Consider the following 144179-nt stretch of genomic DNA (forward strand, 5'->3'; position numbering starts at 1 on the left):
TTCTTTATTATGCCAAGGGAGCATATGGAAATTTGACCTCTGAGATGTTACTGATTTATTCTGATGCTAGAGCATTTTTCTCCCATGTACACATTTCCTGTGACAAAAATATGGATGGCTTTGTGCCTTAGAAAAGTCCATTATCATAGGTAGCATATGGTTTTGACTCCTGGACCATGAGGAATATAAGAAAAAGCAGTTTGCCAAACAAGTGATTGTAAACATTTGGTACACCCCTAAGCTAAAGACAGAGATAATTACTGAATTTGTTTTTTTGAACTGGCCAGCTAAATTGTAGTCTTTTCCTTGTTTTGCATTCATTTTTCAGAAGCTGAGCTGAAGTCTCCCTGCAAGGTTCATAGATAGAAATCAAATATTCTGGTCCCGCAGCCTCTCAACTCTGAGCACACAGATGTCAAAATCAAGGCAAATGGCAAACGAGTTAATGATATATTCCACACCAATGCTCATGCCAAGAGTATATACTTTCTTAATTCAATCTTTCATAATCATAAAAATATCCACTTTCACAAATGACATGAACTATATCTTGTAATTTATGTATTTTAAAAAACCCAGAAATTGAGTCAAAAAAGATTGAATTTGTGACTTTTTAAAGATCTTTGGACTCTTCTGAATTATAAAGTACTAAATATAGTATTTCCAAGTACTAAATTGAGAGTTAACTCTAAATTCATATTAAAAACATGATTAAAAAGATTAAATATTAATTTTAATATTATATAAGCTATTTTTTCCTAAAAGGAGAATAATTTATGCATGCACTAACTCATTGATTCCAGTGTTTCCCAAACATACTTCATCCATAAGAATCACCTTAGGGGGCCAGCTCCATGGCATAGTGGTTAAGTTTGGCATGCTCCACTTCGGCAGCCCAGGTTCGCGGGTTCAGATCCTGGGTGCGGACCTACACTACTCATCAGCCATACTGTGGCGGCGACCCACACACAAAATAGAGGAAGACTGGCGCAGATGTTAGCTCAGGGACAGTCTTCCTCAAGCAAAAAAAGGAGAAAGATTGGCAGAGGATATTAGCTCAGGGTGAGTCTTCCTCAGCAAAAAAACCAAAAACAAAAAGAATCACCTTAGGAGCTTATTAAAATACAGATTCCAGGACACAGTGGCTCAGATGGATTTTATGATCAGACAGTTCTAAAATGATAGATTTAGATCTACAGTGGGACTAGATTGATGTGTGTAATAAAGTTTCTTTCAGTTTTAATGTTCTATTGTCTATGAATTGACTAAGAAACCACAGGTTTATTATTTTGATGTAGATATAAACATAAACATTGGTATAGACATAGATACTATAACAGAAACTTTTTAGGAAGATAGATAGATAGATAGATAGATAGATAGATAGATAGATAGATAGATTGATCTAGATAGATATTATAACACAGAACCTTTTATCAAACTAATTCTATAAAGTTACCAACTGGAATTCACCCTCCTTTTTCAACAGATGTGTCTAAAATGTAATGAACTCAGGAAGAGAACAAATGCAAACTAGCCACTGAAATTATTCTCTACATTTATTACATTCATCATATACCTATTCAACGATCTTTTTGCCTACAGATATATAGGCAGACCGCAAGTGTGTGTGCATTTATATAGATTTTTAGCTGTTACATGCTTAAAGTTAGTTACAAGGCAACTTTGGATTTAGCAAAATTAAATGATTTTAAAAGCACAATTTGAAAACTTTAACCTACTTTGTTCAGAAAATCCTGGAGAAATAAAACTAGAGAACCAATAAATCTAAATGTTGAATTAAAGTCACTATTCCATATTTCTAAAATTGTCTTATTCCTAAAACCAGCCAGCATCAGCCTGCAAAGAGCGGTCTGAATGAATGCTTCTCAAATTTTAATGTGTATACAAACCACCTGCAGATGTTGTTAAACTGAAAACTGATTTACTAGATGGATGGTAGGGCCCAAGAGTATTCATTTCTAACCAGTTAGACGCCACCAAGAAACTGTTAGAACTAATAAATGAATTCAGTAAAGTTGCAGGATACAAAATCAATACACAAAAATCAGTTGGTTTTCTATAGACTAACAATGAACTACCCAAAAAAGAAATTAAGAAAACAATCCCACTTACAATAGCATCAAAAAGTACAAAATATTTAGGAATAAATTTAACCAAGGAGGTGATAGATCTGTACACTGAAAACTATAAAACATTGATGAAGGAAACTGAAGAAGATATAAATAAATGGAAAGATATCCCATGTTCTTGGGTTGGAAGAATTAACATTGTAAAAAGGTCCATACCACTCAAAGCTATCTACAGATTCAAAACAATCTCTATCAAAATTCCAGTGGCATTTTGGTATTTTTTTACAGAAATCGAAAAAACAATCCCCAAATTCATATAGAACCACAAAAGACCCCAAATAGCCAAAGCAATATTGAGAAGGAAGAACAAAGCTAGAGGCATCACACTTCCTGATTTCAAACTATATTAAAAGCTATAGTAATCAAAACAGTATGGTACTGGCATAAAATAGACACATAGACCAATGGAACAGAATGGAGAGCCCAGAAAATAAACCTACACATACATGGTCAACTAATCTACAAGAAGGAATACACAACGGGGAAAGGAGAGTCTCTTCAATAAATGATGCTGGGAAAAGTGAATATCCACGTGCAAAAGAATGGAATTTGACCTCTATCTTACACCATATACAAAACTTGACTCAAAAGGGATCAAAGATTTGAATGTAAGACTCAAAAAGTAAAACTCCTAGAAGAAGACATAGGGGAGAACCTCCTTGACATTTGTCTTGGCAATGATTTTTTTAGATATGACAACAAAGCACAGGCAACAAGAGCAAAAATAAACAAGTGGGACTACATCAAACTAAAAAGTTTCTGCACAGCAAAGGAAACAATCAACAAAATGGAAAGGCAACATATGGAATGGGATAAAATATTCACAAACTATATATCCGATAAGAGTTAATATCCAAAATAAATAAGGACCTCATACAACTCAATAGGAAAAAACTAAATAAATAAAATAACAACCCAATTAAAAAGTAGGCAAAGAACCTGAGTACACATTTTTCCAAAGATGATATACATATGGCCAAGAGGTATACCAAAAGGTGCTCAACATCACTAATTATCAGGGCAATGCAAATCAAAACCAAAAGGAAATATTACCTTACACTTGGTTAGGATGGCTGCTATCAAAAAGATAAAGGATAAACGTGGTGAGGACGTGGAGAAAAAGGAACCCTTGCACACTGTTGGTGGGAATGCAAATTGGTATAGCCATGGTGGAAAACAGTATGGTAGTTCCTCAAAAATTAAAAATACAACTACCATATGATCCAGAATTCCCACTACTGGATATATACATATACATATCCAAAGGAATTTAAACCAGTATCTTAAAAAGATATATGCACTCCCATTTTCACTGCAGTATGAGTCACAATAGTCAGGATATGAAAACAACCTAAGTGTCCACTAACAGATGAATGGATAAAGAAAATGTGGTACACACACACACACACACACACACACACCCAGGAATATTATTCACGCTTCAAAAGAAGGAAATCTTACCATTTGTGACAATGTGGATGAACCTGGAGAAGATTATGCTAAGTAGAATAAGCCAGAGAAATACAAATACTGTATGATATCACTTATATGTGGAATCTAAAAAATTCATGCTCATAGAACCAGAGAGTGTAATGGTAGTTACCAGGGGTTGGGGGTGGGGAAAATGGGGAGATGATCAATGAGACAAGCTTTCAATTATAAGATGAACAAGTTCTGGGGATCTAATGTACAGCATGGTGACTATAGCTAATAATACTGTATTATATACTTGAAATTTCCTGAAAGTAGATCCTAAGTGTTCTCGCCACACAAATACAAAAAATAGTAACTATGTGAAGTGATGGATGTGTTAATTGACTTGATTGTGATAATCATTTCACAATGTATACATATATCACACCATCATGTTGTACATCTCAAATATATATAATTTTTATTTGTCAATTATACCTCAATAAAGCTTGAAAAAAGTGGTAAACAATGAATATGCCTAACAATGGAGAGTGGTTAAGTAAATTATGGTACATCCACTAAATAAGATTTTATGTAACCATTAAAAATTATAGTCATAAATACTATCTAGCCTCATAGAGATATAATTTTTGTTATAATGTTAAAAGACAAAAATAAGTAGTAAAATTGAAACATCACTATAATTACAACTTTGTAACAATAATAAATACATAGAAAAAAGTGTACGAAAAATACATCTAAATGCTATCAGGGGTTGCATTAATGTTGTGGTAGTGTCATACTTTTTCTTTTTTCTGTGATGTGATGATAAATTTATAATAATATTTTAAAATATACCTGAATTATTTCAACATAGTTTTCTATTTTTTTCTTTAATATCTCCACACAGAGATGCCACAGTCAAACTCAATACATATGATACATCTTTCTGGTGGTCCTCTCCTTCCTGGGCTTGCAGGAGGCTTAAGCTTCCTTGCCTCTTCAAGTTTGTTATAATTATATGGCTTGATTCAGCAAATGAAATGTGAGTAAAAATGGTATGTCACACTTACAGAGCCATTTAAAAGCCGAAGATGATTTTCCATGATTACAATGGGAAACCTTGAAGCCTCATGTTAAGGTGGAGGCATTATAAGATGTTGGAGACTCTGTCTGCCTAGGTCCCCGAGTGACGGTGAACAGATCCCCTCCACATCCCCAGCAACCTGCACTGGTATGTAGGGATACAAATCTTTATTATTGTAAACTGTTGGTATTTAGAGGTTGTTTATTACTAAGCATAACCTAATCTATCCTAATACAGTGAGTCATTCTTGTCTTGTATCATTAAGGTAAAAATGTTCCAAAAGCCCAACCAAATCATGTACCTGCCTGCCTTAGTCAAATATGCGTAATTAGAAAATTTTATATGTTATTCTAAAATTATATATTAGTTATTCTATAACTAAGACATTTCAGAGAGACCAGGAATCCTGAGGAACACAAGAAGGTTGAAGATCTTGTCAAACGCTCAAAGTAATACATTCAAGGATCACAATCCTGATTTCCTTGCTATCAAAAAAACCAAGTGAAACAAGACCTGGAGTCTAATGAACTGATTGTGCAGACAGTCAACGTGGCTAATGTAGAATGAAAGCTCACAAGTCCATAGATGCTGGTAGATTCTTATCTTCCATTTGTTACTAACACATAGCCAGGCATTGAGTTGTTTAGCAATAAGAATAACACATAAGAAATGGTTAAAAGGAATTGTAGCAATTAAGTTTAGAGAAACAAAGACTCTGTAAGAGAGACAGTAATCAAGTATTTTTCATATCAGTAAAGTACTAAGAATTAGAAAATGGAGCAAAATTAAAAAATTAATTATTACTCTGTTTTGGTGTGGCATAGCAATTCTATTGACATGTAGTAGTCACAATTAGGTTGTGGCTTGTAAATAATTCACTTTTCATATAAATGAGAGAAGATTCAAGATTATCCTTAAAATAATGCCACCCTCACTTGCATTTCCATCTGCTTTCTTGAATGGAGAAGAGAAGAGTGGGTTGATAAGCCAAGAAAGATACATAACCCATAGGCTACAATATCAGAGCAATTGCCTGAGCATAGTATGTTGTTAACAGAACAGCATTGTGATGTATGTTGCTATGGATAAAAAGCTGAGCATAGGAAACATTAGAACACATGTTAATCACACATTAGTATAAGTTGCTGAGATATTCCTATACAGTTTCAAGAATAAAAGCTTTAAGTTACTGTCTTGGATGGTTTCAAGTTTTAAAATACTGTCATAAAATATTCTAGAGGTTTTTCATTTTCTTTAAGTTCTTTTTATCTTTTTATAAAATTAATTATATACTGTATCATTTTTTGTTGTTTTCGAGTTTGTAAGCTGGAAAACTCAGAGGCTAGGTTTACATTTACATTAGTGTTCACAATATCCCACAGTGCCTAACACATAGTCTGTACTCAAAAAGCATTGAATGAGTTTAATTGGACTCTTTATCTTCAACATGGCCGTTCTCCCTAGTATCTTTACCTAGACTTCAGCTCCTCTTCTATCAAAGGACACATTGTACAGCATATAATGTCTCTTGAAAAGAGCATAAGAAGATAAAAGGTAGAAGAAGGATTAAGTTCTGTTCTCTTTATAAAGGTTTTACTCTTATTTATTGACAGGAATTGAGACAGTTGAAATGAATAACATGCAAAATACACTTAATAAATTAGAAAAACAGAACCAAAGACAGGAGAAAAACTAAACACTTTAGCCAAAAACATTATATAGTTCATATGACAAAATATCCAATTTAACTCTGCTATGTAACAGCCAGTGCAAAAAAAGAAACTGGTAAAGGTATATCATTTTTATTAATTGAAAGTAGAAAACATATCAGTTCCTCACAGAAGAAAATTCTAATACTTAGGCTCTAAATTATAAAAGAAATTCTCCTGTGGGATTTAATCTGGGACGTCTGAGAAAGAAATAGACTGAATGTTGCTGCTCTTTCTGATCTCTTTCAATAAAAGCTAAAGGCAGAGAAAGTAATTCCACGAGGTCTAAGTTAATGTAGATGGATCTTATTGCCATTCTGACTGCAAGCTGGATCCAACGATAAAACATACCAGTGTCCACGGAGGTTGATGGAGGACAGGCCCTTGGACTAATCTCAAAAAATCACTTCTCACACACAGACTTTGGATGAATGGTAGCACATGAGTAAGATCACAGGCTTTGGAATCAAGGAGATCTGGATTGGACAATCTATTTCATCTTTGACAACTTATTTCACTTCCCTGAGCCTCAGTTTCCTTAGTAGAAATATACAGGTGAGGAATAGAGGCAGGACATAAAAATCATCTGACACATGCCCTGGAAAAGACATGACTTGCTGCAGAAAAATAAAGAGGGACATTAGATTCCAGAAGAGCAGGTAAAACTGTTCCAGTTTTCATGATGCCTGAAAAGCCTATCCAAGGTTCTCATTCTATGGAAGGCCACCTGCCAACTCGTAGAAGAGATGCAAAGGCAGGATTCTCCTGAAGAACACCTGGTGTTCACCTTCAGCAATTAGACAAGTATTCAACTGAGATCCCAGATTTCCACACCGTAGAATTAGTCTGATATCAACCTGGGAACTGTACACAGCAGACTCTTCCAATTGCCCACATTAGCCACAGAAAAACCCCAGTAACATTCCCAAGGGCTAGATGATACCGAGCTGCTTGGCCTTTCCGTGAGCGTGGCCGAGTGAGTCAGCTGCATGTATATGCCCAGATAACTGAACACCTGGACCAGAGACATAGAGACATTTAGTGTTCACTGTTTTAATTTAGGATCATGTCTCTGTCAGATAACAAGTTTCACTTTTACTAGTTAATGTTAAGTCAATCTTCCTGGCAGTGAATTCTAGGGCCATATGCCTCATGGGAGCCATCAAACCAAGTCATCAGACTGTGGAAGGTTACCTTTTCCACTCTGGATGACGTGTGAAGTTAGTTCATACAAAAATGCCAAAATACCAGCACATACACTAAACAAAAGTTGAACAAAGGTGATCCCTGTTTTCCACCACTTAATATTATTATCTGATCTGTAAGTTATGGAATTACATCCCTTCCAGACACGAGAAGTGTGAATCTCAACAAATCAAGTGACACCACTGATTTCATACAAAACTATTTTCGTAAAATAATGTTTCTTATAATCAACTCTAAATTCTATCATTTCTCTATTGATACAGAAGGTTCTCCCATAACACCTCAAAATCCTTCATCTAAGTCCAACTGAATTCAATGTGTCTGATAATACTTTGTTTCAGAATAAACCCAACAACAAGAAATGCAAGCAAGGGAAAAACAAGACCACATTTTTTTACATGTTAATATTGTTTTTGTATTTATTTCTTTATACTAGTTTTCCTGTTTGGTACTCTATACATGTTTTAATCTGAAATTAACCTCACTTCTTAGCCTCTACCACCACCACCACCCGCCCCACACACACGAAAAAACTTAAGTGGAGTAAATGGCCCAAATGTCCCAAAGGAAACCTTTTCCACTTTAATCCATGTAGAGAAAAAAACTGGTGGCTCAGCAGCCTGTGAACTAAGTGTTGGTAAGCTTAGTCCTGTTGCTAGTGGCAGAAATAATCATGCTTTGTATTTCTGTAATACCTTTCTTCTGTGGAGCTTGCAGGACATTATGTGTCTTGCATCACTAATCTTCATAACATCCCCATATTACGGGAATCAATTGAAGTAAGGACCATGTTTTAACCTGAAGGATCACAAAGTGGGCAAAATTGATAAAGAAAGATGCTAAACGCAGCCGATCTTGTTAAGGGTGTATGGAAATGTCGTGGGGCCAGACCCCCATTCCCCGTCACACTATCTGCACCATTTTCCATAAGCGAATCTTTCTTTCAATCTAGAGAGAGAGCCATGACTGAAAGCTGAAAAGAAGAAAGATTCAGTGACTAAGCAGCAGAGTGGAACCTCAGGGCCTCTGCATTTTCTTTTTAATTCTGTTCCTAATTTGTGATGTGACCCCAAGAAACCTTTTGCCCTCTTTAAGCCTCGATTGTTTTACTTACAAAATAGTATTGTGAAAGCATGTTGCTCTGCATCCTGGCTCTAGCTTCCAACACTCTATCTTTTGTAGTGTCCTTTAATTAATTTGTTCATCTATTCAACAAATATATATTGAGCATCTTCCGTGTTAAAAGCACTGAAGCATTTGGTTTGGGACTCTAAAGGAAATTAAGACATTATGTGGAGCTTAAAAAATAAACCACTATGTGTTAAGTGTCATTGAATGATGCAAACGATATACTAAACAAATTCTGAGAATTTGCTTCTGGCAGCATGGGTTAGCAGAAAAGGCACTGAACAACAAGTAAAACCTCATCTATAGATCCAGTGCTGCCACTACTAGCTCTCTGTAAAATGGATGAAATAACAGCAGAATTCACAAAGTTGTTGTGATAACAAAATTAAATATTGTAGGAGAAAGCAACTTGTAAGTGTAAAGTTATGGTTTTATATTGTAACAGAAGAGATCAGAGAATGCTTCCGGAAAATGACATTCGGAATGATCTTTGGATGATGAAAAAATATTTCAAAAAGTGGATAATATTCTGAACAGAAAGAATGGTATAAACTAAGGCATAGAGCAAGAAACAAATTAAGAGACAACTAAGAAATCAAAGGACTAAAAGGCATAATGAGAGGAGTGAACACCTTCAGAAGGTAGAGGGTGGTGTAAGAAGTGAAGGAGTGAAAGACATGAAATCAAGGAAATGAGAATGAGGGGATTTGTTAGTTTAAGGTATTCAGATGTTTAAACTGTTGGCATGATCTAAGGGAGGATGGTGGTTGATCCATGGCTGAAATGAACTGAAGATTTAACTCAGCAAAATTGAAGTAATTCAGGAAATTTGAGTCCATTGTTGTATGAATCAACCACAGAGATAGACACGAGAATGCAGAGTAGAGAAGAAAACCTGAACCCTGTGCAGAAGTCATCAAAGTGGTGAGAGAAGCGGATGAAAGCCAACAAATGGTAGAAGTAAGGCAGATGGAAAATTGAGAAAATTTAGGTTACAATGAATTGGAACAAATAATAGAAAAGGTTGAAAATATACAAAATTCCACAGTTTGCTTATAGTGATGCTTTGTTTAGGATTCTCCTAAAATAATGTTCTTTAGCAAGTAGCTCCAATCTACCCATGAATCTAGAAGCCTTAAAGGTCAACATCCAGGTCATGACTGCACACCGTTCTCCATAGAGACTCAGGAGAGCGCCCTTCTCTGTGATCAGTAACTTGATCAGGACACCTTCCCGATATCCCATTTCTCCTCACCTCCTCCACAGCACACACTCATATATCCACTTTGAATAAGTCAGAAGTAACTCAAACTCAGGAAAAAATTAGGATGTCTAGCCCTCAAGATCAAAACTATGTGCTACTTGCTTGAACAGTGTCTACCATGGCATGGGGTACATGCACAAAATTTTAAAGTTAGTGTTCAATTATTTCATCCGTGTTGCATGAACATATAATAGCAATTAGAAAATATCCTAATTTATCAATTCTGGGTAGATTCAGAGTGCAGAGATTACTCGTTTCTATTATTACAAAGTATGTCTTCCATTTAACTGTCAAATTTAAAAATCATTGTCTACAATATAGATCATCACAAATTCTGTTCTTGGGTCTAAATTGATGAAAACTAGTATAACCCATAGTATCTTATAATTAATAAAATATTTAAAGTATGTTTTTTTAAAAAAAAACACATAATTAACTAATGAGCAAGGAATGGGAGATACTTTCTTTTAGTTTATTCCCCATTTTGTTTTTCACCTTTTGACTTAGTTTTTCTTTCTTCTTTTGATAACTGGTTTGCCTTTGATCAACAAGAGTGAATGTCTAATGATCAGAATATTCGCAAGTGTTACTTCAAAGATCAGGAATTTCTTGATGGCCAGTTTTATGAGTAAGTCAGTATTAACTGGTCCGTTTGGCTAGAGTATGTGGCTATATGTATTTCTCATACACATTTTTCCCTATAAAACAAAGAAAAGAAAAATTACTGAAAAATATGTCATCTAGCTATGAGTAGACCTTCTACAGACTATCAAAATATAAGTGAAATGATGATCATTGTGTTCAATATATCTCATTTAGAGTAACCATACTTCATATTTCAGGTTTTTATATGATCTAATATCTAAACTAAGGCAATATCCTATTTTCAAAAGCATTCCCCCGTATAGTGATACCTTTATTAATGCAGTTTACTTTTTCTCAAATTTTCACCTTTTTGCTCAAACATCAAACTGATATGATTTTCTCATTATTTATATTAATTTCTCATGCTAAATTTTCTTATAGCTGGCTCAATCACTGTATAAAAACAGAAGTTCTTAACAAGTTAATGACTATTTATAAAGTTATTTAGGTATAAAATAGCTCCCTTAAAACAACTCCGAAGAAACAGATGCAATAGCTCCTCCATAATAGCCATATAATCTAATCGCTGCTTGTCAATTCACAGTTTAAAATTGGCTTTCACATATTTTATTTCATTTGATCCTTACAACATCCCAGTAAATTGGGTTTGCAAATATTTTTATTATCCCTATTCTCAGATGAGGAAACTGAGACTCAGTTAAATAAATTACTCACTCAAGGTTATATCAATAATAAGTAGCACAGACTAGAATTCATGTCTTCAAAAGGCATCACACGCTATGCCTGTTCGATCCAAAAAGAACAGTAAGGAAAAAAGCTTAATGATTTGTAGCTTCAAAAAAGTATTTAATTTCAATGCAGTACAATATGAAAGAGAAATAAGAGATACAGGATTCAAAAGGATGAAAAAAATGTCATTTGCAGACAAAATGATTGCCTATATAGAAAATATAAGTGAATTTATAGATAAATCAATTTAAAAAATGAGTTTATCAAAGAAGCTAGATAAGACAGTGTTCCTATAAATAATCAACTATCTTTTAAAAATATATAAAAATATTATTTAAAGGCTGACCCAGTGGCATAGTGGTGCATAGTGGTTAAGTTTGCGTGCTCTGCTTTGGCATCCCGGGGTTCTCAGGTTCAGATCTCAGGCGCAGACCTCCACATTGTTCATCAAGCCATGCTGTGGCAGCATCCCACATACAAAATAGAGGAAGATTGACACAGATGTTAGCTCAGGGACAATCTTCCTCAAGCAAAAAGAGGAAGATTGGCAACAGATGTTAACTCAGGGCCAATCTTCCTCACCTAATATATATATGTATATATATATATATATATACATATATATATATATATAAAATTTAAAAAATGATATTTACAATAACAAAAAGCTTTCAAAAGATCTAAAACTAGAGTAATGAAAATATACCAGAACTGCATACAAAAATTATAAAATGTCATTAAATCCATAAAAAGAAGATCCACAAATAACACTCTCTCTACCCCAGGATTTGTCATTTTAACTGGAAAACCCTGAAGTACAAATGTTTATAACATTATCAAATATTTAAAAATGACAATATTATATGATGTGATTAGGGAAGGCTTCATCCTTTTGACAGTTTTTGCCTAATATTACCCTAGTTTGAAAATTGACACCACCAAAAAAAAAATGATTGTTTAACTTATTAATATCATCTAAAAATTGTAGGGAGATCAGAATGGCTCAAATTAAAAGGATTGACCTTTCCATGTGTAGAGGAGAATGTTAAAAAACTGGAACTCTCATGTACTACTAGTGGGAATGTAAATTGGTACAATTTTTTTAAACAGTTTGGTAATTTCTTAAACAGTTAAAGATACACTATAATATGATCCAGCCATTCCATTCTTAGGTATTTGCCTAAGAGAAAAGAAAGAGCATGTCCATACAGCAACTTGTACATGAATGTTAATAGCAGCTTTATTTGTAATAGCCAAACACTAGAAGCAACCTAAATATCTATCAACGGCAGAACAGATAAGCAAATTGTGGTAAATACATACAACAGAATACTACTCACCAATGAAAAGGAATGGACTTCTGATATACACAAAACAAAGGATGAATTTCAAATAATTATGCTAAAAGAATCCAGACAAAAAAAGAATGTATACTATACAATGTCATTTATATAAAACTCTGGAAAATACAAACTAATCTAATCTGTAGTGACAAAAAAACAGGTCAGTGGTTGCCTAGGAGGCAGGAGGATGAGGAGGCAGGAGGATAGATGCCTGAAGACTGTGGGGTGATTGACATGTGGTGATGGTTTCACTTTTATATACATATGTCATACTTACCAAATTGTATATTTTTAAAATGTACAGTTGATTGTATTTCAATTATACCTCAATAAAACTGTTTTGTTAAGTGATAGGTAGACCAGGATAGTTTAGCAGAGGGTAAATTTCCAAGCTACAACATTCAGAACACTACACTCCTATTTTATTGACAATTTACCAAAAAAAAAAGTTTTCCCTCTATAAGAGATATTTGTGTCATGCATTCATAAAAGAATAAATCTACAGATTTTATTATGATAGGACCCTGAGTTTGGGTAGTAAGAGACTTAATTTCATCCATTGCAGTTTTTAATTGCATCTAATCTTTTGTGAAACTGTCGAGATCAGAAACCAAACTTTGTTTTCACCCCCTTGCACTGATCGAAAGTGGAAGGACTTTGGAATTAAATGTGAATTGATTCAAATTCAGTTACTTACTATTTGTGGGAACCTGTGCAAATCACTTTAACTCTCTAAGCCTCTATTTTCTCATCTGTAAAATTGAGATCATTATTTACTTCTTTCTTGGTTGTTGTTGTCGTAAAGAGAATTTATATCTGTATGGTACTATGTACAACAGTAGATACATAATAAATGGCTATTATTATATAACATAATGAGGTAAAAAAAATCCCATTGAAGACTTTGTTATTTTTTCTGGTCTCCTTCTAGCCAGTTGAGTAATTATGGGTGTTCACACATATAGATATAATATATCATCTATGTACATATATACATGTTCATTTGTTCAACAAATATTTGTTAAACCCCTATAGAACTGTATGGCAAACCATGAATTTTTGTCATATTTTGTATGTTTAATTTCAGAGTGGTAATCAGTCCTTTAGAATTCTAACCATTGAATTCCAATGTTCACAATCATTATTATCTAGCTAAATATTCTTCTATAATCACTTTTTTAAAATTTCGAAGCATTGTTTAAAGATTGGTAAAATTAGACTATAATACGTGTAATAAAAATTGTGTATGTGTGTTCAAAGAAGGAAATTCAGCACATGTTGATTTTTTTTATTTGGATGATTGGAAAATTACTTTTTACTTGTTCTTCTTTCTCACTTTACTATAACTCCAAATTTTTTTTAAAGTATGTATCCTCTTTAAAATGAAAAATAGATCTGAAATAAAGAATAAAATATTTACTGCCTAAATTTGGCAGTGTCCACAAACGCTACATTTAGAAACGTCACTTGGATTCTCATTCCTGTTCATTCCCCTGTCACACTACATGCACCAACTTTCATAAGTAAATCTGTCTTTCAATCTAAAGGGAGAACCATGACTGAAGGCTGAATAGAGGAAAGATTCGTGACTAAGCAACAGACTGGAACCTCAGTGCTTGTGAATTTCATTCTAATTCTGTCCCTAATTTGCAATGTCTCCTAAGGAATTTCTCAGCCAGTCTCTGCCTCTCTTATTTGGCTTATTTTTAAAATGGTGGCATTCACAGTTACTCTTCACCCCAACTTTGCCTGGTTTCCAAGCAAACATTGTGTATGTAATTAAACCCTGTATTGGTTGTTCACAATGATGCCTGGTAGAGATCATATTCTCCCACTTAGAGCGAGGCAAGCAAATATGTTACTAACTATCAAATAGTCACCCTTTCAGAATGACAAGCAAGATAATCAGTTTCACATCATCACTTGGTTTTCATTGGGAAAGAGTTCAATATTGGTTGACTTATTGTCATCCCAGTCTCTACATCCCACAAGGATCTGGCAGTATTTATAAGCCCTAAGAGCATTTCTATCAATCATGTACCAGTTGACCATATCTCCTTATCCCCTAACCATACTAAGACTTAAGGAAAGTAAAAAGTAGCTCTTCCTCCAAGAAAATGAGACACCCTACCTTGGAGGTGAGGAGCTTTATTTCACATGTTCACCTACCACAACACATTTAACAAAATTCTATTTGAAGATTAAACAAATTAATATAGCCCGAACTAAGGGATCTTAAATTAAAATCTTAGGACAATTCAACATGCTATATTACCTCTTCAATCCTCATGCCAGGTTGAAATTTATATGTGCCTTTTACCACAGTAGTAAGAAATTTCTCCCAAACTTCAAACTCTGATATGGAGGAATAAACATGCAACATTCCAAGAAAGTCATATAGGGCAACAACAGCTGCTGCCTGCCCAGAAATGAACAAGACGACAGTGGTTCACAATCAAGGCCCACCCTGTGGGTGTCAGGATGTCATCCCAGTGCTGGTTGGGGGCAGGGTAGACTGTGACCATGGTGGAGCCCAGGAATGACAGATCCCTGGCAGAGGAATAGTTCTTTAATGCCTTGAGCAAACTCGACCTTACTTAGGGGGCCATAACCTATGCTATAGCAATAAAGCTACTGAGGGAGAGATATTAAAGGATTTTAAAGAAATTTGTTCATAAAACCTACCTTTAGCTATAAATATTATTGGTTTCCCATTAGGAAAGTGACATATACTGGTCCATAATTAGCAGGGATCCTTTAGGAACTTTTGGTAGAATGGTGTCATGTTAACAGTTAGCCAATCTCTCAGTTTGGCACATATTTATAGTTTTTCACTCACATTCTGGCCCATGAGTCCACATTTTAATTCCTGAGAGCTTCCAGATTTCTCATTGATCATCATCTAGTAATATTACCATATTTAGTTTGCAAATACAGTTGAGAGGACTCTCTGAATTTACCATTCTTTCAGATGGCACCCAGCTATCAATTTGAAAACAGAATTCAGGAATTTCCAATTTAGAACAACATCTAGAAAGGAGTCACCCATACAGGTTTTCCCTACTTCTCATTAAAACAAACAGGGAAAAAGACCAAATCCCACATCACAACTAAAAATTGAGACTGAAAAAAAAACACCTATTGTCAAAATTAGGGTGAAAAACCCATAAACTATGAAAGGAATATAGCTGTCTCGATTTTTTGAACAATCTAGACTTCATCTCAATAAATATAGACTACTTTTTCAAAAAGAGAAAATATTGACTATCCCCTAACTCAGATACCCACGATTTGTAGCCACCAGGAAACCGAGTGTTAGTTTCTTTACTATACAGGTTTAGGATGCTGCATTTTTAATTAGCCAGAAAACTATTTTATATATATGTATATTCACACACAAACAAAATCCTCCCCATCTCTGCTCCCATGAAGGTGCACACCACATCCATTCATAGACCATCTGGAAGGACAGGCAATGGCAAATTGCATCTTGATATGTGTGCAAGCTAAAACCAGTTGGTAGTGCATGCTGGGATTTGTAGTTTTTTGTACATTCCATTAGTTCAGGCTGCCAAGATCAAATAGAAGAGGAATAGGAAAGCACTTAAGGAGAACAGAATTGTATAGAGAAAATTCCTGCTAGAAATTGGAACAGAATGCAAACTTACCTTCTGACTTCAGATCTGAGGAAAAAAAAAAAAAACTCAACTACTATTAACATAGACAAGAGCAGAGCCAGGACTATCTTTGTTTAAAAATCTTAAGTGCGGCTAGATGTTGCCTCATAATAAACAAATACATGTAAAAGTTCAACCTATTGTCTCTGAAAAACATAATGTAGAATAAGGGAAAGATAGAAATAATTCTAAAACTATTCATTTACTCTTTGTTCAACAAATATTTTTTGAACCTGTTCTGTATAGTTGGCACTGTGTGAGGCACTGGACATGCAAGAGAAAATAAATCAGACGTGGGCACTCTGCATTAAGTTTAAAGTCAAATAGGCAAAACAGATATTAATTAAAAAATTATACCATATATTTAAAACTACTGTAAATATAAAGAGAGGTACAGATGGAAACAGAAAGCTGTATTATAGTATTCGAGAGAAAATTTTGTGAAATTGCTTAACATTCTCCTGTATGTCAACGTATGTAAATACATTTTGTATTTTTGTATTTGTAATGTAATGTAACTAGATGTAGTTTCTATGAAAAAGAAACAGAAAGCCATAATAAGAGAACAAGCCAGAAAAAATGACAATATGTACAATAAAGACTGACTACAAGGAAATTAAAGATACAATGACAAAATAAAAATCCATACTGGAGAAAGAACAGAGCTGAAACAACACTAAGAAAATGGAATCAGTAATATGTAGAACAAAATTAAGAAAGCCCTCCTAGAATAAAGAGGATACGGACATAGAGATGAAAAGTATAGAAATGAAGATTATAGTTTTGGAAAGCACAGAACAGAGAAATAACATGTGAATAGCTTGAGTCTCTAAGATGAGACCACATAAAATAGAACCAAAAAAAATACAGTCATGTACATAAGGACATTTCAATCAACGATGAACCAAATATATGAAGGTGGTCACGTAAAATTAGTACCATACAGCCTAAGTGTGCAGTAGGCTATACCATCTAGGTTTGTGTAAGTACACTCTATGATGTTCACACAATGACCAACTCGCCTAACAATGCATTTCTCAGAACAATGCATTTCTCAGTATCCCCGTTGTTAAGCAACTCATGACTGCAGTCAAAAAGTATCAGGAGGTGTGGAAGTGGATGGAACATTCTAAACTGCAAAATTTTGTGGGGCTAACATCACACTCAATGGTAAAAGACTGAAAATGTTTCCCTAAGATCAGAAACAAGATAAGGATGCCTGTTTTCACCATTTCTATTCAACATAGTCCTAGAAATTCTAGTCAGAATTCAGTAATTAGACAAGAAAAAGAAATAACAGTCATCCAAATTAAAAAGGAAGAAGGAAAAGTCTCTCTGTTCACAGATAGCGTGTACTTAATATGTAGAAAAACCTAACAAATCTTCACACACACACAAAAAAAACGGAACTAATGAATTCGGCAAAGTTGCAGGGTACAAAATCATCATACGAAAATTAGTTGTATTTCTATACACTTACAACAAACATGTTTTTAAAGGAAATTAAGACAACAGTTTGCAATAATGTAAAAAGAAGAAAAGACTTAGGAATAAATTTAACCAAAGAGGCACAAGACTCATCTACTGTAAACCACAAACATTGCTGGAAGAAATTAAAGAAGACCTAAATGGAAAGACATCTCGTGTTCACAGATTGGAAGACTTAATATTTACAAAATGATAATACTACCCAAAGTGATTTACAGATTCAATGTAATCCCTATCAAAATCCCAACAGTGTTTTTTGCAGAAATTAAAAAACCCATCCTAAAATTCATGTAGTATTTCAGGGAACCCAGAGTAGCTAAAGCAATCTTGAAAAAGAACAAAGCTGGAGGACTCATACTTCCTGATTTCAAAGTTACTACAAAATCTACAGTAATAAAAACAGTGTGGTACTGACATAAGAATAGACATAGAGACCAATGGAATAGAATTGAGACATCAAAAATAAACCCTCATATCTATGGTAAATTAATTTTAACAAGGATGCCAAGATCTTTCACATGGGGAAAGAACAGCCTCTTCAACAAATGGTGCTGAGAAAACTGGACAACCTCACGCAAAAGAAAACAAGTCGGACCCTTACATTACATGATATACAAAACTTAACTCAAAATGGATCAAAGACCTAAATTTAAGGGCAAAAACTATAGAAATCCTACAAGAAAACATAGGGGCAAATCTCTATGATCTTGGCTTTTACAATGGTTGCTTAAGTATGACACGAAAAACACAGGCAAGAAAAGAAAAAATAGATAAAATGGACTTCATTAAAATTAAAGTTTTTGTGAATCAAAGGACACTATCAAGAGTGGAAAATGAACCAACAGAATTGGAAAAAATATTTGCAAATAGTATATCTCATAAGAATTTAATATCCAGCATACATAAAGAACTCCTACAATTCAACAGCAAAAAGCCTGATTAAAAAATGGGCAGAGGAGGGGCCCGCCCTGTGGCCTAGTGGTTAAGTTTGGCTTGCTCCCCTTTGGCGGCCCAAGTTCAGTTCCCAGGCGCAGACCTATACCACTCATCGGCGGCCGTGCTGTGGTGGTGACCCACAAACAAAATAGAGGAAGATTGGCACAGGTGGTAGCTCAGGGTGAATCTTCCTGAGCAAAAAAAAAAAAAAAAAAAAAAAAAAAAAAAAACTGCAAAGGACTAGGATAGACATTTCACCTAAGAAGATATACAAATGGTCAATAAAACATGAAAATGTGTTCAACATAGTTAGTCATTAGGGAAATGCAAGTCAAAACCACAATGAAATATGATGTCACACCCCTTAGAATGGCTATTAGCAATAAATTAAAAAATATCCCTTTTGTCCTCAGTTTGCTTTCTAAAGGGTCCCTTCACTCTCTTGCCTGGCTTTTCCTTGAAGACTCCCCTCCCTGCAGCTCTCTCCAGCAGTGACTGTTTTCTCTCCCATGTCCCTCTCTTGGCTAAAGCCGGAGTACACGTCTTCTTATTTTTCGCTCCCTATTCTCACTTCCAAACGACTCTCCTTCCCTCACTCCTCCCTAAAATCCCACGGCTTCTTGAGGGTCCTCTGTCAAGCCCATACTATCCCTCATTCTTCTCATAATTCCTGAGTCTTGGCCACTTGCTACAACACACCCATCATCAATCTTGGTGGTTCCACTACCCAATTCGATGAGTCTCCTCATACCCTGGTCTCCCTGCTTCTTGGTCCCATCTTCTCCAATGATCTAGCCGACTGCCTTATTTCAGCCACTCACTCCAAGGGTCACACCCTAGACCTGCGCTGTCCAATATGGTAGGCCCTAGCTGTGTGTGCTATTGAGCTCTGGAAAAGTGGTTAATGTGACTGAGTGACTGAATTTTAAATTTTATTTAACTTTAATTAAGTGCAGATTTTGTAAATGGTATGTGATTTAGTCAGTGAAAAACTTTTAAGAATGTTTGGATCAATTTTGTTACATAAATTTACTTATTTCAGTTGCAAATGTTCTGAAATCTAAATACCTATCAAATATTTCTGATAAAAATTTAACTTCCTAATTGGGATATACTATAAATATAAAATATATACCACATTCCAAAGACTTAGGATGAAAAAAAGACAATGTAATATATTTTATTAATAATTTTTATATTGATTACATGTTGAAATGATAATATTTTGAAATATTTGATTAAATAAAATATATTATCAAAATTATTTTTATCTTTTTCTTTTTACATTTTATGTAACTACTAGAACATTTAAAATTACATATGTGGCTTGCAGTATATTTCTCTTGGTCAGTGTTACATTAGACCTCGTCATTACCAATAATTGTACCCCAATATCAATTTCAAAGGTCCCACTTCTTGATCACAAACTATCTTTCCCACTGGCACCCTAACTCCAATAATTATTTAACCCACCAGGACAATCAATCTGTTGATCCTACCACCTTACTCAACTTGGACTCCATGCTCCATTGTTGTAATGAGTGAATGAATGAATGAAAAATGTAATAAAACACATGTAGCAAGAAAACATTTGTAGCTAGTTTTTATTGTGTTTTTCATTATTTTATTTGAATCTCTCAACAATATCATGAAGTAGTTACTAATTTTATTCTCATTTTACTGATGAGAAAATAGAGACTTGGGGAGTTTAATTTGCCCAGTATCCTAGAGCTATTAGTGGCAGACCTGGTACTCTAACCAGGGTCCGTCAGATTGCAGATAAGATGTTCTTATTCACTACCTCCTAATTCCTTCCTTCATATGCTACTATATCAAGATGGAAAAGGAAAATAAGTGATCGATAAGCTTGCTCCTTAAAGCAATCGCTGCCTCAGCAGCCTCTAGGTCTCTTGTCTTCTGCCTGAATTTGGCCCACTCTTTTGATCTTATATATGATTCAAAGCTGTGCTTAGATCTCTTCACAGCCCCTTCTCCATAATCTATGCCGTCCAACGGCCCCAGCAGTAGTTCGTTTATTTATCCATTCAACAAATGTGTTGAGGACGTTCTTTATACCAGGCACTGCTGCGGGTGCGGGTCATAGAGCTATGAACTAAAACCAGAGGTCAGCAAACTGTCTGAAAAGGTCAGATAGTAAATATTTTAGGCTTTGTGGGCCCAGGGGCAAAATCGATGATGTAGTACTAACATAACAAAAGGGAAAATAAATTTCCCAAATTTGTATGGATGAAAGTAAAAATATAATAATAAAAACTGAGTACAATTTTTTTTGTAATACAGGTTTACTAATGAGAAGAATGAAATTCTTTTTCTAGAAAGGATGACATTTTGCTTGATTTAGATTCAAAGTTAGCATTCCTATAATCAAATCAATTTTGAATGTTCATCTGTATGTTCTAAGCTCACAGGCCATACCAAAAGGGCAGGACAAATATGGCCCATGGGCTGCAGCATGCCAACCACTGACTCAAACAAAAAAAAATCCTTGTGCACAAGAGGCTTACGTTTTGGTGGAGAAGTGGGGGATATAGGCAATAAACAAATGTAATACGTTAGATGGTGATAAATATTATAAAGAAAAATAAAGCAGGGAGCAAGGAGTAGAGACACTAACGAAAGATGGTGGAGGCAATGATTTGATATAGGATTGTCAGATGAGCCTTCTCTGACCAAAACAAAGACGCGGAAAGCAAGTTAGTAGGCCAAGGGGGAAAGTGAAGCAAGACTGTTCCAAGCTGAGGGCATCTGGCGAAGGTCCCTGAGTAGATGTGTGTACCACCGGTTGGAGTGAACAAGGGGGATGGTGGCAGGAAATAAAGAGAAGTAGTGGTTTGGATTACAGAGGTCCTCATCGGTCCAGAGTGAAATGTGAAATCATCGAAGGGAAGCAGGAAGGAAGATAACTGGATGAAAACTGAGGATTGAAAACATAAATGAGGCAGGACACAGGTTAATCACTTAATCTCTACTCTCAATAAATGGGACTGCTCATAAGAGTTGACATTCAGGTGTTTTGTTTCACTCCCTCTCCCACCTTTTTATTTATTTATTTTTTTACTGAATAAACAAGTGAATATTTGGTGAACATAAGTTCCAAGAAATGTAAATATAACATCTTATTCTTGAAATTAATTCAACAGATGTCTACGGACAACTGTAATATGTCTAGAAATTTTCCAGTTATTGTGGAAGAAATGACAGAAACAAAAGGCAAGGCCTTATAGTCACATTAGAGAGTCAAGAGATGCTTAACAATGGACAAAACCCTCTTCTGGGGAATCCTCTATTGTGTGTAGTACTTAAGGTAGTGACCTCCTCCCACCGTGGAAGTCCAGGGACTCAGAACAGCCCTCTCCCTGCCCCTGTCCTGTCAGTGATTTTGCACTTGACTTAAGTTCCCCAAACAGAAAGACAACCCACACTTGGGACTTCAAATCCTGAACAAGTGATTTAACAATACAGAGATTACTGTGCATGCTCCCTGCAGCACGGGAAAAGCCTGGGAAAGACAGTTCCTCCAGCTTAATATTTGCTGTGGTGTTAGCTGTCTAACCCTTGTTTTTCATTCACTTTCCAGCCTGGTCTTCAGCCTGTCCGTGATTCTATGAATCCCCGATTTTTATCCAGATCGCCAGAGTCAATTTCTGTTGCTGGTGACCAAGAAGTCTGTATGCCAATAAGAAGACAGGACAAGCTGCAGCATACAGAGAACTAAGGCTATGACAAGTACAGTTAAGAAAATATCATTGCTATACAACAATATGAATTATCTAATGACATTGACTTGTACACTTAAAAAGGTTATGATAGTAAATTTTATGTTTTGTGTATTTTATCACAATTTTTAAAAAATGGAAAAAAAAAGGGCAGAAGGAAACTTTTGGTTTCAATGGCATTCGCATGTATCGAAACATCAAAATGCACATTTTAAATATGTGAGGTTTATTTTGTCAATTATGCCTCAATCTGTTTATGGTACAAATATTAATATCGTCAGGTCCTAATCATTTTATGCTTTAAAAAAAAAGAAAATATTGTGAAATGGATGTTTGGCAAGGTTTTCATTGAGGAAATAAAATTTGTGTTGACCCTTGAGAGCTGGATAGGAATTAAATGAGTCCAGAAAAGGAAAGACGGAGAGAATTCCAAAGAGGACTTTGCCGGATGAGTATGGAGGTATGGCTGTACGTTGTAGGTATGGGGAGTGGTGTTAAGGAGTCATGAGGGTAAAGATATTGAATGGTTATGAAAATGTCAGCTTTTAGAAACTTTGAATGTCAGAAAGGGAATTAGAGACTTGAACTTCTGTGCAAAGACAAAGGGGATTATGAATAGGAATCAATAGCCTGAAAATGCAATGATAAAACTAATGAACTACATCTGCCATTATTTAAGCCTTTAATAGTTATATAACTTGTGAGTTCCTATATGTTCCTGTTCTTTTCCATGGCATATCCTATAAATTGCTTTGCTGAATATCTTTTCCAATCTCCTCCTAGTGTGCCTTCGTGTGCTACAAAGACTAGGAAGTTAAAAACTAAGTTTCTCCCAGACTCCCTTGCAGTTAGCATTCCGGATATCATGTTCTGCCATCAGATGTATTCATGCAAGACTAGAACTTGAATCTGAAGTAAATGGGAGAGAAATGACATGGAACATCCATTTTGCTGGTGGAAATTGGGGCAGAGGCATCGTGGAGCCAGGAGCCTTCACGGCAGCTTCCCAGTGAAACATGGTCATGGCAACATTAGCAGACCCCTTGGCAGCCCCGTTCAGGAGTAGGCTCTTATAGGTGTTCCTGGAAGCTCGATCTAGAGTCTATCTCTTAGCCCTTGCAAAGAGTCAGCAAGCCATTTGACACCCTGTAATAAATCTTGTTCTGCTGAAACTAGCTCACTGGGTTTTCTTCTCTGTAACTAACCCTGGCAAATATTTATTCTAATAGCACCAGTTGGAAAAAATTCATCATGTTATGAATAGTTTGTTAATGAATAGCGTGTGTAGGTACAAAAATATAGTAACATGCTTATTTCCTTTCAAAATTGTGAAATATTTAAACTCACCACATTATTATCACACCCCATGTCTCTCTGTGCTCTTAATGAAACAGATATCCTATTTATTTTAATCTTATTCAGCAGAGAGTATTAGTATTAAAGAATAAGTATGAAGTATGTATCTTTTTTGGTGTTTCTAAAATATTTTTCTTGATTAATTAGAAAAATGTGAAGTAATTAATTCTGATCAGGAAATATTTATTTGACAGGAATGAGTCTCAATTTTATTCAAGATGCTCTTTAATATATTATACAAAAATTAACTGTTGTAATGACAATAAAATTCACCAAGGAAATTCTATGGTGCTATTAATATGATGTTTTTTTTGTTATGAAACTTATTTGCAGAGTTCACTGAAGGACTTAAATAAAGTTCTTTTTCCCACAGGAAAAGTAAACAGATCCCTAGATCGCTCATAGTAGCAAAAATACATCAGTTGTTTTATGAAAAGAATTTATTTTTATAAACAAAACATTCTAATGGTTGACAAGTGAAATAATAAAGCTACTTGGCTGTTGTCATTGTTTTTTTTTTTTTTTTTTTTTTTTTGTGAGGAGATCAGCCCTGTGCTAACATCCGCCAATCCTCCTCTTTTTTTTGCTGAGGAAGACGGCCCTGGGCTAACATCTGTGCCCATCTTCCTCCACTTTATATGGGACGCCGCCACAGCATGGCCTGCCAAGCAGTGCGTCGGTGCGCACCCGGGATCCGAACCAGCGAACCCCGGGCCGCCGCAGCGGAGCGCGCGCACTTAACCGCTTGCACCACCGGGTCGGCCCCTTGTCATTGTTTTTAAAAGAAGAAAGATGTGTGTTTGTGTGTGTGTGTGTGTGTATGTTTCCAGTATCTGAAAACTACTAGTTATCCTCTAAAATATGGTGAATATTGGGTATGTGGGTATGCTGATTTGCATCCCATAATTACGAAAGCATAGAAAACTGATTTTAGCATGCTTTTGCTCTTAGCAGTAGGGTATAATCATTTTTAAAAGAAATTATAAAATTGAGCATTAGCATACTGTGTACATTTCAGACTTACAAGGCTACATTGTATATCATGTGTACATATATTGCTTGTGGATGCATCAGAGAATCTTTCCTACCACAAGTCCCTGTTTTTTACTTGTTTAAATCAGTAGTCAAATTCTAGTAAGGTCGTACTAATATTTCTCTATGCATTGTCATGTCAATCATTAAGTATTTAACACATATTTCTATTGGTTTAAATATTAAGTATCTTATTTGTCTTGAAATATTATGCTTTTTATAATGTTTATGGCAAATATGCCAATGGATATTGAAGAGATGAAACCTCAAAAATACAAACTTGTAAGCAGAAATAAGTCAAACAAAAAGTCAATTTGATAAGGTATTTATGAGGCACCTGTTACATATGTTGCATTGACTTAGATTCTGTGGCTATAGAAAGGTTTGCCTAACCAGCACAACAAAGAATGATAGAGGAAGAGAAATACATACTACTTCCAAATTTGAGACAGACTCTCAGTTCCTTTGATCATAGTTGAGCATTTCACACAAGGAGCTATGCATCTGGGCCTCAGGGCCACTTCCAGACACGCTCAGAGAGAGGGACAAAATGCAGTCATTCTGACCCTAGCTACCTGACTACATGACCCTCTTCTTGTAAAATCTTTTTTTTATTCTGAAGGTGAGTCTGCTTTCTGGAATTTATGCTCAAATGCAATTTGGAGTTCTTAAAAACATAATCTCCTTAACTTAAACGTTTTGCATTTGCATGAGACACCAGGGACTATGAAATGATGCACTAATTGAAACATGACTTAATAAGCAGTCCATGAAACCAGGAGAGCCCCTGAACTGTAATCCCAGCCTGGATACCTCTTGCTGTGTTTCTTTGGTTTAATTGAATAACACACCAGAATTTTAGTTCCCCCATTTGTTGAGAGAAATAAACTGTGAAGGTACCAGTCACTGAAAAATTGAATAAATTAAATAGTTAATATTCTGCTATTTTGTAAGGATGAACTATATATGTAAAGCCATGTTTGCTGGAAACAGGGCTTGCCTAAAAAGCCTCTTCTACAGTGGGAAAGTCAACCAAAATCTACAGATTATGCCTTGGTTGTTATTTACTGATTTCTCAACCTTGGTTGTTGGTATATTTATTTAATAGAGTAATATGCTAATTTGTAATTCAATAAATTAGAATGGCATGAGCCATTAAGAGGAATAAGGCAGATCTGTATGTGCTAATAGGAAGAATCTCCAAACGTATTGCTAAATGAAAAATACTGAAGTACAATGCACAGTGTGGAGTATTCTACGAGTTGTGCTTAAAAAGAGATGAGCGTGAGAGAGAGAAACTGCTTCTGACCTGATCTCAAGGTGATAAGTTTTTTTGAGTGCTTAAGACCGCATTTATCCCATCCTCATAAATATAGCACCTGTCTCAATGCTTGGCTCAAATTAGATGGTAAATAAATGCTTATGTATGCTATGACTATTATCTCTAGGATGTCATTTAGGCATTCCACAAATAAAATAAAAATAGTTATGCCCAAAATTAATAAAGATTTTGTAAACTCTTTTTTAAAGAGTTTTGAAATTCTAAGCTAGCAAAATACTGAACCAGTAAGGAAAGGATTAAGTAAACTGCATTATAACCACTTGCTAAAATATTGTGTAACTATTAAAAATTAGTTTTAAAGACTATGTAGTAATAAATGAAAATATTTATGGTAGGAAGTTAAATGAAAAATTAAACATCTGTTAAAACTAAACATGCATGGACCTTATGACACAACAATTCCACTCCAAGGTTTATAGCCAACAAAAGTGTGTACACATATATCCACTAAAAGACAGGGACAAGAATTTTCAATTTTCATAGCAACATTATTTGTAATCACCAAGAACTACTTATTTATTTATTATATGGATGGACAAGAGAAATGTCCTTTGGCACCATCACATTTATTTTCTTATTGTAATAATTTTCATAAGAGGTGTTTTATTGTCAACCTTCGAAGCACAGAAGAAGAAATTAGAAAGCATTTCAATTGGGACTCATATAAAATAACAATAGATAGCAATTGAAAAGTCTTACAAGTATCCTGATACTTAAAAGATTGCTATACAGCAGGACACTGCAGTTGATTGAGTGGCCATTTGACCAGCTGTAATGGGTTGCCCCTGTTGTCGTTCAGTGGAGGCAGGAGCACGCCAGCACACAAGGTGGGTGTGTCTTTTCCCAGTAATTCGTGCACAGCTCTCCGCTACACTCTGGGAAACGACACTTCAATGAGAGAGCAGCCTTTAGCTTCAGACATCAGTTGAGCCACCAGGAGCCAGGAGCTATCAGCAATGTAAGGGAAGAGTGAAGTGGAAAGCCCTGGCTAGTGACGGTGCTGGCAGGAGAGGGCGAAAGATGACTGCAGGAACAGCAGGGGCCAGAGATGGCAGTAGGAGCCACAGGAAGAGATGCTGTGAGCTGTTCACCCGGTATAATGACTGCCCCAAGGTGAATGCATAAAAGTAACAAATCATGACATCTCATTATATGCTGGCTTTAGTGTCAGCCCTCAGTCAGCAGGCCTGACTGACACAAGCTAAAAATAAAACCAATAATAAAAATCCCGATTCCCTTGGTCTCTGACACTTCGGAGTGGTAACTGCTTATGGATGGGACAGCTGCAGCCTTTGACAGCCTCAATTACTTCAAATAATACAGTGTTACTTCACTAGTTTAAATAGTTTGAAGATTCCAACAGCAACTACTTCAAAATAAAAATCCTGCCTCATGTTTTTCATCTCATCTCAATACCACAACTAGCAGAGGGCAGACCAGCTAAAAGGCTAACCCCACAAACACCATTAGAGGACATTGGGAAGCTCCCAAATGTTCAGGCGGATACCCAAGTAGTTTGTCTCTCCTATCAGAAGGCAAGGGCTTCTTCCTGGCTTCTGCTCAGAAGACAATTTGTGGAAAGCAACTGCTATTTACAAAACAGCATCTGTTCTTCCTATATGAATAGCATAATTCCTCAATTGTTTCCCAGAAAGCTCTCCATGACCTTTCACTGCGCAAACAATAAAGCCCCACTCAGGAACCTGGATCCGTCCTGGGATACAGGTTGTTATACTTTGTATTCAGGGAGTGAAATAAAAAGAAATTGCACATTTAAATTCAACTGATGTTGAAAGGATTTGTTTGTCCAAGCGTTAAACATATTACTAGATTTAAATCACCATTACCTACAACATAATCTCTTTGGAAAATTAACCCAAGGCTGAAAGTTTAGGTTGGAAATTATTTAATAAGAGAGAATTCTACAAAATACTGTATTCCTTCAAGGACAGATTTTTAGAATTACATACTAATAGCCTGAAACTTAAGTGTATTTTTCAGTGTCTTTTTAATCTTCCATTCAACAAATAGAGCTCAGGACCTACTACTTCCAAGAAAATGTTTGCTAGTACCAAACTGGATAAAAAGATAAACTGGAGGAGCTGGCCCCATGGCTTAGCGGTTAAGTGTGTGCGCTCCGCTACTGGCGGCCCAGCTTCAGATCCCAGGCGCACCACTTGTCTGGCCATGCTGAGGCCACATCCCACATACGGCAACTAGAAAGATGTGCAACTATGACATACACCTATCTACTGGGGCTTTGGGGAAAAAAAAGGAGGAGGATTGGCAATAGATGTTAGCTCAGAGCCAGTCTTCCTCAGCAAAAAGAGGAGGATTGGCATGGATGTTAGCTCAGGGCTGATCTTCCTCGCAAAAAAAAAAAAGATAAACTGGAAGCAATGAAAGTCTCTGATAGGAAGATCGACACATATGATAGCGACAATTCAAGGGCATATGTGATTTTATTATTGAATGACGTCTGTGGGCCTGACACTGCACCAGGTGCCAAGTGTACACCAGTATTCTGGATGCTGGGATCTCACAGTATAATGGAAAGGGCAGCAAACAAGTTACAAAACAATCTGATCAGAGCTTAGGCAGGGAAAATAAACATATGCTAGAAAAGCATAGCGGTGGAAACAGCTAACTGAGCCAGCCAGGGATATCAGAGGGGATTGCTTACCTCTGGCTCTGGGCAGTTGAATTGGGTTTTATAGGATGGAAAGGATTTCATTAGGGAGAGAATGGGGTGGATGACAGAGCAGAAATTCCAAGGAAAATGAACAGTAGACACAAATAAGACACAAATATGAGAAATCAGGGAGCTGATAGACCCTGGGATCCAGTTTGTGCCTGTTGTCCTGACATAAATATTTAATAGCACCCCCATTCACTCTTGAAGGTGCTATCTTTTGGACAATACAGTGTATGGCCAACCTAATGAAAGAGCGCATCAGAGTTCAGAATCACTTTATTTATCCCTAGGCATTTTGGAGAAGATGCATGAGAATAAAGGAGCATGTTAAGGAACCAGATTGTTTTCTTGTAGGTAATGGGGAGACATCAGAAATGTTTAACTGGGGATGTATCAGAATATATGCATTTTAAAGATAAGGCTAGTTGGCTGTTTGGAGACTGGACTGGAACGTAGGGCATGAATAGAGAGACTGATATTATAGGACAGAACTAAAGTATTAATGGAGAAGAAAATCTAGGTTCCGGTACAATCAACAGGACTTGAAGACTGATCAACAAAGGAAGACACTCGGGACAGCCTCTTGTCTCATGCCCACTGACGCTGCTTCTAAACTTTTCGTGTGTCCTGCAAGCCCCCAACCTCCTGTGCCAGACCCCAGGTGCGAGTCCAGGAACATGTCCCCTGAGGCCCCTGGCCCAAGCTCCCATGTCCATGTGCTGAAACAAGCTCTAATCGCCTTTTTTCCAAATATAGGGACATTCGTGAGGCATTTTACTACAAAAATCTCACTAAAAGGAAAATGGTAGTGAGAAACAGCGCCTAGTATTTCTAGCCAGAAGCAGAAGATGCCAAATCTCATAGAACCATCGCTACAAAGCAGTTTTTCAGACCAGGCTTGTATTCTGCAAAGGTGTAGAGGTCAGATAACTACCTGATTAACTTCTCTACGTACTCCCATTTTGAAGGCTTATCTGAACTTTTCTAAGGTTTCTTCTTCCCATCTCCCTTTGCTTTATCCTTCACACCCCCATCATTGAGAATGTTAATAGGCTTTAAAGAAATCAATATCCTGCCATCAGGCTCTCTCAGGAGCACAGCACAGGTCTGGCAGGTGAGTCATTATAGCTCTGGGCTGGTTGTGGGAACAGCTGCAAACCTTTCCCGGGGACATCAGCTGGTATGCAAAAGGGCAGAACATGGCCTTAAGATGAAACCGAATGCAAAGTCAAAATTAATTTAACTTATATTTTATTTATGATTCAATGAATTAATAATCAAAGATATTTGCATGGGCAAGTTTTTTAAGCAGTAGAGTATCCTTTGATTGAATTAGTATTTCCCTTCACGAGATATTTAAAATATTAGCATAATAGAGCAAATGGGAGTGAAATTCAAAAATCCATTTGTGAAAATTCTGGATACCTTAGGCAGTATCACCAGTCTGAATGACTGAGTGGGTAGCAATTATGCCACACGACCTTATACATACTAAAGCCCACCCGTGGCAAATTTTGTTTTGATGGAATTTTCTTGTAGCAAAATTGTATTAAAAATATGGGACCTATTGGTCTAATAGTTTCTTTTTTTTTTTTTTAATTTTTATTTATTTTATTTTTTTCCCCCAAAGCCCCAGTAGATAGTTGTATGTCATAGTTGCACAGCCTTCTAGCCGCTGTATGTGGGACGCGGCCTCATCATGGCGGGAGAAGCGGTGCATCGGTGCCCGCCCGGGATCCGAACCCGGGCCACCAGCAGCGGAGCACGTGCACCCAACCGCTAAGCCACAGGGCCAGCCTAATAGTTTCTGACCTAAGTCAGTATCCTTAAGCATTATTTTTCTAACTTATGTCCAGGAAGCCTTTTCAAGTAAGAATTTACTTAGGTTCAAGGGTGATTAAGAAGGTAAGAGTAAAAGCTATTTATGTATCTGGAAACTGAGGCATAACCAAGAGGTTCTGTGTTTCCCAAGAGATGTAACTATTACTACTAATGAATCTGAAGTCTCCTTAGCCACATCAAACCTTTAATCCCTGTTGATATAGATCTTTCCTCTGTAATTATTTTCATATACTTTGTTGTGCAGACATAAATGATGGTGTTTGAGGCCTTTAGATTTATATCATGCTGATAACACTATTCTGCAACTTGTTTTCACTTAATCTTGTCAGTGCTTAAGAACAGAGAGCCTAGGGTCAAATCCCAACTCTGCCCCTCTATCACTTGTGCGACCTCAGGCAAGTGACGACCTAACTGCCTCCCTGCCTCAGGTTTCTCATCTGGAAGGTGGGAATAATAACATTACCTCCGTCATAGGGCTCTGTAAGGTTTAAATGCAAATCGTTTAGAGCAGTGCTCGATACATGGCATAAACTCTGTATGTGCTGACTTGTTAGTATTATCGGACGCTATTATCTCCCTTATTCTTCTTAATTTCTGAGTATTATTCCAAATTCTAGAATCCCTGGGGATCTCCTCCATCTCATGGCTTTAAAACCCACTCACACACTGACAGCTAGCTCTCAAACTTATGTCTCGAGCTGGACTTTACCACTAAACTCCAGATCCACATATAAAACTGTCTACTAGGCATCCCAAACAGGTGTCTAATGGACATTTCAGAGCTGCCGTGTCAAAACCTGTGCTCCAGAGCTTCCCCCACCCAGCCGCTCCTCCTTCCTTCCTTCTTGCTGATCAAGCTAAAGCCCTTGGGATCCTCTGGGACCCCTTTCTGTCTCTCTCACCCTATATCCTATCTGCCAGGAAAATCTGGTGGCCCTCTCTTCTACGTACACACATCCAGCATTCAAACTCTTCTCACCACATCAGCCACCCCAGCTCTGCTCACAGCTACAGTCGTCCTCACCTGGATTATTACAGTAGCCTCAGCCTGATTCCCCTTCTTCCACCCTTGCCCCTTTCGGCCTGTTCCCCACACAGCATCAGCAAGATCCTATTAAAACAGAAAGCAGGGCCGCCCCGTGGCTTAGCGGTTAAGTGCGCACGCTCCGCTACTGGCGGTCCGGGTTCGGATCCCGGGCGCGCACCAACCCACCGCTTCTCCGGCCATGCTGAGGTCTCATCCCACATACAGCAACTAGAAGGATGTGCAACTATGACACACAACTATCTACTGGGGCTTTGGGAGAGAAAAAGGAGGAGGATTGGCAATAGATGTTAGCTCAGAACTGGTCTTCCTCAGCAAAAAGAGGAGGATTAGCACGGTTGTTAGCTCAGGGCTGATCTTCCTCAAAAAAAAACAGAAAGCAGACCTTGTCATTCTTCTGTTTGAAACCCTGCAATGGCTCCTTCTCATTCAGAGTCAAAGCCAAAGTCCTCACAACAGCTACAAGCCCTGCCTACAGTCACCCCACTTCTGACCTCATCTCCTACTAGTCTTTCCTCGCTCACTCTCTTCCAGTTACGTGGCCTCCTTGCTACTCCACCAACCATCGGGCATGCTCTCACTGCAGAGTTTTGCACTTATTAGAACCCTAAATAGATGGGCCTCCCCCAAACAGCCACATGGTTCCCTCCCTCACATCCTCCAGGTATTGGTTCGAGCAGACCTTCTCACTGAGTCCTCTCTGATCACATTATTTAAGGTGACAAACCATCCTTCCCACGTCCCCATTCTGACCCTGCACTTCCTACCTCATTCCCTACTTTTTTTTCTCCATAACACTTATCATAATCTTTCTCAATACTTTACTTATTAAAATTTTTTCTTGCCTATGTCCCCCTACTATAGTGTAAGCTCCATGAAGGTAGATATTTTTGTCTGTTTTGTTCAATGTTTTATCTCCAGTGCCTAGGATAGTGCCTGGCACGTGGGGACAGCTACTATGGGGGATCAGAATTGGCCACCCCAAAATGTGTCTCTTTGGCTTGATTATCTTTAAGGACAAAAGACTCTGAAAGAAACTTTGACCTTCTCCCTAACTGCCTAAAAGAATTTAAGATAGAAGCCCCGTCCCCAGGACAGGCCATCACCACAGATAACTCTGGGTATGGTAGACTGGGAGGATCCTTGCTAAGCCCATTTTTATCAAAGTTCTCTCTTGGGCCACATTGTCTATAGATGGCCCAGCAAACATTTGTTTATCAAACATTTGCTTTTCCATCTCCATGTGAATTGCCCTCCTCCCCTTTGAAGTCCCAATGTCCTCCTTTGTCTTTCGCTGAAGATGGTATTTAAGGTGGTGGCTTTGGCCATTTTGGTGAGTTACTCAGTTTTCCTGGGTTTCTCCCATGTTATTAAGCTTTGTTTGATTTTCTCCTGTTATTCTGTCTCATGTCAATTTAATTCTTAGACCAGCCAGAGGACCTAGAGAGTAAAGGAATTGTCTTCCCCTACGTTACTCATAAATATCAAGAACAATGAATGTTGGTAAATATTTGGTAAATCAATAAGTCAAGGCACTATGACTTATTTACCCATTCCCTTGATGAGTGACTTTTGAATTGTCTCCTCTAACGTGAACATCTATGGGTGTCTTCCTAGAGTAGATATCAAAAAGTGAAAACACAGGGTCAAATACTTGTACAAGTTCATTTTAACACTTACTGCCCACTAGAGCTCCAAAAAATCTGTAATAACTTATATAGTCATGTCTCACTTAATGACGGGAAAACATTCTGAGAGATGAATCATTAGGCCATTTTGTCGTTGTGTGAACATCGTAGAGTGTACTGAAGGAGTATAAAATTTTGCCATCCCAAAGTGTGTCTCAGTAGCATGAGGATAGTTTTAGGTTGATTATTTTTAAGAAGCAAAAGACTCAGAAAATTTTTCTTGGTACCTCCCCCTTAACTGACTAAAAGAATTCGGATAAGAAAACCTGTCTCGGGAAGCAAGCTATCACCTTAGCATAACATGAACTAGGTGATGAACAGGGAGGAACCTAGAGAAGCCTGTTTATTGGGCTCTCCACTGTTCTGTTTCTGTGTGGCCAAATAAACACCTGTTTTCCAAAGGTTTGCTCCTTTTCACCTAACTGTGAATTACCTTCCTTCCCTTTGAAGTCCTTGACTCTCCCCACTCACAACATCTTCTTTTGTTTTTAGCTGAGGATGGTATTTAAAGTGAGGGCTTTGGCCATTTTGGCCAGTTACTCAGTTTTTCTGGATTTCTCCCATGTATACATGTTATTAAACTTTTGTTTGGTTTTCTCCTGTTAATGTCTCATGTAAATTTTATTTTTAGACAAGCCAGAAGAATTTAGAAGGGTAAAGGAAAATTCCTCCCTCCCCTACAGTACTTACACAAACCTAGACGGTACAGCCTACTATACTCCTAGGCTATATGGTACTAATCTTACGGGACCACCATTGTATATGCAGTCCCTCATTGGCCAAAACGTCATTATGTGGCGGATGAGTGTATTTCCAAAAATAGTATATAAAAGCATTCCTTCAAAATCTACCTCTTATATTTGTCTTTTAATCTATAGTTCCTTTTTCTTGAAACATCCTCTCTGTCCTCAACTCTCATTCTCTCCCTGGTGAAATTCCACTCATCCTTCAAAACCCCACTCAGCTGCAATCGTCCAGAAGTAAGCAATTCCCTCTGGTTTTCCTGGAAATTAGTCATTTCCTCCTCTACGTTTTTCTAGCACACATTTTATATACCTCTGTTTTAACTCTAATCATGTTGTTTTATAATTTGTGTGTCTCGTATTTGCACTGCACGATGAGCTCCCAGAATCTAGACTATTAGTGTATCCTTGGATGCTGGTGAAGTATAGGCAGAGAGAAGTCAATCAATCAATACAATCATAGATTTCCTTGCATAGTGTTGATTCTTGGTCCTCTCCTCCAGAGATCCTGATTCAATAGCTCCTAAGTAGGTCACAGGAATCTGAATTTTTATTCAGCACCTCACGTGATTCTAACTTAATTGATTCACAGAGCGCACCTTGAGGAATACAGTTATTAAGAAATACTAGAGAAAGTATACTAGGATCAACCATTGTAGAATTATACCCTGATGTACTATCCACTGTTCTTACAGGTGAGTTTGTTAAAAATCATTTTTTAACCACTTTATTGGTGATGGGATTCAGGGCAGACCACCCCAAGATGTGCCACTCTGATATGCAGATTATTTCAAGCTGAAGACAATAAAGGCTCAGAAGACTCTGAAAGAAACTTTGACCTCCTCCCCACCAACTAACTGCCTAAAAGGATTTAAGATAGAAGGCCTGTCCCCAGGACAGGCCATCACCATGGATGACTCGGTATGGATAGACTGGGAATGTCCTTGCTAAGCCCGTCCTTATCAAACTTCTGTTTACCAAACATTTATATTGGTAAGGGAAATCTCCATTTGTAAAAGTATCTCCCTCTCTGTACCAGGAAGAAGGGGTGATGACCTCATCTCTAGAAACTTATCAATGAGGAAGGCAAGGCCTTAAATCTGCATAATCTTACTCTTGTTTACTGTGCTTTTCTGGTAATCTTCCATAACTGACTCCCCCCACCTCCAACATCCTCCTTTGTCGTTAGCTGAAGATAGTATTTAAGGGGAGAACCTCTGCCATATTGTCAAGTTACCTAGTCTTTCCTGGCTCTCTCTCATGTATACATGTTATAAAGCTTTGTTTAATTTTCTCCTGTTATTCTGTCTCATGTCAATTTAATTTGTACCCCAGCCAGAAAGGACCCAGAGTTCGTAGAGGAGAGTCTTCCTAACCTTCATTGGGATGTGACTGACATACAAAAAGCTGTACATATTTAATGTATACAACTTGATGCGTTTGGAGTCAAGTATACACATATAAAACCATCATCACAACGTCATGAACACATCCATCATCTCCAAATGTTTCCTCCAGCCCTATTTTGTTGTTGTTATTTAAAATCAGCCAATTGACTCAGTAAACTATACATGAGAACAAAAAATTTACTGGCTACAATTTACTCCAGTCAAACTAGCCAAAAAACTGAGAAAAAAGTTTCCTGTTGTTTTAGCGCTATGTCTCGACATAGTGAAATATGAACAAGAGTCAATGTAGCTTTCACATAGGAGGGAACAGGGGCGTGTGGAAGGAGAACATGTTGTCCAACACTTGCACACACCAGACACAGAATAACTAGAACAGGTATTCTTATCCATCTCCATATTATAGAGATGAAAATTGAGGTTCAGAGTGCTCAAATAATTCACTCAAGTATGCACTCTCCTAGTAACCTGTAAAATTCGAATTTTTAGGTCAGGTCTTTCTGAATCCAAAATTAATGCTTTTTTCCAATATACCAGAGTGTTCCCATACACTCCAAAGAAAATATAGTTGAGTGAGTGAAAACATTGTTTGTGTTTCTTGTGACGAAAAATTATCTAACACTACCATTTAATAGTTGTGTGATCTTCTACTTGTCCTTTCATCTCTTTGGGCTTCAACATCAGATGAGGGCAATGTATGAAAAGAAACAACAGTGTTGACCAAAGGAAGTGTATAGGAGCAAGAGCAGAAGCCAGCAGCTGTCAGAAGATACCAAAGATGGTGACTCCATATGCCGTTCACTGGTGCCCCCGGATGAAGACTGTCATGCACGTTGTCTCTCCAGAAGGAGTGAACAGAGAAATGCTCAGAGTGAGAGTCACATTTGGCGCCAGCAAACAGTGAGACAAAGTGCTTAAGATCCATGTCAAAGTGCCCTGGTCCAAATCCCAGCTCCAGTGTTCTTACTAGCTGTTTGAAATCTGACAAAGTACTTAATCTCTCTCAGCCCCGTAACTTATCCACAAAATGGGGATGATAATAGTAGCTCCATCATGGGGGGATGAAATGAGCAAATGAACCCAAACTGCTTAGTATATTGCCTGCCACTCCACAAATCTTGGTTATTATTAGCTGTTGTTATTATACCACAGTGTATTCAAGTAGTCAATACAGACATCTAAAATTTCCATTCTCTTACAACTAGAAGTAAAATTCAATATGCTTACGTACCATGGGCCAAGTCAGCAGGTGTGTGTACTCCATCTTGATGCCTGTAAAACCTAGAAGTTTGACTTAAGGTTTCAATTTGCGTTTGTTCAGTGTTGCATAAATAAGATCCAAATAAAGTTCTCAAGGAACTAGTAACTGCATTTTGTGTGATAATAGAGATTTGTGTGATAACAGAGATTTGTGATCTTCTTATCCTGGTCTGGAAACCTTATCGTACGTTCTATCTACATTGAACAACAGTGTATGCAATATTCTATTTATCTACTTAATGATATCACTTATTTAATATTATAATCACTCTCTTAGCTTTTTATTCTCCATGTGATAATACTTATAAGAGTATTTTTTACATTAATGCATTAAGATACTATAAGCAATCATGACATAATAAATTGGTATTTGTTTTCTTATGGAAAGTTCATGGTAGAACCAAAGCTTCCACTATTTAAAGAAACACAAAGATATATGTGTACATTCATGTGTTCTTAATAAAGATACTATAAGAAAATTTATAATGCCATATTTTAACAAATCTAGGCAATTTGATAATATTTGTCATTATATTCTACATATTTCCCAGGAATTATTGAGTGCCCACATTTTATACTGTTTGTAAAATATGTGTTTAATCTTCATACAAAACTAGAGTTTAGTTTTTATTTTAAAATCAAAGTCAATTATCTAAAAATTTTCTTTCCGTTAAAATCTATTATTCACCAGAAGACATGACTATGTAACTGAATTAAAACATCACTTGATCTGGTTAATTTTAACATAAATGTGCTGCACATACAATACTTTGTGGAGTAAAGGAAATTATTATTTAACTAAGGTTGGAGAGAGCATGTAAATATATTCATTCCCACAACAAAAAGTTTGAAAAAAGAGACATTGTATTTACACCTCGTTAAGAAGTAATGACTATGGTGCCCTGTGACTTTTTGGAAAGCAGAAGTATTTTGAGATCCATATTTCTGAAAGATAATAAATGATTTTGAATCAAGTCAATAAATTAATATTTAATGGTATAAAGTTATCAGTCTTGTTGAGATACCAATAATGTGAATCAACGGCCTGAAATCCATAAAACATTGAAGGCCCCAAAAGTGTCATAGCATCAACTTCAGAAGCAAGCTTGTTTAATACAAAGCACGCGTAAGAGTGCTCAAATAATTCGTCTTTAGAGTTTCCAAGTATTTTATTTTCTAAACTTTCTTTTGAAAAAGAGTAAACTTTTCATACTGTTAACTACTGTTAATTACAGATTTACATTTATCCACTATCTCAAAATATTTTGGAAAATGGATGAAGGCTATTCAAGACCTAGTTCATTTATTTTGTCTAACTTTATTTTTCATGCTGTCAACATTTTTCCACTTAACTTTCTACTTCTGGAGTGTTATAATAAGATAAGTTCGTATTAGAACATTAGGTTACTTTGTAAACAGCAAGTCTCTCGGTTGTCACTTTAGAGGACAAATGGGATATCAAATTAAATTTTTTATATTTATTTTCTTGTAAGACCCAAACTTACATTTCAGTGACTTTTATTCAAACTCACTACTGCTGAATTGCAAAATGTTGTCTTTGTCCTTAAGACCATGACAGAGAACTTTATCTGCATTCAAATTGCCTACTGGTTTGTGATATTTCAATAATAAAACAGCAGGATTGAAGGCTCATGATGAGAAATCTGACTAATTACCTGTTAGATGATAGATGGTTGTAACTCGGCAGTGCCAGTCACTGAAAACAAAACACTTCGAGATATCAATCAGCTTCCTGACAAATCCAATTTCCCTCACATTCAGTGGACAATAAATGGGAATTTTACCTCTGCATCTACATAGCGCAGAGTTTTTACTTTAAAATGTGCATAATGATATTTTAATAAAGTACAGATTTTTTAAAGTAAATTAGTACTTAAATACCTGACATATTCATATTTCAATCTTGCAGCTTTTAAATAGATAGATGGTGGAAATAACTAACATTGTAAATCTGTATTGTATTCCATCGAGAAGGACAAGGTGTACTTAATAGTAGTTTTCCTATTTTCTTTCTGCATTTACATTTAACTCAAATTATTCACAACAACTCTAATGGCTGTGTTCACTCTCTTCATTTTTTTTTAATTTTGTGGTAAATGAGTTGAAAGTACCTTCTACATGAGATTCAAAAAGCAGAATGCCCAATTAACACTGCCACATACCAGCATGTGGGCAGAGTTAAAGCAAAGAGAAGTTGAAGCGTGGAAATTGAATGTAGGCCCAGAGAAACACCACTTTCTTCTTTACAAGGAGTGATTGTATAGTTAACATTTGGAATTTATGGTTAACGCTGATAAGTTATAACCTTCAAACTCTTACTCTGTGATAAAAACAAGAAAGTGAAAGGTGGCAGAGGAATGGAGGAAGGAAGAGAAATTGTTTGCTTCCTATTTATTGAAGAAAAATGAATTTTTAGGCAAAGAATGAAGAGTTTGATAGCATATAGTCTGAAACCAGGCACTTTCAAATATTGCTGGTGGGAGGGTAACCTGATGCAACTTTATTGAAGAACAATTTGGCAATGGCTACCAAAATTTAAATGCTTAGACACAGCAATCCACTTTAGGAATGTCTCCAATAATTATCCTCACATATCTCTACGAATGCTCACTGCAGTATCATCTTTAATAACAAAAAAGAATTTTTTTTAACTGAAAATAACTTAAGGTCCCTCCATAGGGATTGGTTCCATAAAGCACGTACACCCATAGAATAGAACACTATGCAAACAAACACAGTCTTTAAAAAGATTGAGGTAGATCTGTATGTGCTATTTTGGAACAATACTCAAGACACATTTTAAGGGAAAATAAGCCAGATACATCTGAGTTTTTTAAAAGGATATAAATTAAAGGGTATAAATACAAATATACGTTTGATTAGGAATAGAAAATTTGTGGATGGATACATAAGAAAATGCTAGCTGTGGCTGCCTTTGGGAAAAGTGTCTAGAGACCTGAGATAGAGGGATACTTACTTTCTATCGCATGTTCTCTTAAATTGTTTGAAATTTTATCATGCTCTTTTATTTCCTTTTCAATAATAAACAAACGAAGAAATAAGAAAGAAAGAGAAGAGAAAAAAAGAACAAATGAATGAAAGAAAAAGAAAGAAAGATAAAAAGAAAGAAAATACATATACACAGATGGGTCTATTTGACTCTGAAGTCCATCCATTTCTAGCTGTTTCACAGTCAAAAACTTGGGGAGGAGGGATTAAATTTTTAAAGCAGCCTAAATCTGACACTTTCCTAACATAACTATGAGAACAGAAACAAAAGAGAGCCCGGGTTGATACTAATGAGCTGAACTTGAACATGACGGTCCCCTGAGGCTGACTGCTTGGCTGTGACCTAGTCGATGACTAAGAATCGTGATTGAGTGTTTGAGGACTGCAGTATCTAATTCAAGCCACCTGGGAGAATGAACAGTTACTTTGGCAGCGAAGCACTTCAAGTTTACACTTTATCTACCCAGCCAGGCAAAGAAGGGGATATACAAGGACCAGGGAATTTAGAAAAGTTCGAAAAGTAGGAAATTCCTCCCCAACTCACTCTACACTGAATACTACGAAGATGTTGGAGAGAAATACTTCTTTCCAAGGCAATAAAACATGTGCTGGTAAACACAAACACACAGGGACACACACACACAGACGATGCTTTGTCTTTCACGCGCTCTTTGCAGAATAGGAGTTACACACCTGCAAAAGTCAGAGAAAATCTAGAAATGACCAAACGCATTGTCAGAGCTAACTTTATCAATAGAAAGGATAAGTCTTCAAACAACACGATTAAGGAGCATTTATACATTTTGCTGGAAATCCCTGTCACTAAAGGCATTAACTATAAAATCATGAGTCTAAAGTGTAAAAAGTTTTTGTCCCAAGGTGATGAAAAACTGAGGTAGAGGTGTGACTTATAATGACAGGCCACCTTGGAATGATGAGGTACAGGAAGCAAAGATGGACTCCAAGAGGAAAAAGGAGACTTAAAGCAAAATCTTTACTCATTTCCAAATTTTAACCAGGGTGAATCCTGGCCAGAAAATCTGTAGGTACAGTAAGGCTACAGATACTTGTATCAATAACTGGAAAAAGAATTCTTTTACCTTCTAACACCTTCTTTTCAATTAAACATATATATATATATTCAACATATAAAGATTAACTATGAAGGCCAAAAAGCATTACAAAATTATATTAAATAAGAAAATAAAAATAATTATATTCCATATGAGGATACAGAGCAACTGGTACTCTCTTACATTTCCGGTGAGAAATTAAAATGATATACTTTTGTAATTTATATAAAATAAAACCTATATTTACCATATTAACCAACAATTCCCCTCAAGTATTTACTTAAAGGAAATGAAAACATATGTCCAATAAAGACTTGTACCTAATGTTCATAGGAGCCTAATTTCTAATATCCCAAGACTGGAAACAGCCTCAATGTCCATCAACAAGTATATGGAAAAAGAAATTGTTGTATATTCACACAATTGAATACTGTGCAATAGAAAGGAATAGATTACTGATACAAATGACAACATTACGCTAAGCAAATGAAGCCAAATACAAAAGAATACATACCATATGTTTGCAATGGTATGAAACTCTAGAAAAGGCAAAGCTAATCTCCAATGACGCAAAGTATATCCAGGTTTGCCTGGCTCCAGGGCTGCAGGGGATTGTCTGGGATGGAGTAATGAAATGTCTTTTATATCTTGATTGTAGAAGTTGTTACATAGGCGTATAAATGTATCAAAACTTTTTAAAACTTTTCCAAAATATACACAGAAAATGGGTGCATTTATTGTACATAAATTATACCTCTCTAAAGCTGATTTTTAAAACAAAGTATCTATGTCAATAATTATAACTGTGTAGAAATTATTTGTCCTTATAGTTAAGTAGCAATTTGGAAAGAAAATGAATTAATGAAAGAAGTTTGATCTATTGAATGGTGAAATTTTGGCTAAAACTTTGCTATACATTATTTAGAATGACATTAATGTTACTAATGTTTTAAATATTTATAATGCTTAAGACCATAACACGTACAATTGTATTTACGCATATTATGGTCAGCAAGTACATGAAATATGTAATAAAACACGATTTTTCCTATCTAGATTTTAAGTCAACAAATATTTGGAGAGTCTACCATATTCAAACTCTATGTTGATACACTGATACAGAGATATAAAAGATTGAGAGCCTGTTCTCCAGGAGCTTTCAATCTAATATGAGAGGTATATGTTTATTAAGAATATATTTAATCATTTAGTTGGGTTTAAAATAGGTAAAGACTAGTCCTCATTATTAATCCAGGCATGGTATATGTATTTAGAAAATGTTCAAGTTGCGTCTTCATGAAGATTGATTAACAGGAAAAAATGCAGATGGGGATTTCCGAAATACAAAGAAAAAAAAAACAATATAAGACTCAATTAAAGAGAAAAATCTTAATGTAAGTTATTGAAAAAAATCATAGTAAAGAAAAATATAAAAAAACACAGAAGGAAATCAAAAAGGAGCAAAAATGCATACTTTTTATTCGAGGTTCCCAAATAGAGAAAATGCAAACTAACAAAACAAGCTTATTTGATGAATCAATTATTTGTATTATCAAATTATATATACATGTATTATATAATGTGCATTCATAGCTATTAATCCAAAAAATGTAAACTATGAAAAAATTCTAACATGATAGTATTTTGAATCCTTAACAAAGTTATCACAGTTGAACAGTCATGCTTGCTTTCTCTCTGATCATTTGCAACTCGTGAAGTTTTTCAAAGGACATGGTTACCAGAATACACATTTTCCACCAAAAAGGTCAAATAAACTTTGAAATTAGGCCCCAGGACTAGCCAGCAACAAACAACAGAGATCTTCAGAGAACAGGAATCAAGCAAGAATCTTCCAACTTTGTAACAAGGCAATGAGATAATTTCACCAAACATCATTCAAAGGGCAAGCTAACAGGCAAATCAACATTTGAAAAGATAGATGCAGTTGAAGGGCTAGAAAACATAAAGTTCAAAGTTATTTTTTATTTTTAATAAGAGATTATTTTTAGACACAAATATTGGCTATCCCCCTAAACAGCAACAAATATTCAATGACTCTTGAAAAGTTCTTGAGAAATGCTAGTGAAGTGTCTCAGCACTAGCACTCAAGAATAAAAAAGACAGGTTCATGGTGGGCAGGAAGTAAAGAAAGATGCTAAAAAGAAGTCAGGGTATCGGGGGAAAGTAATGACAATTTGAAACAAAATGGGTTAAAATTTAAATGTTTAGTGGTAGACTGGCACTTAGATATATTGGTTTAAAGGGTATAAAAAATTATGGGTGAAATGATATGGAATCTGGGATTTTCTTCAAAATAATACAGGAGTGGGGAGTGGGTGAGGGTATGGAAGAAACACGTGTGGTCATTAATTAATAGCTGTTGAAACTGCATGATGGCTACACGGAGATTTATAATAATATTTGAACAGTTTTTTGTATATTTAAAGTGCTCTATGATAGCTTTTTAAAAAAGAAACAAACTAAAAAATAAGTGAAAAATGGAAGGTGGGGACAAACAAGACACTTAATTAAGGTGTCCGTATAATTTATTGTCCAAGCTGGGACATGTTGTGAATGAAAGGGAGCAGTGTTAATAACTATAACTGCTACAGGCCTAAGCCAGGGCTGTCCTGGGCAGTCCAGGATATATGGTCACTCTACTTTTAACCAGCAGGTTTCAAATTTCAGGCTAATGTGACTTAAGATTTGTTACAAAAACAGGAAATGGAGCGAACAACTTGTAATTGAGAACATTTAGATCATTAGCAACCAGTTGTTTTTTAAGTCCCTGTGAAGAACCAGTCCCAAATCATTGCCATAACCACTGATCCTTCTGGACCAGAAGTTGCAAACTGGTTGCCTGGAGTTGGTTCAGTCTGCAGATGTGTTTGCTTTGGCCTGCAGTGTGTTACGTTACAGAGTACTTTCCTTAAAACCTTGAGTTTGTTGCCAACATTTCCAAGCTGAAAGACGTTGTGTTAAAATCCAGATTTCTAGCTTCTCTTGAAAAACTTGAGGAGTGTTAAGACTAGGCAGACTTTCTCATGTGGCAACAGTCAATTGGAGTAGAGCATTCTCTCTCCAGTCAAGCCCAGTCGTCACCTCTCCACAGTGTTTCTGATGGTGGGCTGCTTTGCTTGTTTCCTTCTTTGGCTCCTACAGATACTTGACTTTTCAACCTTCGTACTAGATCAAGCTCTCATCATCGAAACAGTGAAAGTGAGGTTGGGTGCGGAAGCCGTCATTTTACAATCAATTGAAAATAGAAATCAACAAATCCAGACAATTAATCTGGAAATTTTGAAGATTTATAGGGGATATAGTATTACTACTCTTTAAATAGGCCTAGTAACAGAAGCTAAATTCTATTCAGAAAATTCCTCTTTAATTTTTTTATGTTTCAGATCATTTCATATGTCCCAAAGTAATTTAGCTTGAACTATATGAGTAGGGGTCCCAGAAATTTTCTCACTAAAAAAGACAGCCAATCTACAGCCCATTGACAAAATACGCAGTGAAAGGCCTCAGCCGTATGACTGCTGCCCATCTTGCTTCTTTCAACAAGCCCAGAACATTACTGGCTGGGTGATTGTTAGCAAATCTTCATTAATTACAAGCCTCATAAACAGCTGTGCAATGTAGGCGATAGGGAAGAGACAGCTTCTGCCTTCATAAGAGAGAGTTTAGAACGAAAAGGGGTTTCTGGCTACAAAGCATTCCAAAATAGGATGAGCTGTTTTGAAAATAAAGAGAATAGCATCAGAAAGAAAGGATGCTCATCCTGGAGATTGGTACCCAGACAACAACTGAAAAAACTTTCACTTTTTAGCACAAAGGAAATGGAGAGCTACTGTTGATTTCATAACCAACTTATAGAGACTTATAAGTTTTGAAAAAACACATTACTGGCAAAAGTATCTATGGCCTGAATTAGTGTCTGTTGTGAGGCAGAGAACTGTGTTTGCCTGCTTAGTGTCTGTCCTAATCCAAGGAAGAGAGTTATCAGAGACCACTTTGGGGAGCTTTATTTCCTGCTGGTTTCCATTATGAAATCCCCACTGCAGCCAGGCCAATGTCCGCTCTTGTCCCCATATAGACTATTCGGAATGCTTTGGCCTCTCCCACTATCTCTGGATTTCCACTGAACATTTCATCTATATTAGTGTTTTAGGGTAGGATTGAGTGATATTTTTGATACTAACACAGAAGGGTTAAGACTTATTAGAAAACCATCTTAAACATGTTGTGGTCACTTATGTAGCTAAAAGTTATGCAATAGGGCCAGGCCCGGTGGCCTAGCGGTTAAGTTTAGCGTGCTCCACTTCAGTGGCCCAGGGTTCAGATGCCAGGTGTAAACCTACACCACTCATCTGTCAGTGGCTGTGCTGTGGCAGCAGCTCACATACAAAAAAAGAGTAAGATTGGCAACAGATGTTAGCTCAAGGCAAATCTTCTTCAGCAAAAAAATAAAAAATAAACCATGCAATGATGAACAGAACTGAGCTGGAGCTATAAAGAATCCCTAGAACATACTGCTCCATGAAAAAGTTTCGGAATACAAAATGTTACCATTTTATTCATCCTATATATTCATTATCTCCAATTCCTCTCCTCCTATTGTCTCCTTCAAACCCACTCCGAAGAGACCTTTATCTCCACCATCACATCCCCCTGACTATTCATGTCAAATAACCTCCATGTTACTAAATTAAATGATCAATTCTGTCCTCTTCTGTCTTGGCCTGTCACCGGTATTGACACAGCTGATCATTCCTTCCTCTTGACACACTTTCTTCACTTAGCTTCCTGGACACCATGCTTTCCTGGATTTGCTCCTTTCTCACTCACTGCTTCTCAATCTCTTTTGCTAGTTCCTCCATATCTCTATGACCTCTGAATGTTGGAGTGCCCAAGAATCGGACCTCGTACCTCTTCTTTTCTGTCTTTACATTAATTTCTTGGTGGTCTCATCCAGTCTCAAGACTTCAAATACTATCGCTATGCTGACAACTCGAATCCAACTGCCTGCCCATCCACTCCACACACATGCGTAAAGCCATCTCTAATTACACAGTCCTAAAACCGAGTTCCCGATTTTCCCACACACACGCGCAGATCCTCAAAACCTCCCCTTGCACAATTTTCTTTATCTCACTTAGCAAAAACCATTCATCCAATTATTCAAGATAAAAACCTATCAACCTTGACTTCTCTTTTTCTCTTACATGGACATTAATCCAGATGAAAGTTCTTATGGCTCTACTTTCAGAATCAATCCAGAATCTTGACTACTCACCACATTTTCTGCCACTTCATTGTCCAAGTCACTATAGTCTCTTGCCTGGATCACAGCAATAGCCTCCAACATCTGACTGCTGCCATCCTCCTTCAATCTGGTCTCAACACAGAAACCACGATGATCCACTTAAAATGTGTCAGATCAAGTTACTTTGCCCAAAACCTTACAGTGTCTTCTACCTCACAGAGAATAAAAGCCAAAGGCAGTAAACTTGTTAACAAGAACCTGAATGATCAGTCATCCGACTCCTTCCCCCAGCTCCCAGCAACCCTCAGTCGCTATGATCTCTCCTTCTCTTCTCTCCCTTGCTCATTCTGCTTCACTCAGAACTCCTTCATGTTCTTTGAACAAGCAGGTCACTTGCTGTTCCCTCTGCTTATACTGTCTTTTCTCTGGATGACCTCTTACAAAATGTCACCTTCAAATTGAGCTGTTCTCTGTCTACTCTATTTCCTATTTATATTCAGGATTTATTTTTCTGCATAACATTTATGATCTTCCCAAGCACCATATAACACACTAATTTATTTAATTTTATGCCTGTCTGCCTCCTCTAGAAGGTAAGCTTCATGAGGGCAAGGATTTTTGTTTATTTTATTCATTGTTAAATCCCCAATGCATTCAATTAATATTTGTTAAATGCAGAAATGAATTTATATAGTATTATCTATTTTCTATGGAATGTATGTGTGGATGTGTGTATATCTCCAAACCAATTTTAGCTCTAGAGAGAGTAGTGACTAGACAGAGGGCAAATGGGATCACAATTGGTGTGCATGGAAGAGGCTATCAAAATAGTACTTTATCCTTATAAGTATTGTTTCAAGTTTTTAAATGTGATATAGATATTAATTATTTTTTATATAATGGGGGATGATTATTTGTGAATAATAACATAACGTAACACAAGTACATACTACCTAACCCTATCTCCTACTCCCCTCCTCCAGCTACAGCTGATTGGACAAGGGTATATATCTAGTTCATGCTGGAAAAATCAGACTCTCTCTCCCAGGAATTTGGAATTGAGTTATTGAGAGACTAAGGCAGTCAGAGAACTGAGGACTGGAACTATAGGCCACGTGGAATTTGAGACCAATGTCAAGCAATGCCTTATGTCAAGTGGATTTTTGGAGAGACAAAGAAACCATGAGTATGGAAAGAATGCTTATGCAAAAAGACAAACAGGAGACTAGATGAAGCAGATGTGTAGAGACAGAGATGCCATGTGGCTTCTTGCTTTTCAGTGTCATCCACATGCAGAAACTGTGCTGTTTCCTGTCCATGCTCTTTCCTCTCAGTAAATACCCTTTCATATGAACTACTTTAAATAGAATTCTATTCCCTGTGATGTGAGAATCTTGACTTAAATACGCAATATCTTTTCCATAGTATAAACTTAGACAATTTCCCAACATTTGAAAAAATTATAAAATGTAAGAAAATGTGCTCAATTCTGAATCCACTGCTCTTAATTAAAAAGTATAAGAAGGCTAAGACCAAGGCTGATCCTTGCCTTTGCAAGATTGTTCAAACCTATATTAATTTGCATACCCTCATTATTTAATTTTAAGTTTTATTCTTATTAAATCTATTTGTTAATATTTATTAAGCAAATTTCCTAAATTCTGCCATACATTCCCATCGATTAAAACAGCTGTTTTCAGCCTGAATATTGCAAACTCTTGGTGAGGAGAGTTGCATGTAATTTGCTACTACTAATAAAGTAAAAAAATTTATGAACTGTTTCCCTTTTTTATAAACTTGAACAGTTGCATTTCCTTGTATTCCCATAAGCATTCATCAGTGGAAGAGAAAGTGGTGGGCTTACATGTAGATCCACAGGAGTCACACATTATCTGCAGCCTGTTTTACTATGTCCCAACCCATAAATGGACATATCCAAAGGAAGTATGTGACACAAGTGTGAGCTTTATTTCGCCACCTTCCTATCATACAGACCACTTACTCAGAAAGGCATTCTCTGGCCGCTCGAGCTAAGGTAGCCGCCAAAAAATTATCTATCATATTGTTCCATCTCACTTAGTATTAATTCATCTATTATTATCCATTACTTTTCTTGTTTGTTTCGCTTTTTTTTTCTCTTTCTTCCCCACTAGAGCATAGTTCTGTGAGAGCTGGAACTCAAAATGTCTGTTTTGTTCACCACCATTTCCCTAGCACCTTAGAACGTGTTGTACCTGACACAGAGCAGGCACTCAGCAAATACTCATGGAGAGGAATAAATGAAGGGTTTAATTAACATTCCCGGCTAGTTCCCACCCAGAAACCCCTGCCCCTTGTTCTCATGGCTGGTTCCTTCACATCTTTCAGGTCTCAGCTGAAATGTCAACTCCTCAGAAAGGCCACTGATGACACCCCTCCAGGCCCTCTCTTGACCCATTATGCTGTTTTAATTTAAGCACAGTACTTATGACTACTGAAGTTCCCTTTTATATGTATTCTTTCGTGTTTATCGTTGTCACCCATTCCCCCACTAGAATGTAGGCTCCAGGAGGAACTCTGGCTTGTTTATCACTGCATCTCCAGGATCTAGAAGAGGGCCTGGCACTTATAAGGCATTCAATAAATAGTTGTTAAACAAGTGAATGAAAAGTTGAAAATTGCAGTTTTAAAATATATGCTCACACATAGTACCAGTGTACTTCAGTATTGGGATACAGACAACAAACTACATTGCTATATGTGCAAGTAATTTTTTTTAAATTTCACACAGAATGTAGATCAAAAGATTGCCAAATTATGTTTCCAGATGTATTTAGAATCCTGGTTGGGTACAAGTAGCTTATGATCAGTAGCTGGTTCAACTTTGACTATCTTCACTTAGTTTCCAAGAGAAAATCTTTTTATCTTTCCCTACACGTATTGAAAAATGAAATTGCAAAGGAGATTTTGCTACAATTAAACCACAGGTAATCAGACTTGGCAAATATGTGCCACTGTCCAATGTATTTGTGTATGCAAATAGACACAATTCCTAAAGGAAGAAAATTTCCAGTTCCAAAAAACTCCTTCCCATGCCTACATCCCCAAACAGAATGAAGTCCCACTTCATAACAGTCTCAGATCTAAAAGGGCGGAGTCCCTTTCTGAGCCAGAAAATCACAATTATAACCACGCCAAGTCATTGGTTACTGAATTGGCCCACAGCAGGCAGACTGGAACTGTCAAACACAGAAACATTCACCACTAAGCGGTTCTATCTTATAGTCCTGCAGTCCTTCCCCACACAACCATCCCCACCAATCTGTTGGCACTGTGAGATCTCCCTGACAGTCATCACCTTTTGGAAATCTTTTCTGATTGACTTCATTCAGTCAACCGTTACGACAGTCAGTCAGAGAACAAATATCTATTGAACATGCATTATGTAGCTGGCACAGTTTGTGCAGTGGAAATCTATCAGTAAACAAAACAGATACAAATGCTCACCCTCATGGAGCCTACAATCTAACAACATCACTTTAAAGATAGATAAATACAGGTATGCTGAACAGCAGATGTTTGATAGACATGAATACATAGGGTCTTGGGTATATCAACAGATACAATGGTTGGCACATAAATACACAGTTATTCTATATCTCCCAGGGCACTCGGAACTATATCACTAAAGAGTATATTTGGGATATGAATCAGGTATGTTGCTTTCCAGTTGTTTTCTTGTAACATTATGTGTGCCTGTTAGCCTCATTATGGGTTTCCCTTGAGCAGAAAATATGGTCTTATTTCTCTTTGCAGTATGTTCAGGGGCAAGTTGTACAGTGCCCCCAAATAGACTATCAGTTCATTAACTGAGTGTTTGTTAAATAATGCATTGCATTTATGAGGGGCTTTTTAACTTTTTAAAAGGCACTTCATGCACATTATTATTACTAATATCATGCATAGGTTCTTACTCTAATGCTGGACGAAGAAGAAGAGAGTGGCTGGAAGGAAGGGGAACAGCGGCAACACAGTGGGGTGTTTGATACAACCAGCCTTGTTTGCTAAGAACCAGTCCAAGGTTGTTGTTGTTGTTGTGTTTGTTTGCTGTTTTTCTGAATTTCTACGAAAGTCCAAACTCTAGAAAGTGCCGGCATGAGGCAGTTTAAAATCACGGCAATAGAAACAGGAGAAAGAAAAGAAAACTTAGACCCAGAGAAACACTCAAATCCAAAGGCACAGTTTAGGGCTTTCATCAGCGATTTTTAAACTTCACTGTCAAAATGCAGATTCCTGATCAACACCCTACCCCAGACATTCCGATTCAGTAGACCTGGAGTAAAGCCTAGCAACATGAGTTTTTACAAACTTCCTCCAGATGATTCTGATGCAAGTCCTCTGAGAAACACAGGCCCAGAGAAAGCTCACCTGACTGCAAAGGTTGGGCTGAGGAAGGTCATTCAGTTCAATGCATGGCTCCCAAAGCTTGGCATGTTCAGATAGGGTTTGGTATCAGAGGTCTACTATAGCAGGCAGAACACAGTGATAAGAAAAGCCATCATTTCTGAGTGCTGTCAGGAGAACCACTTCTGAGATGTATAGAGAATTATGGACCAGAATCTAGCCCCAAGGAGGAAAGAACTAGAATGCTTCTAACGTCCTAGTCTCATGGTAGGGTCCAGGGCTGCTTTGTACCCCAGGGGAGATTTGGGTCTCAGGCAGGTAAATCTGGCACAGCTGGCATGTGAAAGAACATTAAGACAGAATCCCAATCCAAGGTTGGGAGGAAGATAATTTTGCCACTTTGAAGGGTGAGCTTCTTCTCATTCCTAGTATTCTAGATCTGGTTAGAAGATGTGAAAAGGCAACATAAGCTAAAAATAGAGGCCTGCTATGAAAACCTAAGTCTGAAGATCATGACTCAACTCCATGTTCCATAATGAATTACAGCTGAGGATGCTAATGTGTTTTTCTGCTTCCAGCACGAGTGACCCAGAAATGAGGTCTGAAGGGCAGATGTGTTATGGAAGAAGAAACAATGAGGCAGGAGTTAACCCTGAAGTTCAAGAGTCCATGTTTCCCACCGGGAGAGTGGATGGCCCAGCATCAGGCTATACCAATAATCTCATTTTAAAATCTATAGCTATCATTATTTTCCCTACATACTGAGAGAGGTTCTATCATAATCAATGCACAAAACAACTACAAGTAGAATGTAACAACTAGGTCTTTCCATAGATGTCAGAACAATTAGATGGCAAACATCCAAGTAACTGCAAGTTTAAATTATTAAGCAACATTGTTGCTTGCAAGGTGTCAGGAATTGATATGTAATATATAGGGGCATCTGGAAAAATATTAGGGTTTATTTAAACCAGAGGGAGTATTTTTATACACATGAAAACCAAAGTTGAGGCAGGTTCATTGGCTTTTCAAGTATACATATAGGTAGTCCAAGATGAAGGAAATAAACTTTTATCTTTTTAAATTTAAAGTCCAAATATTTTCATTCTGCCTTTTGACTTCTCTGCTGGTAGATAAATGGATAGATAGACACTTTAGTGGGACTTTTCCTGACTTTTTATCTTTTTTTTTTGCTATTTTATTAAGAAAAAATTTAAATATATACAGAAGTAGAGATACTATTATGATGAAGTTCCAAGTACCAATTGCCCAGCAATAAAAATCTCGGTTTTTCTTACACTCACTCGCCACGACCCCCCCAAGTTTATTCGAAGCAAATCACAGACATCATAACATTTCATCCATAAAAAGTTTGGCATAGATCCCTGAAAGATCAGCACTATCTTCCTAGAAATTGACCACACCATACGGCTTCATATAATTTAATGAAGTAAGAAAACATTACATGTAAATCACAATGCATGAGTTCATATTTATTATTTTATCAATAATTGGGGGATTGCTTTGGGTGATATGAAGCTGAAAGTCAATGTGTTTAAATTAAGTGATAGATTTTTAAGTACAATAGTTTTTCCATACCAGTACAAGTTCATATGACTTTTTCATAAAAGAAATTCCTAGTCATCACATTTTCCCAAACTCAGAAACTTTTGAGTGAATTATTCTGATTCCGTTATGACTATTGGACTCTGGGAAGTGTGAGACTTCCCACTCGAAGTTTCCATCCTCATTGATTATGATGATAATCAACTGAATTATTCTTTCCCTCTTGAGAACTACAGAGCTCCTTGATTCCAGTGGCTAATAAAGGCTCTGGTATTGGAAGCAAAACTGTTAAAGGGATGGATAACAGCAAACCAAAAGCTCAAACCAGGCAGTGTTGCATAAAAACACACTAGTTGCCTTGAAAAAGTCACTCTGCTTTGTATAAAACATTAACTATATAGTAGTTAAATAATGAATATTTACTTGTAGAATAATATATGTCTAGGATATGCTTCAAAATAACACTGGGGGAGGACAGTGAATAGAAGTATAGATCAAACTAAATGGCTATGCGTTGATACATGTTGAAGGTGGATGATAGAGATTTATTACGTTATTCTCTCTACTTTTGTGTGTTTGAAACTGTTCAGAATGAAAACTTTTTATAAAGAGGATAGGAATCACATGAAAATGACAAAACAAAGTCCTCAAACACACTTTGCAACCCCTCTGCCTGAATCCACTCACCTAAACAGCTAGCCAGTACTGGTCAGACTGGTCTGGTGGTGCCACTCTCCAACTGACCCAAAGAACAGCAACAAAGGAGAAAAAATTGGAATCTGAATAATATATAAACTGACCACTTATTTCTACTTCTTTGATTAGTTACAGGTTAGTCCTACTTGGAGCTTCTAAAGAACTTGAATGCAACCAGTTTCGGAGAATGTGAATTATTCCTTGGTTTCACCAGGTAACTATCAAATGTTAATAGGAGGACATAAAATTTCTCTGGAAAATACTGCCAGAGCATCAAGTCCGCCTCAGGGAAGGAAAAAACACGGCTTAGTATTTCAAAACAGATAGAGAATTCATGAAAATTTAGTCAATCTGCTGACACTTTTGTAGTAAATATTTTAAAAACTGAATAAAAATGAACAAATGAACCGTAATAAAAACCAGAAAAAGGCTTATTTGTTAGTGACAAGGGAATATGTATTTAGAGCAAACAAATAATAGAAGAGAGAGAAATTGTGCACAGTTCTGCAAAGTGTAATGTCCTATGTAACCAATCAGTGTCCTCTTTTCAAACATTTGCCTGGACTTGTCAGAACTTGGTCTCTGCTTGGTCTGACCCAACTCAACTATAAGAATGGGCACCCTGGTTGCTGCAAAGCTCTGACCAGCCCCAGGGCCCAGCATTCAAAAGGCTTAAGCCCACCCACGGGAGCCCAGGCTAGCTGACTGCAGATGGGCACTCAGACAAAACTGCCCCCAAAAGACAAAGGCCTGGCCAGGATTCAGGCAGCCAGCTCGCAACACCACTACCACCACCCCAGAAAGGGCTTTTGAAAATTTCACATTGCCTTAGGTTCCAGAGCAAGAGAGAGGAGAAAGGGAAGAGGGAGGAGGGTAGGGGAGGGGAGAGGAGGAAAGGACAGCAAGAAGGAGAGAGAAGGAAAAGTTTGTGAGATGATCCTTTGTTCCGATTTTCTAAATCAGCAAGTGATGTCCGATAGCTTCCAGTATATCTTCTCTTCTAAAGAGAATCAAAACCTTAAACATTCTCCAATCCAGTTTTGTTTATGCCTCTCTTATGACAAATTCCATATTTTACCTTTTAACTGTATGTGTCTCTCCTATTACATTCCTGGGGGGAAGAAAGCATTTGGAATTTATTTTTGAAATGCCATAGTCTCTATAATAATGACCATACTTGTCTTTAATGTTTGTTGGGTTAATTAATTAATTAATTAATTGGTTCAGTCAAGTGCAGGCAGCTGATAGGTAAGTAACAAGCAACAGCTCCAGAACCCATAGATTGAATAGTATACTCAATGTATTTAGCCCTTCACACTGAGTGTGCAGAATTGTGTTTTCTTCTTATTTTTCTTACTTTACATACATGGATTTGTATAGCCTCAGTGAATTAATACATATAACAAACATATTTTGCATCTATTTGCGTATGACCAGAACTTAAAATTCACACTTCCCAAATGCCCACCCTTAAACAGTTGAATTTAATAGTTTCCATCTCCTAAGCCCCCATTTATGAAAATATTCTTTGTAATTCACATAAACAAAACACTAGAAATGTATTGTGTTTTCTTTTCAAACTAAGAAAGAAAAATAGGTTTCCCGCATCCTCCCCTGTTTGACAGAACGCATATTTCTGAAACAGAACTCTCGGTAAAGAAAAACCTTCACGATGAGGTTTTACGATAGGAATTGCTAGTCCATTGCATTTATATCCAAATCAGTTAAGTAAATTTCCCTGATTTAGTTTTTTTCACAAATAAAATTCCACCTTTAAAAGTTTTTTCTTTTTTAATCCATGGGCAAGAATAAGTGAAATCGCTGCTTTGAGAACTATTTAAAAATGTAGTAAGCATCTTGTCTGGGGCACCGATTCCACAAGTGAAAAGCTAAGAGCCAAGGATATCAAGTGGCTTCACCAGGTCAGCAAGTGAAATCGTGACTGAGGCATCCCTAGAAATCACATCGCCCCTGTAGAACATTGTCTAAATTGTACAAATCACTTATTTGAAGATATACACACTACATAATGACCTTGACATTTGGCACTTCAATTCAATTATTGCCTTCAATCTGTAAATATTTGCTGATTCAGAAACTATAATAATATTAGCTGACTTTTTAAATCTAATGAATATTCTTGGGGGTTTTCTCAGCCAGAGTGTTATAAACACAGTCTGGAATATATCTTTGACCCAAAAATTTCAGCCTGCTCTACCAAAAATAGCAGAGCCCTCTGGAAAGATTTATAGTACATAAAAGTAGTAGTGGTACGTAAAATAGAAACACAGCACTGAAGTTGTTGAATGCTGATTAACTGTTGCCCTCAACTCCAAATATTTTTTGTTCCAGTTAACACACATTTTTGGAATTTTAAGTAATAGTCTAGTTATTAAAAGCCATTAAAAAAGATAATAATCATTAAAGGAAAAAAAACAATTTTGGACCCTGGATCTTTGTTCGTTTTTATTTATCCTAAATGAGGTTCCTTTTCATTTTTCTTTTTGTGTGCAAGTATCTCTTTTCTAATACTTTTAACACACAATTCCTGGAAATTTTTAGTGGTGCATGTTTGTGAAATTTTGTACATTTATTAATGTCACCTTTTAAAGTTTTTTAAATTCTCCTTCATGAAGATTTCAATATTACAAATTTTTATGCTTTGTATAAGAATGAGTTCAATTTTTACTCATATTTTACAAAATAATTATTGCATATTTTTGAGGAATCAATACACATTTGTTAAATGCTTACCATGTAATTATTGGTTAAAAATAAATTACTAATTTCAGGATAAAATGATCACCATCACAGCTCTGAATCAAGAACTGCCTGCAGGCTCTAAAAGTCCCAAAATTTTCAGTTTATTATTTTTCTGTCTGTGAAACACTAAACAAATTACCTACCTTTTAAAGTACTTTTCAGGATATTTCTACCTCCTATAGATATAACTAGAGAGGCTTTTTATTCTGAACCTGTGGGTACTGACAAATACTTTTTATGTTCCTGTGTATGAAGATAATTTTGTATTTTGAGAGCTGCTATTTACTAGCTATATGCAGTGATACATGTGAGTTTTATTTTTATATACAGCATCTTTCAAAGGGCTAATTCAACTATGGGATTTCAAGGAAATTATTTTTCCCCAAGAAGATAATTTTCAAGACATTTGAATGTGTGGATTACTGTTTCCACGTACATAAAAGTTGTCCTAACTTGGGGGGGCGGGGGTTTAGTTTAATTCTAATTTCACTTTGTTCTTTTTCACTTCACCATCACCTGTGGAATTCCGTCATATATGGTACGATTTTTTTTCCCTTTTGCAGGGAAGAGCCCAGAGAGAGAACTCGCCTCACAATGACCCTGTGTGCCCCGTGTTCTTCGGCAGTGATCCTCAGAGAACGGATTTTGAAAATGTATTACAGCTAGAACTAAGAACTGGTGTGATTTTGAAGAAGTTATTGCTGCTGAAAATTGTATTTTAAGCCAGGTACTATATGTATAATTCCTTTTAAAACAAAGGAAAAAAAGAAAGCCGCTTTGGCTGTTACAAATGAAACGTTTCGTTCCTGACACCGAACTGCGCTGTTCATTCATCTTGGCCCTATCGGTGCAAGTGGGGTTTTTTCCCTCCTTTTTACTCAACAACAATAATAATATCAGATCTCGGGCTAAAGATCTGACTAAACAGAAGGGGCGATACGAACGTCCGAGATCCAGCTTTATGAAGCAATGCCCACCCCACCCCCACCCCGGATTGACGGAGGTGAGTAAGCCCCTGGAGCCTGAATCTACCGGGAAGTTGTAGCGACACGCTTCCCAAATGAACAAATACTGGCGCTTCCACCAAGAATCCCCCAAACCGGGTACAAAGTGGGGAGCCCACACCTACAAAAGGGTGGACCCGGGGGACCGCCGCGGACGCAGGAGGGTGCGAAGTTCGTAACTATGCTTTGGGAAACCGAATAGCGGTTTCTCACTCCATTTCTCCCCTTCTCTTCCCGCTCCCTACTCCAATATATATAAATGGATCCGTATCAGCTCCCGCCCGACTATCTGGAGCTCTCTTTGCAACACTTCGTGCCTGATAGCGAATGCTGCCCGCGCCGGGAGCCTCGCGGCCGGGCTGGGTCCGGGCCCCCGGGAGCCCCTGACGTCAGCGGCCGCGCTGCCTGCGTCAGGTCCCGGGCAGCCCCGGGTGGCCTGGCCCTGGGCTGTGGGGGCTGCGGGGAGGGAGTCCCGGGCAGGCCAGGACGAAACCCCAGAAGGGGCACGAGGGGCTTCCCCACGCCCTCAAGAAGGTGCTGCCGCAGTTAGAGCCGCGGCGTTCGCGGCTCCGGGGCGCTCCCGGGTCCCCCAGGCTGGCGACCGCCGTTTGAGGCCCAAAGGCGGGTGTAGGCTCCCGGGGCTAGGCGACGGCGGGGCTGCTAGAGAAGAGGGCCAGAAACTGAGGGCAAGTCTGCGAGAGCTTCCTTCCGTCCTTCCACTCTTAGGAGAGTCAACGTTATCTTGTTTCCACTCAGTACGAACAGCGGACCTTAAAATGAAATCGACCCTCTAAAATGAAACCGTTTCTCCCTCTCCTCGACACAGCTTGGGAGTTGGGGGTCCCGAGGAGTCTCTCGCCCCGCACTGGTCGCTGGGGATCAAAACGTGGGGGAGGAGGGTGCCGGGACCCGCCACCGGGGAAAATGAGCTCGAGGTGAAGGTTACCTCGCCACAGTCTTTCCTCTCGCCTCCCCTCCCAACCTCCTCCTCCTTCCCCTCTCTCCTCTTCACCCTCAGGCCAGCTTTTGCAACCCTCTCAAGCCTTGGGAGTTCTCAAGACTATGGAAAGGTGTGATTTTTCCAAAGGAGGCCAAGGCCTCTGTCGTCCCGAAAAGTGTTCACCCTGCACAGTTGCCCTTGTCCTCAGGGTCGGGGACCCAAGTTCGGGGTGGGACGGAGTCTGCAGACCTCGGTGTGAACGACTGCCCGGAGCTCTCGTGGGTCGCGCCCTGACGGGGTTTCCTCAACGTAGGTCATGGAGAATGATTTCTCTCCCCCCGGAATCCTTACTTTTTAAACTATCTTTTTTTCATGATAGTAAGGGCCTTTCTCGTTTCATTTCCCCTCTTTTCATCTCCACTCAGAGGACAGAGGGGAGTGCAGGCAGAGACTCCCCGAGCAAACATTTGAGGCCGAAAACTGCTTTGGATCTGTTTTCTCCTGGAGTCAATTCCGGGCCCAGGAACCGCCCCTGTGCAGCCCCAGCGGAACCGGGCGGCGGGAGCCGACCCTCCGGTGCAGAAAGCTGCCCCTGCCGCTGCGACCCTCCCCAGGACGGCAGCTGGAGGACGCCCGCCGCTGGAGGGCTGCGGGGCAACGAGCGAGAACGCGACTCGGCTCCGCGCTCCCCTTCCGCCTCGAGAGTGGCTGGGAACTCGGGCAGGAGAGAATTTCTCCCCCTCTCCGGTGGAGAGCGCTTCGCGGGCTCTGGTATCGGGGGAAAGCGAAGAAAACTCTTTTCTAGGGGTGCTTTTTTAAAAGTTGGAGCTTTATTGTCTACTTAAATAAAATGACACCTTTCCCGAGTGAGTCAACAAATCCCGCGGGGGCCGCCGCAGCCTCCGGCTGGCCTCCCCTTCGGCGGCCGCAGCCGAGTTCCCACTTCTAGCCTGAGGTTGGGCGCCACGCGCCGGGCCGGGCCGGGGTTGATGTGGCCAGCCGCCTGCCCTTGCTGGGCTCCAACATCTAGAGACAAGTCGAACCGAATTAAATCGAAACGCGTCAACTTTTAAGTGGCTTTAAAATCTGTGACTCTCCGTTCCATATGTGCCCCACTGCCTGGTGGACATAGATTGTCACACTCGAGGATCTCCACCTAGTAAAACAGAAATATGTATGTATATATATATATATATATATATATATATACACGAATCTCGGAAAAAATGATTGCCATAACTGTGACTCCCTTCACAGCCTTGCCTGGTGTTAGGATTTCACACAGCAGAATGCATGAGAACAAGATGAGTAGCTTTATTTATAAGCATTGCCTCGAAGTGGCGACTTGGAGGATTTCAGGAATTATTCAAAGATGGTTTTTTGGTTTTATTTTGTTTGTTTTCTAAGGAGCTAGGAAAGTGCCTTTTACCCGGTGTCCTTCGCTGCCCTTTTCAGGCGGTGATGGCCCTCCCGACACTTGGTTAAGCCTCAGGACTTAAAGATCATTTCCTCATACACTAATTTGAGCGAAATCTGGATGCAGAGTGTAGGTTTACACGCCCAGCTCGAATGTCTAATGTATCAAATCCTCGTTAACGAACGGCCTGCTTCGTGGCCGTGTCAGCCAAAGGTCAGCCCCGTGCAACAGGGCAGCGGCTCCAGAACGCTCCTCCAGCGCCCTGCTCCCCTCCCCCCAAATCCATCTTCCACATTTCGGTAATACAGCACACGGAGTTCCAATGAGAAATGCCAAGGTTGTTTGTCTTTCTTTCCTTCTTTCTTCACGTTAGTGACATGTAAACGACGTGTGCTAAGGCAACTACTGAAAAATTAAGTTTATTTTTTTCCAGTGGGAAAGGAGTGAAGTTAGTGGACAAGGTAATTGTCGAAATGTCCTCAAGAGGCACGTATATTTGAGAAGCTGTGACTCTTAGAAATCTGCACTTAAAATAGTAATAATAACTTCACAGCATTCAAATGGAAACCATGAGTATACTTAGGGATTAGAAACTGCTTAGGGAAAGGGCAATTCCCCTCCCCCGCTACCTCGCTACCTCCCCCAACACACACACACACACACACACACACACACACACACACACATACACACACACACACACACACATACACACACACACAGTAGAGATCAGCAGAAAGCTCATTCTTAAAAGGTAGCTTTAGTGTCCACAGGGACAAAGGGCATCCAGGAGAGCTGGGCTGGACTCTTTTCGCTCCCGCCTCACTGGGGATCCCCGTGACACTTGTGACCACCTTGGGGTCCTCCAGCCGCAGGGGCCGTATTGGTGCGGCTGCTCCAAATCAGCCCAACTTCTTAGCGCGCGCCTCGGGCCACGCGCGCGCACGAAGTCGCGGGCCGAGTCAGCTGGGAAGGTGGCGAGGGAGGTGGGGGAAGAACGCAACTTACCAGGTCTGGGGTCTAGATTTCGGGCAAGGTTGGCAGCAGAGAGAGGCCAGGCAGACAGTCAGTCCTACCGGAGATGGGCAGTTTGGGCAGGAACTAAGGCGCGAGTGGGAGGAAGGAAGTTTGGGGTCCCTCTTCCCTTGGCCCCGGCCCTCGCCCGGCGCCGTCGCCTCCGCAGACTAAACTCGGCCTGGCCCGGGGAGGCCCCAGAGCCTACCTCGCCGCCATCAAGCCGGAGCCTCCGGGTCTCCGGGCCTCTGGCGCCGACCCCGGGGGCGCCGGGGGGCGGGAAAGGGGCGTCCCCACTCTCGGGCCCCGGAGATGGCGACCGCGTCGTCCGCGCGGACGCTGGCAGCCAAGCTGAGAAGCCGGCGAGTCCTCGGCGCCGGGCGCCGGGCCGCTGGCTTACAGACCCTGGCCCGCTCCCGCCCCCGCCCCTCCCTTCCCTCAAGCCCCTCGCCAAATGAAAAGGGTTCTTTAGGCCTTGGCCTTTGGGGGAAGCGCACAGGAACCCACGCTGGGTTTGAGCTTTCTGCTCAGAGCGAGCCGACACTGGTCTTCATCATTAGCATGGAACCCATGAAGTCTAGATCGTCCCCCCCCCCAACATATTCAAACACAAAAGCACCCAAATCGCGAAGGGGCTTTCTGTGGGGTGGCCCTTGTGGCAGGGGTTCAGTGGATCGAGGGATGCTGTGCCCCTTGCTCTGGCCTCCGGGGGCCTCGGACAAGAGAACCCTGGTGCTCCAGCAGCTTTCCGCTGAGTCCCCGGGAGGGGGGTGAGGGGCTTCTGCCAGCCTCGGAGGACCCAGGGCCCGGCGGCTCTTCTCCGGCCATCCTCCTGTAATTGAGCTCCGAGACTCCGAGGCTGGCTGGGAGGAAAGGTCTTGTCCTGTAAGGAACGTTTCCAAGACTCCTCTGCCACACCTTCAGGTTCAAAGCCGAAGACTTGGCTAGTGGTGGCTGTCAGGTGAAATGATGCTAGGGCCCCGGATCTCTGGAACTGACAGGGGTGAAGCTGGCTCTGGGTTCGACTGCAGTGCAGACCGGGGAGTGACCCAAGGCCTCTCCTGTTGGCAATCTCGGAAGCGGGAGGGTGGGCGCCGTGCAACGAGTCTGCCCGTCCAGTTGAAAGTAGTCTAGAGGAGGATTGGAACCTGTTGGCAGCCATCTTCTGATGTCATGGGACCTAGAACTGCGACTAAAACACCCAAAGCCATAACCCCAGAGACGTCGGTCTGAGGATAGAGTGACCCAGAGACCCTCCACTACCCCTTCCCTTTGTTTACAAGTGTTGGTCACTCCACCAGACAGGTTATGCACTCGCTCTGGAAATGTCAGTGCATTGGCCACAAAATATCATGCAACGTGCAGAACCCCAAGAATATCACCAGGAAAGGAAAGCAATAGCCCAGCTCCTAAACTTCCTGTTTCTCTCACCAAACCCTACACTTGCCAGGTCTCTGGGCCAGGGCAGTTTCCCCGCCAGTCCTGTCTGCACCAAAGAAGCACGTTTGAGCTTAAGAGGACTATACCAGCTCATGAACGTGCGAGCTGACAAGTATTATTTGGGAATGGTAGAGTGAAAACTCCAGAGCAGCCATTCAAGCAAGTGACTGCTAGTCCCCCCACCGGGGCGGTAGAGGCTGGGGCACAGCCAGAGAAAGGAAGAGGAACCGGGAGACAGAGAGGAAAAGGAGGGAAAGAGAGAGAGAGACAAAGACAGGCGGACATTCGGGCCTGGATCTGGGCAAAGAAAGAGGGTGGGCGCTAGAAAAAACCCCAGTGCCCCCCACCCTGCCCCCCAAGCTTGGGCTCTGTCTAGGGGCCAGGTGAGCGGAGACCTTCTCGAAGGAGCTAAAGGATGTGAAAACAGCCAGGGTGCCAGCTCCCGGCTTGGGAGGGAACACGAGCGGGAGGAATCGTCTGTGGACAAGGTTCGTGGTCCACTGGGGCTCGCGCACGTCGCAGCCCGCGGCCCTTGGGGAAGGGGAGACTCTGCCGGGCCGCTCGGCTGGTGGTACCGATGGCGGCGGCTGCAGGTAGCTCGAGCCTACGCTGTCTGCCTGGCTTTGTGAACTCACTTAAACCAGCGCGGTTTGAAAACAAACACGTGCAGCTTCCTCGCCGCACTATTTTGGCAGTCGGGCCAGAGGCTTTCACAGCCAGAGCCTCTGAGCGGTTCCCTCTGCAGCCCGCGTGGGCGGGGGCGCCTCATGCATATTCATCAGCACGTGGAACGGCGGGCCGCGGGCCGCGCATGCGCACTGCCCTCCCAGACGCAGCGCCAGCCCGCGGCAGCGACTTGGAAAGCGCCCCGCGGAGCAGCAGGGTGGCGCAAGGGGCCCCTCGAACGCTGACCGCCGGGCTTTCTGCGGAGGTGCCCTGAGAAAGTCTTGCTGTTCCCCCCACACACACCCACCCCAAAGCCTGTGTTTACATATTTTCAAGAAATTCTCCAGGACAAAAATGTCCCTTGACGCACAGACTCATCCACCCCTATCCTTCCCCCTGGTTTTACCTTCCTCCACAACTTTCAGTTTTCTTTGCCAGAGGCTAGGATTTTCCCGGGTAGACAGAAAATTTTTAGAAAGGAATCAGGATGAGAGCTTCTCTCACCCGTTTTACGTCCTTAGGGTTTCTGTAGCTTAAGGGGAATTGTTACACAAGAGACAGATGCAAAATGATCTTTTTTTTTTTTTAAGGTTTGCTAAGGTCACTCGCTTTGGAACATCTGGGTTTTTTTAAAGATATGATTCCCGTATGTTTATATTCACGCTTAATAGTTGATTCTTGTGTATGCTGTAGGTGAAAATATCACTAAGTTTCACAACCCGTGAACTCTCCTGCATATACTTACAGAGATCCCCCGCAACCATCAGAGGCAGCCAAAATATTGTGGACAGTTGACAGACAGTCATAAGTCTCTAGCATTTTCACTACCCCGCAATGTCATTTCCATACTAGATAGCTAAATCCGATTTCTTGTTCTTGAAAAACCCACCTCCAGTATAGCATCAATTGGAAATTTCATACTGTTTTTAGGTCCTTGCTCTCAAGTGGAAATAAACGTCAGGCACTAATGCCAGAATTCAGCTTGGTGGTAAAAATAGCCCCTGGTTTGGCCTGATCATGTTTCCTCTTGCTCAGGGAAAGACTCTGGCGTGAACCAGCCTTGCATAAATTAATGGAGAGCATTGCCCATATTTTGTGTATATTATGCCCTTATAGTTGCAATAAACTTTGAGAGAAAGGCTCAAATGTGATATGTTATAGGAAGTTATTAATATTTTTTTATTTTGTGCCCCAAACTACTGATTATAATTTGAAAAAAATAGATTGCTGTATAGTTATCCCCATAAAGTCTTACTTTCTATATCCAACCAGTTTAAATGGGCACATATTACTGATGATGAAGGGGGTGATAAAAAGCTGAAAAAGAGAGCATCACGGGTAATGTGAACCTTTAGTGGCTTGACTGGCATGGATGGGATAAATCTTTCCATTGCCACTCTATTTGCAAGAATTCTAAAACCAGAGAGTGATGTCAACTGTGACCATCTTTATGAAAACAACACCTTTTTTTTCCCTAATATGAACACATAGTTCTAAGAACTACACTTGAGGCTAGGAGGAGGCGAGAACTCTGTACCTAGAGAGGAGAAGATAAATTTGTAGTTAGTATTTTGATTTGGAACAAAAGAAAGAAATGTAAGTTGGTAATCTCTAAAATCTGATGGCTTCATACCTAGTTCACAGATAATCAAAGGCACAAGCTCAGTGCCCTCATTTCAAGTTTGCCAGACCACATAGAGTTACTCTCCAACCCATCCTAGACTGATGCTGCCCTTTAAGGACCAGGGCATTCTCCAAGCTGCTTCCTGCAAAGCAGTATGTTCAGGTACCAACTCCACCAGCACTGATTCATAAGGAGTCCAAGACACTGATTACATCTTAGCCTCAAAAAGGGGCCTTCTGGAAGGTTTTGAGACTGGGTGAGGCATTTGGAGGTGTAGTTCTGTTGCCAGCGCTTTAAAAGTTCTGAGAAAACTTCACAATCAACAAATAAAAACATCTAAATGCCAGACCCATCAGCAAAGAAGGTTAGTGCTATTTTCATTGTCAGCTAAAGCAAAAAAAAAAAAAAAAAAAAGATAAGCATATGGGGCAATTGAAAGGTTACATCTTTCTTTTGGAGGTGGTTTGCTTCTTAAAGGTTAACCTGAATGCTTGACTTTAAAAAATCAAAATCATCAGCTGCAAATGCTTAAAGCAGTTGGGGGTAGCTTTTGAAGAAGAAAACAAAGGATTTGAAATATTTGAAAATTACTTAGCCCCCATATAAATGGTGCTTGTGTATTTATATGCTTACTCTACAAATGTACACACACACATACCACAACTCACTTCTCTTCATTTGTCAAATATGATTGCTTGTACTCAGGCATTTTTTGTTGACACAATATAACTTTTTAATAACTTGTTAGCTATTCTAATAATTTGATAGTATCTAGACTACAATGCAGTCAAAATATGAACCAGGATGGCTTTCTGCCTAAATCAAAATCCACAACTACACACAGAAACCAGCCATTTGCAGCACGTTCAGCTCCTGCTAAATAGCATCTAACAATGTATTTCGCTGTTCACATTCATGTATTTCAAAACCTAATAGCCCATGAAGAAAAGTATGAAGAATACATCTCAAGAAGCAGACATTAAAGGTACCAGCAAAATAATAGACTACATTTAAGTTTGAAGCATTATTTTAGGTAACCTACATCATTAATGACTTTTTCTTTGTGGTGGGTGTTGGAGAAGAGAATACATAAGAGAGATTGGCATAAATACCAGCTTCTACTACAAAAGTTCCTTTCCTGTGAGTGGGATTATTCACAAACATACAGTATTCCCCAAATGATTTTTTAAAAAATGGTTTGGTCTTCAAAGTCTAAAATAAAATTAAAATATGAAGTAGTTTTGAAGTAAATATTTACCCCTAAAATTTATCTTTAAAATATCCTACTAAATCATATATCATAGTATGATATTTAATAAGTATATTGTCATATTAAAAAAAGACACCAGGTACATGACAAATAATAAGACATTTATATTTTCAGATTTGAAGTAAACTGCTTTTAGGAATGACCAAAGAAAAAACTCACTCATTTACTATCTTTCTAAGTGCACTAACAAAGTTACAAAAGTATTGTTGCTATTATTATGATGCTTGTTATCATTATCATACTCATATCAGGCTCCCATACATTCTGATCTCTAATGGAAAGGTGAAGGATTATTAATCGAGGTGTTTTTCTTTCTTTCGAGAAAGAGGAGCTATCATTATTCCTCTTTCTATTTTTGTTAATTATCGGTCATAATGTGTGGAGTCACTTTGAATATGACACTGTTAATTTCAAACCTCCAAAGCCAATTGGGGCCAGCTTTTGGTCTCACAAATTTTTAGGTGTTCAGCTTCCTAAAATCTCTCCAAACCTTGCAAGATGGCGCTCTTTTCATGAAAGGTCGATATTTACTGTTAAAATCACAATAACATTTTTCGAAAAGTTAAACACCACAATCCTCAGTTTTTGATGTGCTACAGAAAGTGCAGCAAATCCCATCCTTAGCCAGTAAAACTTTGTTGACTAAAAGTGACAAGTACAAATAGCAAGAAATGAAAGGAGAGGTCAACAAAGGATTTTTAAAGAGAATTTAACATTTTGATTTTGTAATTGGTCAATGGTATACTCCGAAAAAATAATGTCACTTTAAAATAGATGTGACTATGTATGGGATTCTCATACTTTTGAGGGGTTTTCCTTCTCAGAGTCAATATGGCCTGTGACTTCCTGAACACAGATGGTATGTTAGGCAAGCAGGTCTGGGTTCCTCCTTGCCCACAGTGAGGTCAGTTTCTGCCTCCTGCTCTGACACATCCATACCCTTGCAGCTACAGCCAAGGCCCTGATTTGTGATCTCTGGCTACATCCTCTGCTTAATGGGGTGATCATGCAAGCTACAACCAGAGACAAAGAAGCTGGCGTTCCTACCAGCGCAGCTAACTTCCAGGGAGCAGCATAGCTTGCAAATCTATCAAACTAAACTGCAAGAAAGACAATCTGATTTAGAGAAAAGGCGTTCTGCTACAGTCATTAAGCACAAGTAATTTAGATTTTTTATATTGTCTCCTCATTTACAAATTTACTGTATCAACGCCAGCCAATGGAACAAATTTCTTAAGTAAATGAGAAATAAATAAAAGAGATAGAAAGATAATCAAATTACATAAAATAATTCTCTTCCCTAGATGTATTTTTGAAAGAACTAATAACAGTGGCAAAATTATAGGAATAACATATCATAGGAAGTAATTAATTTAAATTAGCATCACGTTTGAAGAAATATAAGTAAAACGCTTTATGGACGTTTACTTTCGTGCAAAGAAGGAAGGCCTGGAAAAGCATGCATCGACATCCTGAAAATTAGTTATGGCCATAAATGGTTTAATTGAAGACAGCAATTTAAAATATGATATTGTAAATCTGCAACTCGGTTTCAGCCCGGGGAACTTAATTTGGGGGGCAGCGGAACCCTCAGCTGCAAGTTCATTTGCAGCGCTGCAGAACGAGCCCCTGAGCTTCTGACAATTCGCCTACATTAATATTGATGTCGCCTGTGCAATCTATTTCTGTTATTTTTATGGTTGTTATTCTACGTCTGCAAAGGTCATTTAAATTATACTGCGGCCGAAAATTTGTTTCATAAATTTTGATATAAATACTAATTACACTCTCTCGGAGAGCCAGCAGGGTAGCGTTCATTTATCACGTTTATACGACCTGCAATGACAGAAAGGGAAGGCGAGGGAGACTGGAGAGCTTTTCCGAGACCCACTAAGGCTGGCAGAAGAGGCAGCAGGTTGCTGGGAGTGAAGAAGAAATTCCTACCACAATCACCGAGATTTAAGAATCTTTAATAAGGTACGAAAGGTTACCAAACAGTTCTGGAAACTAAAGTGTACATACGAGTTCTTCTAGCCATAAATATTGAATAGCTGTAACATGAATAAACCGGCCCTTTACATGCGGATAAATATGGAAACTAGGAATTATATACATTATGTGGTTGTATCTTTTGCCAAAAGCAACGGACAGTTATAGTTTATATCCTTTTTTAATATCACTTTACATAAACAAATGGAACAGTTTGACACGCAGATCCAGGCTCGTACTATACGAATTCTTGACAGGACGAGAAACGACATTTTACTGCACTAAAGTACTTAGACTTTGGGACGAAATGTTTGCACTTTATACAAAAAAAGCACATTAATACCAATAATATTCTGTTAGGTCGACGTGGAGACTGTAATCGTACAAAGTAATTCACATTTTGGTACACATTTACTAGAACATTCTTGCCATTCAGTACAAACAGTTGGCTTTCGGCCGCCCACCCCCTCCCTCTCCCCCCGCCCGCCCGGCCCCTCCCCCCACCCCCAATGCAAAGACCACAACGCCACAATCCCACCCGCCCGCTCCAACCGAGATATAACTATTTACAGAATCCAACAGTACAGTTTTAAGCTAATAATTCTGTATTTACAAAAATGCAAAGCCAAAAAAAAAAAAAAAAAAAAAAGCCGAAGCCCAGAGCGCCCGCTCGGATTCCGACGAGAAACCGGCCCTCGGGGCTGGCGGCTTCGGTCGGGCGGCCGCCTTCTCCTCGACCCCCCTCCCGCCCCTTGGCTACCAAGCCTTTGCCAAAAAAGAAACAAGAAGAAGAAAAAAAATTGTAAAGGTTTGGTGCTTTCTCCCTCTTACTCGGTTCTGGGTCTATTGGCAGGTTTAAAAAAAATAGGATTGCGGGGCTGGGGGCTGTTCTGATCCGCAGGGTTCTCCCGGCACTATTCTGTGTGTGTGTGTGTGCAGTCTCTTAAATAGGGTTTTGTTCGGTGTTCCGGTTCCGATTTTAAACGTACCATTCGTTAAAATTGGAGGAGAGCGCGCCGTGGCCGGCCGTGTGGTGGACTGCGGAGGAGGAGGGCGACAGGGAGCTGGTGGTCGGGTTGTCGGTGGACGGAGACACGATGGTGGGCGGCGTGGACGACTCGTAGCCCGAGCTGGCGGCCGGCGAAGGCTGCGAGCCCTGCGAGGAGGATTCGTGGACCTGCGGGAATAAAGCCGCGTTTTTACGGAGACAGAGAGCCGGCGCGGAGGCCGCCTGGGCCGGGGGAGGCCGCGAACGCCCGCGCGCCCGGAGCGCGGAGCCCCCTGAGCTCCGGGGAGGCCCGAGCGGCCGGACTCGGCCCTGCAGAGGCAGCGCTCCCGGAGCGACAGCGGCCCGGACTCACAAAGGGAAAAGGGATCCGAGAAGCGGGAGGCTGGGTTTGAGGCCGCAGCCCGAGGGGGTCCCTCAAAGCGCTTGCTCAGGTTTAGCTGAGCGGGCCTGCGAGCACCCCAGGACCGCGCGCGAGCCCCCAGCTCCTCCTCCCGAGGCTGCCGGCACAATGGCGGCGCCCCGGCCGCGTACCCCGCGGGTGCGGCCCTCGCTCCCCATCTGGGTCACGATCAGCCGCGGCCTCTGCTCAAGCGCTCACTTCTTTTTACTTTGATTATTAAACAGCAAATTCAGCACGGCCTGGGGTGCCCCCACCCCCTTTTCCAGCACCCCTACCCCCCCCAGCATTACTCAGCAGCGTGGAACCGCTGCCTCTCCGCCTCCGCCGGCTCCTGCCACCGCCCGGCCGCCACTCGCCGCCCGGCCCCGGCCGAAGAGCGCAGCGGGCTCCCGGCTCCAAGGCGGGCGGCGACAGCGCGGCGATTACCTTCATGTGTTTGCGCAGCGAGCTGGGGTGCGTGTAGGACTTGTCGCACATCTTGCAGAGATAGGGCTTGTCGCTCGTGTGCACGTGCATGTGCTTCTTGCGATCGCTGCTGTTGGCGAAGCGTCGGTCGCAGCCCTCGAACTCGCACTTGAAGGGCTTCTCCCCTGGTGCGAAAGGCGAGGAAGAGAGAGGTCCGATTAGAACAAATCCCGTGGCTGTTTTTTAATATTTATACAAATGGAAAAAAATTAAAAAGGCAGCGGCCCAGGGTTAGCATTTTACAAGCTCAAAAACCCAGGTCTTCCACAAAGTCATGTATCTGCAAGTGGAATTATAAATATCTGAACTATTGTAACTCCTAATCCAAGTAGATCCAGATTTTACTATATTACTATTAGTATTGGCCGTAGTTTTTTAGATCCCAGAGTAGCAGCAAGTCTGGCTGCTGGTTTTTCTGCCCGGGGCTATACAGACGACTTCGGGCGGCTTCTACCTAGCTCTTGGTTTCTAATTTCCCCTTTCCGGGCTGATTCTCCCGCTGTTTTGCTCTTCTCTCCTCCCCCTACCCCCTCCCCGACGCTCCGCAACCCCCTCGTCGCCTCCCCCACCCTACCCCACCCCCTACACACACTCACATTTTATAAGGTAACCTGGGCCGAGAGCTCGGCGCCGCAAATCCTTCCTGGGCTCCCGGCGTTAAACCCCAAGTTACAAACGCAGTTCTCAGAAATCACGCCGGCACACCAGAACAGGGAAGCAGACCGGATTCCCGGCCTTGTCGGAGCAAGTGGCCCAGAATGGCCTGCCCGACCCACACTACAGTCCTGAGCTCGCCGCGAACTTTTTTTTAACTATTCCTGACCGGTCTCTTTCTTTTTAAAGGCAAACGCAAGGTATTCGGTATTTTGAAAACCGCCTCAGAATCTAACTGCCAAAAAGGATTTCCCTGTCTTCCACCGACTCTCCCGACTCCTCAAGCCTACTCACAAACAAGTCACAACTAAAATTCGACTCTTTAAATATGCATAAGGCTCCAAAAGCCTCCTCAGGCCCGACTTACTCGCTTTCACCACCACCACCCCCCTTCCTGTCTTTTTCTGGTTTTGTTTCTTTCTATGCCCCTTCGTCTGATCTCCTCCCATTTTCTCAGTTCGTTCCTTTGACAAGGTCCTCACCAAAGTGCGTAGAGAGGGATGTTGGCCGGAAGCAAACGTTTAGATTTGTCTGCAGCTGGAGCTGCTGGCGCCTCCGCCGCCGCCGGGCGCTGGCCGCCTCCCCGGCTTCGCGCGCACCATGGGCTCCGCAAAGCCGGGCTCGTCTCTCTGCTCTCCCGGCCGTTTTTAGTCCTCGTTTTAAAATCTATATCCCTAGATCCTTCTCGTCCGATCCTCTCTATACTTTTTCGTAATTTGCAACCTCAAACTAGAAACCAGCGCACGCTTTCACTGCCTGCCTGCTGAACATGACGCCCAGACCCAACCAAGGCCCGGTTTGTGCGCCCCCGGCCGCTGACTTTCGGATTTCGGGTCCCAGGCCCAGGATGGGGAAACAGGGTCCAGAGCAGCGGTTCCCTACCTGTGTGCGTCCTTTTGTGGATCTTTAAGTTCTCGGAACGCGCGAAGACCTTGCCGCAGCCAGGGAAGGGGCAGGGGAAGGGCTTCTCGCCCGTGTGCACGCGGATATGGTTAACCAGTTTGTATTTGGCTTTGAAGGGCTTGCCCTCGCGCGGACATTCCTCCCAGAAGCAGATGTGGTTACTCTGCTCGGGGCCGCCGACGTGCTCCACGGTGACGTGCGTGACCAGCTCGTGCATGGTGCTGAAAGTTTTGTTGCACGACTTTTTGGGGTTGGCCAGCTGCTCGGGCTCGATCCACTTGCAGATGAGCTCCTGCTTGATGGGTTGGCGCATGTAGCGGAAGAAGGCGCCGGCGCCGTGATGCGCGGCCATGTTCACGTTCATGGGCCCGTAGCCGTGCAGCTGCGGCGCGGCATAGTGCTCCGAACGCGGGCTGGTCACCTGGCCGTACTGCTCGGGACGCGGGTACATGTCCCCCGAGAAGCCAAGCCTCATCTGCCCGTTGACCACGTTCGGCGACGCGTGGCCCGCCGCCTGCTCGTGAAGGCCGGGGAAGAGAAGGTGGCCCGCGGCGTCCGTGTGACCGTGTGGGCCCCCGAAGCCCCCGGCCGAAGCAGCGAACAGGCTGTGCTGCGCGCTGGCTGCCGCCGCCGCGTCACCAAAGCCCCGGTTGCGGAACAGAAAGTCCCGCGTGGAGTTGAAGGCTGCGCTCGAATAGGAGCCGACGTGGCCCGGGTGATGGTGGTGGCCCAGGGCCGCGGCAGCCGCGTAGCCGGGCGCCTGCGACGTGAAGGCCGTCTGGCCTGCGGAGGCCAGCTCGTGCGAGCTGGGGTTGAGCTTGAAGGCGCCCATGCCGTCGGCGAACGGGTTGATGCCCAGGCCCACGTCGCGCTCGGCCACGTCGCCCGCCGAGTGGTGGCGGGACGCGCCAAAGGTGGTCACGCCGATCGCGGGGTACTGGGGGCCGGCGTCCAGGAGCATCGTGGCTGCTCGGGGCAAGCCCCGGCCTCCCCCGCCCCCCCCCACCCTCGCCCGCCGAGGAGGGAAAATCAGGAGGAAGAGGAGGAGGAGGAACGGGAGGTGGAGGAAGAGGAGGAAGAAGAAGAGGAGGGAGGAGGAGTCGACCCACCTCGCGAAGTCCTAGCCCGCAGGCAGCGGCGCGGCGCACCGGTGCGCCCGCCTGGCCAAGCGCGGAGAAGCCAGACGGCTGCGGGCCGCGAGCAAGGCGGGCTCCGGCGCCCGCCCAGCAGACCCTGCCGGCCCGGCTCGCACTTTCTCGCCGCTCAGTCTCTGCCGAGAGGACTCCGCGTCAAGACTGCCCAGAGCAAGGCGTGGATCATCTCAGCCCCCCAAAAAAACTTCCTCCCGGATTTGTAGCATAGAGGAATGTGAGCGCTGGAGCCGCGACTGCTCGCCCTCTCTCCGCCTCGCGCCGCACGCCCCTCCTCACTTCTCCACTAGCCCCTCGCCCTTTCTTTTCTCTCTCTCTCCTTTCTCTCAGGCTCGCCTCCTCGCTCCTTCAGTCTCCTTGTTTCCCCCTCTGCTTTTTGCAAAAAAAAAAAAAAACAAAAAAAAAACAAAAGGGGGGGGAGGAAAAAAGAAAGAAAGAAAAAGCCAAAGAAAAGGCGCAAATCATGCACAATATTGTCTTTTGCGGTTTATCTTCCTGGGGAGAAACTTTCACCTCCTCAGCCGGGCGGTGAGCGCGAGACTGATAGCAGCAATCATTCCTGCAGATAAATGAATTGAAAGGACGACACCGTCCCCCCCTTGATGAATGGGAGCAGGGGGAGGCGTCACGTGCTGCTGACGCGGGCGCCCATTGGTGTGCCCGCACTCCCCCCGCCGGCAGCCGCCGCGCCAACGGAGGGCGCGCCGAGGCGCCGCGCGCCGCTCATTGGCCCGCCCGCCTCATCAATCCCAGGTATTGTAAAGCGCTTGACATCCCCTTTTGACAAACAGGGCTGCCAGGAGTAGCAACTTTTTTTTTAGCCAAATTTTTTCCCTCTTCTCATGGAAAAAATGTTTTGCCACGATTTCTTTTCCTTCTCACAGTCATATACATTCTCTCTCCCCTTATCCCTCTCCTTATCCTTATCCTTCTCCGTTTCCATCTCCCTTTCCATCCCATTTCCCTCTCCATCTCTGTCTCCATCTGCATCTCCAGCTCCACCTCCATCTCTGTCTCTGTCTCCGTCTCTGTCTCTGTCTCTGTCTCTGTCTCTGTCTCTGTCTCTGTCTCTGTCTCTGTCTCTCTCTCTCTATCTATCTATCTATCTTGTACTTCTTCAAACCTGCTCTTAGCTGAGTGTTGAGCGACTTCGGACGTCTCCCAGAGCAGGAGGCGGGGATGGGGCTGGTAAATACAGCTAAGGCACTTCCAGAATGTCCCGATTCAGCAACTTTCTTTTCTTTCTTCCCCCCCTTCCGCCTTTCAAGGGCAGCAAAGGAGGCTTTTGTTATTTGCTCCTTTTGAAGTTTGCTTCCCTCTTGCCTTGTCCTCCTGTTTATAATTTAGGATCTCGGGAGCACATGGGCACTTCACTCTCTCTTTACAAGAAATGTGATTTCTCAGGATAACCGGTTGCCTCGATTTTCTCGCTTTTAACAAATCAATCATGCTTCCTGTACCCCCACCCCCCAAAAATAGGCACAGATGGATGAAAGCTCTTAACTTTCCAGGTTATTGAGGTTTGTTTTTTTTAAATGGCAAATTGGAAACATTGTTGCCGATTTTTTCTTTTTTCCTCTCCCAAGTTATTCTTCTGTTTTCTCCCTTTTCCCTAGTCCCCCTCGTCTGCCCCCGCTAACCCCCTTCCTCTGCACTCCTGTTCTCAACCCGAGCCCCTTTCATTCAGGTAAAACTGTAAATTTCCCAACGCGCCATTGTTCTTCAGGACTGCCGAAAGCACCCTAGAAATCCTCGAATACTTTTTTGGTATTTAAATCCCCGATAGATAGGACCAATGTAAATTTTGTGACATTCAAACCTTTTCTAGTTCACAAATCAGTCACCCTTGTCACCGTCATTGAAATTCCGCAACTCGCCACACCAGGACGGTGGAAAAAGCGGGCGCGGTCTTTGTTGCCGACCAGGCTTTTGATCGCCAGAGAAAATTTACTTACCTTCAGATGAGTGAGCAGAAAAAGAAATAACACTCCCTTTGATTTAGTTAGGAAAATGCAGACATTTGGATTCAGTGCAAACATACAACACTCGCTTGTTTTCGCGATGCGGCCCTCGATTAACCTGTCTTTGCCCAGCGCAAAGTCTATTCAACAACTGCGCGTAGTTGCTTTTTGTCCTGTCCACAAAGAGCCATTGACTATATATTAAAATGATTGTTGAAAGGTAGAGGAGTATGGCACTTAAAAGCAGGAAAAAAATCCCTGTGACTCAATCAATTAAGGCAAACAACATTTATGCATTTCAAAAAATGCACGCGGATGCGGGGGAAGGGGGGGTTGGGGAATGAAGGTTGCATTTCTCCGTAGCTCTGTTTAAAACCCAGAAGCCCCGGGCCGGCGGTTTAGCTGAAGCGTCTGCATATTCATTAGGTCTAATTATTTTCTAGTAAGGAAAACACAAAAAGCCAAGAGTCGGAATCTTTCAATTTGCCCTTTGTTTCTAACTTCATTTGGCTTCTTTGCAGCTGAATCAGAGCCCTAAACTCTTTTCTCAGACAAAGAAACCTCAACTCATCCTTTCACAGGCGGCCCCGTTAGGAAACTCACCAGTGCCCGGGCGAGAGGAAAATGAAAATGAATATTTTTTTGCCCAGTCGCCAGCGCGGCTGCAATGGCTGGAGGAAGGCAGGGTCAGCGGCGGCCGCTCCTCGCCTTTCTGATTTTCTGGTCTTTTCATCGACTAGATTCTTGCTTGGGGTTGGCGAGCTGGGCCGCCTTTTCCCTGAGCTCTCCCTGCTCAAAACTCGGTTTGTGTGTCTGGGATGGTTTCCCGGTGTCTGAAGGGACCTGGCCGAGCGTTTGCGCTTGTTGTGCTGGGAAATAGAAATTTGAGAAAGAAAAAAAAAAAAATCAAATGTTCTGTCCCCAGCAACAAGTCTGAGGGGAGCAGTCCAGCGTTCCTCGCCAACTTTCAGTGAAACCGGGATGGGGCTGAGGGAAAGGGCTGGAGCTTGAGGGGTGGGTTTTCAAAAAAACCTGTTATACACTTTGTTCAAAAAAGACATATCCGAGCCACTCAGAGTCTTTTCTGCTGCCTACAAGGGAAAGTTGGATCCTGCCTCCACTGCAGTTGTAAAAACCTTATCTGCAAGGACAAGTTTGCTCTGGAGGCTGTACTTCTCTCACTAGGGAGAACAAACATTGAACCCACCTCGCCTGCCTTTCAAAAAAGCAAGGGAGGGACCTGCGGGGGAAGGGTAGCCGTGGGGAGGGGGAGAGGGAAAAAATTCTTCAAAAAAGAAAAGTCAGTCTTCTCCTCTCCAGTCCGTGGAAAATCCAAGGGGGACGTTGACAAGAGGGTATTTTTAGGAAACGCGTCCAAATATACAGGGTAAGAGTGAATGTGAGGAAAAAAAAAAAAGTTGTGGGTTGTGGAAGTTATCAAGTGGGATTTGCGGCGCTCTCTGCAGGAAATGCAAGCGGCTCCAGTTCAAAGCCACATGCACCAACGTGACATATAAGCCATTAAAATATCATCCTGACGGCTCATTTCTGCTTCATCATACATTCCCTAACTGCTTCCCGAAAGCTGGAAAAAGAGAAATGAAGAATGACCGCCTCGCTGGAACCACAAAAGAGAGGCTTGGAGGGGTTCGTGGTCCCCCCTCAGCCACCCCAAAGTGATGTGCAGAAATGAGACGATCGCGGCAACAGGTGGAGTGGGGTAAGTGCGTGAGTCCAGGGGCAGACAGATGGGACCTGAACCCCAACAGCCGGGTAGCAAGAGCCTTTATCTGGGCTATTGGCACCCAAATCTCCCTGGGAGAAGCCCAGCTAGACTTTCTCCCCCATCCTCTCCCTCATTAGCCCCCCAACCGTGGGTATAAGCCCCACCCCACTGACTTTGAGGGGAGGAGGGGGCCCTTCCGCCGAGGGGCATGAGTCCATGCGTTCTTCCCGGGGTGGGGGTTGGGGGGGACGAATGGGCCTCCCACTGGCACAGGGACCAAGAGTAGCTTGTTGCCTGCCCGCCTTCTCTCCCCTCCTTGTAAATTACCTGGGTGCCCCACAGTGGGCACAAGAAGGGGAGTCGTGGCCCAGAGGTTCCTTGGAGCCGAGTGAGCCGACCCGCGCCCGGAGGGGGCCCCTACAGGCGGCTTCTCCGCCCTGCCCCCGCGAGGTGGCAGGGAGGGACTCCGCTTCCTCTCCCCTGTGCCAAAGGAGCCAAGTTAGTCCTGCTGGCAGCAAGATAATGGAACCTCTCCGCCCCGACCTGACGGCAGATGCCGGCTGGGTCAGCCGCGGGGCCCGGATCCCCGCCCTCGCGCATCCTGGTCCTGCCTCAGGCCGCTGACCGCTGGGATCCGCTCTCTGCGTGCGGCCGGTCATGGGTTCGGGACTTGGGTTTCTTTTTCCCTGATTCGAGTGAGGGCTGCGACTAGCTCTCGGGGAGCAGGCCGCAGCTGTCTAGGGTTCTGGGCACTATCCTAGACACCTAGGGGCACTGGAAATTAGGGGCAAGCAAGGCGGGAACAGAGTCGGGCTGTGAAGGAAAGCTAGGACTGCCTCAAAGGCTTGACCAGAAAGTTTGGGGTTGATGAATGGTCCATGGGGGCAGCTGGGAGCCAGCGAGGTCTGAGGAATGGAGAAGGGGCGTTGGAGGGCTGCCTCTTGGCCCACACCGTCTGCAGGAACCTCCCTTTGGATTCCAAGATCATATTTCTCCCCCCTTCTGACAGCACTGGCCTCAGAGCAACCCACCAGAGGCACCACCTTTCCTTCCTCTATCCAGCCGCTGGCAGGTTGGAGGTGTGGGGTTCAAAGGGAGGGTTAAATGTCCAGGCTGGTGATTCAGGCGACCAACCCACTAATGCAGACCCTACTCTGAGCACACTGAAGTCGCCCAGCGTTCAGCTCGAGCTGGGAGAACCTGAGCTCTTTCCTCTAGGGAACAGAAGGATGAGAAAAGGCCAGCGCACAACCCAGCTCACAGCCCCAATTCCTGGTGCTTGAGGGCCCGATGGAGGGGAGCCAGGGAGGTGCCAGGTGCAGCTGGCAACCTCATGCCACGGGCAGAGGCCGGGAGCAGTTTCAGCTTTGGCTTGGGAACTCTAGGCAGCCTGCAGGCCCCTGCTCTGCACGCCCTAGCCCCCTAGCCGAGCTATGGCCTGGAGGCGGGCATGCCTTTGCCGCCGGGCCTGTGGGTTAATCAGTGTGGAGCAGTGGTGACTGAAGTTGCTGGCTTGGGAAGCAGGCTGCAGGTGACCTCTGACCTTGGGCAGGCCTGCACCGGTTAGGGAAACCCCACAACATGCAGCTTCCATGTTCCCCCAAAGAAAATGGTCTCTTTTGCATGTACCCAGCGGCCCACCTTCTTGCTCTCTCCCAGCGCGATCAATCCCCCGGGCTCGCTGGCACTCACTGGCACCCTTTCCTCTTCTCAAGGGGTGGTAAGGAAGGCAGATTCCTGTGAGTCTCCAGGTTGTGCTCCTGCTTGGCGATTCAGTGGCCGAGGAGAAAGGAGCAATCATTTAGGGAAAACCAAGCCCAGCGTTTTTGGGCCTTTTATATTCCAGGGTTGGTGGGGATCTCAGGTCCAGGGGCCCAGGGACTGCTCCCAGATTCTCTCGCCCCTCCTTCACCGAGATGACTGGCTTGCTAAGTGGGGTCAGAGTATGACTCAAAGGAGAAGATATTTACCCTGGTTCCCTGCACCCGGTTGGTGACAGAGCTGCTGCAGAGAGCAGCTTACGGTCCCAGTTGCCTGCCTGAAGTCCAGCCTCTGCAACATTTGTTTGCTTGCCAGTGGGTTTGTAATGCACAAAAGACTGCCAGGACCTGGGGGTAGAAGGGACCCAGGCCTCTTAAAGGGAGGGCTCGGGCAGCATTGTGGGTGGACAGAATTCTCTAGGGAAACTCAAACCCATTTCCCTCCGAAGAAAAAAGTAAATTCTATTAGTTCCAACCAACCAGGACTTTTCCCGTGCCAGACATCCTGCCATGAGGAAATTTTAGAGCGAGGACGCCCAGCATGCCGCCCTTCTGTAGGAATGCAAAGTTGGGCCTCCTTTCTTCCCTGATTTGTGCGGGAAGGAACTTCTTATTACCTTTGGGGACAGATGCCTTTTGGTTAAAAAGAATTGAAAATAAATAAAATCCTCTGGGAAAAGGTAAGTCTACCCCACCCCACCACTCAGCCTTAGACCTAGAAAAGAAGGGAGAGGGAAGGGTGAGGAACTCCAAACTAGTTCAAGCCTGGGTTGGGGGTTGAGGGAGAAAGAAAATGATCTTTGAGCACAGAGAACTGGAAAGCCTTTGAGATAGCAGAACCCCACTTGGATCTGGCCTGTGGTTCAACAAGTTAAACACCCGTTTGTTCTGTGGGCTGGAGCGTCAAGACAGGCAGACGTCCTCATTGACAGAGGGCTCCTGTGTTTGTCCAGCCCGAGACCTTTTCAATGACTATTTGTCTTTCTAGGCCAAATTGAGGGTTGAGGCCGGGTGGATCGCCTCTGTTTGGCTGCTCCGCTGCCTTTAGCCTCTCTTGACAGATGCAGGGATCTCCAGGATGGATTTCAGGCTTTAAGGTGCTTGTAGCTCTATCCACAGAGTGAATCTGATAAGGAATGAAAATATTGGGAGGGAGGGGGTTATGTCTGACCTTCTTAACTAAGAAATGGGGACAGCCGGGACCACATGATAGAAATGATACCTTTTTTTTTCCCCCTAATCTAGTGAATTTTATATTAACTTTGAAAAATCAACCAGTGATGGCTTTCAAATGGGTCTGGAGGTGGAAGCCATGTGAAGGGGAGAGATTCCACACCACTATGGGTGGAACAGGACCTATAATCCTGCAGAGAAATCCCTCTCCTCTCAGTTCCAACACTTACAACTCCATGACCTGCTAACCTCCCAGAGGACACCCCATCCTCCCCATTGCATCTCACTAAACTTGGTTAATAAACTTAAAGAAAATAATGGGGGCTTCTCATACAATAAATTCAAATTCTAGAAGTTAGAGATGTTTGAACACTGACTGACTGAAAGGGTGCCTAATTCTACCTGCAAGGGGATTGACAAATGAGTTCAGATAAAAATCTAGTTGGGAAATGATGATTTTTAATATTTTTCTTATCACCAAGGATGTATTGTTTTGCAATAAATATGGGTAGCTCCCAGTAGAGTCCTTTTTTTTCACTTCCAAATTTGAAAATGGTCAAAGAAAGACTGAAGGACTCTTCAGACCAACACCATCTTTCCCTCAGACACACAGGCCACACGATCTTGACATACAGACACATATGAAATTGTTTAACTAGTGACTGACTCTCTCTTCTTCCCAAACAGGCTCAAAGTCAGAAAATGAGATACAAGACTTCCTTGGTGATGAGGAAACGATTACGGCTTTACCGAAATGCCCTGAAAGAGTCAAGTAAGTTAAAATCCTCTTTTGAATATTCGTTTGCTGAGGTTATGTTTTTTCAAGTAGGAAGTTTTGTTTTGTCTTCTGGTTATGTTGGGTTGTGAGTTTGGGGGCGTTTCTGGAGTTTCAATGAAACTTAGAGCAACACCTTGGTGTTTGATGCATTTGCACGCAAATCAGCGACACAACTCCCACCAGCAGCCAGCTAATCCTCCTCCATGCCTACTCCTCTGGACGTTCTAGAATTAATATTTGACGACTCTCTCATTGAAACAACCACCCCTGACCTTCCGCAGTTCCACTGTCACATTATTCTATGACATATTCATCTTGAATTCATTTCCGGACGATTTGATTGGAATGAGGTTTGACATGTATTGGCTTCTATGAAAGGAGCAGACTTTGATCTTGGTGATGGGGTTTACATGATATGCATCATCTTTACCAGGGACACCAGCCTTCTGCAATGTGGCAGCAACGATGTTCCCACAATGTGGTGTCTGAACAGGGAGTGACTGACAGCCGCTCTGTCAGGAATACCTTCATTGTGAAGAATTTAATTTAATATTCCATTTAGAATAAGCATATGATTTAGGGTTGGGTGTTTCCCCTTCTAGACATCTAGTTTCCCTCATTTCAACTACACCACCAGCTGACGGTTGGCCTCCAAGTATTCCCTTGTTGATAGGAAAAGCAACCTTCTTAACACAAGTTAAATGGACAACTCAGGAAACGGCTCTCTTCTATGATTTTGGGATGATTTGATGGCAGAATTCTCAAGAGAGACGTGGTTATTATGTAAATTCAGTTGTTCTAATTCCTCAATGCTGTTCTGGAAGATCCTTTAGCCATGTTTCTTAATCTTTTGTCGAAAGATGTTTTGCAGAACCGTTACTTGGTAATTAAATTCTAAGTATATTTTCTTTCATACTCAGTTTCATTAATAATGATTCAAGCCCAAACTTCCATACCAGAGGGAAGGAATATCCTCCTCTATCTCCAAAATCCTGAGAGATCGCATCTCCTTTGCACAATTGGGGCTAGGACATACGGCTGGCTTCTGGGGCTTAAGTTATTATTTTTTTCATAAGACTGGAAACAACCTCTCACTGCAGGAATCTGAAGTCTGTCTGTGAATAGCCTACAAAGAGATTTTCCCCTTATTTTGGGGTGGTAACCTGGCCAGAAACAGGGAAGAAAGGATTGAACAAGTGACTGCAGATCTTGGTGTAGAACATTCAGGCAACAAGGCTTATGCTTGGCCAGGCTCTGTGCAGTGGCCCTCAGCTCCTGGGATTCTGTTCTGGGCATAACCTGCAACAGATAATCATCAGTGAGCACTGTTTAAAAGATCAAAATGTAAAAACAGCCCAGCTATTGATCTGAAATCCCCCCATTTCTTTCCTTTCCAAAGGAGAGAGGTCAGACATCCCCCCATTTAAGCAGTGATGTGAGGAGTTCTGGCAGATGGGAGGACCACCAGATGTCACATTTCTATACAGCAGGACCAGAAAATCACTTTAGTTTATACCGTGGCTGTCGCCTGGCTGTGGCAAACAAGTGCTCAGGCCAGGATTCTGGACACTGGAGAGATATTTGAGGTCTGCCGGTGGAACTTGCTCCAAACAGGCCCCCAGGAAAGCCTCCCGTGCTTCTTTGACCTCTGCTGAAGATCTCTGGGCTACAGAATGTGTCTTTTTTCTGAAAATCAAGCAGCAAAGTAGACTCAACACTGCTATAACCCCCAACAAGGTCAGGAATAGAATCTTCCAGCCAAGCATTTGGTATTGGGGGTAAGTGTGGTGGGATAACTTTCTGAAAGAAAAATTCTGAGCGCCACTGAGGCATACCCTTCCTCAGCCTGCCCAATCACTACTCAGTGAAACCTGGACTCCTTGTTACCTGGGCACTGGGAGACCCAAAGGAATGGCTCTGAAGACTAAAATATGCCTCCCTGACATTGGTGCCCCACCTGTCATGTGTGGTTAGCTGGATACTGCTTTGGGGGTTATTTCAGAGATATGCCCTGAAAACCCTTATGTAATTGCCCAAAGTTCCCTGTCTATAAATATTTGTGGGTGAAATGGATTTTTTTCTCCCTATTTCTGTCCCTGAGGAAATGTCCCTCTGGGAGGATGCCTGGTCCCATCGCTACATCTAGCCAATAAATGTGTGAACCATGTGGCTCCAAGGAACTTGCAAGGATCAGGCAACCTTAGTGACCTGCAGGTCGACTGACCCCTCGCTACTCAAGAAGCATATACCCAGGGTGGGTCCAGATGTTTCCAGTGCTTCAAGAGAAGGCGGCATCTGGGAAGGAGCTCCATGGGGCCAGGTTACTGTCGGCGAATTTGGCTGAATCAGATGTATCTGCCCTTTTGCTGCTGGCACAAAAAGCCATGCACATGTTCAAAGTTTTTCAAGGGTAAAGTTAGTAAGAGAGAGTGTGTAGTGTACTAACAGTCTATGTGTATAAAACCTCTGCTTCGTATCCCTGGAGTCCACGGAGTCAGTGCTAAGAATTTAGGGGGTTCATGAACTTGGATGGGAAAAAATTGCGTCTTTATTTTTCATCACCTTCTAGTGGAAAGTTATAGTTTTCTTCTATTATGAGTGTGGGCAAGAAACACAGGAGTTTTAGAGTTCACAGGCTTCACCAGGCTTCCAAAAGGGCCCACAGCTTAAAACAACTTAGGTACCCTTGTCCCATACCGTTATTCGAAGCTTTTGATGCAGTTGGGGTCACAGTGTGTATATTAAGGGATTCATTTTTGTACGAATGAAGGTTCTAATGGAAGCCAAAATGGATGGTGAGTTTCACAAACACGCTGAAGAGTAGGCTATAGATCAGGTAGGTTCAGGTGGGAAAGAAAATATCTTAATTGCTGTACTACTGCAAAGAGTCCCTGCACTTAGGCCCCGATGCTCCAGGAGGAGCTGACTGGGCTCTGCGTTAAGTGGTGGTGAGGAGAAACAGCTGGGCAAGGGGTGGCAGGGATGAACACGCTCCTTCTGGTTTTTGCTTTTGGGTTTTGTTATTGTCAGAACCCTTCATGGGTTCAACCCAGACTTGCCTAGACAACTGTATCATTCAACAGACACCTGCACCGTGGGGAGCCTTGAAACCACTCACTGAGACGTGGGAACACTTCGCTAGAGATCCGGGCTGTCTGCGCTTCCAGGGAGGAAACAGGGCAGGAGACCCGAAAGGAGGCCCCTGTAGGCAGATCCCAGAAAGTGAGAATGTGAGAGAGGGTGGAAGCAAGGAAGGGAGGCAAATCCTCAAATCCAGTCTCAACACTGCAGTGTGGAAGCCCTTGGTTTCCAGATCAGAAGGGGTCCCATGGTCAAATGCTCTGTTCAACTTTTTTTTTTTTTTTTTAAATGCTAACGCAGCATCTATTGGTAGCGTTGCTTAAGCTCTTACCCCGGAGAAACAGAAAGACCTGGACTTGTCAAAGCCGAGGGAAATTGTGGTGGAAGTTAATCCCTGGCTAAAATGCAGCCACGAGAGGGGAACAATGCATTAAATGAAAAAGTCTCAAAGAATCTGCCAACCATTATAAATAAGTTAATTATGTTTTAAAATTTAAAAGAAACCCTTATTTACTGACCAGGAAATGTATAAGAATAGTCCTTGGTGCCAGGGATGGGCGAGGCAGCCCCATCAACTCCCAGTCAGAGATCTTGTAATCTGTCCAAACTTCTCACCTCTGCTAGGAGTACGGGGTCTTTTACTCAATCCTTACAACTTCTGTTAAAAATCCAAGCCTTTCTCTGCCTTGGGGGCCCTTCCTATGGCCGCCAGGGAGGCCCAGGCACTTAGGTTGGCATTTTTGGCTACGGAGAACAAGCCAGAGGTCACGGCCAGCGGTCCTCTAAATCGCCAGGCGGTGCAGCCGGCCCTAGCCGGTCGGCGCAAACAAAGGACACTCCCCCCTGTTTATGCCACACTCGGCTGGGCCGGAGCTGACGGGCTGTTCCACCGGCCGACCCCTGCCCCAAGACGGTGGAACCCTCAGCCCGGGATGGCACCCCGAGAGAGGAGGCCAGGGGCCCGCAGTCCCTCTCACAGCGACCACTCTTTTCAAAGCCCTGAAGACAGGCGAGGAGGCAGAGACTGGCCGCGGGCAACAAGTGGCCGGAGCTGAAAGTGGAAGTGATCCCAAGGTCCCCTTTCCCAGAGACTCTGGAGGCAGGGTCCAGAGCTCCACACCGCAGATTGACAGAGGGAAGCCGGGGGCGAGGACCTGTTCCTCCTGGCCGCGCGCCCCTCGCCTTTGTGTCTTTGGCCACCGGCCCGCGGGTCAGTGTGATCTGCGGCGGGGACGATTCTTAGCTCCTTTCAGGAGGGCAGTGGGTTCGAGGCCAGCCTCCCCTGGGTCATCGCCGCCTCCGGCCCACTCCTGGCTCCCGTCAGGGCCGGATTCTGGGGTTCGCGAGGCTCCCAGCGCGCCAGGCACCCGGGAGGAGAGGCCGGCAAGGCCAAGTGGGAAGAATGGAGTGGAGAAGAGGCGGAGGGGAGGAGAGAAGAAAGGATCCAAGTAGGAAGGCGAAGTGCGGTCAGGGGTTTAGGGAATTGACAGAGGGGGAGACAGAGAGATGAGGGACGCGAGAAATTTCGGAGAAAGCGAGAAAACATTAAGGGCAAGGGCTGCTAGCCTAGGCGTTCCCCCGCTCCCGGCCGCCTAGTCCGCAGCCGCCTTTCCTCCCTGGATCCCGGACCTCGTCCCTCCGGCTCCCGGGACAGACTGCCGGAGCAGGCCGCCGCCCGCTCGCCCGATGCTGCCCATCAGCCCCAGCCGGCCTGCCCGGAGGACATTACGTGCAGCGCAACCCTCCCTCCCCAAAGTCGTGGGGAATGGAGGCAAACCCCAGGCCCGCTCGCTTCCAGGAGCAGCGAGGCAGAGCGGATCTACCAGCTTTCGGGAAAGGAGGGGGAGGAGGCTCCAGAGGAGAGAAAAGAATCCGTGCCCGGGTCAGAGCGCATGAGCAGTAGAAGCAAGAGATGCGGCGGGGGCGGGGGGGTGAGGATGGGGGGAGCGGGAACAGTTGTGAGTGTGTGTGTGCATGTGTGTGTATCCGCGTGCGGCGGGACCTGTCATCGCTGACGTCGGGCCGGGCTGCGGGCCAATGGGCGACCTAGGCGATTGTTCCTCTCGGCGGGCCCGGGCCACGGCCCCGAATCTCTATTCACTTCCTCACGCGCCCCGCTGCTGCCTCTGTAGTGTAAGAGATTCAAGTAGGCATTAAAGACCGAGAGAGAGGGAGGGGAAATAAAAAGTCACAACCCAAAACTTGAGGGGGGAAAAAAACCCAACTTTGTAGAAGTTGTTTGTGGTCGTTCTTTCCCCTCCCGGCTGTCAGGTGACAGTGGCGTGAGTGGCCGACAAGGGAGCTGCGGGCAGCCCCGGCTGGGATGCAGAAGGCCGCCCTCTCCCAGTCGAGCTGAGCGCTGAAATTCGTATATATGGCCGGGGCGCTTCAGCACCCCCGCCACCTACAACATCACCGCTTCCCTCTCCTCCACTCCCCCGCAGGGCGCCGCGACCCGCAAAGCCCCAGGGAGCTGGCTCCCGAAGCGCGCTTGGGGCGCAGGTCGGACCCCACTGGAGCAGAGCCCAGGGGCCTCCAGCACCCCACAAACTCAGCACTGCGCGCCCCACTGCCCTTTCCACTTACCCCGCTGCCACCATCCCTCTCCCGCTCATGGAGCGGCAGGGGGCTCTACCGAACAGCCGCCCAGCCCGACCGCGGTGGAGGCGCTTGGCCTCACGCTGTCCACCCGGTTCGCAGCCGCTGTCTGGCTCCCAGTCCCTGCGATGACAGCAGAGGCCGCGGTGTGGCTGGGCTGGGCCTGCCCCCCGGGGCCCGGTGGAACGCTCAGCCCACGCCACCCATTCTCACGTGCGCTATTTGTCTCGACAACAGGTAGCAGCTCCGGACACCATGGCCCCCAACTCGCTGCCGCCTCCAGCCCCTCGGTGTTCCCGGGCCTTCACGAGCAGCCTCCCCAGGCCTCCCCCAGCGGCACTTTGAACGGACTCCTGCGTCTGGGGCTCCCCGGAGACATGTACGCGAGGCCCGAACCCTTCGCGCCGGGACCCGTGGCCCGCAGCGACGCCCTGGCGGCTGCCGCGGCTCTGCACGGCTACGGGGGCATGAACCTGACCGTGAACCTCGCCGCGCCTCACGGTCCCGGCGCCTTCTTCCGCTACATGCGCCAGCCCATCAAACAGGAGCTCATCTGCAAGTGGCTAGCGGCCGACAGCCCCGCGCCCCCGCACCTCTGCTCCAAAACTTTCAGCACCATGCACGAGCTGGTCACGCACGTCACCGTGGAGCACGTCGGCGGCCCGGAGCAGGCCAACCACATCTGCTTCTGGGAGGAGTGTCCGCGCCAGGGCAAGCCCTTTAAAGCCAAATACAAACTTGTAAATCACATCCGCGTGCACACGGGCGAGAAGCCCTTCCCCTGTCCTTTCCCGGGGTGTGGGAAGGTCTTTGCTAGATCAGAAAATCTCAAAATACACAAAAGAACTCACACAGGTCAGTATTCGGCACTGTCTGTCTTGTGCGGACTCTCTGGGGAAGCAGGCGGCCTCTTCCGGGCTCTCGGGGCTAGATTTCCTCGAGTTCCATCTGGGGGGAGGGAGAATATTTTGTGTTTCCACGAGCCAAGTCCATAAAATATTAATTATGCCCTTCTATTAGAATCACAAAAGTTTCTCAAGGCCGTGTGTGGGGAGGATAGTACCGGATTTCTGCTCTAGGGGCGGAGTGGGGGTGGGGGATGAACGTACTTGGGTCTGTGTGTGCAAATGTGTGCTCCCTGCTCATTGAGTTTGATTTTAAGGTATTTAGAACGGCACTGTTCCCCAAAGTCGTAAAGACATAGGAATAATTTAATTTTTCTTGGTCCCTTTGGAATCCTGTGGCAAGCACTCTTCCACTGGTCAGCCTGACAACCTGACTGCCAGCTGAACTGAAGGGTCATCAGGCCCTTGGCGCCTTCTTCAGGATTTGTGGTTTCGTGGGCTAACTTGGCCCCAGTTTTGGAGCTTTGGTGACCTTACACTTGGCACGTTTGACATAGCCTCTGTTTTGCTTTAGCAGAGACCCAAGGAGACTCATCCGCCTTAAATGTCATTTACCGAGCTGTTAAGTGAAATGGGGACATGTGTCAACCACATCTGTTAGTTCTAGCTAACAGAAAGGAAAGGAGCCGGCACAAGAGCCTGTAAAGTTGAACTCCTCTGGCCAGAAGCATCTCTAATTAATGCAATTGCAAGGAGAGTTTTCACACTTCCCAGAACAGCCTGTGAAGTTACATTAATTAGTTTAGCAGCCGATGTTTGTGCTCTTCTTAGGTAGGGTTTTCTTGCCCCCACTCCCTCCAAGTTTAAGAAGTCACCATCTCCCCTCCTCCATTTTGGGGGCGGGAGAAGGAGACGGGTGGGGAGAGGAGAGGATAAAATAAGTTCCAGCTTGGTGCTCCACTTCTCCTACTCCCTGGCACTCTGCTTTACCTCTATTCTTGGTGGAAACACCAGCAAATTATTAGAGTCAAAGAACACTCCCAGGCTGGCATTGCCCGGGAAAGAAACTTGCTAAATCTCACCTTCTCCCGCAAACCCGGCAATCTTGAGGAAGGTCCCTGTCCAGGACTCTGGCATACGCGGAGGCCAGACCAAAAGTCCACTTTTAATCTCCTACTTTATTTCCGGAGCACGTCTGGAAATGTACGGTTTTCCTGAGCTGTTTCTAGCTTTTTGAAATCCCCCCCACCCTTTTGAAAGCCCCCCTCCCGCCCTCCGAGTTTTTCCCGGGGGCGGGGGAGAGAAGGGCTGCCCAGATCACCGCCCGCAGGCCCGCTACTCCGGGAGCTGGCGACCCGCACCCCAAGGTAGACGCGCAGTCCTGAGCCAGAGAAGGAACTCATTTTTAATGACGGGGTGTTTTAAACAAACAAACTTTTACTGCTCTTTGCCGGCCTACTGTTTGAAGTCCCTGAAGCAGAAAATGGTTAAATTCTTAGTGCAATCGACCTACAGCAGAGAAGCAAGTTCAGCGCGCCCGGGCTGGCTCAGGTTTGCGTCTATTCAGGACAGAATTCTAAGTGCGTCCTCTCCACTGGCAGTCCTGATTCATTATCAATGGAGTTAAAAAAAAAAAAACCTACAGAGCCTCGCCTGCTCCTGCGTTTCCCTTAAACCCCCCTCCTAAGTAATGAAAAGAGGGGGAAAAAAAAAACCCAACAAAATGTTTCTCAAATGGCAATAGACCTCACTACAAATTATTCATGAAGACAGTTCTCGATTCAACAGGAAAATAATTGCCTTTTCAAATATTAATGGCGTTTCATTTCCTCGAGTCGCAGAAGAGGCGAATAGGAGCTGATTTCTCAGGAGTTAAGATTCTCCCAGATCTGAATTCCGGGCCCGGCTTCGGAGGCAGCCGCCCCGAGCCCAAGCCGAAAGGTTTCACTCTGTGGCGGTTACAGCAATCCCGGAACAATGGTGCCGCCGCGAGGGAGACGCGGGCCGGCCGCGCGACCCCGCCGCCTGGCGCCCTTCCCGGGCCCGAACGGCTGGAGGCTCGCCCCACCTTCCCGGGCAGCCGGTAGAGAGGCAGGGCTGGGGATCCAAGGCCGATGAGAAGAGACCGCGCCGGGGCGGAGACGCTCGGACAACCTGGCCCAGCCACAAGTGACAGAAAATGGCGCCGGCCGAACTGCCCCGCCGCCGCCGAACTTTGTCGGGCGGGCCTGGCGCGGGGCCGGGGAGGAGGCCTCTCCCGGCGGCTGAGCCCCTGGAAGGAGACTCTGGGCCCTTCACAACGCAGCCCCAGCCCAGGCCGCTCGGGGCGGGCTGCAGGGCCCTGGCCCAACCCTGCCTCTCCACATCCACCCACCCACCCAGGGCGCAGCGCCCAGACCTGGTGGGAGGGAGAGGGCTGGAGGCAGTGTGTGTGTGGGGGTGGGGTGATGGGAGTGTCGGGCGAGGAGACCAGGGCGCCTCTTGCACCGGCGCGCGGCCTCACTTGGCCTCCCAGCGGCCTCGGAACTTCCAGGCTGCCTGTATCACTTTTAGTGCCCTGCAGTTTTCGCCTCTGCTTCTCGTCTGGGACGAAATCATTGTTTCTGATTTAAGTGAATGTCCAACGAGGCGCTCACAAGATGGGATAAGTGTGGGGGCAAACATCTGGGAGGGGCAATCAACCTCAAATTTCATTCCTCCTCTTTTCTCAGCAAATCTTTTCTTTTGCAGGCTTTGAATTGCATGGTTCTTGTAAATGATTTTAGAAAGCAAAGAAGGAAGGAAGGGAAGAACAAAAGTTTTAGTTTTGCAGATGCTAACAGTGATCAGAGGGGAGAAAAAGAGGGGCAAATAAGGGACGCTGATTTATTCTGCATCTTTCTCCTATTTTTTTTTTTTAAATAAAATGGTACCAGTGTCCCGGAAATGGCAAATGCACCGTCCAGTGTTCCACTGTTTTAGCAATACTCCTGCAGGGGGAGGACGCAGCGGCCGGGCGGTGCCGGAGCCCTGGGCTCACAATCTGCTGCCGCGCGGAAGCGAGGGTTGTGCGCAAACCTCTGGCTCACCCTGAGCCTCAGCAGGGCTCTGGAATAGGGGCTTTGTTTGTTCAAACCTGCCCCAAAGCACTCATCTTTCCTGGATGCGGCGGGAGAAGCAACCGCAAAGGCACCAATCCTCCAGCCGTGCTCTCTTTCTCTTTAGCCAGACGCTCGGTAGCCGTTTCCTCATCCCAGGACGCCTGGCGTCATCCATTTGTTTAAAGCGCCTAGGCACTTCCTCCCCTCCTTCCCTCAGCATCTGCAGCTCCAGCAGGAACCTGGGCTTCCGGGTTCTTGGGGTCCTTTCCTCCCTCACACGCCAGCGAATCCAGCCGGCGGTGAGCTCCCTGATTGGGGCTCGGTCCTCGGCCGACATTTCCACCGTAACGCGCGCTCGCGCCTTCCTGCGGCTCTACAGGGCATCGCACCACGGATCCGAGCCCCTCCCGGGTCTACCCCGGTTGCCCGCTTGCCCTCCGGACCGCGGAGCTCGGCCTGTCCCGACCGCAGCAGCTGCGCTCATCCCGAAGCCGCTGCGCTCGCGGGTGCGACTGCGGGAGAGGCCTCAGATCCCGTTTGGCCCGGGCGGACCCTGCCGCGCCGGTTTCAGGCTGAGGCCTGCGAGGCCCGACCGCCGGGCGTGGGTGGTCTGGGGAGGCCCTGTCCACCTTCACAGTCAGTTCGGACTCGGAGAGCCGGCTGCCCGCGGCAGCGTCTCTGGGAGGCCGCTGGAGCAACGTAATAAAATATTATTGCCGGCGCGCGTCTATCTGGAGGGACCCCGGACGGTTTAGGCAAGATTTGAAGAATGCTGCTAAATGTTCGCCCTCAGGGGGTAGAAGGGAAGGGGGTGGGGGCTTCATTTCCAGTAAAAATCGCCTCTGAAGGGAATCATTGCTCAGAATACCTTTCCCTGCAGCACGAATCCACGTTATGCACATGCCGAGTGCATCGGCTGCGCAACATTAAATTGTCGCATCGTCTTGGCGTTTGCACAAAATTTACTTTAGGAACAATTTGGGCCAGGATGGGGCGTGTGCGGGGTGGACCGCTGGGCGGGGGTCAGAGAAGTTTGGCTGGAACAGCAACTTTAAATTGAGCAGATGAGAGCTTCTCAGTCAATTTTTATTCTCCAAGCAGAGGTGCTTCTGGCTCCGAGTGGAGAAAATTTGGAGGAAAACAACCTGAGTGGATCAGGATTTTCCAGGATGGAAACTCGACTAAGATGGAGTCTTTGTCGCTCCTCCTCCGGACCCTCCCCCAGGCTCAGACGGGAGACGGGGGAGGGGTGGAGGCGTGCAGGGGGGAGCTCCGGGGGCCCGCTCTGAGCGGGGGAAGGGGGTGCCCAGCCTGAGGCGCCGAGGAAAGAGGTTTCTGAAAATCTTTTGTGTTCTTTTCCAAAAAATGGAAGAGAACTTGGGGGAGGGCGATGAGGCCGAGCCGGGGCCAGGGCCCACGCGCACTAACGTCTCTGCGTTGCCTCCACCAGGGGAGAAGCCCTTCAGGTGCGAGTTCGAGGGCTGCGAGCGGCGCTTCGCCAACAGCAGCGACCGCAAGAAGCACTCGCACGTGCACACGAGCGACAAGCCATACACGTGCAAAGTGCGCGGCTGCGACAAGTGCTACACGCACCCCAGCTCGCTGCGTAAGCACATGAAGGTGCACGGGCGCTCGCCGCCGCCGCCTAGCTCTGGTTACGACTCGGCCACGCCGTCTGCCCTCGTGTCGCCCTCATCAGACTTCGGCCGCGAGCCCCCGGTGGCCTCCTCGGCGGCGGTGGCGGCGCGTGGCGCAGACCTGAGCGAATGGTACGTGTGTCAGGGCGCGGCTGCCTCCGCCGCGCCCCCATGCCCGGCGCCACCGTTTGGCCTAGGCGTTTGGCCCTGCCGCTACCGCCGTCGCCTCCGGCGTTAGGGCTGCTGCCGCGGTTGCTGTTTTCGCGGACACGGACTACTAGTCTGGGCCGGGTTCTTGAGGCTAGAAGAGAGGGTGAGGAAGAAGGAAGGCAAGGAAGGGAGGGAAGGAGGAAGGTCCCCACTAACAGTTGTTAGAGCACATTGAATATGCTGATATAATGTCCATTATTTTAAAATATAAATATGGTACCCATATTTATTATTCTACAGTCACACCCAGCACCCCCTACCCACCCACACAGACGCCCTCAAGACCAGGTAGCATGAAACCAGTGTTGGGGTAAAGAAAGTAGAGAAACAGACTGGCAGGAGGAAAAAAGTACACATTAGGAGAGTTTCTCTGCAGTCTTGGCAACTGCAGGCGGCAAAAGTGAGAACACGAAGTGCTCTCGGGTTCAGGGGATGGGAAATGGCCACTCGGATTGCCACCCCCACGCCCCTCCCAGCTCCCAGTTCCTCAGAAGTTCGAGGAAGGTGGCAGTGGGAATTCCTGAGACTTTATCTTGCCTCCTCTTTCCTTCCTCTTTTCCTTCCTACACTTCCCCCTCCCCCAGCTACCCTTTGAAACAAAAATACGCAAGTCCCAGATCCCAAATTTTCCAACCACTTCCATAAAGAAGCTAAGAGGAGCGAGGTTTCAGCACCTTCCCCCGGGGATCGCATGCCTCTCCGCCACGGACTGGCCTAAGCACACAGAGACGTCTGTCTGCCTGTCCGTCTGCTCCGTGCACGTCATATACTATGGGTAGGGGGTGAGGCCAAACAACAGGAAATACAGACAAAAGAGCGCTAGAGGGGCTTTAGGATTCAATGCTCTGAGGCCTCCCCGGACCAGTTCACTTTCTCCCCACCCCCCACCCTTGTGGAGGCGCTGCCTTTGGAGTCTTGTGGGTGCTTGGCGCTGGGGGCGCAGAAGGGGCCAATGACGTCACTGAGCCGAGGCCTCCACAGCGAAGGGATCCGGCCTAGGCGACAGTGTCTGGATGAGTCTCGTGAATTCTCTGATGGTCTTTGTCAAAAATCGCACTTTGGTCTTATTTTTAAAAAAGGACAGGAGGGGGGACAAGAGAGATGAACTGCAATAATAAATGTTTCAAAGGCAAACACCCAGTAGGTCTAGATTGAATACGTATTTGATACGCTGGGTACTAAGTCCCCAGAAAAAGAACCAGATGTTGGGGCAGGGGAGAGGAAAGTCTTTGCAACTGTTGCCAAGGGAGAAAGAAAAAATCAGGGCCTGTTTCCCAGTCTGCCACCTTCTACAAGGAGGATGGGGCTGCCCCAAATCCTTGCGAAGATTTGAGGGGGAAAAAAAGAAAAAAAAAGAAAGAAGAAGGGGAAAAAGAGTTTTGGCAGACCCATCTCAGCCCTCTAAGTATTGGGAGATAAGTAGGGGTGTGGTACGCCACCTAAGGGAAGCCCCCTTAAGAGCTCAATCTTAAAAGCTGAGCCCAGCAAACAAGTCCCGGCCCTGACACTCTGCTGGATTTTCTTCCGCGCTCTCTCCTTCAAACAGCCTTACACAAGTCTCACTTCTGCCCCGCAGCCCCGCACTTCCATCAGATAATGTCCCAACTGGAGTGGGACTGTTTTCAGTACCCCTAATAAACACCATTATCTTCCGAATACATCCTCCGTGAATCCGTCCTTGTGGAGGAGGGACTGCAATCCCCACTCCCACCCCCACCCCCACCACAATAGGGCTACGAGGCCGCTTGGCCAAGGGCCGGCGGTCCGCGGCTAACAACTCGTTCCCATTGGGAAACCCCCGCCCCACGGCCAAAGTGCAGAGGGCATCTGGGGAACTTGCTTCCTCTGACGATGTTTAAAAATTCCCTCCTTTCCAAATAGGACTCGTTTCTTTCTTTCTCTGCTCTTTCTAGGCCCCATTTTGCCTTCCACCCCCATCCAAAATAATGAAATAAAATAAAAATGCTTGGTCGGCACTTAATCGCCTTTAATTTTTCATTTGCTTGTTACAGATGTCCACCGCGTTGCTCGCAAGGTAATCTCGCCCGGCGCAGCTGAGCGCCCGCATCTCGCGCCTGCGACATCAAAGGGCCCGCGCACAAAGCAATGTTTCTTCGCCACGGTGCATCTTCATGGTAAGTTAGGATTTCTATGGCAATGGGCAAGTCGCACTGAAATCCTGAAAGGCCGAGCCTGGAGCCCGTCCAGGCTTTTCATTAAGGACATAATATTTACGTCTAACAGGCCTTTTTTCTTGTGTATACAAGTATATATTTTTGTTTGACGCGGACTAAATCATTTTCATTTAATTTCCGGTAAACAAAACCCACGCGAATGGGCGCTTGTTCCCGATCATAATAAAAATGGATAATAATGTGAGGGAAGAAAAGGGCCGCTTGAATCGCCGCTCAGCCCCCTTTGTTTCTGCTTTCTGCGGTGATCAGAGGGCGCATTTGGGTTTGATGGCGAGTTTCTAAAGGCGAGGAAATGGTTTGTAAGAGGGGAAAGAAAAGGAGAAAGGTCTAATCAAGCTCGGGTTGTTCAAAGAGTCGGGTTTTGGGGTTGAAAGTGTGAGTTTGACGGTGCATCAGCATGCCGCTTTAGGCTCGCCATGGAAATACGCGCGGGGAGCGGCCGCTTCAAAGGCGGCACACTTCACTGCAGACACTCTATTAAGATACATTTGCGCTGACCTTTGCTTTCACGCCATTTAATACTGTCACTGCGCTCGTCAGTATATACTTCCTCCTTAGGACCTGCCTTGCCCGCCTTTAGGGGTTCACCTTGCGCTCTGATGCAGTGGGGCGCTTTGGCGCCAGGGACGCTTTCAGGAAAGGGAGGAGCCGGACTCCGTGCATCTTGACTGCGACCCAAAAAGGCTCCAGGGTCAGGAGTAAATAACTTTAGGGCAATCTCAGAAGCTTAACAAATGAGCATCCCCAGCTCTGTTTTGTGCAGAGTGCCTCTCTGCATCTTGAGCAGGGTGGAGGCCTGAATGTGAATGGGACTTGGGGGTGGGAGGAAGGAAGCCACCCTGGAGGAGTCTGGGGAGTTCAGACTATGCCTTTGGGACATTTCCACTCTGGCTCCCAGCACAGCTCATTCTGACCCTCTATCCCAGAAGTCTCTTGCAGTCCCCCAAAGTTGTTTCTCTCCAGGGTGGGGTGTATGGTACCCCTTAGGCTTGGGCTGGCCCTGGGCACGAACTCAAGAGCCCAAGGCCAAGGGGATAGGGAAGATGGCAGGAAAGTTAGAAGTCCATGTTCCCTTAATTGTCTTGTTGTTTATTTTATCCAAGTACCCCAGTGAATAGGGGAAAAATAAACACGGTGGAAAAAAAATCAAACAGTGGAGTCTTCTTTAGTGCCAGTCCTTGTGGTTGAATAAAAAGGATGGTCCGCTTTCCATTGAGCTGAGAAATCTTTGAAGTGGGAGTTATTATCTGAGACATTCCTGCTTGTCGTCCTAACAACGCTGATGAAACGCAAAAGGTTCTTTGTCAGCGATTTGTTCTCCTCTCTGTCAAACTCCCTCTTCCCCGTTAGTTTCAAACCGTTTCTAAAGAGATAAAATCAAACTTCTTTAAAAAAAAAAATACATGCACTCAACACTAATTGATAACTTTAGGGGTAAGTCCTGCTAAGGGAAAAACAAAAGCAATGCAGAGACATCAGGTCCAGGGCCTGTGGAGGTGTGCAGATGTGGAGAGGCCCTTTGCACACGCTCTGGGACATGGGGGAAAGAATGCAGAAATGGTGCAGGCAGAGGGTACATACCCCAACCCACACTGTGTGTTTGTTTCTCCCTGCACTGGCCTGCACTCAGTCAGCCCAAGTCGGGTCACCTGGATGAGCCTCTTTGGGGGACTCCTCAAACTCCTGATATTCTTGCCCAGAATCTTTGGAACCTAAGGATGCAGCCAAGTGATTGTTAATATTTCCTGCTCCTTCAAAGATAATCTCTGCTAAAAATAGACCCATTGTGTGTTTCTTCCCACTAGCTGCAATCAGCAAGCCCTTTCTGCCATTAATAGAAAGGAGAGTGGCTTCAGGGAAAGAGACATTTTTATAATTTCCTGTTTTCTTCAGAATCTTGGCAACTGGAATTCAGAAGTTTCAGTTTACAAGATAGTGACCCCAACATGCATGCAAACGCCCCCCTCCCATCCACATGTGCAGTTCTTCATTTTATATTGTGCCCAGGAAAGAAACTTTCACCCTATCCAGGTTTCCCCGAATCTCTTGATGTGGATTTAAAGGTGGTTTAAATAAACAAGGATGTTCCAGCCTCCCCACCCCGTGTGTGCTGACTAAATGATTTGTAAAGAGGTTTCCCCAAGCTGTAACCCATGCTGTTATTATAGTTGCTACAAAATGTTGTCTCTTATATTGATTTTTATTTGTTTACTAGAGGTCCCCATATGTTTGTTTATATTGCTAATTTATGGGAAAATGTAATGATTGCAATGAATGTGAATTATACAGACAGGCAAAAGTTTTGTAACCATAATTCACACACACACAAAAAAGCCTGACTGAAACCTTAGACTATTCTGTACCCTCTCTATCCATACTGTTTGTGATTTATCATCTGTCTCCTTAGCATCCTTAAATTATGAACTAACTTGAGACAAACAAACAAAAGTTATGTATTTGACTGAAAGTGATTGTTGAATGAAAACATAGTTGAAAGCTGTGGTTTAATCTTGCTGTAAATATGTAAAAATGAATTAAAATCTGTGATTCTTTTTCCCTCCAAAGACCTTTGTGTACATGGAGCTCCATTTTGCTATTTTCTTTGGAAATAAATGATGTGATGTTTCCCTTCCTCTTTTGATTCTCAACGTCTTGTTATTAATCCATCACCCTGGGAGAGATTTGGGGCCCTCCTGCAGCCTCCAGTCCTCTCCCCTGCCTTCCCTCATGACTTCACAGAAACATCTCTGAAACCTAGTTCAGGGCAGCAAAACGGAAGGACTCACCAAAGCGGCCATCGTGAAGGAGACCTCCCTTGCCCCCAATTTCACCCCAGTGACACTGGCATTCATCAAGCGATTTCCATTACGGAAGGGAAAAAAGTAAAACGATGCTTTCAGTGTCTTCCGGGAAAGGCAGCTTCCCGCTGCTCAGGCACGGCGCACGCCCTTACAAACCACCTCTCACTTCCCAAAAAAAAGCCTAGTAGTTGGGGGGAATAAAAACAAGGAAATAAAAAGAGGACGGGCTGGCTCCCAGCCCTGCCTAAGCCCTGATGGAGTACCTCGGGCACAGTTGCCCGCAGGAGTCTTCCCGGCTGGATCCTCCTCCCTCCGGGAGTAGCGGATGCTCAGACCTCCCGACTTCCTTCTGAGAGCTGCCACGGGCCAAGCCTAAGACTGTGGGGCTACAGCCCCCATGACTCTTCCCTGGGCCCCGATTGGGGTCTTCAGGGGTTTTAGCATCTGCTGCAGAAGCCCTCTTATCTGCTCCTGCCACTTGAGGAGTGATTTCAGATGTCTCAGAAGCACCTGCATCACCGGAGCCCTCCTGCCACCTCCGCTGCAGTCCGGGAGCCTCCGGGCGCCCGCCCGCCCTCGGCCCGCTCCCGCTGCGCGGGCGCGCGTCCGGCCCGAGGCCAGGCCGCGGTTCTGCCGGGAAGAAGCTGGTTCCGTGGGCCCGGTGCCGGGGTTGCCCTGAGCTGGGGGACCACGGCTCTTGGGGCGGGAATGCTAGGTCTCCGTGGAGAACACCTCGGAGAACCACTCGTAGGGCCAGGGCTGCGTCCTGAAGGAAGGTTGGGGACGGAGCCCGGCGCACGGAGGCGCGAGGGCGACTCGCGAGTGGGAAAGGGGCGGCCGCGCGGGGAGGACCACTGGAGCCCCACGACGTGTCCGCGCAGGTGGCAGCAGCGAGGGAGGTCCCTGACCTGAGTCCTGGGACTAGCGCCCCCTCCCGTCCCTGTGGCGGAAGGGCCCCCTTCTCCGGCTCGGGGACGAGTTGGAGGGGCCTGTCCTGCGGCGTCTGAGAGAGAGCCCTCGGGAAAGCCCTTGCCGGGCAGCTCTTCGCGGCGGGGAGCAGGCGGGGACTAGTCGGGACCCTGGCACCGCGCCAGGGCTTCCGGGCCCCGGGCTGTCCGCGGCCTGGAGTAGCACGGCCGCAAGAAGAGCGCCTGGGTCCTCCCCCTGCACGGCCGGCCCTCCCGGGACAGCGCTGGGCAGCCAGGGCCCGGGGAGTCGCGGCCCGAACCATCCCCGGAGCGGAGGGAAAAGAGACCGAGGCGGGCCAGCCGCCCGGGCATCCCACGCTGGGCTTGGAGGAGGAAAGGCCTGCTAGTGAACCTTCCAATCCGAGTTGGGGCGAAGGACTCAAGGGAGTAGGGGGAGAGGAGACGGGACGTGCTCTGGGAGGCCCCCGCCGCTAGGAGAGAGCTCAGGCTGCCTCAGGCTGCCTTCGAACCATCATTTTTTGGCAGAAAGTTGGAGGGTGTGGCCTTTGGCAGAGTGTTGAATTCAGTGGTCCCCAAGCGCCCATGGCCAGCTCACCCTAGAGACAACCTCACTTGTCCTCTGGGGAAGTTGCCCACCTCCCAACCCGCAGTGGCAGCGCCCAGGGCATCTGGGGGCCCCTGCTAATGATTTCCCCTGGGCCTCTCCTCTTCGCTGCGCCGAATAAGAGCTCCAGGTAAAAACTGCAGGCATGGTGGGAAGACTGGCTAGGAGCCAAGCTCTCAGGCTTGTCCACCTATGGCCTTGTGCCCCTAGGCCCCTGTGCTCCCTGTGCTTCAATTTCCTCTTCTGGTAAAATAGAATTTAAAAGACTCTCCTTCACAGATTTATTTTGAGTGTTAAATAAGATAATCCTTGAAACATTTAGAATTTACATGTTGTTGAGTACTTGTCTTTAATGTTGTTTTTATTATTATTACTAATACGATTCCATCTTTCAGACACCCCCCAGCTCCTCCCTGAATCAGATCTCCAGGCCCTCCTAAAAAATGTGGCACCGCCAGGGCCTCTCGCTCCACAGCATGTGCGCCTCTCCAGGCGGCCCTGGGGCTAGCTGAGGGTCCTGAAACCACATGAGTTTACATTCTCTAAGAGTTCCAGAAGCCCAGGAAGCAGGGCACTGAGGCAGAGACGCAATTTATTTTTAAAAGGCTGAAGAAAAATTAGAATTTTTCTAATGAACTTTCTGAACAAAGCTGGAGAAACCCGATCGTCTTAATGTCACCCTCATAACTTGTTTAGACACTGGCATTGCAGTAAACTCGATGGCCTGGCAGGCCCAAATGTTGCTGTATTTTCATCATGAGTCTCTGCAGTTACTGTGAGTCCTGCATTGGGCTTTTCAAGACCTGGGTGTGGAGGGGGGCATTATGCAAGTGTGAGGGGCAGGGGTAGGCGACTAAGGATAGAGCATTTGGGCAAAAGTCACACAAAAGCATATTTTTCCCCGGAAGGCATCAAGACCTTTTTTTTAATAATCATTGTTTTCTCATACTGAATCCTCATTCTGGGAAGAGTAACAATATCTTGCTCACCAAGTGATGGAGAAGCCCACAATAACATGTTCCACTTGTCACCAACTTCCTGTCTGGATATCAAGTGTGCATTGCCTTTTTACCCAAGTATCTTCAGTGAGGAAAATACTTGAGAGTTGTCTAGGAATGTTATCAAGTTCAGATCCCAAAACCATTCAGGAAAAAGAGAAACTCACTGGACAATTAGGAGAGGTCTTGGGCCTCTGAACCTTCCAGTGGCTTTGCAAACATTTGAAACAACTATGCAGAAAAAAAGGAGAAAGAAAAAAAAATTACCTAAGGATGAAAGTTAATCGAATGTAAATATGACTAGGGAGATGGACTTCACACTTGTCCTTCACTTTTGGCTTCTCTAGATCCAGTGTAGACTCCGTATCAGCCAGCATGCGGAGCAAGAATATTGATCAATTCAAAACAAGTCGGCAGGGCTGTGCATGCTTCTGAACTCATAATGAATGGGCAGCCTTGGGAAATGTCTGCAGAGTGAAGTAACCAAAATTGAGTAAATTTCTATGGTTTTGGCTGCACCATGCAATTGTAGAATAATGGCAAAAAGAAGGGAAAAACCCACCGACAATATTATCAGATGATTTATACAGAATATCAGAAGGAAGACCTGGTTTTCTCTTGTCTGTGACTGACAGCTGGCTCATGCCAGATCGGATTAGCTAGATGAGGAGAGTGCTCTTTGCCAGAGCTGGGGAGGACTGCACACAGCTCCAGGTGCTTGGCTGGTGCCTCTCCAAGGTCTTGCTCGGGGCTTAACGGAAGCTGCTAGCTTTTGTGTTCTTCAGTGTATTCATTAAGTGTTAAAAAAAATAAACCCAGCATCTTAGTAAAAAGTGCTTTGCCTGAAATGTGCATATTTCTAAGTCATGAAAAATAGGCATCTGCCCCTAAAAGTTTTACTTATTTATTTCCTCTGAGGGAAATGAGGAAAGTCACCTGATGCACGATGCACATAAGCAATACTGGATCACATGAGAGCCACTTTCACCTGGGAAAATTTGCTTCAAACATGCCATAAAAATTTCCCCTACATTTTCTGCCACTGCATTTAGTAAGCAAGGAATCCATAGTCAAACGCTTTCTATCGTCCAAAAAACTTGCCAGCTTTCTTTAAAAAAAAAAACCTGTGGTAGAAAAACAGAGCTTCCTTTAAGTGTGAAATATCATTTCATTGTAAAAAGTAGAAAAAGGAGTGGTAATCCAACTTCCGGATACTGTTCTGAATTATTTCACCAGACCCTTTTAAAAGGGGATTAGCAGGGCTTTGGGAGCAAAATCCTTCTGTTTTATTGAATCTCTGATTTTATGTTATAATTACTGGTTGTAAAGGCTCTGGAATTAGTATGCAGGCACCGTCAGGACACGATGCAGGTGCTATTCTAATGGTTCAGCTTTTTAATTAAGAAAAGAGGTAAGAAAATCGAATCATAAAAACACTTTTGTGAGAGCTGAGAACATTGCAGCGACCACATGAATAAAGCCTTTATACCTTCCCCTGACAGGTCAGCTACCAAAGCCTGACTTACGACCTTTTCAGGGCCAGACAATGGTTAACAGCTTTCTCACCTTGTCTCCACTGAACCTTTTCTTCTACGACAGATCTTATGGAAATTGCCTTAAGTAGCTTGACTTCCACAAAAGATATTGCAGTTAGAATAGATACATGTCCACAGTGAAATGCCCGTTCTTAGGTCCCAAGCGCAGATCTCTTGTTCTCCGGATCCCTTCTCATGGGTGGGGGAGGGAGGTGTCTGGGGGGTGCAGACAGTTTATGGGGGAATGGGATTTGCCCTGAAAGACCCACACAGGGAGGAAGCAGGACCAGGGCCAAGGTGGACACCCCTCCATCCCTGGGAAAACAAAACAGGGAAAGTACAGAGAAAGTGAGGTAGGGGCTGCAAGTAATTCAGGACTTCTCTGAAATGGGCTCTTCTTGGAGGAAGAGATTTGGCCTGAACACTACAGCCTTCTTGGAGGCAGCCCAAGTCGGTGGTGTGTCTTAGGCCCTTGTGAGTTCCTCCAGCTCTCTAGTCACCCCGCACATGATCATCACCTGTGAGTAAAATTGTTCTTGCCCATGACACTTTAAGACAAGTCTCCCAGCTCTCTCACCAAAGTGATGCTGGAGATGCTCCAGCCTTGAGACCATTGGGCCTGTCTGAGGCCCTGGAGCCCCACATTCTCCTATCCCAGGATTTTCCAAGGCTGGGAGCACAGATCTGAACTCTCAGAGAAGCCAGCACTCTGTCTTCCTCAGGCCCCAGTAAAACTTGCACCCATCACCTCTTCTTCCAGAACCGGGACAGGGTGTGTGATTGGAGACCTGGTCCATGGCCAGCAACTCAGGCCTTGCCCTTCCCAAGGAGGCCTGGCTGGGCCTGGGCCCAGCTGAGAACAATGCGAGTATTAGGATATCAGCCGCCCTCGCAATGATCACGCGTTCAACGATTTTGTTTTCACGGCTGAGGGGGCTTTTTTCCAATGTAAATCAAGCGCTTTAGTTATTAAGGCTGAACACTAATCTCCAACAACCTTGACATAATGTGGCCGGGCGCGCCGGCCCACTTCGCACCTGCAGTCTGAATAGGGCGCCTTGTCAATGGGGGACACGCTTGTTGCCCCGACTTGCAAAGGAGGGGAGTGAATAAGTCAAGCTTTGTGAATGCCCATGCGCGCTCTCCCTCCCGCCTTTGATCACGGAAAATGTCTTCTAATTTGTCCCTTTTTCATTGTAACAACGTTTTCAAGGCCCTTTCTATTTTTCCAAGCCACATTTTTATAAAGAACATAAATCGCCCCCCGAAAACAAAAGGGGCGCTCCCCGGCCAACTGGCGCCATCACGCTTCAGTGTTCCGTGGCTCTGGAAAGTTTGTTGCTTCTTGAAGCTGCCCTCACCGCAAACACTGCGCTGGAAGGCCCCAGTTGTCTAGAGCTCCAGATCCCGGCTTCTGAGAGGAGGGTGGTGGGCCTGTGGAGGGGAGTGTAGAGGGGACTCCCTTTTGAGGGCAGCGAGAAGGACCCAGCCTGGGGTGTGCGATCAGAAGGGCCATGGAGATAAGATTCATGTGGTCAGGAGCCAGGGGCAGATGTGTCCCTCAGGGATGTTGTGCCTCCTCTGGGCCTCTCCTCAACTCAGCAGGCAGCTCCCGGACTCCGTGGAAGTGGGAAAGGGTGATCCACCTTTTCTTACACAGGGCAGATGCGGGCGCTGACTCCACACTAACCAAGCGTTTCTCCCCTCCTCACCCCTCCCCCGCAGTCGCCATTGGTCCTGTGTCCTCCACAGAACTCAGAGAATTGAGGCGTGTCTGGAGCGGCTTCCTGGCTTTGGGCCATCCTCCAGATCTTCTGTGAGAAGCCAGGGCATTTTAGGAACACTCTTTCCCCATAAAAACCCTACAAGAGAGCAGAGAATTAGTACCATTTTATTCCAAGCCATGAAGCAACCTTTTTGCCAAATGTGGCTTTCATTCGGAACTGCCATTCACTCCAAGTCTCTCTCCCGGAACACACAGGTATTAATGACGTCGATGTCTCAGTTGGTGGGATATTAAGTATCAAGTAGCAAATCAATGGGCAACCTCTGCTCCTCCTCCCTACACCCACCCCAACATTGATTAAGCTTGGATTTCCAAATGTTTGGGCAACCTCTGGCCAGGAACACGTTTATCCCAGAGTTTTAACTTTCTCTCTTTCTCCTAGAAGATCAAACAATTTTTCTAGGATAGAGGCAGGCCAAGACTCCTTTTTTCTTTTTTTCTCCCATTAGTTGTTACTTTATCGAAGGCTCTGGGTAAGAAAACTAACATAACCCACTAACACAGTTTAAAACACTTTGATGTCTTGCCAAGAAACACGCTCCTTCAAGAGAGAAGTCAACATTTGTTTTTCACGTTAAATGGCGTTTAGTTGCCAGTGGAAAAAAAATAATTCTAAGGACCACTTTTTAATTCGATGGATAACAACCGCAGGGGTCTAAAAGAAAATAACGACGATAGCTATAGACACAAATAACTAAATTACCAAAACGTTAGTATATCTCCCGGCTTCATTAATATGTAACAGACTCCCCAGTTAATCTCCAAAAGCTAGTGTTCCCCTGTAAAATAGCACTCGGGGACGAATTGTACATGAGATCAATCACTGCTAATGCAGGAAGGTTTACTGCAGGAGAGAAAAAAAGCTATTTACACCTTCAAATAGAAGCTTTTCAGATTTAAGAGTAAGAGCCATACATCACTGAGAATAAATGATTATGAATTGGTAAACGCGCCCTCCAGCGATTAGCTATGCCACGCTATTTATCATTTCTTGGGTGGTGATGGTGGTGGAGGTTTTTTCCTTCTCTTTTGCCTTCTTTTTCAAATCATCTGACTGTTTGGAAAGGAAAACGACAAGCAGAGAAGAAGAAGAAGAAAAGACACTGTGTGAAAGTTTGTTTTTCCATATTCTCTAAGTCATCAAAATACGGCCCGCAGATATAAACGGGGCCAAGCATGGAGAGCTTACTGGGAAACAGTGCAGCCCTTTCATTGTTTCATGTGTTATTAGGAGATTGCGCAACGAGGTTGACATATCAGCAGGTTTTTTTTTTCTCTCCTCTCCTCCCTATATGGATCACCTCCCTCGTTATAGTTCCCCCCTTCATCTAGTCCATGAATTCAGGTAATTTACCATTAGTGCAATTCCTTCTTAAATTATTTACTTATATATTTGGGAACTTTTCTTTGTGTGTGTGCGGGCGCTGCGGGTCTGCGCTGGCGCGGCGTCCGAGGCAGCTTGCCTGCGCAAGACCACCATCCGGAGCCGGCCCAGCCACAGTCGTCCAGGGAAACCGTGCTCCTGCCAAGGCATGGGGTCAGGAACTCCTGGGGACCCCGCTTGCTGTTTGCAACACAAAAGCATATGCAGCCCCTAAACATTCCAAGAGAGACAAAGGCTAGAGCCCAGGACTGACTTAACCCTGGTTAAACTAGCCCACAGCCCAAGTCCTTGGCCCAGTCCAGCTCTGGAGGCAAGGGGAAGGTGTTGAGACCCGGCTAGGGCCAAGGGTATCAGACTTAGGCCCATGTCTTGGCTGGGCTAGCATCGCGTGGTGGGGGCGATTCCTGGCATTAAAGTGAGAATGGGCTCTAAAGCAGGGTAGAAGGCGACCCATGCCACTCAAAGGGCAGGACAGGGGCCAATGATCGGTGTCTAAGCTAGTCTCGAAGCTAAGGCCGGCTGAGCTGCTGGTCTGGTTGCCAGCAGTGCCGACCAGAGCGATCTTTGGCAAGAGAGCAGTGGCGCTGGCTTCCCCGGAAGGTGGTAGGAGTGTCAGCCGTGTGATCAGTTCTGCCGCCCAGTGTCGAGCAGGAATCTGGGTAGAGCAGAAGTTTGCGGGCAGGGACTTCGGGAGTCCGAGTCACTGGACCCAGGACTCACCTGCCCACTGCTCTAGAGCAAGTTGACCACGTTTGGTGATGGCCCACCTTTGGTAGCTGGACGGGACAATATGGGCACGCTTCAGGGCCCCAGCAGCTCCGCCTCCACTTGGGATTGTTGGGTGTTCGAACAGGGGGGAGGCGGAAGTTTTGGCGGCCAGTTATTGTGGGCAGCTAGGACCCCCAACTGAAAGAGAAGAAGCGGGCGCAATTATTACATGCTCCCGATGCCCCACAAATTGGGATTTGAGTTGTGTCAAGGGCCTTTTTTCTTATGTTGGAGAGATTTAATACTGCTGGGAGGGAAGTTGTGGCTGCAAGTCTGTCATAGCAGGTAACACTCCCTAAGGGATCTTTCAAGCAAGCCTAGAGCAGGCCTTGCAGAGAATCTGAAGGTTGTGGGATAAACCCAGGTCATGCTCCCCATAGGCGGGAAAAGGGCCCATTTCAGGCTTGCTTTATGATTGACTTTTAAAGCTAAAGCATTTGCAAAGTGTTGTACCTGTAATACAGAAGGAAGATTCTCCCTCCTCCCCCAAATATGCTGATAAGAATAGTTGGAGGCTGAATCTAAAGTATCTAACCATGCACTCCCAGTTTTAAAACATATTATGGAGTTATTACAAAATAAGTTAATAGCTGGGGTGTGGGAGGAGAAATGAAACATCCTTCATTTTTATTTCATGCACTATTATGTAAACTTTTCTCCCTCTGTCCCCATGGAATTTTCTTCCATTTTGATAACTCATGACAAGCTGGTGTAGGAAATCTGCTTGAAGGATGGGTTCAGACTGTACTGACCTCTATGGAATGGATGTCTCTTTTACTTTTGAAAGCTGGCACAGTCCTGTGCTTTAGAAAGAGACGTGGAAAGAAGGAATGAGCTAGAATTTTGAAAGAGGAAACATACGTTCCTTTCGTATCTCACTCCTAAGAAGCCTTTAATACTTGCACCTAACATTGACTCCACGAAGGAAAAAAATTATTAATAATAAACCCTGTGAAATAAGCAAATTGTCATCATGAAGATTTAATTTTGCAATTCCAGCAAAGAATATTATTCATTTCCTTTCTATTGTTCTTCAAGACTTTATTCTTAATTTTAAATTTTAATGCTATTATTTTCTTCTGTATAATTCATTTTTGAAATAAAGGATTCCCTTTATGATATGTTTTCAATAGTGAAAGTCTCAGAAGATCTATAATATTATTATTTATCTGAATTTTGTAGCTCTGAGGGCTGTATACACAATGTAATTGCTTTAACATGTTTTCATAAATTACATTCAGAAATGTGTCATAGTAAATTACCTTTGTAATAAAATGTAAAAAATGCAAATGGCTGTTGTCTTTATTACGTTTTAAACCATTGGTTTATCTGCACTATTTCACTTGTCACTTGCACAATATGTTGGCTAAAGGGGCGGCACAGTTTGATAACAGAGAGCTGGGTCCTGTGTGTAATCTTGCAGGCACGTACAGTTTGGGTCATTTCCTCATCTCCCGCAGGAAAGACATTATCCCGCTCATATTTACATACTTTTCAATATTTGTCAAACAATCATAAATTATAAATTAATGAAATGTTCGACAGTCTTCAGAGATCAGACTAATGAAGACATTTACCTATTTGGTGATTTTGAGCCTCATCTTTGTAAGTTTAATGACATTTTGACGCTCACGCTTTATTAGGCTTTATTAGATTTGTCCTTTACTCCCGCTGTCATTCAGATGTCTCTGCAGAAACATCACCTGCTTCAGGTACAAGAGAAAACTGACTTTGACCCAGAAACCTTCAAAACAGGGATTCTGCAACTTTTGTTTTAAGAATTAATGTCGAGTTGGGTCTAAAAGACCACTGGAAATTTTTATCCTTCTTAAATTTTTTAATGAGACTGCTGTTATGTGGATTTCACTAACAGGTAGTAACATGGATACTCAGAAAGATGTGTGGCCAGGATATACTGTAATTTCAAAGTGATTTACGGCAGCCCTATCCTGGATGAGGGAGAGCAGCTCTGATCCTGATTTCATCTTTTGGAATTTTATGAGATTTCCTTTGGATTGAGGATGGGCATGGTTTGTAGACCATCCCTTGAGTCCAAAGGCAAGGGGTTCGTTTAGATCTTGGTCTAAATCAGGGGATGGGCAGCATCTCACCCAGCTTTGGTCCTAGGAAAGCAAAGAACTCCTCTTCTCAAATGCCACCTGGGTGCTGCATTGACCCTGTATCCTCAGAGAGAACTCCAGGTATGTGCCTGCTCAGTCCAGGACAGGAAAGGAATGGTGTAAACTCCACGTGTCCATGATGTTGACACATTTCCCTGGAAAATGTTGGCTCCCCATGCTCTCATTCTGATTGATGGCCACAGGGCTTTTTAATAAAATTATAGGGGATAGATTTAGTTCAATCCAAAGAGGCCAAACAATCAGCCTTGACTTAACATTCAAATATGTAGGACATCACATGGAACAAACGCCCATCATCGCCACTCATCCCCAGCCACGGTGGACGTGAGCAGGGATTTTGGCACATTCTTATTCTAAACAAAGGGCAAGGAGCTCAGGAAGTCAGAATGTCAATGTCTCTGTCATCAGGTTGGGTAATTTTATTAGCCCTGTTGCAAATCGTATCAACCCGTGTTAGTACACACTGCGGGCCAACAGACGCCTTACTTTCCTTAGCCTTGCCCATAAGGAGCAGGCATCCTTGGGGACATAGTGGCGTTTGTGGAGGTGGGAAGGGGGTGCTTGAAGGAGGGGGCCCTCACAGTCCCCCTGGATTATCTTTAAGTAGAAAGAGATGTGTGTGCTTGTGTTCATGAGGGAGAGAGAGACAGAGAGAGAGAGAAGTGCAGCAAGAGAGAGACAATTTTAGAGGTGGATGCCTGCCTGCAAGCCTTTATGCGGGTCTATTCGGTCCTCTTCAGCCAACTTGGCTTCCAGCATAAGTGCGCAGCATCGGTGGGTGGAGAGCAGGAGGGGGACTCCAATTCCCTCTCGGAGCACGGACTCAGAGTTTAGCCTTTGCCCCTTTATAAAATATACATCAGGAATAAAACGGTGGCCCATTAAAGACCACGATCAGAACCTATAAAAATATCGGAAGCAACTTCAAAATATTCCCAACCACTACTTTTTTAATACACAACGGAGAGTTATTAAGCGATTTCTTGGTGAAGCGAGTATGGCTTCCGCAATCATCAAAAATTGATATGTACCGCTAGTAAAGTAATTATGCGCCATCCTGAGGATAAGGGAGCAGGCAATTGTTAATCCACTTGCACACCCGTTGACTTGCAGCATCAAGCTGCAAATAGCTTAATTAAGTCATACACGTGGACTATAACCATATTGCTCCATTGCATTATGCACACTATATCTCAATTTATTGGGACAATTAATGCGAGAGCTCCACCTCGGGCCAGAACGTCATCCACTCTGCGCCTAACTTCTTTTCGACTGATACTTGCGAAACCCAGAAAGCCAAGACAAGTGAGAATTAAGAGAGAGAGATGTCGGATCAGGAATGGAGGTGGGATTTGTCGTGAGCAAACTTTGGCCCAATGGAGTGGTTGAATGGGGTGCTGGAAAAGCTAGGGTGCAGCGAATGCTTTGGACAGACCACAAGACTTCGAGTCCGAGCTGGTCACGTATTTAAGTGGGCAGAGTCCTCCATGGTTTAATTATAATGGCAAAGCGCAAAGCAAAGCCCGTTCATTAATCATAAGAAATCTTCAGCCCAGAAGGTCAAGGATCTGTTAGGACAGTTATTTAAATCAGCTGCACCTCACCCCTCGCCCCCACATCTATTGGCCACAGGCAGTTTGTTTTTCTGAGTTAAAACTGCAGACACCTTCAGGTTAAACCCAATCGATTACCCCCCATTTACAAACGACCAAGACATAAACTTCTGTCCGGGAATTCCTCTCTCTCCAGGCTCCGCTCCTGAAGGTGTAGAATATTCCAGGTGACTGCGCTGGAAACGCAGTCACCGCCCGGGAAGGAGCCTTGGGAACGGCGGCGAGCGGGGTGGGGGCCGTCTGCGCCCTAAGCCCGCGCCCTTGTCCCCAGCTCCCCCGCAGCAGCAGGTGGAGAGTCCCAGAGCCGGCGGAGCTGGACTGCGGCCCCACTTCTCTTGGGGACGTGGGGGACCTGACCACTCCTAACTGGGGTGCGGGCAGCGCTCGTGGGGGGTCTGAGGCGCGAGGAGCCCAAGGTCGGCAAAACACTGACAGGTCTAGTCCCTACTGGCTCCTTAGACCCGGGGACACCAGGAACACACCACAGAGAAGTGGGCAACTCCGAGCGGCGGCCAAGGGCTTCTCCTACATGTGCCACTGGCCGCTGGCCGCCGTGGGCCGCTCCTGCCTTGTGGGTGTTGAGCGCCCTGGTCCCACAAGATGGGGCGTGGATTTTGACAGCGCGTTTCAGAGGTGTGACTGGGAGGTCGAGCAGGCGCTGTGCCTCCGTCCTCCAGGGTCCGGGGGCAGTTGGGGGCCGTGACTCCCCCTGGGGGCCCAGCGCGCCCCGCCCCCCCTGAGGCCGGCGAGGAAGGAGCAGGTTTCCTCCCGGCATCCTCTGCGCCCAGCCCCGCCGCGGGAGGAGCCGAGGTGTGAACCTGGGATCCCCGGTGTTGGCCCGACTCTCGCAGCCTCCTCGCTTCTTTCTCCGGTTCCCATCTCCTGGTCCTTTTTCCTTCACTTCCAAAAGGTTAGAAAAGCGTGCTCCTCGTCTTCTCCAAAAGGTCTCCTCCAGCCCCGCGCTGGGGCTTTGCGGGCCCGGCGCCTGCGAGGGACCAGGGGCGCGGATGCTCCGCGCTCATCGGGCGGCGCCTGGGGCCCTGCAGCCCCGCGCACAGGAGGGACGGACGACCAGGCACCCGCCGGGGCCGATCCCGGGACCGACGACTTTGGGATCTCGAGAGCCAGGAGAGTGGGGCATGCGTCCGGAGCCCGCTCGTTGGGAGCCTGGGCTTCGAGGCGCCGTCGCGGCAAAGCCTCCGTCGGAGTTTATGGTAAAAACTGCAGCAGGAACACGACAACACGTCAGCAAATCTTTACTGTGCACTTCCTACAGGCGCTTTCTCGTCACAGTCCTATTTAAAACGAACGAACACACGAAAAAACCCGTTTGAAACAGCTTCTATTTTTGTGCCCATTTTAGAGATGAGGAAACAGAGGATTGGGGTGCTTAAAAGACTTTGTGCAGAGTCCCTCCGCCAGGAAGTGGCAGAGCAAGTACTCGGAGCAACGCGCCGCCAACAGAGGAGACCCTCTGTTCTCCTTCCTGGGGCTGCCTCTCCCCTTTGCGAAGGCTGGAGGGCTCAATAGTGCCTCCCGTTCTCCGCCCGCTGCAGGCTCGCCGAAGTCGACACGTCTCCGTGCTAATCCTTGCTCTCCCGATCTCTCTGTCCTCCTTCCCACCCGTACCCCCAATCTCCTGCAATTCGGGGAGTGTCTTCTGGGCTTAGGCCTGGGCCGGCAGGGCCTGAGTCACCAAATCCTTCTGAAAACCTCCCCCTGCACCACATCCAGTTCCCCAGCCTGGAGAGCTGCGGTCAGGCTAGGGTGGAGTACATCCGGAGGCCTTCCCCGAGGCGGTGGCCAAACTCCAACCAGACTAAATCCTGCCAGGGCTGGCGCTGAGGGATGGGACCCTGGATGACTTTACACTCTCCCCCCATCTCAAGAGGAAGAGCCCCAGGTGCTAAGATGACAGGTGCTAAGTCCTGTCATCCGTTTTTACTCCCACCTGCTCCCATTTCTCTGCGTAGCCAACATCTGGCTCCAAGAGTTTAGCTCAAATAGGATGCATATTAATTTCAGAACTCCCATGCCAAAGTCGGGATGGGGCCGTTGTGGTCACCCCAGGCTATGCCTCTCTGATCCCTAAGAATGTTAAAGGGGATCACTAAGAAATTTAGAGGGAATAAAACGCTCTGCGATTTGGGATGTCAAGAGAGGGGTCCATCAGGGTATGAGGCTGAGGGGTGAGCCAAACTCTTCTGATTTTCCGCGGTCGTGGCGGGGAGAGGGGGTGAGGAAGGGTAGGATGAACATCTTTGTCCTTATATTCGAAAGCCTTAGCTTTTGACGTCAAGCCTTAGCCAAGACGTCAAAGGCTGCGGCATTTGAGCCAAGAACCTGATGACAGCCTCAAGGAGCGTGCCTACTGCCTTCAGAGTTTGCTTCGCTCTGGTCTGCGCGCTGGAAAGTTGAACTCTATTATCAAAGAGGAAGTTGAAAAGTGACTTCTGCAAATCGCAAGACAGAGTCTCACCAGCAACTTCTGGGGTGGGGGACCAAAAGGGAGGTGGGAAAAAGAGCGAGGAATACAATTGAAAAAAAAAATAAAGATACACGCGGGATTAAATAAGCTAAGATGCTCAGCCGGCGGAATTCTAGATCTGGGTTTTGAAACCGAGAGGGTCCCTCTACCTTTGGCCATCTGGCTGTTTTAAGCTGTGCCCCATGCTGTATGATTTTAGCTGAAAATCTCTTCCGTTGCAGCTTCGCTTTTATTGAATTCATCAAAAGCAAACTTTCCCTGAGTTTTTTTTTTTTTTTAAGAAGGCTAAAATAATACGCCGACCACTGTGACATTCTCCGCGCCCAGGCCATTTTTCATAACGCCGCGGATCCGCTTTTGTGCCTCTGAGGCGACTAAACAGATGAATAACGAGCAAAGTCTTCCGAAAGTAAGCTAGCAGCTTTTCTCAGCTCGAAAAAAGTTAACTGAAATGAGAGGTGCATGTAAAAACCCACACCCAAAGATGAGGGCCACACTTTTATTACTCTGAATGACAACGACGTCTTTTTAAAAGCAACTAACTCCCACACCCGCGCGCACACACACACTCTCACACACACACTAGCACACTTGCGCACACAAACCACACAAACTTTAAGCCTTGTGAAGCTGCTCAGGTGGTGTTTAGGGAATTTTGGTAAAGAAAGAATGAAGGAAGAAGTATCAGAGGCAGATTCTAGCCGGCAAGATGTGAGACTGGTAAAACCCAGTTTTATTTAGTTTTAGTTTTGTTTTTGTTTTGCTTTTTTAACGGCTTTAAAAAAGCAATTTGAAAGTTGATTTCTGACAAGAGGAAAGAAAAGGCTGCAGCTCTAAAGGAAGAATCAAAGTGTTAAAAGGACGCTCAAAATGTAGTATTGTGGCAGGTCGGGGTAAGTCACTTTTTTTTTTTTTCCTGTTTTCTCTTTGGTTTTGGAACGCAGTGAAAATGCACTTCGGGGAGACTTTTCCTGTTGTTTTTAGGGACAAGAAAGTAACTCCGGGCTCCCTCCGGGATGGCTGTCTCCTGCGACTTTGCTCTAGTTTTGAGTGCTTTACTGCGAGGCGCTCTCCTCCTGAGCGGTCAGCACAGTCCCAGAGGCCCGGGAGCCCTGAGCGCCGGGGCGTGGAGAGCCGCGCTCCGGCCGCTGAGGCAACAAGTCTGGACTCTAGCCCCGGGCGAGCGCCGCGCCGCGCCGCGCCAGCAGCTGAGTCCGAAGCTCGCCTGACTCTCAGGAATGAATTTTGCACGTGCAAACTACTTGCTTGTGGACGCGCACAGCTGCGACCTTCTGGTTTACCGGGGGGAAAAACTCTTCCCTTAAATGGACGGTTTGGAAAAACTCAGCCATTGGTTCTCGCCAGATGATTATTGATGCAAAGTAAACCCTATGGGTTGGAGGGCGCGTGCGTCTGTTTAACCCTAAAAGTATTCCACTTTCGAGTTGCTCAAGTTGATATCCACTCGAAATCGTTTGTATATTTTTTTTTTCAGGGGGTGGGAAAATAACTAGGAGTGATCTGTGGGAGAGGGTGTAGACATATCAGTGCGAGAGGCGTATTTGACTGGAAGGCGTCGCCCTCTGTTCGCTGAATTGTAGGAAAGTGGCCCCAAAGAAACTCGAAAGGCGCGCGCGCACATATTTCCACAGACGTGTTACAAACGCGCAGTTATACGCACTTTCCTGCCGCTAACCCTCGGCTCTGGGATTCGCTTCTGCGGTTTGAACGGTATTGTTGGTCTGCTGTGTATTTCATGGCATGGATATTTAGGCACCCGCGCCGAGTGGTCGTTTATTTAAGCACGAAACAGCGAGCTGCAAGCGTCTGCCGTGAGCCAGATGTTATTTATTATTATTAGTTCTCCCCTACTCAGGAACGTGGAACAAACAAGTGCCGCGCTAGAGGTTGGACAGAGCTGATCCAGATGTTGGAAAACACCCCTTTGCCAGTTATTTCTGAGAAGCGGAGAGAAATTGACTAGGCAGCCGGAGAGAAATTGACAAGGGAGCTGATCGCTGATCGGAGGCGATTTTGTTCATTAGCAGGCGCGACTCCCGCGCCTGGGTCTGGCGGGGCGAGCGTATAAAATGCAACTTTTGCCCCATTGGTTCGCTAGGTGAATTAGCACATACTGGGCCTGAACAGTCCTTGACCTTTGCCTTTATGTTTGCGCAAATGTTTGCCTAAAACACAATCGGCCTTGACAAGGGAGCATGCTACCGTGTGACACTGCCTATTCACCAGATAGATGTTCCCTGCCACACACGACCCAGAGCAGCCTTTTAAATAGCTTAGGTATTTGTACAAACCGTATAAATTAATGTCGGATGATTGCTAGTTGCTGGTTAAATAGAAGACAATTTAGATGTGGAATACACATCTCTCTCGTCTTTGTTTTTTGTTTTTTTTCCTTCAAGAAAGTCGGTAAAAGGACCAGGAAACAAAACTGGCAGTGGAGAAAAATTTTTGTCTAGGGGATTCAACAGATTCTTGTTTGACCAAATGGGCACAGGAATGTAGTTCCCTTATGAAGGACTTTCTGTGAAGATGGAGAGTGAATGAAGGAAGAGAGAGGAACCGTGGGGAAAACTGTGAGGGACTTATGCTCAGGACAGCTGGTCATGGGGAGGTTTGGGAAATGAACCCGAAGATCCTGAAGGATTTATTGTTCCTGGAGGAGCCAGGAGAGTCAAGAGACTCTTAGGGCCCTGGGAACCCCGTGGAACTTGGGAACTTTTCCTATCCCTGAGCTTTATGGTTCTGAATGCTTTCTCCAATAAAACCAAATACTTGAGCAGGAGGAGAAAAACATCTTGTAAAAATCTAAAATTGGTTTAAACCCTCTTTTTAACCCCCACGTTATAGATGTGAAATGATTTAGAGGACTGGGCTGCCTTTCCCTAAACTTTGACATAGGAAAAAAATGAGCTTCCTTTGGCTGTGGTTTCTAGCTGGGTTCAGAATTTTACACATTCCTTTCATTACCAGCAAGATGGCAAAAATCTCACCAATTTCCAGGTTTAATTTCTGGGGCAGATACGACTGCAGAGACATGGAGGAAAAATTAAGAAAAACAGAGGCATTTGCAGTATTCCTTTAGGGAGTGTCATTCCTTTGGGAGAAAGGAGTGTTTACTTTCTTCATTCCAAAAGGATGCAGTTGACCAGGGCAGTACCAACTCAAACCACAGCCTGGGGATGTAGATTCGAATGTCCGAGAACCACTGTGGTTGCTCCAAACCTTGGCGAAGTCTCCTGCAGGCTTCCTTTAACCATCTGCAGGTGGAGGGGAAGGCAAGTCACTACTTGTGACAAGTTCTCCCTTGAAAACCCTTTTTCTTGTTCTCTGGTCAGAATTTACCTTCTTTCTGGTGGGCTATGGGTCAGAGCAGGCGGAATTTTGTTTAACAAAAGCTATGTTCCACATACAATTTTGGTGTAGCACAAAAGCAGCAGAAAGGTGTAAACAACAACCCCTGAATGCAAAAGAAAAAGATAAATGTAAAAACAAGCACCTTGAAGAGAATTGTAATATGGAGAGGCTTGTAAGAAGAGTAAACACAAGTGATATAGAAGAAAATTAAGGAGACTATTTCTATTTTTCAATAATTTCCCCTTAAAATTTTCTTAATTAACAGATCAGATTTGTTAGTTTACCTTTATTATTTAGTTAAGGCAGGTATGAACTATTTCAAAAGATTCCTGTAATACTGACAGAATGGTAGCCTATGTATTTTGGCTTTAGGTTTAGAAATACAGGCAACTAGATATGCATAGAAATCGTATTTGCATTCTCAGAGGATATTTGCTCATTTTCTTAAACTTACAATCATCTTAACTATTTTTTAAAAGTTGTTTCATTTAAAAGGAAAATGACTCTAGGTATTCTTTTCTCTCTCTCTGTCCCTTCTTACTGTCCCCCAATATTTTAGAGAATTTAGGAATTGAAGACGTAGAGATGCACTTTTCAGGGCTCTGTTCTTTGAGATATTCGACAGTGACGTGGAGAAAGCAAGGCAGTGGTATGTTTCTACCTATCCTGTAGCTGTGCTTGTGGTAGGTGAAGTCTGTTCAGGTTTATGGGTAAATTGGGACCTAGAACCCACAACCCCTGCTGATGAATATAAGGGACTTAGATTCAAGTCTAGTTATTGTAAAAATCAGTTTAGGAATTTGAGAAATTTGCAAATTTGCTTAGTTTGAAATAGATATATTTTACTAAAACATATCAAGTTAGAAAAACAACTACATACTATATACTACATAAAACGTATTTCACCTATATCCCAGATAGCAACGATTCAAGTATTTAGTCCATGTATTCATTTAGTTATTCAATTATAGTGAATCAAATTGAAGAAGAGAGATGATTAATTCGATCCATTGCTGACAGACATCCAGAAATAGTGCACATTTCTGGCCAAAGCTAAAATGCCATTAAATATTTATATTGCGAAATCTGTAGGTGGTTTTCTCTCACAGTGTTCAAGAGGACATATAGCAATTTATTGATACAAATGAAGACACATCATAACTGCCAAAACTATTCTTATTCAAATGAATAACACAGCATTAATAGAGAAGAAAGGAGAAAAAAAATATCATTTCTGGCAACTATCAGCTTTTATAGCAGTGTTATTTTTTTAGAGCAAAAATGTGTAAAAATATTAGTTTTTAACTATATTTAAAAAATTAAGGTAACATTTATTCTTACGAGTTGAGAATTTGAGAAAATCTCTGTGGAGATTCATTTGCATACGAAATTAACATTCATTAAAGTTAAATGATTGCATTAAGCTGGCACCAAAACTGTAAAATCTTTTAGATGACTCTACAGTATACATTAACCTCTATGTTAACAATTTTCTTACTGACTTCCTTGTAAAATAACATCTGCCAAGATCTGTGAAATTTTATATTTTACTACGCAGGAAAATTAAAGTGAAGAACTAAAGTTAGTTTTCAAGTGCTGGAGAGAGCACCCTAGACCTTTCTCCCATTCTATCCCATCAAAGGTGATTCTTTTCTCCTAATTTATGTAGACAAGCCTATATTGTTTTAGTAATCCTCAACAATTACTTGCTATTAAATTGCATACTACTCTGCACATGAAAATTTACAGATGATTTGGAGGCATGTGAATTTGACTATTAATTCCGAACTGTAGTTGGAATAGCCCAAATACGCCACTTGCAGGCAGTGTGTTTGTGCATGCAAATAGCCAGGCTGTGCTAGAGTCGGGGTCTAGAGACCAGCCATTCCCTGGTTGGTGACATGTCTAGGTTTTCTTGGGACAGAGAAAGAGAGAGTCCTTTTCACCTCCACTTTGATTCACAGTCTCTAACCAAAAAGACTGTGCTATTGTACCCAACATTAGGCCCTAATTACTGCTCCTGGCACAGAGAATGGGGAGGCTGGGGAGATGCTGAGCAGGGCTTGGGTTCCAGAGGGCATTTGGAAGGGGCCAGGCCAAGCTTCACCCAGGAAGTGAGATTTAGGACCTGGATATGTAGAAATTGTCCCTGTGGATAGTCATGGAAAATCTCAGACTTTGAGAAGCCTGGGCCCCCATCTTAATCTTCTTTTTTGTAAAAGTTGTGAATTCTGAGTTAAAGGAGAAGGGAGCAGTGAAGGCATTAGAGGCAGTGCAGGGCCCTGGGAAAGTGCCCACACCTGAGAGGTGCGGGGACCACGTTGTCACCTGACATCTCAGGTGTCTCTTCATATGCCAGGAGGGCATAGCTGTGTTAATGGCACTCGTGGCAGCCGATCCCCACAGGGAGTGCTAGTGTGGCAGGTACCTCCAGCAACCGAGGGGTAGGGGCTCATTCTCTGATTCATCTGGAAGCAGGCTGGTGGGGGAGCAAGGGGCCAGGGGTAAGGTTTTCCTGGCTCCTGGCTCTGTCACTCACACTTATCTGAGCCCTATTTAATGCGCATTCCTGCCTTTCTGCAGCAGCTTGGGACACCCGATGAGAGGGCGAACCCTTGCTCACTCCACCCTCCCACTCACCTTCTCTACCTCCTCTTATGCTCACCCCCTCTCGCCCCTCCATACTCCTAATTCTTCACTCCTACACCCCTTATACTCCTCTCACAGCCCCACAGCCCGCCGCCCCCCCAAGCTCTGACATCTCTGCCCCTCCCCATCCTTGTATACCGGTCACTCCCCTCTCATGCCTTCACACCTCCTCATCCTCCACACTCCTCACAGGCCTCCTGGTGTCCCCCCTACTTCTCACACCCACCATGTTCACCTCTCCCACCGCCTCACACATACCCCACACTCGGACTCCTACTCTCATGCACACAAGCCACCCCCTCCAACTGCCTTTTGCTCTGTGTTATTTGAACTCCTCCATCTGTCTGTTTTGGAGAACTTAGCCTCCAACCTCTTCCCCTCCGACGCCTTCTCCTTCCACAGCATCTTTCCACCTCCTCCTCTCCCATTCTGGACTTCTCTTTAGAGGAGAGGACAGGGCTGCCTCCCCTTCACCTTTTTCACCCACCAGGGCTCACAGTCACAGCCACCAGGGTCGAGGAACTGGAAAAGGTGCTCTCTGGTGCCCTGGGCTGGGCCAGAGCAGATCAGAGTCAGAACCTCTGATTTGACTTCTCTCCTCTCGGGCCTCAGCTTCAGAGAGCTTTTCCTTAACTCTCCTTCCAGATTTGTATCCAGACTCCAGGGGCACAAACTCGGAAGTGTAACATTTCCATCACCTGGATGGGTGGTAGGATTCTTTAAACTGGTGGTTCTTCAACTTGATCAAGTTTCAGAATTACCCAGAGTCTGTTAAAACAGAACAACCAGAGACTGCTGGGCACCACCCCCAGAGTTTCTGATTCAGCAGACTTGAGGTGGGACCTGAGAATTTGCATTTCTAACAAGTTCCTAGGTGCTGCTCAGGCTGCTGCTCTGGGAGCACATTTTGAGGAAATTTAAACGTCTGAGTAGTGTGAAGTGGTCGGGAGGTCTGAAGAACATAGAAGTTCAAGAGCAGAACGATGCTGGCTAGATGGGAATAGTGCCCTAAAAATTTCCCAAGCCAGAAGATACTTTTGAAGTGTAGATTCATTCTGGTGATTGTTTAGTTTCTCAGCAAATGACCAGCTCATCGCCACGGTTAGGGCTTTGTCCATGAGAGGAAGGGGGAAAGAGGAGGTTGGGTCCAGGATAGGTCTTTTCCTAAGCCCTCACTGACCATTTCTCAGGAGGCTAATGGTGTTTAGAATTGGGGGGAATTGGGTCTTGGGTCACTGAAAGTGCTAGTCCCTCTAGGTAGGTTTATTGTTTGTGAGCCCTGGGGTGTGTGTGTGTGTTAAAAGGTTTTCCTGACTACCTTTGTGGTTAGACTTCATTCTAGGTGGACAAGAGGACCTCAGCTCCACAGAACCCCCTTTTCTAGCCTGGGTAGTGGTTACCATGGTTACTTCCTGCTCCCTCTCCATCTGCTAGTGAAGTGGCCTCACAGACCTCTCTCTTCAGTCCTTCTTGAAGGTTGGAGGGTGCCCCAGAAACTTTTGGCCAGGTCATTCTCTGCCTTTTCAATTGTCTAGGGAATGATTTTCCTAATTTATTTGGAACTGCAAAGGTATGTGTATAAAGAAGGAAAAACATAAAAAAGAAAAATTTAAAATTCCTCAAATTCACCTTTTTTTGTGTGTGGGTGTGTGCACGTCTATGTGATATGCTTAACTAGTTAGAGAACATATCCCATAAGCAATCATGATGCTAGACAATAATTTATTTACTTTATATTTGAGTTTACTTGACAATATAAATCCCAAATCCTGGCCAAGGATATCTACACATTTGTCTCCCAGCTGATTTTGCCACCAGTTTTCAATCTCATTTTCTCTAAGTTTAGTGACCAAGGCAGAAATTCCTAGTCTGCCTTTGGAGATTAGGATCTAGGGATTAAAATTCTGAGACCTTGGCCAGTGTTTGCACAACTCTTTCCATGTTTACAAATCCTTAGCAACAGTTCAACATCCGAAAATTTCCTTTCTTCTCTCTTCATATTACAAATAATTATGCTGTTCTAATATGCATTAGGAAAAACGTAATTGCATTAACATGTTTCTCTTATAATTCTGTTATTAAAAATAAGTAGAATTTTGTTAATTCATAACTTTCTCCTGGTTTGAAAAAAAAACTTAAATTTAATCTTGTCAAATGTTCATTTGCTAGCACATTTTGTTAGTTGTAGTTTAGCCAAAAACATTAGAGATGTCACAAAAACATTACAGGGATCATCAGCACACCAGCTCCTTGAGAAATACTTGGAGAGACATCATAAGACCAAAACAATCCAGTTACCCAGATTTTAAAGGTTTCCAGTTGGTCTTGTTTTCCTTTAGCCCACTTTATGATCTCTGTTTATTATGCTCTATTTTATTTCAAATTGGAGCTTTTACCCAATTTTATTTCAAATTGGAGTTTTTTAATATGGAAAAGCCTGAGGTTGCCAAAGGAATTGGATACTTAATGTTGAATCCAAACAGTAAAATTTTGAAGTATCTAAAGTGCAGTTTTCTTATTAAGTTGAAATTGAGATCAGTGTAATACAAATCTATTGGTGTTTTTTCTGCTATCTAAATAGAAAATTCAGTGGGATGAAAACCCATCTATAAACGTGCTGTCTGCATATTAAATCCAGACATAACCAGTTCAATTAATATTGCTACTATATTTAAGTTGTGGATGGTGAATATATTATCTAGAGAAATACTCCAAGTATCTCAAGGTTGAAGATCTTACTATGGTCTTGCTTTTGGGAAAATGACCCAGATATGTTTTGACTCAGAAATCGTCTTACCAGAAATGTATCATGGTAAATAATATCTGACCATAATGATAATATGAATGTTACTGTCACTTTGGAAAAAAAAAAACTTAAATTTAGTGTCTGTTTACAGATGGTTTGGTATTCCCCTCAACCATCTAACCATCCTTTATGGCAAAGGTATGGCTGTCGGTTGTTTCTTGACTTACAGTGTCTAACCAGTCTCCTGGCTAGGTAAACCTCCTCTCCTGCCCCCTAGCGGCGGGTTTGGCAGTGCACCAGCAGCTAGGACAATCAGCGATTATTTATTGATCACCTGCTGTGTGCCAAGCACTGTGGGGAAAGCTGAAGCGTGTCCAGATCTGGGCAGAGTCCAACGCCACGCAGGGGCTTTATAAGATGATTTGAGATGGAGCAGATATTCTAGCTTTGGGTCGTTGTGGCTCTTCACCTGGGGGCTTCTTCAGAACCCTGATCTCACCACGTTGCCCTTGGAGCCTGACTCGAGGCATCTCTGGCCGCCAGAATCTCCTTCCTGCAGCCAGTGTAGGACGGAGAGGCTGGCTGCCCCTTGGCGGGCCTGGTTGTAATTTGCGTCCTCTTGTATAGTGCTGTCCAGTTTGACCCGCAGTTACAACCAATCCTGGATCAGCATTGTCAGACTTCGGTTCCACCACACTCTGTTTGAAGACTCCCATTTTGTGCAGTGGCAGCCACAACAAAACCCAACTTTCCTCTGTGACTTTGTTCTTTTGATTTTTAATAGATCAAAGACGTGGAGGGAGGAAGGAAAAGCAGGGGAGGGGTAAAAAAGAGGGGGGTAGGGATTGTTGTCGTGTCAAGATGCTGTGCCCATTTGAGGCCACTAGCCCCATTAGAAGGGAAAAGTGCACGGAGAAGGGCGAGAAACCTGCACTTGGCGCGGCATTGTTTGGGGGATTCGAGCTGCGGCGGCCGCCGCCATACAGTACGGTCTCCATGGCAACGCAACCTGCTGCTGCCGCCAAAGTTGAAGGCGCTTGAAAGGGCTTGAAGAGACCAGAATCACAGCCCTCTTTGGGTTCCCCGGGAACAACGGGGAGAAAATGAGGCAGAGAAAGAAAGGAGGAGGAAATGAAGAAAGAGAGGAGGAGGTGGGGGTGGAGTGGAGAGGGAGAGAGAGACTATGAATGAATGCGAGAGAGGGAGGGAAAGAGCGACAGAATGTGAGAGAGAGGGAGGGGGAAGGCCAGAGAAACCCCACCCCAGGCCTATGAATGCTGGCATTGTCCCTTCTTTTCTGAATCTGATTTACCATATCATAACCCCCAGGAAGAAGAAAACATCAATATCCCGAAGGAATGGAGATGTTTCTATGGAAAACCTAGGAATTTTAGTCCATAACAGATCTGGTGTAAAAAAATCAAAGAGATCAAAGGCAGAGCTCCCGGGAGTGTAGATGCGTCTCTGAATTAAAGATGGACGATGCAGACTACAAAGTACTTTTTGCTTCTTTATTCAGTCTTCTGTTTCCATTTCAAGGGAGGTGCTGGCTTCGTCATATCTGAGCTAGACGGTCACTGCGAACAATGTCACGAAGGGGATTAGAAGGAGGAGTGGGGGCACCGGGACCGCGGCTTCCTCTGCCCCAGTCGGGCTTCCAACCATCTTCTCCAGCGGCTCGGTGGAGGTGTCAGTCCGGCCCTCCTCATAGAAGGGGCTCCTGGAAAAGCCCACCCCCACCCTCAGTCGTTTGGGGGCGTTTAGCAAAACCGGGATCCGCTGAAATCGGGAGAAGGGAAGCGGTGTCGGGCTGGCTTGGTGCCTCACCAGATTAAGCTCAGGGCACTCTAAAGGCTCAGCGTGGCAGTTCTGATGTGGGGAGGAGACAGCAGGCGCTTTAGGCCCAGATGTGGACTGGGTGGGATGCAGAACGCCTTGCGGGGGGGGGGGGGTGATTTTGGGGCAGCCCCAACAGTTGTCTTTGCAGATGTGGGTTCCTGGCAGCTCTTCCAAGAGAGGGCCTCCCCAAATGGAAGATGTTGGAGGGGGACCCAGTTAAGGGAGGTATCTATCTCCTTGCCTGACAGCCCCTCAATTTGCACATCTAAGAGGCAAATTCTAAGTGTTTTTAGTACTCGTGGCAAGAGAGACTAGCTGACGTCCAGTTTTCTTTTTAAACCTAAAGGAAGTTAGAAAGTCAGGGATGGGGATTCCCAGGTGGATCAGCAGAAGAGCGTGGAAAGGAATAGAGAGGCAGCAAGCAGTCCTAGGTGAATGTCTTCTCCACGTGCACAGAGAATTCTCTGGCTCGGCCTGCAACCTGTGTGTGTGGGGGTGTGGGGGGGCGTGCACGACCGACCACTCCCTCTGAGAAGGGCTGCTCCCAACCGCTCAGTGGCTTGTGGACTTGCTGTCCCGATGCTTCCGGACCTTGTGGCTGGGAAATTAAAACAGTAAATTTTCAAAAGCTGGAGACTTTCCTCCGGAAAGAAGCGAAGATAATCAGCCAGGCGGCCTGGACGTGTGTGGGGGTCAAACCTCCAGAGGCCGCGGGGCTTTGCCCCGAGAGTCTCCCCTTGGGTTCTCGGAAGCTGACGCCCGCAGATGAATATTAGAGAAGTCAATTAAGTTGTTTGCAAACACGCGCGGGCCGGTGCGGACCGCGGAGGGGAGAAAGCCGCTTCCCAGGGTGGCATCAGCATCTGGACCGGCCACGAGCGCCCCGGGTTCAGGCCCGACGCTAAGCAAACAGGGCCGGCCGAGGGGCTCCTTTGTAGCGGCCGCAGCTGTCCAGGCGCCCATTGTCTGGCCAGAGCTGGAGCCACGCCGCTGCCCCGGCGCCAACTCTGTGCACAAAAACAGACCCGGGCAGGCGGCATGTACCCCCGTCCCCCAACGCCGTCCAGGCCGCCAGGCCCTCTCTTCTGTCTCTCCTTCAGCAGCCCGCCTCTCCAGACGTTTTTTCTCCTTAAGTAAAGGGTGCCAAAAAAAAAAAAAAAAAAAAAGTCCAGAACCTCGGGGAGGGAGGAGGCAACGAAAAAAGACCCCCATGCTTCATAAGAATGGGGGTGGGAAGAACGTCGTCACAGAACAAAAGAATAGGAGGTTGGAAATGCAATAAAACAGAGCAGGAATGACCTTTTTAGACAGGGGTCTTTGTTTATCCCTAGGTGTTGTCTCAGAGAAGTTGGTGAGTGTGTCTGACGCCAGAAGAGGGGCCAGGGGCCAGGGCAGTACCTTTCTGGAGCTGCGGGCAGGGAGGCGGTGGTCTTGGGTCTTGATGGCTCACTCAGGGGACCCGACAGAAATGCCCCAAGTGTTCAACCGCCCGGGTGGCTCCTTGCAGGCCCGCATTCCTCCTAAGGATGAAACTCAAAATTCCTTCACTGTTCCCCCAAGACACCTGCCCTCCTCACCGGGCAAGGGTGGGGAGTGCACTGAAGGCAGGGGGGAGGGGTAACGGGGAAGGTGGGGCCCCAAGTTTGGCTAGTTTTGTCCGGCGCGAGTCTGTGCCTCTGGGCAGCTAGCAGGTGATGAAGTAAGGGGTGGCTCCTGAGATGAGGCCTCTTACAGCTTCCAGCCCCATCTCCACCCAAACACACTTTTTATACTTATGGCTCCCACTTCAGAGGGATTTGTGGGACACACTTCTCAGAACTATGGCCTGAGCCGCCAAGCTGGAGGCTTGTCCAGCTGTTTGGGCCTGCTTTCCAGGCCCTCACTGAGCCGCAAGCCGACGGAGCAGTTCAGATCCTCAGAGAGCGAAGTTTGGGCTGCCTCAAACCAGAGCCGTTCCCAAGTTCAGAGCTTCGGCTCACGGCACTCGCCAAATAGGCAGCCACTTGCCTCCTTCCTCTGCAAAAAAAATTAGTTGGCTGCTCTTCTCTTGGTGTTTGACATGAATTCCCTTGTTAGCTCTCTTCTCTATTTAGGAAAAAACATCTTAAATTTCATTTTGATTAACAACTGTCTTCCAGGCATTGGAGAATAAGACCATTCATCTGGCTTAGCTGGCTTCTCGCTTATTCCTTTTATTTAGTGAACTCCTAAATTTAGAAAGTTAGAGGTAAAAATCATACCAAAATTTTAAAACACTATCAGGATATTGCTGCTGAAAAAACCCCTGGGACCTGACTGAATAAGCCTTTGACTCAGGCCCAAGGGTTTCGAGGACTCAAGTTCCTGCCACCTCTCCATCAATGCTGAAAAAATTAATTGTTTTATATATATATGTAAACGACCGAAAGAATAGCGGAGGGTTAAGTGAGGGCCAAAGCTCTGAGTAGCAGAAGCTACTGTTCCGACCATAAGACTGCGGAAGTAAGCGTTGAGGTCCCAGCCCGTGGAGGCTGAGTCGTCTAAGTTTCGTTAACATGGAGAACGGTTGAGTTTTAAGCACTCTGGCATCGGCTCTGGTCGCGTGCTTGTGTGTGTGACTTGCTGGGATGGGGGTGGGAGACCTCAACCCAACTACCAGATTACAGAAAGTCTGTCTTCCTGTTTGCCGAACCAGGGAAACTGTAGGAATTACAACACAACTTCCGAACGACGGCGGGAGCCCGCCTTCCCCTCTGGCCGCTGGGAAGGGATGTGGCGACCGCGATGCTCCTGTCGGTCAGCGCGGAGGCCGGGGGCAGACGCATGGGGATCGAGCCTCCCGAGACGGTCAGGGGTACAGAAGGTTTTCAGTAGCCTTCTTTTCAGAACATTTATCCGCAAGTTGCAGGGTTTTGTTTGTTAGGTGAGACATTTGCCGAGGACAAATCCGATGGCAAATCGTTTCTCAGGCGGTTGCCCAAATTCTTCAAATAGCTGGCGCTCGGGGGCGCGCGTGGCAGAAGACCCTGGACGCCAAGCCAGGCCGTTCCGCCTCAACTCTGCAAACGCTGCTCTTGTCCTCCAGGTTGGACGCCAGCCTGCCCTGCTCGTGGGGCTCCCCTATCAGTTGGAAGGGATGTGGGAAAATATTGGGTAACTTTGCCACATCCCCAACAAATACACAGGGTAATTAAAATGACGCAGATGCCGGCGTTGGACTTCGCGTTTTCTATGATCATTAAAGGCAGCGACTTAAAAAAAAAAAAACCTTAATTAGGTCTAATGATGGAGCTTTTCTTCTCGTGAATAGGTGGCGGGTTAAACCAATTAGACACATTCATCAAATTCTTTCCACCAAGTTTTTATAGACATTAGGGTATGTTCTCGGTACAGCGCAGAAACTCGCCCCCTCTCCCTCGCCTGGCGCCAGGGCAGGTGGGGGAGGCGCCCCAGCCCGGTTCAGGCCGAGCATTCCCTCCATCACGTCCAGGAGGCACTGCGCCGGGGCCAGGAGGGTTCACGCTTGGATTTTTCTAGTGTGGCACTGGGCTCCTTCCCACTCAACTTCTTTCCCCCGAAGTCTATCAAAATTAACGAATTTCCTCCGAGTGATCAAGATTCCTGGCTGTGGGCGTGTTTGGCAAAATCTAACTTTTCCTGGTGCAGAATAGCGCCTAGAAAAGACTACTGAGAATGCAAATCGACTAACAGGAGAATACTATTAATTCTCTTTTTGCACTCCACCCAGAATCTCCTGGGGAGGCTGGGAGAGAAGTGTTTCCGAGGGGACCAGATCTGCGGCGGGAGGGGCGCGGGGCGGGGGAGGGGGGTTGGGGGGTACGGCAGCGCAGGGAGAGCTAATATGGTGTCCAGTTCCGGCCTCCACACGAGAGGATCGCCCGGACAGATGTAAGATTTAATGTCCTCAAGTCAGAGCTCAGACCCAGCCTCCCCCGAGAGCTGTAGCAAGTTGAACTTCTAGGGAGTTTTCCCGTGGACTGGGCTGTCCCGGCCTCCTCGGAAATAAGAGTTCCATCTGTTGGCGCAGACCCCGTGCGTCTGCTATTTGAACAAGGACTCCCTTTCCATTGTCACGGGACTGACAGGTAGTGCTCGATCTTGTGCCGAAGAAAGAAACGATTCTATGGGCTAGGTTCCTGCTTATGGCGGCCACAGGCTTTTCAACAACAGGTGAACGGAGTGAAATGCGGTTTCAAAGCAGATCCTAGTATCTAATGTGCATCTTTTAACATATGCCCATAGGTGTAACATTAATATATATATTTGCATTATATACAGATATTTTTATATCCATATTATCTCACCTAATAGGTATCACCGTATTTGGTGTATATTGACATATGCTTTCATTTTATTTTTATATATTACAAGAGTACATTAAATAATATATGTATATTAGGTGGTATATGTTATGTATTAGGATATATATGTATATATGGTGATAAATATTATATTAGATGTGTATTGCCATTTGGGAACTATATTATATATTAAGAAATGACAAAATTGCATTTAGGGACCAATATTACCTAATAGGAAGTGTATTATATATTAGGTGATATATACTAGGCTGGAAATATATATGTATTTATTTTCAGAGTGTGTATTTACAAACAATTTTGGACGATTCAGAGTGGAACCTTTGAGCTCCAACCCTAGCAAGGGACCAACCCTAGCTGGCCGAGACAAAAAAAGGACCTTTGTCTTTGTAGCGCCATTTCTAACCTCTTTTCCTGACCATCTCTCTCCTGCATCACTCCACTACCCTGATATAAATAAGAATATCATAAAAATAGGCAGACAAACACAACACTGCGACCTTCTTCCTACTGAGCCAAGCGTGCCTCTTCGCCTTTAGTTTTTGGGGAGTTTTGAGTTTGGTTCAGCGCAGGAACTTTCCCTCCTCATGGCGACTTTCGAGGGCCAAACTCCAGGTGGCGGAGGTTCTGAGACCCAGGGCAAGGAGAGTTGAGCAGAAGGCGTGACTGAGCCCTCGTCCTGCCACCAGGAAATATGGTAGTTGAATGGGGGAAATAAAATTCAGGGTGAGAGCCAGCGTTTGGACTATTAGGCATGTAAGCACAGTTCCTAGGTGGATTGTTTTAGAGCCAGCCGTTCGTGAATGTGAGTCTGTGACACCAGGTTGCAGATGAGGAGGGGGTAGGGGAGAGGAAAGTTTGAAAAGCTTCGATTTGCAGAAGACAAACTTTTTGAACTCTTCACGCAGACGGTGCAAATCCGCCTGTAATCATTTTTCAGCTCATCCGGAAGCTGCTCTCGAAGTGGAGCCCCAAAGTAAATAAACACCCCCCCTCCTCAAAGTCATGCCTTTAAAGGGAACTCCGTGGGCCTAATTACGCTTGAATTATTCCAGGAGCTCCGCGGAGAATGGAACTTTAGACAAATAATTGCGCCTTTGTGCGCGGCCGGCCGGCCCGCGCGGCCTCCCTCCAGTTTTCATCACGCGGCGCTGGGAAGGCGGCGGGGCTCGCAGCCACCTGAAAACCGCCGCCGGGGGCCGCGCGGAGACTCCTGTCTAATTAACCTACTTTTCCACCCAGTGGATGTCAAGATTTTAGAAAAAGAGGTGGGGGAGGGAAAAGAGGGACAACAGCGTTTTCTCCCCCCTCTCCGGGGTCGAAGCAAAGTTGCTCTGCCAAGTTCTGTTGTGATTCCTTGAATGCTTTTGCACTTTAGGCAAAAGCTCGAGATGCTCAGGGAATTGCTTGGAAAAGCTTCCGGGACTGTCGGGGGAGCCTGGAGGAGACGGAACGTTTCGGAAAGTGAATGCCTTCTCCGTGTTTCGGTAGTGATATAGTAAATCACCGCGGTCAAACAGGTTCTCCAAAGTTGGGATTAAATGGGGAAAATGTGAAGACCCCATAATCTCTAGATGAAGAATTAGATTAATTTTGCAAATGAGAGTGCAATTAAATTCATCTCAGAAATAATTTCCTGGCTGAGTAGCAAAAAATTAAGGATTTTAACCCAGAGAGAGTGTCCTCTCCTACGTGTTTGGGGAGGATCTCTCGGCTGGTCACCCAGCTGCAGTTATTTATGATGTTCTACTTACATAACGATTCCCCGTGCTATACCAAAGAATTCATTTCCGTTTACTTTAATTTGGCTAGGACTGCAGTTGTATTTTCAGGATGGGGAGTCACATATTTGGATCATGTTCTCAAAAAAGAGAAATCTGTCTGTAATTACCTCCAAACCTCATGAGTTCATAAGGAAACTCTGCACTAAAATGATTGAATAACACACTCTTTGGCTTATTAAATCTCTTAAATGTCTTCTCACGTTAGCAGAATTCGCAATATACTAGTCCTCTAGGAAGATAATTTTGGAGGCAAGTAAATAGGCTTTGAAATTTACAGAAGCTGAGGGCCGAATGAGCAGTAAAACAGAAGACTGAGAGTCCTTGTAGATTGTTAGAACGATTTTCTCTAAAAAAATACAGATGCTTTGCTATTCAATTAGCTGATTCCCTCCAGCTTTAAAAACTCCGCAGGACCCTAGCTAAAGGTGTATGCAAACATTTTCCCAGAGGGCTTAGGTATATTTATTTATTCATAGAGCCCAAGGCAACCAGTGTTTTATAAGCAGAAATAGTAATGGGGTAAGGGGCTGGTGGAGGTAAAATGCTTCTGAAGTGAGTTCCTGAGAAGCAAGTCCCTGAATGGTGTTCTTTCTTTGGAAAGTTATCTATCAGCACACAAAAGGTTTAGTGAAAATAGTCAAGATGCCTTGAGTTAATCGGCTATGAATTCCACAATTAACTGTCCTCTGCATTTTTCAGTGACCATTTTCCTATCCACATATACTCAGATAAACCCCTGTGCAAACACAGACATAGAGACAAACAAAAAAATATACCAGGAAAGAGAAGTCATAAACACAAGCATGAGAACAGCGAACAGAGGTGGTGGGACAGAGTCAGAATAAGTAACATAGAATTAGAGAAGGAGAGGGCTGTGTGGAATGTCAGCCGGGTCTGGGACTTTAGAAAGTGCTAATTTATGAAATCCCACCTGGCTGAAGGCTAGGCATCCTTGGGTAGCCTCTGACAAGGTATCTAGAAAGTGAGCACAAGGCCCCATAATGTGTGCTTCTTCTAGAATAAGAATTAAAGTGAGGTAAATGGTTCTAATCTCACATTTAATAAACACTTAGGATTCTGGGAGACCTGGCAGGAGCGTTTATCTATTTTGAGTCTATACAGTAAAATATTTGCATTAATTGCCTATTACTCTCCCCCAAACTTCTCTGTGTATATTTTCCTGTCTACTTTGACTCCTCCAAAGTTTTGTGAGAAATCTTGGATAATCTGTATAAACCCTGAAGTGTTTATACCCACCTCTTGACCATCACTTTAAAAATTAAGATATATTCATTTCAAATGATCTAATTCCTAGAATTATACAATAATTTAAATATTTTTTCTATTACTATCAGTTAAATACCTCTAGATTGCTACTTCCACAATGCTCTTTAAGGCTAATTTTTAGTTATTTCTAAGTATGTTTGCAGCATGGATCATTGATTAAAAATTATTTTCATTCTCAGTAACAGTTGTAAATGTGGCTTGCTGACCACAAAAAATAACTGTAGCCCCTGGAATTCCATGAAGTTCTGGTACACAGTTACAGTCAGAGACTCAGGCTGTTTTCTCTATGTTATTATTGTTATATGTTCAAACAAGTGAGTAGAACTATTATTTGATTATTATTACAGGTGATTTTCTAAAAATTAAAAAAATCCATAAGAACTAATTTTTCCTATTTCTTAAAAAAACACTTTGCTTGTAATGGCTTAATACACCTTTTCTTTTAACTCAGACATCCTCTCTCCCTTATGAAGATTTCAAGGCAGAATCATAGCACAGCCATTGGAATGAAGGATCATAGGGAAAATAAAGTTTTCTAAAAATGCCTGGGCTTTGACAGGCGGTTGGTCAGATTGTATAAAAACTGCACATATTTGTCTAAGCTTATTGGTGGACTGAGAGAATACTTCAGGCAAGTTTTAGCGTCCTAGTATGGCTAGGGGTGAGGACGGGGAGTTAATTATAATTTCTGTCCCAGAGAAAAAATTTCTCTGTAATATTTGTTGTTTTCAATATCAACAAACCTTATATTGGAAATAGGGGTATGTGACAATCAACTAAGGTGGAGAAATAAAAAGTTTGTTTTATCATCTTACATCATGAAGTATAAATGTGAATTAAATTAAGAGAATTATTCAAATAGTAAGTTTTTTAAAATATTGGCTTTATATATGTATCTGTATATGTATACACAAACATACATACAGACACATCCATACACACACATGCACAGGTTGAAACAAATTTATAATAGTTTAAAACCTTCTTTTAGGTTGTTTACTTTTACAAAAGTAAAGATACCTATAATGAGACAGTCTTTAAATAGTCTTTAATTTAGCCAAAGTAACACATGATAAAATTAACTGTTTGCTAAGGAAAAAGATTGATATAATATGCCACCTTCTCTAATGATCATTTCAGATTTCAAATTTTAGATACTGTTATTAAATAAGCTTCTTGCAGGAGCTTTAATTTCGATTGGTTGAGTAATACCTTTTTTATGTTAGTATTTATTTAAAAACATAATACTACATGGAAGCTGCCTGGGAATAGGTTTTATATACCTGTGCTTTTGTAAATGTGGAAAATATTTATTGACAATTACCTTCTAGTTTATAGCAACATCTTGGCTATTTTCCTACCATGATCAACTCAATAGATCTTCAAAATGACATGGTTTTTGTTATAACACAACTGTGAAATAAAAATAGAAACTACCAAAAGCAGCTTATTCATATTGTCTACAGTGATATTGACCTCACACTGGACACATTATATTTTGGAGGTGGAGCTGATATCCCACAACATGTTGTACAACCTGCATGGAAATGCTTGGCTGCAAAACCGAAGGTGTAGCCAGCCCACTGCGTTCCTGGGAGCAGGGAGCCTTTCCTAGCGGCCCATTTGTTTTCAGGTGGAGAGTTCACCATCTGTTTCAGTCATGATGGACCTGATGGGCTAATCCTCTTCTGCGTATAGTCTCTAAAAGAGCACTCGGGGACCGTTTTAGTTCTAAAAGAGCAAATATCCTCCCAATTTTCTATACTGTTGCTAATTTAAAAAAACAAGGATTTCATGTATGGAATTATTCTGATTAGCTCTGTTCGTATTTATATACATATAAAATCAAAAGAATGTTTTTACACCCTCAGAGAGAAACACAGTTAAAGAATTAGACACTTTCATTGTTTTATTTTATTATATTGAAATAATCATTTAGAGAACTTTTATAAAATTAATATTGCCTGAGAGAATTGAAGGGATCCACCTACATTTAAAGATGTAGTGGGGGAAAGGTAAGCATCAAATCTGGCTAAAACAAAATGTGAGAGTCTAGAGGATTTCTCATTATTTAGGCAACTTCGGGAGAAGACTATAGTACAAGAGATGTTGCCTTGGTGGAGATCCAACTCTCAGGTGCAGGAATCCTTCACTGTACTGATGCAGAAAGTGAGGCTCATGGAAATGAACTGATTCCAATCAACATAGCTAGTCTAGGACCAGATCTGGGTCTTCTCGTCTCCACTCAGCTTTTATTTATGGGAATAGGCACATGAATAATGACTGTAACCTCTTTGAAAGGCAGATCTGTGCCTCTCACAACTTTATTGTACCTGTGCATGCCTTGGAACAAAAAGCTCTCAGTGAAAACAGTGAAATTGAAGTCTTGGGTATGGACCGCATTTCTCAAGGATGCCACGACCAAATTACTCACCAGAAACCTCTTCTATCCTGGAAACCTTGGGATAAGGGTGCAGTAGCTATGATATGAGAAGATACTATTTTAGAGGACTCTTATTTGAGAGAAAAGGGGGCCCTCAGGGCTTGGTCCGTTGATAGTTATGATTCTAAGGCTGAAATAAGTGCTTTGACATGGACAAATACATTAAAGGAGCTTTTAGAAGCCGTAAGAACCAAGATGAGTGCCAGAATATACGTGTGAGTAGGGCTTGCACACGGCCAGTATACACACAGAAGGTAAAATTCTGGAAGCACAAAATTTGGAATAAATTATCCCAATACTATATGCTTAGTAGTACCTAACTTAAAATATATACTTCATTATTATTTTATTTTTCTGTATGTCATTTAGGCAGCAAAATGCTCTTTGGTGGCCTAGATAAACAATGTTAATTGCCTCGTATTTCATTTCAACTCATTTTGTAATGACTGACTGAGTTATTAAAATTTTGCCTTAAAAAAAATAACATGTTGGTCCTATTCCCACTTTTTAAACTGAGAAAGGTAAATGCCCCCAAATTAGGTCATTTCCCTATGGAAATTTTGGGAGAAAACAATATTTAATCAATTAATGGTTACACAAAATGCTTAAATATTACAAGACTTATAATAGCTCTGGGGAAGTGATGTATTATCTGAAATAAGTAAATGCTGATAATTTTGATGCTTTGGCAGTGTAGTGTTTTCATGAGCCGACTAAAAATATCTGGAGTATGTAGTTTAAGTTGGGAAAATGCTGTTTCTTCTTGCCTATCAGGCAGTCAGGCATTTGCCAACATCTGCCTCATGTAATATAAATTTGCTGCTCCATTTTGGCGGATGGAAATTTGGGAAGATAGTTGGTATACTGCACCAGGAACATCCTCTCTATTAGCTTGAGAATTAGCTGGGTCATTGTAATACCCAACCTAGAATGGGGATATTTACATCAACACCTGTATTGGGGGCGTACTCGATCTTTTAGGAATTGAGGATTTCACTTACCTTGCTTGATGCTCCTGGGTCACCAGCTTACTTTGTCCTTTTTTTTTTTTTTTTTCCCTTTTTTTTAATGTGAGTCTATTCCACTGCAAAAGATCTGTCTAATTGATGGTATGATAGTGCCACAATCTAGACGCTGTTGAACTGTCTTTCCCAAGGTCTTCTTTTGTTACTAGGAAAAGATATCCTGATTGCTGTTGGCTTACTTTAATTGGGATTGTTTTTTTCTTTTAGCTGAGCAAGGCAGAATTAAGTTGGAGACATAAAATTAGTGGAAGATGTCAGTACCACAGAGAGGCAACGTTTGGGAATATTCCACACAACAGAAAGATTGACTTGATTTTATTGGATATGGGGATCAAGCATCAGAAAGGAAGGGATTATTTCATTCTATGTGACCAGGGCCTCTTCCAGAGAACGTTACATTTTGGATAATATTTAGAAAATGCAGATAGATCGTATAGTGAATTGGATTATAAATTACTAAAACTACTGAAAAACCAGAGATTTTTGTGTGTGTGAAAAAGATGAACTAGTAAACACTTGACTGTATTACAGATCAAAGAAAACATAGTTAAAAAATTAAACACCATTCCTGTAAAAATATACAAATATAATGAAAATTGAAGATTAAATAATAATAAAGCTAACTTTAGTATTATTATTTTGCTTAATATTATTAACATTAATATTACATCTTTTGATGAAAGTAAGAATACCCAGTATTTTTCTAGAGAAAACCAAACACTACTTGTGAAAGCCTAAGAGGCAAGGTAGTGGTCAGATGGGGGCATATGCTTTGTCCCAGGGTTTCAGAGGGAAAGTAGCAGAACCTACTGTGATGAATTAATTGCATGTGCTTCTGGAGTAGGTGTGCAATAGTCGTGACAATAGCAACACAAGTGACAGAACAACTCCAAAATAAGGACATTTCAAGAAAGGGAATAGACATTCCTTACAAGTGTTTGAGGATTGAATTATTTTTTTTATCATTCATTGCAGGTTTGATACAAACTCTAAATGGTTGGAACATTATATGGAATGAAGTAGAGAGTTGAAGGCATAATGAATTCGTATATTCAGATTAGGTGGTTTTCTGAGTGCTGAATTTTTTTTTCTCAAGAGCAGGTCCTCGGATCTGAAATATCTTTTAAATTTGTAGCACAAACCAAGCTTTACCTCCCAGCTTTAAACAGAAGTCCTCCCATCAAGTTTCTGTCTTTGGTCTATTCATCTTCTTTCTTTATGCTCTCTGACTTGACAATTTCTTTCTGGAGCTTCTAAAATTGTATGTGGATAACTCTTAAGTATCTCTCTCCAACCTCAGGCTCCAGCTTGACTTTCTAAGCCCCATTTCCGGTTTCCTAGCAGAGATGTGTATTTCTTAATGCATGGCTTGTCAAACAGGACAGGTCCAAAATGGAATTGAAGATTTCCTCCATCTCTCTTCTTTCCCCGCCTTGAAGTCTATCTTGTATTTTGTTTAATAAGATTGCCAACTTTCAGTCCTTCAGGTTCACAACCAAGGAGTTTTCTTTTCACATTTCTTCCCCTTAGGCCCACATCCAATCTGCCCATAAGTCCCCCAATTTGAGCTTGCCCCCAATTTTTCCTCCTTTGTTTCTTGTCACCTGAATAATTTTAATGTTCTTCTTTACCTAACTTTTCACCTTCCAGTTCATCTTTGATATTGACGCAGGTTATCTAAAGAGCTGTCATCTATTCAGGATCAACCAGATGTTGGGCACTTTACATAAATTATCCCATTTAATTCTCACAAGTACCTTATTCAAGAGGTGTCATCTTCATTTATAAAGAAATTGGAGGCTCAATGAATTGAAGAAACTGGCCCCAGGACATTCAAGCGAGTGACCATATAATTTCTCATTCAAACAGAGACATTTTTGAGCATGAGAGGGGGACTAATTATGCCCGAACAAAGGTATAAAAAGGTATTTTCCCAGACAATCCATGACACAAGGTTATCCACTCAGTATGTGTTTGAGTAAACCAGGGTTCCACCCTAGGTCTCTCTGGAGAGATGCTATAGCTATCTTGTGACAAAAGGGGAGTAATTAATTAGCTGAGGATGGTAGAGAGGAAGGAAAGAAGTTGGTCCTTAGATGACCATGTTGATCCACCCCATCTCCCATCTTCATGTTAAGTAGATAATAAACATTCTTATTTAAGTCATTTTATTTGATATTCTGTTACTCGAGTGTGAATACACTTTAAATTATACAAGCAATGGCAACAATGTGTGACATCTGCTAGGATAAGGGGAGTGCAGGACACTCTGAGAGATCATTTAGTACCATCTGATCTACTCTTGTGCTAGTGTGTATGTGAGTGGCGAGGAGATGGTGGATGAGAGATTCCTAGAGGAAATAACATAAAGTAGGACCTTGGGCACTGAATTGAAATCTGTTTACCTTTACTTTTGTATTTGGAGAATCTGTGAGTCTTCCCTCCCAAGAATGTTTGGCCTCAGTAATTTACAATTGCTTTGCGTTGCAGTTTTGACAGGTGAGTAATATTATACTGAGTTGCCAGGGTCAAAGTGATGCAGGGATTCAACTTGCAAAGTTGTCTGAAAATTTTGCTTTTATTTATGTTTTCAAGTTCAATAGTTTGTCTCAATTTTCTTCCAATCTTGATGGTGTGAAGTGTTATAATGCTAACTATGTTTTTTGCTTCTGTGTTTCCTTTGCAAAGTCTCCCGTTTTCTTTGGGCGATTTTTTTTTTGTTGAGCAGGAGTTAAAAAAAAAAGGAAGACCTCTGAATTCATGAGTGATTTGTTCAAAAGAAGAAATGTACTGAGCAATTCAGAATTATACAAACAATGCCAATTGTAGGAAGACCACCTGTTCCATGATAGTCAGTCCTCAGAGATTTTAAACACACTTTCTTCCAGCCTTAATTGCCTCAGGATGAGGCAATCCTGTGTGTCTGTTCAGAACCATTAATAACCTACTTCACCTGATTGCAGCAAGTGTTTTTTTTTTCCTTCGGATTTGTCAAATGGTAAATGCAAGGACTTTATGCACTGATAAACAACAAAATTGACCAAATTTAGCAGTAGGTCTCAGCAAAAAGCAATTTTTTCTTTCATCTTCCATCTAATTTGACAACTAATGGTTTTTGAAAATTTAAAGCTGGATGATTTCTCCAGCACACTTGCTAGATTTTGATTAGATCAAGCGTGGCCTGCCTCTGCTTTGTTTTTGGGAATCGTTCTCTGGGTGCATTTCCTCCCAAGTGTATGGGATTCTATTCAGATTGACCGACTGCCATCTCTTTGTCTTATGAAGATGATGTCCTGCTCATCTATTTCATTTCTTCGGTTATTTCTAGTATTTACCATTCGATTTGTGCAACTTTGAGCAAGTCACTTAACCTCTCTGTGCTTCAGATTTATTATTATTTGTGAAACGATAATGAGGAAGCTAATGAGATAATGGGATATATTTTCTGAGCAAACAGCTTTAGAAAATCGTCAGGTCTGCAAAGATTCTGGAATTAGCACACATAGACAACTCTATTTACTTTGCTTTCCAAACATTTCTAGAGCTGTCCCTTCAAGGATGGAGGGCTTGCTGCTGTGGCTCTCAGAGCCCCAGCATTTTATGCAGGTGATGTTCATTTTAGAATGATTTTAAGGGAGAACTTTAAAGGGAGAAGCAAGTACAGAATAATAACCTAAAGTGGGTTTTCTGTGGAGAAGACAATGTGCTTTGTGACGGTGGTGTGGCGGTGTGGGGATGAGCTTTGTGGGCTGATGGAGCGCACACGAGCCCAGGGCATTGCATCCGGCCTTGTGTCGGAGACACACAAGTCCTCCACCGCTGCGCTCTTAGAGACTTCAGAACCGAGCCTCTTGTACTCTTTGCAGAGGGCAGGGTTTCAATAAATATTTAATTCAAACGGTAGAATCATAAAGATTTGGTCTTCGTAGATGAAAAGGAAGTGACACAAGCCACTCATAGTTACGTGGCACAATGAAAACAAAAGCAGAGTTAGAAGGCATAGTGTGGAAATGTGGAAGTGTGGCAAGGAAGGAGGGAAGCCCATAAGGTGTGACCGTTCAGGAGAAAAGAAGAATTTAGACGTTGCAAAAAAGAACCTTGAATGGTTTGCAAGAGACTCCAAAGTTCGTGCTTTAGTATATATGATGTGTTGAAGATCAGAAAATTACTGGAAAATTATTTGGACTCTTTATTTTAAGAGCAAAAATGTGTATAGAAAAAGGCCAAAGTTTTCTAATTCCATTTGACTTGCATGGTTTGCAAGGCTCACTGTGCTCTGTTCCTGCTCTAACGCTGGCTGACTTGTGACCACGTGCAAGTTGTAAGGTCCCTCTTTGTGCCTGAGTTATTCTCATGAGTAAAATAGGGAATAGTCCCTATCTCCACAGGTCTTTGTAAGGAGGAGAGGAGATTATATCTGAAACATACTTTACAAAGAGTATAAATGTAAGTGCTCATTTAAGGTTAGCTGCTAATATTAATTATTATAACCACTACTATTATCATCATCGTTGAGGGATGCTTTGAAATCATGCACTGTGGAACCATATTGCCTGACTTTGAATCCTGGCTCATCACTTACTACCTGTAAAATTTTGGTGAAGTTACTTAAGTCTCCAGGTTTCTGTTTCCTCATCTGTAAAATGGGAAGAATGGTACTTCCTTCATAGAGTCACTGTAAACACGAAAGGAATTAATGTAGACAAAGGGTTTACAACTGCGCCTGGCTCCTGGAATGGTGTCATTAGGATGATGATGACTTTTCTGACCTCATCTTATCCCATCCTGCCCTTCAGCCACACTGACCTGTGTTCTGTTTCTCACGGGCATCAAGTGCTTGTGTTTCAGGTACTTTTTGCCCTTGAGCTCCCCTCTTCAGCCAGGTCTCCTCTGACCCTCCTGTCTGTTTTGCTCCCTATCCACAGGTATTCATGAGTCAGTTCAGGTCTCAGTTATGTCTCAGCGTTTTCTGTCTGACACTATCTTTGGGTACGTATTGCTTCCCTGTTTCTTATCTAACTCTCCCCACTCTTACAGAATGTGGGCTACATGCCTTGTTCGATACTGTGTCCCAGGGCTTAGATCAACATCTGGTAGAGAGTAGGCATTCAAAAATAGTTGTCAAATGAATGGGCACAATTGTGATAGAGTCTACAGTGATCTGGAGATCAGTAAGGACCACGTTCTGTCCTTAGAGACAGTCTAGAATAGGGGTTCTCAGAATGTAGTCCATGCAGGTGGCTCTATAATGTTGGGTCCAACATTGGTGATTCGATACTCTCTGTCCAAAGATTCTTTGAGAATAAAAGGGGATCCTGTTAATAACCACGTCAGGACAGCAAGCGGAAACCGGATAGTCCAGGGTAAACCTTATCGATGAACTAGCTGTATTAGAATTACAAGTGGGGATGGACTCATAAAAATGCAGATTCCTGGGCCTCCCCTCAGCTCCATAGCATCAGGATCTTTGGTATTGGGGCCCTGGCATCTATACTTTAGGAAGGGCCCTGAGTGATTCTAGAATCTGCTAAACATGCCAGAGTTTGAGAACCACTAGGGCTGAGGATTAGAACATCCTCCTTCGAGGCCTCTGTCGTCAACCCAGGAGGCTTCCCTAAAGGTGTTAAATACTTATTAACACTTGTTGTGTGGGAGCTGCAGTGTTGAGATTGCTGTGGGAGCCAAGAGCTCATTAGCACTTGTATTGGAACCTCTGCCTGTTCTTGAGAGTTAATTTCTTGGCAAACAATGAGAGTCTTCATGAAGCACTTCTGCAGAGTGAGGACAAATTTGGGGTAATGTAGTGCAAATTGTAGGAAGTGAGTACATTAGCATGAAAGAGATTTAATAAGTCTGGAAAAGAGATTTAGTATGTCTGGCAAAAGGCTGTAAATTTTGGGAAAAAAGGTGAATTACAGTAACATAAATAAAGGCTAATCATTTATTGTTGAACACCTTTTCAAAAAATAATGCCTTTGAGAGAGTGTGTTGGAGTTTGTAGATCAGACTAACACCAGCAAAATATGAAATGTTTTGTGGATTTTTGCCACATGTATGTTTGTGTTAGTGGCATGGGCAATATTTTCTGATTATGGGGAATAGTGGCAAAGTAAATAAAGCCTTTATCAAGCTCTGACTTTTTATTTCTCATTTCTTATAATTTTATTTATTTATTTTTACCCCCAAAGCCCCAATAGATAGTTGTATGTCATAGTTGCACATCCTTCTAGTTGCTGTATGTGGGACGCAGCCTCAGCATGGCCGGAGAAGCAGTGCGTCGGTGGGCGCCGGGGGTTCCGAACCCGGGCCACCAGCAGTGGAGCGCTCGCACTTAACCGCTAAGCCACGGGGCCGGCCCTATTTCTCATTTCTATCAAGAATTCTTGGGCTGGCCTCGTGGCTTGGCGGTTAAGCGCGAGTGCTCTGCTACTGGCGGCCCGGGTTCAGATCCTGGGCGCGCACCGACACACCGCTTGTCCTGCCATGCTGAGGCGGCCTCCCACGTACAGCAACTAGAAGGATGTGCAACTATGACATACAACTATCTACTGGGGCTTTGAGGAGAAAAAGGGAAAAAAAAAAAGGAGGAGGATTGGCAATAGATGTTAGCTCAGGGCTGATCTTCACCCCCTCCCCACCAAAAAAAAAAACAAAAAGAATTCTCCTCCCTGTCGCTTTCATCTAGCTGTAATGGGAGGGAACTACAAATTGCCCTTTTGGATCTTCCTCCTGCTATCATTAATCTTATCTCTTTTCTATCCTTTTCTAGCCTCTCCCAATTTACTCTTCCTTTGAGTATCCCTGAGGCAGATCAGAAGGATAATATATGAATTTATACCTTCAGCAATTTAAAGTCTTACAGACAAACATGTAGGCTTGGTTTTTTAACAATCTCAACAGCAAGTCTTCATTTGAGCTCCCATCTCTGTTAAAAAGCTCGTATATGCTTTAAACAAAAACCGTTAAATCATAGAGATTCTGTATAGAGACATACGTAAGAGAAAGAGATGTTATTTACATACTGTTATTTACTGTCATTTCCTATGAAGTGTAAAGAGCTAGATGGACAAAGTGTTCTCATGGGGTCTTCATCTAAAATAATATGAAAAATAAGAATTCATCTATAAGCGTGTTAGAACAAAGTCTGAAAGTGCACCTTCCTCTCCTTGATTACTTTCAGCTTGTATATTTTATTTCTCACTATGTAAACCTAACCGTGGGATTTGGAAACCATTCCAAGCATCTGAATTTTAAAGAGAGGTAATTGGTTGTAGTCATAGCTATTTCCAATGCCAGCGATAAGAATGCTGTGTAGAGAGTTCATTTAAATGGTTCTCATAGTTATTTATACGTTAGGCTTGCCATAATAATAATAAGAAGAAGAATAAGAACAATATCTTTGGAAATTGAGTGTATGTGACTTTAAAATTTTTTGGCTTGTGGCCAGCCTTCCACCAGTAGGCTGGCTACTTTGGGTAGCAATTGGCAACTTCTTTCCCAGGTTTTCCAGTTGATGCAGTTTCAAACAGCAGGAGGGTGACTTTTCTGTATTCAGAACACCTAACAATCCCTGTTCAGAACAGATTCTTGCCTCCTTAAGCTTGCCTAGAAAGATTGTTTCTCTGAAATCTCCTCTAGAGATATGGAGCTATCTTAATTACTTCTAACATTAGCTGAGTATTTGAAAAATTGCGTATTACAATATCTAACTAGCCTTTTTTCAGGGCTTCCCCTACCCAGATAAATAAGCATCAATATGCTAAGACAATCCATTGTATCCTGGCATTTGTCAAAAAGAAACTTTAAGTAGAAAATAAACTACTATTTCCTGGTGAAACATTAGCCTCCTAATGGTGGGCATGTTTGCTCTGGGAATCAATACCTTCAATCAATTAATATCTGCAGGGTCGAGAGCCGAGCCGTTGTCGAGATGCTGGTTCTATTTGAGAGAAGTTGCTTTTATTTTGTAAAGTGGATCTCTTGCCCTCTCTCTTCACCACCTTGGAATTCACTCCAGTCGACCGTGATTACCTTCAGGTTTTAGTTTTGGGACTGCAGTCTGGGTGTGTGGGAAGTGTGACTTTCAGCATCGTTCAAGGAGCGCATCTGAGGCTGCTGTAGGCCCCTGGCTGTCATCTCTTGGGAGCTGGAGCAGAAAAATACATGTTTTGTAAAATCAGACTGGGCACCATCTTATGTTGTAACCCTTGTGGCTGTAATTGAAAACATTTCTTCACATAGATTTTCCTTTTGGATACAATCTGGAGTTTAATATTTAGTATGATATTAAAATTATATATAAACCAATAATTTTTCATTTATGGTGTAAGTTTCCATGAACCTTTCAACAAGAATAGGGTGCTAAGCTTTAGGATTTTGTCCTGGTTCCAGGTTTGATAATTACAAATCACCTTGTACAAAATTACTCTCTTATTCATGATTACAATTTCTTCCTTCAACCCACTTTCCCTTCTAAAAATGGACAGAAATCACTTAAAATTTTATGGTTTGAATTTCAGGGCCATGTAAAAACCAGACATTACATCTAATATTTTTATAGTTAAACATACAAAAGGAGTATTATATCCACTTGATACATGTATTGATGATTTCGATATTCAAATGATATGTAGAGACTGGGCTTAATTCTTAAAATATTTTCTGATTTTTTCCTAACCTACCTGGGGAAAAACTAAAATAAAACCCACAAAGAGTAACTTTTTTTTTTTTTTGAGGAAGATCAGCTCTGTGCTAACATCTGCCCACCCTCCTCTCTCTCTCTCTCTCTTTTTTTTTTTTGCTGAGGAAGACTGGCCCTGGGCTAACATACGTGACCATATTCCTCCACTTTTTATAGGGGATGCTGCCACAGCATGGCTTGCCAAGCAGTGCATCGGGGCGCTCCCGGGATCGGAGCCGGTGAACCCCAGGCCGCCGCAGCGGAGTGTGCGCACTTAACCGCTTGCGCCACCGGGCCAGCCCCACAAAGAGTAACTTTTTGTGAATCTCATTCCTGGTTGGCTATTTCTACACTGAAAGCAGTACAACAAAATAGAATGATGAAGAAGACAGGGATTGAAGATTCACTTCATAAGAACTCTAAATTCTCCAAATTTTATGTTTAAAACATGATATTTCTCTAAGTAGAATAAATCATGAAATTTTGGGTTTTGTATATTAAAAATATATTTCGACTCCTTTTCCTTAGAATTTAAAGACAGATAGTCTTTGAAATAGTTTATTTTTCACTGTGTGTGCACAGTTTCTATATTTACACTGATTTGCCCTGGTCAATCAAAAAAGAAATTCAGAGTCATGCATTGTAGTCATCTAATTATTCAAACTTTCCTAAAAATAGTTTGAGCAATTTAGAAAATAATGGAATATACATTGTTTACTCTGGGAAGAGTGCTAGAAATAATGAGAGTACCAGGAAATAATATCAACACATTAGATATTCAAGAGAGTGCAGATTTAATGCGAGGAAAAATATAATGAAAAAACATCAACCACAAAGACGTAGGGGATAATGAAGAACAATTTAGACAAAGGACATTAGTTATAATGTTGACTGTGGCAAAAACAGCATAATGAAACTATGACTTTTGGCCCTTTGTTAGAAAAAAGTTAGGGGCAACTAAAATACTGGGAATATATGTAATTGAAAGAAATAAAAATTCCTTCATGAAAATTGGAAAAATGAGTACCAGGGCTATGGACATCAACTAAAAAGAGATATTGAGGGCTGCATGGAGTGGAATGCAAATATAATGAATTTTAAAGAGATGTCGCTTTTTATTTGTATTAATTTCTATCAGCATTTTCTAAAATAGAAACCTTTGTATAACAAGAGAGATTCTTTATATTATAGTATCTTATGCTATAATTTGATAGGATTCACAAGGATTTTCAAATTAGCTAACTTCTATTCAGGGTATATACTAAAATACCTGTATACGAACATTTGAACCAAAAAAAGGCTGAAATCTTTTTCCTATAAATGTTTAGAGCTTTTGGAAAATAAAAATTGTAAAACAAAAAGTAAGTTAAAAGAGCTTCAGAAGAGGAGGGAGAGAAAGACGCATATGTTACTATAATGGACCACATAGGTCACTCAATTTTAGATTGGATGATGGAAACCTAGATTTTGGTTGATGCAGATGAGCAGGGAGGGAGGCTGTCAGGCAGATGTGAAAACCATGTCAAGAGGAGAGAAATCCTTAGGGCTGAGAAAAACAAAAAAGGGCCTGATGAAGAGAAAACTGAAAAAGAAAAAGAAAGACAGGATGAAGATGGGAAAAGGAAAATACTCAAAGGAATTTAAGCTCAAACACTAACCCTCTCTTAATATTGTACAAATTGTTTATTTAATTGAAATCAGCATCCTGACCCTATTATGGCTACATCTTACACAATGAAGAATAAACTAAAAGAATTAACTTGGCAATTTATTCTACAAGGCCATGGAGCACCAAGGGTCTTGGCACTGTTGGGTCTCGTTCATCCTTCCCCATCAGTCTTTGAGAAATAGGCAAACTGGGTTGTGTTATCTCCGTCCACACATCTGTCCAGTGTTCAGTCTCTTGTTAGGATCCAGCTGTATTTTGCTATTAGAACATGACAAACTCCTACTAAGGTTCTGAAACTTGTAATTAAAAACGGATTGTCTAGAGAATGCTCTAATGGCTCTGTGGAAAAACTTTTAACTCCATTTACTAAATATGGAATCAATCATTGCAATTAATTATAGGCTGTTCTGGGGCAACCCTTTCTCTGACCACATTACCGTTCTTGCATGGGGAGTGGGTAAATATTTTCCGAGGATGACTCAGTTGTTGCCTTCTGCTCCCTCTCTCAGCTGTTTTCACATCCCTTCGGTCCTCATCTGCCCGTCTATGGTGTTAGAGGCTGGGTCTTGTAGCCTCGCTCTCCTTTAGATTAATGTTCAGTGAGTGAGGTTTTGTTGCTCTCAGTGCAAATCTGTCCGTTTGTTTGCCTCTCCTTGCCTGTGTTGAATGGGCTCATTCCTCTTACAGAATGTCTCTCTCCCGCAATTGTCACTCCTGGGCATTTCTCTACTCTGCTCCTGCTTTCCTGTACTGCCCAAGCTTCTCCTGTCTCCCTTAACTCGGGTTTCACACTGAGTTGGGCCAGTCTTTCAGTGTTTACCTCTGCTTGGTGACCCACGGCATGTACCCTCTCTTTACTCGGTATTTCTCCTGGCTGGAGAAGTGAGCCTCTTACATCACTGTGGGGTGGGTTCTAAGCTCTGTGATCATTTCCCTTTAAGAAGGGTGGTTCTGAGGCCATTTGGCTGGTGAGGAGGCTAGCTGCCCCTCACTCTGATTTCACTGGCCATCGCTCTCTGACTTTTCTTCTTTATTTCGTGGCAAAGTCTATCTCCTTTTCTTAGGAGGTTGAAGCTATAAAACTCTAGTTGCCTGTAGGGCCACTAAGAAGATTATGTCTGTTTCTCTGACCCAGGAAGTCAAATAAGTACTGTCTCAATAGTGCTTTTTCTTACTGACTGTGTGTCCTAGGGTAAGGTGCTTAACCTCTCTGAGCCTCAAATATATGGGCATATTGTAATATAGGAGTAATGATTCTGTAATACAAGGGTAATGATTCCACCTACAGCACAAGGTTGAAATGAGTTGTATAAGGATGAGTGAGGATGAAATGAGTGTCTTATGCTCTTAGCACAGTCCTTGGCACAGCAACTACCATGGAAGGCTTGCTAGTTTTATTATTATTCTCTCGAGTATGTTTATGAATACAAATGACATATCTGCTTGTTGGGTTGTAAGGCTAGAAGAAGACATTTTAATCACTCATGACCATAATATGTATATTATATCCTGAAGTAATAAACTTAATTCAGTTTCAGAGCAACATATCTTATAATAACATCTTTAGGCTGTGAAATAGTTTTTTTCCCCCGGAAATAATGATTGAAATTATATAGCTTGAACTTATGCTTCACCCAGAACTGTAGAATCCACTTTTTTGAGAGGGGTGCACCACCTTGATTACTATACTTGGGTAGTGAAAATTTACAAAATGGCCTGCATGAGATTTAGGATTCTTAACAGATATTTCCCATTTCAATAGTGTGTCTCTTCAAAAGGGAACTACAGCTCAGAGTTTAATTGTAATCTTATGATGAGCAAGTGCATAGTTTTTTTCCTTCAATTTTGATGCTCATATGATAAAATATGAGAGAGAAATAGAAATATTGAAAGGTATTAGTCAAGATTTTGGGTCCTACATGAATTAGACTTCACTTTCAAAATTTGAAATATTTTGAAGATAAGTGACAAAGGAGTTCTGAGTTTTGCCCAAAGCATAGCTTTTGAAATTTGTGAAACGACTAACAGATTTCTTCCTAACTACCCAGATTGTGGGTGTTAGGGATGGTGGGGGAGAAAGTGAAAGGCATACGTGTTTCACTTTCTATGAACACCTGTCTTCAGAGAACAATAACAATTTTTATTGTGAGCTTGTGAAACTTCGCCAGTCCTCTCATGTAGCACTTTATGGAGGGCGTGTGTCTATCTGTCTTTTAAAGCTTGGTGTTCTCATAAGCATAACCTGTTAGAGCCGTAAAACCTATTTTGTTGGTTACGACTGACATGTAACATGTTGAGCTATAAATGCTAGTTATGTTTTTATATGTTAACTATATGTTACATAGTTTTGTGTATTCCCTTTTAGGTATCTAAAAGCTCTAAGATATTTTAAATGATAAAGGAGTATTAGATGAATATATTTTTTCTTAAAAATAACACATTTGGAATTTAAAATATCTGGTTTGTTCATCTTTCTATAAGTTATTTGGAGAGAAATAATCAATTATAGGCATTTTTTGAGGCTTCACAGGATCAAAAATGGCTTTATATCATGCAATTAAGCCTATGTATTTCCAGTGAGAAGGCTGAAGTTTTTCTACAGTGTAGTGTCGATATTATTTTCAGAAAACAGGAAACATTGTTTTAGTAATTTTTTCCCTCCCT

The 144179-nt window shown here is 43.4% G+C and overlaps 2 protein-coding genes across 2 annotated transcripts; one reads left to right on the plus strand and one right to left on the minus strand.

The window, feature by feature from the left end:
- Positions 1–67696: 67696 nt before the first annotated feature.
- On the minus strand, positions 67697–71418 carry ZIC1 (Zic family member 1). Its single transcript, XM_058548950.1, has 3 exons — positions 70437–71418; positions 68862–69025; positions 67697–68203 (listed from the first exon to the last, which is right to left on the minus strand). The coding sequence occupies exons 1-3, from the start codon at positions 71416–71418 to the stop codon at positions 68006–68008; spliced, it is 1344 nt and encodes a 447-aa protein (XP_058404933.1). The 3' UTR covers positions 67697–68005.
- Positions 71419–77596: 6178 nt separating this feature from the next.
- ZIC4 (Zic family member 4) lies at positions 77597–95538 on the plus strand. The gene is given in 7 exon segments (XM_058550248.1): positions 77597–77713; positions 77715–77735; positions 78916–79000; positions 84923–85540; positions 90061–90480; positions 92470–92592; positions 95411–95538. Coding segments are annotated over 7 exon segments (1512 nt in total).
- Positions 95539–144179: the final 48641 nt, after the last annotated feature.

Source organism: Diceros bicornis, chromosome 2 (assembly GCF_020826845.1).
Source record: "Diceros bicornis minor isolate mBicDic1 chromosome 2, mDicBic1.mat.cur, whole genome shotgun sequence".
Taxonomy (NCBI): domain Eukaryota; kingdom Metazoa; phylum Chordata; class Mammalia; order Perissodactyla; family Rhinocerotidae; genus Diceros; species Diceros bicornis.

Excerpts from the sequence above, each read along its gene's own strand:
- ZIC1 (XM_058548950.1), bottom strand. The coding sequence starts at position 71,418 with ATGCTCCTGGACGCCGGCCCCCAGTACCCCGCGATCGGCGTGACCACC. Across the intron at positions 69,026-70,436 it reads CCACAAAAGGACGCACACAG|GGGAGAAGCCCTTCAAGTGC; the intron begins GTAGGGAACCGC and ends CTTTCGCACCAG. Across the intron at positions 68,204-68,861 it reads CGCTGCGCAAACACATGAAG|GTCCACGAATCCTCCTCGCA; the intron begins GTAATCGCCGCG and ends TTATTCCCGCAG.